At 42.0% G+C, this 144,179-nt stretch overlaps 2 protein-coding genes across 3 annotated transcripts; one reads left to right on the forward strand and one right to left on the reverse strand.

Moving 5' to 3' along the window:
• Positions 1–5,589: 5,589 nt before the first annotated feature.
• Positions 5,590–52,441, forward strand: CERKL (CERK like autophagy regulator). 2 transcript variants are annotated; one of them, XR_014557466.1, is made up of 14 exons: positions 5,618–6,125; positions 23,051–23,293; positions 28,390–28,521; positions 32,966–33,029; positions 39,745–39,887; positions 43,284–43,358; positions 45,003–45,180; positions 45,727–45,786; positions 46,262–46,287; positions 46,364–46,472; positions 47,860–47,956; positions 49,221–49,393; positions 50,895–51,186; positions 52,236–52,441. XR_014557466.1 is itself a non-coding variant. In XM_083709454.1 (13 exons), exons 1-13 carry the CDS (start codon positions 5,819–5,821, stop codon positions 50,974–50,976), a joined length of 1,689 nt encoding a protein of 562 aa, XP_083565580.1. In that variant the 5' UTR covers positions 5,590–5,818; the 3' UTR covers positions 50,977–52,213. The 2 variants fall into 2 exon arrangements, 1 of the variants encoding a protein (XP_083565580.1); XM_083709454.1 differs by lacking the exon at positions 52,236–52,441 and having other exon boundaries at positions 5,590–6,125; positions 50,895–52,213.
• Positions 51,818–104,234, reverse strand: ITGA4 (integrin subunit alpha 4). The gene is made up of 28 exons (XM_083706323.1): positions 103,720–104,234; positions 102,499–102,620; positions 94,312–94,418; positions 93,908–94,034; positions 92,401–92,468; positions 90,524–90,653; positions 88,648–88,733; positions 87,081–87,143; positions 86,849–86,986; positions 85,025–85,136; positions 79,840–79,934; positions 78,146–78,236; positions 77,096–77,141; positions 76,514–76,668; positions 73,181–73,338; positions 70,497–70,646; positions 68,205–68,281; positions 65,893–66,043; positions 65,555–65,653; positions 63,633–63,712; positions 63,160–63,249; positions 61,134–61,224; positions 59,779–59,886; positions 58,833–58,952; positions 55,916–56,035; positions 55,508–55,606; positions 54,953–55,072; positions 51,818–53,776 (listed from the first exon to the last, which is right to left on the reverse strand). The coding sequence occupies exons 1-28, from the start codon at positions 103,917–103,919 to the stop codon at positions 53,669–53,671; spliced, it is 3,111 nt and encodes a 1,036-aa protein (XP_083562449.1). The 5' UTR covers positions 103,920–104,234; the 3' UTR covers positions 51,818–53,668.
• Between the last annotated feature and the right edge of the window lie 39,945 nt (positions 104,235–144,179).

Genomic DNA, 144,179 nt, shown 5'->3' on the forward strand with positions numbered 1-144,179 from the left:
GTGGTAGCTTCCTACTGCTTCCAGATTTATTAACCTCAGCAGCCTTAATTTAGAAAGGGGAACATTTGGTGCTCCTGTTGTTAAACAACTGGGAGTCAGAATCCGTGCTTTAGATCCTTACAGATCCTTACAGATCTATCCGTAGATCCCAGTCTACTTTCTTCCCAGCTCTGGTTTGTTGTCTGGAAGAGCAGATGGGCAGGAGGCTATTGCCTTGAGGCAAGACTGTGGATGTATGATTGCAAACATTATTTACATTTATACCCTAACTTTCATCTATGGAGCTCAAGAAAGCATGCATAAAAATGCCAGATAGTCTCCCATTTAGGAACTGATCAAATGCAGACCTGTTTAGCCTAGCAAAGTGGTTGTATCATGTACCTGCAGAACATGCTCTGGAACTGTTAGAATGTTCACATAGCAACAAAACCTTCCAGAACTTTAAGCCTCAGCATTGAGGTAATGAGACCGTGTATCTCTGAACATCCTCAGCCACAACTGTCATTTTTTAAAAGTCCATTCTTCCCAATATTCCAAATGGATGATGCTGAAATTTGTTTCTTCTTTTTAAAATGAAAACAAACCTTGAGTATAATTGGTCACTGGTAATCTACTGATTGACACACACAAGCATGTATTTGACAACCTGGCTTCTCTTTGATGGAGCAAAATCCTAGAATGGCAACTTAATGGTTCCTCTCACAGCATCTGAGCTTGGAGTGTTTTCTCTGCTGTTGCATGCCAGAGACTCATCTTGTCTTTGAGGCGGTAAGAAAGCAATTTGCTTATTCCAGGGTGCAGGGCATGCATCCTTTATGGAGAAGTAATGGATTAGAACAAGGTGCCTGGAGAATAATGTTTTGGCACTACCCTCTAAATATTCAGCTGCCATATTCCCCATACTAAGCTGCGTTGAGACAAGGCCATGATCTCAGTTTACTATGCCCATTTATGTTATTTTATTTTTTTAAAAGAGTGACACATGTGGTTGTACATTTTCATTTTTCTTATCTTTCAGGGTTCTTGCACACAGGCTGAACAATAAGTGATCTAATCAGGCCAACAAGAAGAAAGTAGTTACAAGCATTGTATATAAGAGCTGCGGGACTTCATCATGATTGTATGAAAATTCTGTGGGGTTTAGAGGGTTTTTCTGGTAAAAAGTGAGGTGACGGTATTGTATCTTGATAAAAGTGCTGTGCATGTCAGCCAAAAATGCAGCAAAGAAGAGGTGGTGGCAGTCTGTGTTGGTGAGTACCAACACAAAAAAGCACCATGAAAATTATTCCAAATCAAATGAGTGAGATTTGGCTACTGTAGGCAAACATGACCCTTATGTTTAAAAGACAAAAAAATACAAAAAAATCCCAACATAAATGCCAGTCAGTTAGACCAAGACAGTTGCAAGATGATTGTCTTCCAGTATTTTATTTTTTTTCAATTGCAGCATATATAAAGATTTGTTCACTTCGTTCACTTGTTCTGGAGAGTTAGTTCTGAAGGTGGAAAAGTGGTGTCACAAGGTCTAAAAAAGAGAGAGAGAAATCTGCTCCGTGTTTTGTTCCTTTTGGTTAAGTGCTTCCATTCCAAATAGAAGGATTCTTCCAGTCAGTCAAGGGGCAACTCAGATGCCACCATCTTTTATTCAAAGGCAGGCACAGATGTTCCTTCTGCAGGGGAGGTTTTAATTTATGAAAATGATATTGTTTATGCATGAATGCACTCCACATAACACACAGTACTTCCATCTGATGAGAGAAAACTGCAGAACCAGTGCCAATGTCAGGAACATATTCTGCAAATTTAGTCGCTTAAATGTTTAATGAATATTTGGAAGGCATTTGCAAGCCACAAGAAAGCTTTTCAATTATTTCCCCCTCTTCACAGCTAATAATCATTTTCACCTCCTCCAGCCAATGCAATTGACTGTGATATGACAAATGTTTGATGCTGTAGTACTTCAAAATAAATAATAATCAAAAGAACAAACAAGCTCAATTGGATGGTGGTGAAATATTTGGGTGGGCAGATGATTAACGTTACACATTACCTGGGCATTTTTTGAAAATCCAAGCCGGTCATTTTTCTCATGAAGAATTTTGTACTGGAATATATATATTTTTTATTAGCTAGCAAAGTCAAGCTGATAAGAATTGTGTTTCCAGGTATTACTATTAATGACACTGATAGAAGTTGGCAGTGGTGCACCGCTCTGATACCAGCAATACAAGGGAAAAGAATGCCAGTAAATTGATTTGTCAATTGTGGAAAGTGGTGGCTGGGAGTAAATCTCTTAATTTACAAATCCAGCCTTACAGAGTCACTACTGTTGTTTTGTCTCAAGTTTGTCTCAAGTTTCCTCGCCACAGCTGCCACAAGCCTCTTCCATTTTCCTAAAGTGTTTTTGGGAAGTGATGCAAGGTAGTCCACTCTAAAGCACCTTTCATCTCAAACTCCTGTCTACTCAAGTTAACCTCATTGTACACAGGTGTTTTGGGGGGGGGGGAATATCAGCTCTTGAGAGGTGGCTTAAACAAACAAACAAACAGACAGACAAACAAACAGAATAAAATCTGTTTCCGTCCTTAGAAACTTGTTTAATAAAAGTTATTACTTAATAATAATCAAGTATCAAGAGTGGGGTAGTGGGTGGGTGGTTAACTGTGTCCTGTCAGTTGTTGGAAGTCTAGATGACTCGTTGGGTCCCTTCCAGCTCTATACAATTCTATTATTCTAATTCCCACAATCCCTAACAATTGACCATGCTGAAGGGTCCTGATATGGGAGTTGACGTTCAACAGTGTTTGGAGGGCTACAAGTTCTCTGGCCCTGAACATAATACTAGCACTGTACCTGAGCCCAGCTTCGGCTGGGGAGGGCGGGATATAAATAAAATTTATTATTATTATCAGTAGCAGACACTTTATTGCAAAAGAAGGACATACTTTTGTTGCTTAGTTCTACAAAAGCACTTTAAAAAGAAAAAGAAAAAGAAAGGCGCAGCTCTTTATATTCTACCAAACTAGATTGGGCCCCAAGTGACTGGAATTTACCATGCCCCAAATTATAGCCTAAATAGGTCACTTAGCTGGAAGACAGCTACTATGACTGGTTCTCCCACAACATAAAATATATTAATACATATTAGAGTGGCGAGTTGGAAATTTGGTTTGCAACCGAGCTGTTGTTTAAATGCATATGTGTTTTTCCCTAATTAAAAATACATACATACATTGAAATATGTACTTAACAAGCTGTCACAAGTAAGATAATCCAAATTAAGCCTGACATCACTCTTAATGCATTCACTTATACTATTAAATTGTTGGCAGGGTGTGCAAGGCATTGAATTGCTGCATTTAATTTTCAGATTCTGGGCACTTTGCGTCACAGACTGAGTGATATTTAAGATGGAAAGCATAAATGAATACCTGTGGTATGTAGCCTGTAACATCATTCTGGGAACACCATCCTACAAGGCGGAATCCCCCACCCCACCCCACCCCCAGTTAGTGGGCATTGCCATTCAAATGGTATGTAGGTTGGGGGCAGGGATTGGGCTTACCTGTCCAATTCTTAATTCACCTAGTCACAGGTGAGAGTTGAGTGCAGGATGGGGTGCAAAGGTGGACAAGCCACCCCAGAAGGAGAATGACATGTCCCCCATCAGAATACTACCCCTCCCCTAACACCCGGTACAACCAAGACTGTGAAGCAGGGCCAGTGAAGTTTGTGGCTTGGGAACTTTTTTGAGGCTCCGACTGTACTGTGAGGCTGGGAGAGTCATATTTGGTTCCCAGGCCTCAGGTTCTGCACAGGCCTTATCTATAACACCATCCTTCACCACCCTGACCCCCTCAATGCTTTGGATGACAACAGATGTTTTGTAGCCCAAAGGTGTTGGGTTAGTAAAGGCTGCACCAACTCTGCACTCAACCAGCCTTACTCTCTATAAACTGCCCGGCTGTTTGCATCAATAAACAAATAGGAAAATTCACATCACCAAGGTTGCTACCCCAGTCTCCTTGGACTTAGGATCATAATGCAGTAATAATAATAATAATAATAATAATAATAATAATAATAATATAGAAGGAGGAGCAGGAGAATTTATTGCCCTGTGCTCAAGCAATCAAGTTGGATATTAACATATTCAGTGCTTTATTTTCTTTCAAAAAAATGTTTAGGAGTACTCTTATTTTCCTACTCATATTGAAATACTGCCCATCAATGAGCCCAAACCTAGATTCACAAGATGTTTAGAGGTATGCGTCCCCCTGCACCCCCCCCCCCAGAAAAGTGCACTGAACATATTTATAAAATCTAGGTTAGCATTTTTTACACAGTGCTAATGTTGCGTTCACTGTATGGATAGAAAACATGCACTGAGATGTGGCTTTTTGGTGTGAATATTGCGGTGAAACCAGGAATTCATTAATGTGAGTGGCAAACCTCCCAGTATTTTTCTTTTCTTTTAAGAAACAGGATGTGTACATAAATGTCATATTTAATCCTTCTGAGGGGGAAAGAGGCAGGAATAGGTCCATCTTTTAGGTTTGTTGTGTTTCTGAAAATGAGCTACATACTGACCTCTTTAAGGAAATGTAACAATCGACTTCAATGTTGACAAACTTGCATACTCTAACCATGGTGACTCAGACCAGGTAATAGTGCCAAGATTTTAGGTTTCAAGAAAGCACTTCTAAACAGTCATGTGCCCCAGTTTAGTAACTGTTGATGGGCACTGCCACTCCAGTGCTCAACTTCAGCCTATATTGCCTTACATGCCTACATTGGTGCCATATATCCCAGGGGCCAATATTTGGCTGTTGCTTCTGCGCAGCTGTCCTCAATTCAAAAGCCTTTTCCCGAAAGACTTCACTTTCCCTGGGAATATAATACTTTTGTAATTGTGGTTGTAGAGATTCTCTGCGCACATTTCTGGGTGAGGGTGTGTGTCATTTTACTCCCAGTCCAAGTTAATGAATAGAAGATTCTCTCCAATAACTTCCGCAGGGAAACGAAGAGGATGCATCGGCAGAAATGGTTGGGGAAGGGCTTCGCTTTTATTCTTTTGAGCAAGCGGTTTATAAATTAATCCATTATACCAATGTTTCCCAAACTTTTTTGGAATACAACTCCTATCACCCCCTAGCTAACAGGACCAGCAGTCAAAGGATGATGGGAACTGTAGTCCAAAAACAGCTGGAGACCCAAGTTTGGGAAGCTCTGAAGCAGCCTTTCTCAACCTGTGGGTCCCCAGATGTTGTTTGACTACAACTCCCATCACCCCTAGCTAGTAAGGCCAGAGCTCAAGGATGATGGGAGTTGTAGTCCAACAACATCTGGGGACCCACAGGTTGAGAACCGCTGCGTGAAGTAAACCAACAGGCAGTTTTGTGATTGGATAACACCTGTGTCCTCCCCACCCCTTTCCCTCTGAGGCAACTGAGCCGCGCTCTTCCGTGCGGAGGAATTCAAAAGAACCATCGCTCACAGTCTCGCGGCTCTTTTCCCGCCTTTCAGAAAGTTTCTCTCCTCATCCTCCTTTATGAGGCCGACCCCGTGACCAGGGCGGGGCGGGAAACGGGCTTAAAAGTTGGTCGCGAGGGAGGCGGGGAGATGTCAGAAGTCGCGCGCCTAAGCTCAAAACCGAATGCGCGCGCGCGCGCTCCCCCTCCCCCTCCCTCCTCCAGCTGGACCCGGGACAAGGGGGAGGAGAGCGGCTCGCTGCCTTGGTAGCGGCGGCGACGCGCTGAGGCGCCTTTCCTGTCCCCTTTCTCCTTCCTAGCTGGAGGAGCCTGCCTGCCTGCCTGCCATGCACCGCCTCGGGAGGAGGATAGCCTGGGCCGCCGAGAGCCCGGAGGACCCTTTCGGGGTGGCGGCAGCAGCAGCAGCGGGCGCTGGGTGGAAGGGAAGCGACGGCGCCCCCTCCTCCCGCTCCTCTTCCTCGACGGAGGAGGAGGGAGCAAAGGGGGCGCCCCCGGTGCGGGAGGCGGAGGCGGGGGACGAAGACGAGCAGCCCCTCCTGAGGGGGATTTTCGGCGTCGGCAAGAGGAGCTGCGACGTGGTGCTCAGCGCGCGGAGGCTCAGCTGGAGCCCCATCCAGCCCGAGAGGCCCGTAGGTGAGAGCGAGCCAGTGTGAGGAACAACAGCAAGCGCTGCTTGGATTTTTCTTCTGCTCCGTGGAGAGCTTCCTCTGCTGAATTCGGCGGGGTTTACCGCCGTGTAAGCGGAGCTACAGCCCGAGCATAGCAGGAAGGGCTGCTGAGTTCACAACGGGTCTCGAACCCGCTTCGGCAGCGCGTGCAGCGCAGCCTCAGTTCCTTTCGTGCCCTCACATTCCGCCGCCTCCATCCCGCCCCCTCTCCGCTGTGTCACTCAAAGATACAGGTGGGCAGGGAGGACGTGACGTCAGAGGGTAGCCTGCCTCTCTTAGCGAAAGAAAAGTTTTGTTAACTTTGGGACTGGCGTGCAACCGATGGGTGGGTTGCTTGCATAGGAGCCACCTCCTAGGGGCTGATGTCCCTTTGCCCACCCCCCAAATAACATTTGAGCCCCACCCCAGAAAGTTGACTGGCACTGCCACATTGATTATGTGGGACAGGGCTTACCTGCCACCTCTCAATATTTTATTCGAGTTGGCACCCTTGATAGAAGGGGCTGGTATTCCTTTGTGAGCCTCCCCCGTTAAATATTTTTTGGGGGCCAGCCCCCCCCCCCCCAGTTGATGGGCATTGCCATTCAAATACTATGCATGAACCACATCATGGGATTGGTTTTGCAAGGCAGGGCTGCCTCCCACCACCAATATTTTAGTCAAGTTGGCATCTCTGGTTACCTGAGAACCAAATGATACTCTTGAGTGCCGGATCATGGGCATCTGAAATGAGGAAGAATTTGCTGTGTCTCAAGCTGACATCAGGATGGATCATTTTGGCAGGGAATAGCTACATGAAAGAGTTTGGTTCTTTACTTATGAGCATTGGAATGCATAAAAAAGAGGGTAATGTTCATAGGCACTGACTGCAAGAGTGTGGTGATCACACAGGGTCCACGGACGTTTCACCCTCTATTGATCCCTGTGCCACCACTTTATTTATCGCTGCCACCATCCAGGCCCTACCTGGTACAATACTGAGTCCAGTCAGGGTTAAATTGGAACATAAACTTCTGTTTATTTATTGCTGTTTAACAAGTATGTGGTTTCATAAACAGTATCTGTCCATTACAATCATGGGGTGCCTATCCAGACCTATAACTTCCGCTACCTGCTCTCACTCACTAAACCACCTCTCAGATGTTTACTTGTCTTCCTAGTTCCCAACTGTTCCTGACTCAGCTTATTTCGCTACACTAACTCAACCTACCCACAGACTCTATCCCAATTCACTCTCACTCCAACCAACCACCCAACTCCCAAGGAACTCTTCCTTTCTGCCCCTCCCAGAGCTAGTTTTATAGTCCCTCTGACTCCACCCCCTGCACTCTCATATGTTAACATCACATACAGGCCAAACAAAAAGTTGGGGGCTGCCAAATAGCAGGAACTGGGACAAAGCAATGGGAGCTCACCCGATCGCGGGGATTCGAACCGCTGACCTTTTGATCGGCAAGCCCAAGGCTCAGTGGTTTAGACCACAGCGCCACCTGCATCCTTATGAGGTGGCTAGATACTGTCATTTTAATGTAACACTGTCCCAATGTTCAAAATTCCCTGGGTTCCAGGCACATTTTGTGACTTTGGGTGGTTTACTTGTGACCAATTTGAGATGTCTTGTCGCCAGGTTTCGTGACTGACATGTCCATCTGGCTGGCTGGAAATGGTAGTTACTCCGGATTAATTCTCTCAAAATACAAAGATATGGTTTGGGGTGTTCTTTTTATTCTTGATGCATTCTTTTTGGATTGGTTAATTGCTTCCATTTTTCAAAAGGCCACAAACGACACCTGAAATAATTGAACGGAATTAAAACAGCAGCAAAAAAAAAAAAAAAGGAAAACACAATATACTTTTTGAATTTTATTGTGCTGACAATGTGCACAATTTATTTTCAGCATTGTAATCTTGTTGGTTTTTTATTTTATTTTATGGCACCATTGTGGTGACTGTCACTGATTTGTAAGGTGCCATTTGGTGAATAGTTTATATAGCTGAGTTTCTAACACTGCACTGTCCTGAGCTCAGGACAGCATGGGGGGGGGGGGAGAGTTAGGATTGCTCTGTAACTCACTGCATTTTTATTACATTTTACTCTTTGTGAAGTCACCTTGAATACAGTTTGCAGAAATGCAGATATCCAAGTTTTAAGAATAAATAGGTGCAACTCTCCCAGGTTGATTAAATTGTAGCAAGCATTATTTTCACGGTTATTTTCTCTCTCCCCCCCCCCCCCAACTTGAACACATGAGACAGAATGGAAGGGATATCAAAATTTTAGTGCATTTTAGAATCTTCCACTTAATTATACCCTTAACTTGTGGTGGCTGGTCTATGTTTCTTGCATAGTGGTGTCCTATTAAGAAAAAAATACTGAGGTGTGAAAGAATTTTACTGTATGTTGAAAAACTCTAAAGCAGTAGCAAAATGACTGTTCGTTATCTTGGATTGCTGCTTTGTTCACCTTAGCAAAGTCCTTTGTGTTTGCATTATTTTGTGATGTTCTATTTTTGTTGATAGTGGAACTTAATTGTTACCTTTATATTGCATTTACAGATCAAATCGGAATAGCTGTGAATTCTGAGCAGTATGTGCTTGCATGCCTTAATAGCCTGCGATAATCTTTATGTAGCTTCTCCTTGTTGGGGGGGAGGAGGGGAATCTGACATTAATTTCTGCTGGTTATGAATTCTTATCGGAACATTCTGTTGAAACATAATGTGTTGTACATTTGATACATACATTACCATTCTGCCATAAGGGCCTGCTATTATTTTGGACACCAACTGATTTTATGATAGTATTGGATTTCTTTCACATATGCTTATGTTTTTGTCCAGATGAACTCAAAGAACATCTGTTACTCTTGTGGTGGTATCTGCTGTTTCCTTTTAGAATTTGACCTTTTGGTTAATTGCAGCTACAATTCTCAAGTTTTTCAGCATTGTGTGACTTAAACAAAAAAAAAAAATTTTTTTAGCACTAATCAGCTAACTGGAGGAAGATAGTTGAGTTCTGTCTCCCTTTGTCATATCTACATATTAGACCCAGTTGTTAAATGGGCATGGTTATTTTGTTGTTATTGGGCAGAGCAATTGTAATAGGAGACCACCGTTGCTCAGAGCTTCTGCCACATTTGAAGATCCATTAGCTCCAGCTGGTCTGAGTGCAAGGGGCTGGGGAGGGGGCATTGTGTGTTTCGTGCACGTGCAGTTTTGGTTACGCTAACTCCCAGCTGGTCAGCAAAGCTATGTCTCCTGCAAACAGACTGACATGGGATCTGGGGATCCTTGTCTGACACTGCTCTGCCTCTGCATTTTGAAGCCTTACTCTGCCTACTGCCAGCAGGAACACCATCAGATGTAGCTTCACAACAGCCTACTCTTTCCATGGGCACGATGGGGACTTCCCAGTGTCAGAACTTGCTCACTGCCAATTCCAAACCTCCCCGGTAGTGCAGGATTAAGATCGCTCCCTTATTCCCTTAATATTTTTAAAGTTATTTGAACTGTGGAAGCTTTATTGTTTGTTTGTTTGTTTGTTTGTTTGTTTGTTTGTTTGTTTGTTTTGTTTTTCATTTCCGTGAGTTGCCTGCCATTCCCCAGCATGTCCTATGGGTATTTCAAAGGAGCAGCCATCTAAAGTAACAACCTTCACAAGTTGCAGTTGGGCTAGACTCTATTCCAGTGCCATATTCATTCAGAATACATTATTCTATATTAGTGTAATGCTTTGGTGAAAGCAAGGGTGAAGCAGGGATACTATGGCAGCTTTTATTGCACATCATACTAGTGTTTGATGCATTTGGGGTGAAGTCTTGGGAGGGACGTGGGTGGCGCTGTGGGTTAAACCACAGAGCCTAGGACTTGCCGATCAGAAGGTCGGCGCTTCGAATCCCTGCAACGGGGTGAGCTCCCGTTGCTTGGTCCCTGCTCCTGCCAACCTAGCAGTTCAAAAGCACGTCAAAGTGCAAGTAGATAAATAGGTACCACTCCGGCGGGAAGGTAAACGGCGTTTCCGTGTGCTGCTCTGGTTTTCCAGAAGCAGCTTAGTCATGCTGGCCACATGACCCAGAAGCTGTACGCCGGCTCCCTCGGCCAATAAAGCAAGATGAACGCTGCAACCCCAGAGTCGGTCACGACTGGACCTAATGGTCAGGAGTCCCATTACCTTTACCTTGAGAGAAACGGACTTCTGGAAGAAATATGTTGTTTGGGAATGGCACCTTAAAGTATAATAACAGACAGAGCTATTATCAGCACATGTTGTTGTTGTTGTTGGTTAATCCATGCCTCCAAATTTCATGGCTAGAACTGCCATCATAGGTCTGCTGACTTCTGGTGGAAAGTTACTGTTGCACTGCACAGTCCCATGAGCCTAAGTTTTTACTGTTGTTGACGTAAAGCTTGAATTTTTTGCTCAGACATTTGCTAGGCATGAATGCTGGAGCCTGTTGTGATTTACTAGCTTACTGGTTGTTAACATAGGGCCATATTCAACTTATTCAAAGTAGACACATTAAAATTAACATCCCAATATCTATCTATTTCATTGGGTCTACTCTGAGTAGGAATACAACCCATAGTGAACAATGGTGGCTTTTTGTGTTGCATTTCTTTTTAAAATGTAATACAGTACTTAAAAATGTAACACACCAGGCTCTGAGATTGTGAAGCGTGGATAAGAAATATATTAATTAAATAATATTTAATTGTATAAACTAATGCTTCTTGAAATGTTGAAAATAGCATTTTTGCACTCTTGTTTGGAACTCTGCAAGATTGCAGGTATCAGTTGAGAATTTTGTTTTCTTTGGGGGCTTTTAGTTCTCTGGTTAGACTAGGAAGCATTCCCTTGATAAGAAAACTTCTAATGATCTGATTTTGCATGCATTCAACATTTAATTTTTTATTGCATTTCAACACAACATAACTTAGTGGGCAATATATTTACAAAGAAAAGAAACTGATTAAAAAATAGATGCAGCATTTACTTGCTTTATGGCAAGAAGGTTAGAGCAGAAACTGATCAGTGCAGCTTTTAAATGACAGAGCTGTATACGGTGTACAGCTAACTTGCCATGTTCTAATTGATTTGAGTTAAGACCGCATATCTTCCCTGTAAATTGACCTAATAGCAGGGTATAGGAAAGTATGCTTAGGCAGGTTCTGCAAACCTTTCAATCTCTGAAGCAACAGATGTTACAATCTACATAGTAGTGTGTATCTTGGAAACAGAAAGAGTGTTAGAGAAACAAAAAACCTGAGCCAACGACATACTTTCTGATACCAGGAATAAATTCTTGTCATTGGCTAGGATGTGATGTAGTTATAGAGATTGTGTGTGTGTGTGTGTGTGTGTGTGTGTGTGTGTGTGTGTGTGAGAGAGAGAGAGAGAGAGAGAGAGAGAAGATTATATAAGAAATATTAAAGTGCTAGTGAAAAATAACTGAAGTGTAATAACCAATTTATGTCCTGAGCTTCTCCCTCCCCCCCCCCATTTTGAAATAGCCCTATTGGTTATCCTGATCTCTGTACATAGATGAACAACTGCTAAGTGGCCAGTACCAGGCCCCTCTTATCAATCAACAACAATTTGGGTTGGGTAGCTGTGATATAATAGTGGGGGTGGGTAAGCTGGTCTTTCGTGTGTTCTCCCCACCCCCCCCCGCCCACAAGCCAACCTAATGTCATAATTGGGATGATTCTATTTTTTTTTAATAATATTTTTTATTAGTTTTATGAAATACAGAAAAAAGAATAAAGAGCATATTATAAAAGTAGAAAAAGAAAGTTACAAATTTTCTTATTCTTTTTTCCAAATCTACTGGACTTCCCCACGTCCTCCCAACCCTGCATTCTCTGTGATACATAACATCTGCAATTTGTTAACTTGTTTCAATACTTATTGTATCTTCCATTTTATCATGTTACCCAATTTCAAATATATTATGACCCAAATCATGTACGTTTTCATTTTAACACAATAAAGTTGTTTCATTATTCTATCTCTGACTTCTTGTACCTTAATTTCCATTTCTTTAATTTAACATTACTGAAGCTAGAATTTCCTGAAAGGTGCGTTTTTTAACATTCATACAATTTATAATGTTTTTCCAAATAGTCTTTAAATTTTTTCCAGTCCTCCTCGATTGTTTCTTCTCCCAAGTCTCGGATTCTGCCAGTCATTTCGGCCAGTTCCATGTAGTCCATCAACTGCGTGTGCCATTCCTCCAGTGTGGGTAAATCTTGTGTCTTCCAATGTTTTGCAATCAGGATCCTTGCTGCTGTAGTAGCGTACATAAAAAAGGTTCTGTCCTTCTTAAGCACTCTCTGGTCCACCATGCCCAGGAGGAAGGCCTCTGGTTTCTTAGGTAAGGTAAATCTAAGTACCTTTTTTAGTTCATTATGAATCATTTCCCAAAAGGCCTTCACTTTCGGGCAGGTCCACCAGAGGTGAAAGAATGTCCCTTCCGCCTCTTTACATTTCCAGCATTTATTATCAGACAGGTGATATATCTTAGCAAGCTTGACTGGGGTCATGTACCACCGGTATATCATTTTCATAATGTTTTCCTTCAAGGCACTACATGCCGTAAATTTCATTCCGGTGTTCCATAACCTTTCCCAGTCTTCAAACATAATGTTATGCCCCAAATCCTGCGCCCACTTTATCATGGCGGATTTGACTGTCTCATCCTGAGTATTCCATTTAAGCAGCAGGTTATACATTCTCGAAAGTAGTTTACTTTTTGGTTCTAACAGTTCTGTCTCTAGTTTCGATTTTTCCACCTGGAATCCAACCTTCTTGTCTACTTTAAAGACCTCTTGAATTTGTGCATAATGCAACCAATCTCGCACCTTGTTTTTTAGTTTTTCCAAGCTCTGCAACCTCCAATTGTCTCCAATCTTTTCAATAATTTCCTCATATTTAGGCGAATTGGCTTCCATATTAGGTCTCTTACGTGCCTTGGCCTCCACCGGTGAGAGCCACCTCGGAGTCTTACTCTCCAATAAGTCTTTATATTTTGTCCAGACCATTAAAATTGCTCTCCTGACAATGTGGTTTTTAAACAGTTTGTGCACTTTAACCTTGTCATACCACAAATATGCATGCCACCCAAAAGCGTTGTCAAACCCTTCCAGATCTAGGACATCAGTGTTTTCCAGTAAGATCCAATCTTTCAACCAGCAGAAGGCTGCGGATTCATAATATAACCTCAAGTCTGGCAGGGCAAATCCCCCTCTTTCTTTCGCATCAGTTAATATCTTAAACTTTATTCGGGGCTTTTTGCCCTGCCAAACAAACTTAGAGATATCCTTCTGCCACCTTCCAAAGCATTCCACCTTGTCCACGATCTGTAGGGTCTGAAACAAAAATAACATTTTTGGCAATACATTCATCTTTATAGCTGCTATTCGGCCCAACAAGGAAAGTTTCAATCTTGACCACGTTTCCAAATCTCTTTTGATTTCTGACCAACATTTCTCGTAGTTGTCCTTAAACAGATTCAAATTTTTGGAGGTCAGATACACCCCTAGGTATTTTACTTTTTTAACCACATTTAATTCTGTTTCTTTCACGAACTCATCTGTTTCTGTAATTGTCAAATTTTTTGCTAGAACCTTAGTTTTTTGCTTGTTCAACTTAAATCCCGCCACCCGACCAAAGTCCGAGATTAATTCTAACACTCTTTTAGTACTAGAGACAGGCTCCTGCAATGTTAATACCAGGTCATCTGCAAATGCTTTCAATTTATATTGTTTCACTCCGACCTCAATTCCCTGTACCAACCGGTCCTTTCTAATCATGTTCAATAGCACCTCCAGAACTGAAATAAACAATAGGGGGGATAGGGGGCACCCCTGCCGTGTCCCTTTTTCAATTTTAAACTCCTCTGTTACCACATTGTTTACTATCAATTTCGCTTTTTGTTCTGAATATATTGCTTCTATTCCATTTTCAAACCCCCGCCCCACTCCCATCCCTTCCAAATTTTTCTTCATAAACATCCAGGAAATATTGTCAAAGGCTTTCTCCGCATCAATAAAGATTAACACCGCTCTAGTGTTAAGCTTTGTTTGTAAAAGCTCCAAAATATCAATAATGTTTCTTGTGTTGCCAAACAAATGCCTACCAGGGAGAAAGCCAGCCTGGTCCTTATGGATCACTTCATTAAGCACTTTTTTAAACCTACTTGCCAAAATGTCTGCAAAAATTTTGTAATCCACATTTAGGAGTGAGATGGGGCGGTAGTTCTTAAGCTGGGTCTTTTCAGTTTCTAGTTTGGGTATCAATGTGATGAAGGCTTCTTTCCACGTTTCCAGTGCCTTCCTCCCCTCCATAATCTGGTTACAAACCTCCAACAAAGGTTGTATCAAATAGTCCTTCAAAACCTTATAGTATTTGGAGGTAAGTCCATCGGGGCCTGGAGATTTGCCTAATTGGAGGTTCTGAATGGCGCTTTCAATTTCTTGCTGTGTAATATTACTATTCAGGGTTGTTCTCATTTCCTGAGGTATTTTCTGTAATCCGTTGGTTTTAAGAAATTGGTCCACCTCCGAATCTTTCTGTGGCCCTTGTGAATAAAGCTCTTTGAAGTATCTCTGGAAGCACTTTCTAATTTCCTCGGGTTTCTGTACCATTCTCCCTTCAATCTCTAGATTTGTAACTGTATTAAGTTTTTGTCTCTTTTTCAACTGCCATGCTAGCAGTTTCCCACACTTATTTGCTGATTCAAAAGATCTTTGTTTCATTTGTTTAATTCTCCATTCCACCTCTTGATTTATCAATTTCAAATATTGTGCTTGGAAAAATTTCACTTCTCTCAGCACTTCCTTCGACTTGGGCCTGGATCTTAGTTTTTTTTCTCCATCTCTTATTTTTTCCAATATCTTCTCCTTCTTTTCATTCCAGAGTTTTTTCTTGATCGTGTTTTGTTGTATTAGAAACCCTCTCATGACTGCTTTACTTGCGTCCCAGATTATTCTTTTTTCCACAGTGGTATTTAAATTTATCTCAAAATAGTCCTTTAAAGTTTTTTGGGCCTTCTTAACAATCTTCTCATCCCTTAGTAGGGTGTCATTCATTTTCCATCTGAAGGATCCGGTTGCATTTAGTCTGAGTTCCATTTTCAAAGCATTATGGTCGGAGCAGGTTTTTGGGCAGATTTCCACCTTTCTAGTCTTAGGTGTCTTTGTCCATGGAGTTTTCTTGGCAGGGATACTGGAGTGGCTTGCCAGTTCCTCCTCCAGGTGGATCACGTTTGGTCAAAACTCTCCACTATGACCTGTTCATCTTGGGTGCCCTGCTCGGCATAGTTCATAGCTTCTCTGAGTTCTTCAAGCCCCTTCGCCACGGCAAGGCAGTGATCCATGAAGGGGAAGAAATGGAGGTAGTGAGAGATTTTACTTTCTTGGGCTCAATGATCACTGCAGATGGTGACAGCAGCCACGAAATTAAAAGACGCCTGCTTCTTGGGAGAAGGGCAATGACAGGCCTAGACAGCATCTTGAGAAGTAGAGACATCACCTTGCCAACAAAGGTTCGTATAGTTAAAGCTATGGTTTTCCCAGTAGTGATGTATGGAAGTGAGAGCTGGACCATAAAGAAGGCTGATCGCCGAAGAATTGATGCTTTTGAATTATGGTGCTGGAGGAGACTCTTGAGAGTCCCATGGACTGCAAGAAGATCAAACCTCTCCATACTGAAGGAAATCAACCCTGAGTGCTCACTGGAAGGACAGATTGTGAAGCTGAGGCTCCAGTACTTTGGCCACCTCATGAGAAGAGAAGACTCCCTGGAGAAGACCCTGATGTTGGGAAAGATGGAGGGCACAAGGAGAAGGGGACGGCAGAGGACGAGATGGTTGGATAGTGTTTTCGAGGTTACCAGCATGAGTTTGAGCAAACTGCGGGAGGCAGTGGAGGGCAGAGGTGCCTGGCGTTCTCTGGTCCATGGGGTCACGAAGAGTCGGACACGACTAAACGACTAAACAACAACAAAGTCTTAGGTGCCAGTCCTCTAGTTATCCATATTTGGTCGATTCGTGTCCATGTCAGATGAGCTTCAGAAAAGAAAGTCCCTTCTTTTCCTAGGGGGTTCTTAACCCTCCATATGTCAATTAAGTCCACATTGTCAGTCATTTCAAAAAAAGTTTTAGGTAGTCTGCCATCTTTCGTTATGTTAGCACTTTGCGACTTATCCATATTTACAGACACAACCCCATTCATATCACCCATCATGATGATGTTGTTGTAGTCTAGGTAGTCCAGCATAATCTCATGCAGCTTCCTGAAAAATTCCGATTTTTCTTCATTTGGGGCGTATATTCCTAATATCAGAAATTTTTCTCCTTGTGTCTGAATTTCAATCGCCAAAATTCTGCCATGTTCATCTTTGAATAAGAATTTCGGTGACAGGCTCTCCTTTGCATATATCACCACTCCTCTTTTCTTCACTTTGTCCGAAGAGATGAATTCTTGGCCTAGTCTTTTATTAATTAACACTTTTCTGTGGAGCCTTGTCACATGCGTTTCTTGCAGGCAAATAATGTCCAATTGTTCTTTTTTCAAAATATAAAATACTTTTCTTCTTTTCTCCGGAGAATTTCCGCCGTTTATATTCCAACTAAGAAGCTGCAGCGACATCCTTGTCTAATTGGTGGGTCTACAATGGGGTGTCTAGGTTTCCCTCCGATCCCGGAGGTGGTAATGTTGGTCCAGATCCAGGCGGTGTAGGCTTTGGAGATGGTCCCGGTGGTGGTGGAGGCCAAGAAACTGCAGCTCCTTTCTGGAGGTCCTCCTCGTGGTCGTGTAGGAACTTCTGTTGGTCCTCCGGTGTTTTGATTCTTACTTTCCTTCCTTTGTAGGTAAATGATAGTCCTTGCGGAAACTCCCACCTATAAGGGATTGTGTTGTATCTCAACAATTTGGTCAAGTCTGCATAATTGGGATGATTCTAGTGAATGAGGACTTGGTGGACCCCCCTACCTCACAGTCCCCTGCTGCAATATAGTAATTAACCAAAGTCTTTTCTGTCCCTCTTGGTCAACAACAGAAGGGTGCTTGTGCTCCCCACCTGGTTGGACCACAGCTTGATTGTTGGCACCCTTAGTCTGTGGTCCATAAGATTTCCTCATCACACTTCAAGCAGAAGCAGGATGTACAGGTGCCCATGGCTGTCTAATGCCTGGGGGGTGGGGAAGGGATTTTAGTTCTACAATGCCAGGACAAGGGTGGGAGGGAAGGGGGACGTTATTATCATGAGTTGTTGTGTATTTATAGGAATCGGATTCCTAACCAAAATTTCTGTACCACACTGTCTCTTTTGTGCCCACTGCTTAATACAGTTCTTGATGCATATGTGGTCTTTGTTTGTTTGTTTGGATATAGTTGGTAGGAATAAGATGAGATAGAAATAAGACTACAGTTGCAGAGAATGGTAGGATTAAGAATTATGGTTACCATGGATAAAGGCTGCAGAGTAATAATGAAATCTACATACAGGATTAGCTTTTCTCCTTATGCAGCTGACAAGTATATTACAAAGAAGAACACAGGCAATGCTTTTCCAGACTCATCCTAAGTCAGCACTGTACAGTTTTGTGTTCTGCATTGACTGATTGTGTTGCGTCGATGCACTTTCACTTGTGTGCAACATCTTGTATTATCAGGAATGTGAGATTTTTATATTACGTTTCTGACCAGTCAGCTTACTGTTCTTGACCTGATTGATTGATCTGATTCACAGGTGGATATAATGATTACAAGCACCACACAGTGCAACACATGGCACAAAAAAACATGGGGGAAAGAGTACACAGTTTGAACTGGAAGTAGTTTTGTGGTCTGAATGTTGTGTGCTTGCCCATTGTGTGTGGTATCTGCTTCATAGGAAGCACAGATTGCCTTGATGTTTTACATACAATAGTATATAAACACTTATAAAACTGTTTTCACTTAGGGTGTGTATGCACACTCATACACACACTTTGGTAAAATATTACAGTACATACAGATTATTATATGTTTTGGAGACATGCTTATTTGTTATCGGATTTGGTCACCTTTTCAGATAGCACAACCTAATTTTCTTCCTGTGATCAAGGAGCAGGCTTTCGTCTATGTGTGGATATAACTGGGCACCATTTTGCACTGAGTTTAACCACTGGGTACTGTACCTAGAATTTCCAAGCAATATTGGGTATGAGAATACTAGGACTGCTTAATATTATTCTAAGGATGGTAGTCAACAATGTTTTACTCAGACACATTAAAATTAATGAACATGACTAAGTTAAGTCAATTGAGCTCAATGGGTCTACTCTGAGTAAAATTTAGTTGAACCCCCCACCCCATGGACACTATGAAAGGAATTAAACGTTGCACTAAAATGTGAGTTTTGTCACGACAAGCATTTTGACTTTCCAGATGGAACACTTCCCCTATCCTTCCCCTAAATGCTGTTTTGGGGTTCTCCCAACTCCAGCTTGAGCCAGTTTGGGAGGCATGGGACACAGGGGAGGGGAGGTGGGGAAAGCCATATTGCACAGGACTTTTGCAGACAGGACTCATTAGTTGACTCCTACCCTATTTTTAAACAACCTAGTAGTAACTATAGTCTGCATCCTGCAATAGGAACTTTCAGCAACTCATTTCACCACATCCTCAAATATCTTCAGGTCAGTTCACACATGTATGCTCACTGCCTAATGGCTGCAGCATAAAACAAGGAGTGGCATGTGTTGAGCATGAGAAAGAACATATATATTCACATATTAGTTTCCCCCCACACTAAATGGTGGTAGTTCATACGCGCAACTGGGAATCAAAATGGTATGAAATACTGTATCAGTAAATTGGTGTGCATGTGTGAATAAGCCCTTAGTGCCATGTGACTTTTGAAGTTTCTGAGCTTTATCATTTAATCCTGCAGCTATACTTGCTGTAGTTCAACAGAGTGCTGGGTCATATTCAGTGATGCTTTACTGTTTATACAGAAGATACCTCTGAAAGGAAACTTTCATTCATCCGTAAGAAATGGGCTTTTCTAAGAGACTGCACAGTATTATTTAATACTGTGATTTCTTGCTGTGAGTGAAAAGTAGGTTTGGTTCAAATGGATCAGATTATATTGCTGTCAAATTTGTCTGGAAAATATTTGACAGGAACATTGAGCATATTTGCTTTGTACAATGAGGTTTACCTCCAGTACCTCCAGTAAGTGTATAGAATGCAGTGTTAGATATACCTTTATTTTTTAATAGCCATGTATGTAGCCATGATATACATTAAAGTTAATCATAATTCAGTTGGGTATTTTTTGCCCTAAGACACACAGTTTGGCCGTGTTGTTACTTGTGCCCTTTGTGACACAAGACAGAAAAGAGAAGTGTTTTAATCCAGAGACTGAAAATCTCCAGAGTTAATCATTATATGAGATGTTCTGCTTTATTCAACAGATAGCATTTTTCAACTCATAACAAAGGTGATCCTTGGGTGCTGAGGGAGGGACTGGAATAGCACATCTCCCATACAAACAAGTAATTGGCATTCTCTTGAATTCAATTCTGTGACAGTAATGAGCTGGTCTCGTTTATTACTTTTAGCATTATGTATTCAACAAAGTCCTCTGGATGGTTAGAGAATGTGGGCCCAAGGGTGTATCTTCTCTGAGGCCAATCCTGTGAGGCCAGACCACCCCATGGTTATTTAATCTCTGTGGGAGTACAGCCCTAGCAACTTATATTGCCTGCTTCCTGCCTAACTTCTGTTTTCTGGCACCTTTGGGGATCCAGAAATAAGAAAGGCCTTCAAAGCTTGGGATATTACTTATTCTCATAGCCTCCAAACAAGAAGACAATGCAGGTGCCATTTTGGCTGAGGTCAAGTTTAGCTAATACAATCTCTCCTCACACTTCACCTCAGCTATGAAGGAAAAAATTGCCCTTCAACTTAAAAGACTCTTGTGAAGGCTGGGATTTTGCCTCGGATGATATGTATCTAAGGTACATATTCTGTGGGGCCAGTTTTCTCTCTTCCCCTATCCCTCGGTTTGCATCCCAAAGCTGAAGGGGGAAGCAAGGAGAAAAGAATGAGAAATCCTCTTCCCCTTCATTCACTCTCAGGCTGAAGAGAATTAAGGTTTAGCAAAGTGTGAAGAATTTTTCAAAGATAATTATAGATAGTAATTAGAGGAAAATGCACGTCTGAACCCATTTTAGGAGCACTCGTTTACTTAAGAATATAGCATGCCTTATCCAAGTGCGTAACACATGCTGGTAGAAATAACTATCTTAGCCATACTTATTTTTCATGCTGTATTTGGGGGAAATGGACATGTGCAGAAACTGTGAGTACAATTAGCGTCAAGCAGATAAATCCAGCTAATCCTGTTTATGCTCTCTATCAAGCAGATGTGCCAAAATTGATGTAGACAAGCTCTTGGCTTATAATAATATTTTTAAGAGCTGTGTAGTATTGTTTTTGTTAAGACCTTTCTTAACGTTAAGTGTAGTTAAAAATGGAAGAGGACCTAACAAGTGCAGCCTACTTTATGAAGGTCCCTGCTCTGCTCTTACCGTGATGGAACAACCTGGCAGGAAAGATTATCTTTATTCCTTGTAATTAAATTGACTTGGGGGGGAAATACAATGAGAAGTGGGTGCTGAATTAAATAAATAGCATGATATCTAATGTATACTTAAACCCCTTATAAGAACAGATGGTACCCTGTATTCTTCTAGGTAATATGAGAGGATAGTTAGTGTTTTGAAACAGCTAGGAATAATCAGTATGATACTAATGAATGGATAGTTCTTGAATGGAAAGAATTACTGTGTGGGGGTTTTTTTAAAGGCAAGTTTAGCTTATTTAGAAGATTTTGACTATGGGAAATAAAATAGTTTCTTTTTTTAACGTAGTGAGAAGCAGGTGTTCAAAATTCCATAGATGCAGATGAAGTCAAAAGTTTGAAAGTTGAAAATGTATTTCTAATGTTAATGACATATAATCGTTGTACATCGCCATGAGCACCCATTGCATTGAAAAGTGATTTTAGAATTGTAAGAAACAATGCACTGTGATTTCCATGGTTCCTAGGAGGAAAGTCTACATATACATTCTAGTAAGGCTTCTCCATGAGATGTCAATCTAGAGTTGCAAGGAATGCAACCAGTCATTTATTTATTTTTACATTCCAGCACCAGCAACCAGAATAGCTGTAAGATTGCTTTAATGCTGTCTTACTATAAAAAAGCTAAGAAAAGGAAACAGAAAAAAATAAATACTTTTGGTTGACCAGTCTTTGTCTGTCTTATAAGTGGCATGTAACCAGAGGGATTTGTTCAAGATGCTCTCTTTGCTCCCTTGATTTGTTGGCCATGGGCCTTTGGCCGTGGTATTTCACCATCTGCAATACCAGCCTTAATGGATGAAAGGACACACGAAAACCATTTTACTCAGGAGCAGGTGGCTTCCCTGCTGCATGGATACTTTATCATATACTGCAAGGTAGACTAGAACCCCTGAGGCATGCATGTTAAGAGAAGCTTATAGAATAGGTTACTTCCCTTGAAAGCTTCAAGAAGAGGTACGTGGCCAGCTTGATAGTCTGCTGCAACTGCTGTGATCATGTTTTATTCCACATTTTGAAGGCTGTGTCCACAGTGCAACAGAAGGTGATAAAGGAGGTTCAGCCTTTTGGTCCCGGAGTCTATTTGCTTGTTTTTGCTAATTTCATCCTAAAGGAAGACAATTAAAAGAATGGCTTCCTAATGATGAGACTGTTCATACTAAAGGCCATTGTTTAATGGTGACATTGATGGGGGGGCAGAATTGCTGTGGCTAAGGACAAGAAGAATAAATCATAAAGTCCTATCAGAGTCCTTCTAGAAGAAATATGACTCTCTTAAAGTCAGCTATCCAATTTGGAGTCCCAGAGGCAGCCAAATCTTGTTTGATTTTTTTGCTTTTGTGCAAAAGAAGGGACCGGTAGGTCATGGTAAACCCATAGTTACCAAACTGATGATTTGGCCACTTTGCCCCTCCACAATAGCATACCAAGGAAACACACTACAATTCCTTAGTGTTGTGTCCAAACCAAGGTTCATGGTTTGTTTTCCTGTAAGCTATGAACAAACCTTGTTTACAGATCATGTTGGGAATGAAACAGGACAATGATCCTTGGTTCAGACATATGTAAAATTAACTATGGTTTACTGTGACATGCAAATAAGCACTGTGTCTCTGTGGTGAAAGGAATTCCAGCCATTCTGATAAAGTTACTCAGTGACATATTGACTTGCATATAACCCATTTTGTGAGGGAAAACCAAGAATGGGAGAGAGGTAGTGAACCTGTGGTGGAGCTTCCATGATATATCCCGAAACTGCTTTAAAAAAAAAAAAGGTTTTGTGTGAGGGATTTAAAGAAGCACTTTTGGAACTGTATGTAAAAGGGCAGCTGCTATCAAAATTAGGCAGCGGTGGAGGAGGACGGGGCTTGCACTCATAATTTTTTTTACAGATGTAAAGGGAGATATTCATCTCTTGACCTTGTGAACCATTAGAGAAGGAGTATAACATAATGTGGAGGAGAGTAGCACAGTCCTTTCTGTGAAGAAGAAACAACTTTAAATATTACTGAGGGTGGTATGGAAGCAGCTGCTGTAAGTCCCACATGGTTGCTGGCAATATAGAGTCTGGTCCTCTCTTCACAGTTCATGAACAGCTCTTAAGTATCTCTAAAACTATTTTTTCAGGGATGCATTCAGGGAAAAAGTGATAATAATAGATATTTTGTATGTGCACTTTTAGTTAGGATGGAACCATAAGGGATTAAACTGTGATGTGGTATGAAAATAAACACTCTCTCTTCCTCCTTTGGGCAGGTGGTTCCAATGTGGGCTTGACAAATGAAGAGGAATATGTCGAAATGAAAGATGTATTTTCCGTAAAACTGAAACGCCGTCGTTTTGCTGGGCAGCAAAAAGGTGGCCTATTATTAGGGATCACAGTTTTTGTCTGCCTGAAAAAAGAAGGAAACAAACTTAAGGATTCTGTCATCAACTTAAGTAATTTAAGTGAGGACCATTGTTACCTGTGGTTTAAGCATTTGAAGGAAATTTTGAATGGTAAGCACTTTTCAGAAGGACTTTATTTCTATATTTTCTAAACATTCTTAACCTTAAAAAATTACAGTATGAGGCTGAACATGTTTACTGAGAAATAAGTTCTATTGATTTCTGTAGGACTTTCCCCCCCAAATCAGTATACTTAGAATTGCCATCTTATTCTGTTGTGACATATTCCACTTAGCTGATTTTAAATTAGTCTAAGCCTCTGTTAATATGTAACAAGAAACCAAACATTTTACTGGCCTGGTTCGCCAATAAAAGTGTGATTTATCACTACATGCACAAGCTTCAGGGCTTGCACACTCAATTTACCATTCCTCCTTTGGCACATCTGTGAGGATGAGATGGGAAGCTTTCACTTCTGTTTTCAACTAATTATAATTACTTGTTTTGCATGAACTCAAACTGTGGTTATTCTTAACTGTGGTTTACAGAAGCAAGCAAATTTTGAACCATGGTTTACAAACCTGACCTGTTTCTCTAAATTGTAATTAACATTAAGCACATTTATTGGTTTGGACAAAAGAAGTAAAATGCAAAAACTTCTGATCTGATTGCAACTGTGCTGGAGGGAGGGGTTGTACTGGTTGTTCTTGTACTGCTAAACTGGTTTAATGTCACATCAAAACACTGCCAATGCCTGTGCTTGAATAAACATAATTTGGCTTACCAGGCCAATATATGCATGAACTCTTTCGTCTGCATATGCAGCTACTTCACTCCTCCCTTTGTGGCATGCAGCAATTAAACCAGCAAATCTCCAATTAACTAGAGTTTTCCATTTCATCAGAAGCAATATCCTATTTGAGGATAAGATTGATACTATTACACTAGCCATAGCAAAATTCCTCTTGGAGGCAGTAAAAATCAGAAATCAGTATGTACAAGCTAAAGCTACTCTGTTGGTTAGCAAGGCCGATATTACACCTTAATAACATTTTATATACTATCATTGTACCATATTTTGGGTCTATGGACTGTAGTAAAGCTCTGTGTGTTATTTCAGAACAATCCAGTCTCATACACCATGCTTTGAAGTTTGTTTAGCATACTAGCTTGCTCTAAAGTTGGTTACCATAGTTTCCTGGTTTGGATGAAATGAGAAACTATTGTTAATTAGATGCTTAGTGATTTGACTGTGGATTTCAAGGAAAAGGCTTGTTCATAACTTGAATTAATAAACAGATCCAAACCAGGCTATTTTCTAAGCTTGCGGCTGCCCTCAAACTGTGATTTGTTTGGGAGCTGACAACGTAGGATCTGAAATCATGAGTTTGTGCTAACTCTAGTTTGCAGTAGATCTCTTGTTTAGAAATGCAAATATGATTTATTATTGCTATTCGTGGATTTATACCTCACTTTTTTCTACAGAAGTACACCAGGAAAATGTATACAAAATGGAGATAGTACAAAATAATATAAAAGTACAGCCTAAAACCCAAACAAAATGCAATCAGAAAACAAAACAAACAAGAAAAACCAGCAGCAGTTAAAGACAAAGACAGCAGTGTTAAAAGCATATGACACAATAGGAGACTGGGAGTCATGAGAATGCTTTCTCCTTCTCTCCTCTGGTTCCAGTTTGTTTTTCCATACTTACAGTATATACTTGAGTATAAGCCGAACTGAATATAAGCTGAGGCACCTAATTTTACCACAAAAAACAGGGGAAACTTATTGACTTGAGTATAAGCCAGTTCACCAGACCACAACACCACAAACCTCCTGGTGGGCCAGTGTGTGTGTGTGTGTGCGCGTGCTCATGCACACATGGCAGAGGGGGTTTGTCTTCCCACCCCACCCCAGCCCCTCCCGTCCCCCTGTCTACCTAGGGTGCTGCCAAGAGGCAGAGGCTGGTGGCGGCAGTGGCGGAGGAAGAACCAGCAGCCCGAAAGTGCTGCTTTCGGGCTGCTGGTTCCTCCGCCTCCGCCAACAACAGCCTCTGCGGCTCCTGTGCCCGCGCTTGGCAGAGCGGAGGTGGCACGAGTGGTGGCAGCAATCAGCTTGCTCTGTCGAGGGGCTGCTGGAAATGTGCTTGGGTAAGACCCTCACTCGAGTATAAGCCGAGGGGGGCTTTTTCAGCATAAAAAATGTGCTGAAAAAGTTGGCTTATACACACGTATGTACGGTAACCAGGTTCCTCCTAAACAAGATTTGGAACCAGGAATCTATGTGAAGTGGGGAAGATTGGTGTGGTTACTTTAGTTTGTTGTAGTATTCGAAAGAATACTGTGTAATATAAATCAATGATAACTCAGTCCATAGAGCATGAGACTCTTAATCCCAGAGTTGTGAGTTCAAGCACCAAATTGGGCAAGACATCCCTGCATGATTGCTGGGATAGCTCAGTTGGAAGAGCATGAGACTCTTAATCTTAGGGTTGTGGGTTTGAGCCCCACATTGAGCAAAATATTCCTGCATTGCCAACTCAACAATTCTATGGTTTTTTGAAATATTAAGATAAAGCATCGAAAACCAGAAAAGGTTTGTTTCAACGCAGCCATATTTTCTTTTTTTTAAAAAAATGTGATAATTTTTGGTTAAAATTAAAACTATGTAATTTAAACAATCTATTAGGAGAGATTTTTAGTCTAAATTTTTGCTTGACTTTAGCAGTGAGCTATGCTTTCAGTATAAAAATTAAGAGTGCCTATTTTATAGAAGAAATTTGTTACAGAAGCTCCTTTTACAGCATGCCTCTCACACCAAGTTTTTAATGTGAACATCGAAAGCTTCATGCGTGAAGGTTTAATTATCCCATTAATGTTATACATTAACAGTGTAGCATCAACAGTGGTATATCTCTAGTTAGCATGAAAAATGTTTATTCACATCATTACTTCTGTCTTTATGTAGCAGTTTTCTTATTGCTTGTTGTATAAAATATTAATAACGTATGTGACAGTGACATCATTTCAAGCCCTTAACTTTTGTAAACATAAGCCTGCTGCCATAAAACTAAACAGTGAAAACAGCACAGATGTGTGTCTGAGGATAGCGTCTCTGCTGCCCTATGAGCTTTTGTTTTCAGAACTCCCTGATTAACCCCTACCTTTCATGGTTCATTGATTCACTGATAGATCAAGTTTAAACTAGTGCATATTAGCACATTTGTTACTACCAGAGGAACAGTTGGCTATTTTGTTTTAAAGTCCTAGTTCACTTTAGCAAAGGAAGCTACAATGAGCAATTCAATAGAGCATAGGCTCTAATGATGCTAAAGGCTACAGCACTTATATGCCGGTAATGAGACCTGAAACTATTTAACTTTATTAGATTATAAAGTTGTTTGCTGCAAGACTGCTGAATAATATATTTTGGGAAGGAGAAAACAAAGTCCCTGGTGAATTGAGATATTGAAGCAAATTCTCCAAACCCTTTGGGAAATCATTTTAGGGTTGTATTGATGTTTCTGCAAATCATTTTGTTGGTTTCATATATCACAACTTCCAACTCATAAACCATTGGTTATTGGACTGAGAACAAGCCTTGAACCCATGCATGTCCTTTTACCACCCTCTTGTGTACACTATGCATGACCAGTTTTAGAAAAGATGTGGTTTGTTAAGCTATGGTTTCTCCACTTAGATGTTATGGTTAACTCTGGTTTAGCAAACTCTAATATGTTCATTAAATCTGGATCCACAGTGTGAATGGGGCAGAGGAGGGCGTGTCAGGGCCCCTGACCCCAGGGGCCTTCAGTACTTTGAGGAAGATTCAGAGGAAGATGAGGCACATGCTGCTGCCTCCAGGGAATAATCTTCAGTAGCTTCTCTCTTGCTCTCTTTGCCGGAGGACGTGGACCTGAAGACAAAACCCCAGCAGCAACCCCAAAGTAGCTAATGGATACAAAATTAGGGAAAGGCCTTTAGAAAAGCAAAGTCCCCCTTCAAGTAGATAGAGTCATCGTATCACAGGCCTTGTTAGCCTACATAACGCTTTGGGTGGCAGCATCCTTCTATAGTTGTAGTAGGAGGGAAAGCTCCAACTAGTTAGCCCTAGAGCGATCTGTCCTTGGTCCTGACACCCCTGACCTCTGCTTGGAGACTTTGCCTGTCCAGGAAGATGATGCCTGAGTGTGTCCATTTCCCCTGCAGGTCTCAAGTCCCAATGAAACAATACAGTGCACAAAAACAAAGTTTATTTTTGGTGTGATAAACCATGGTCCTTAGTTAAGAGTCCTGGATAGCTCAGTTGGTTAGAGCATGGTGCTGATAATGCCAATGTTGTAAAAAAAAAAATGTAGCTGTTGTTTTATTTTTTCCACTGAAAATACTGGGGATATTAGAGAGGGGCAAGTAACTGCTAAACAAATGATCCTTTGAATTATCACCTGATGTGTACATGATTAGAATTGATGATAAAAAATGTTGTATGGTAGGTGAAAGTTAACAAGATAATTTATTTTTAAATGCTGTAGTGATAAAAGCACAGATTATCAACCAGACACGTTGTTTCAAAATGTGTATTTTGGCTTTCATCCCCCTCCCTTACTCTCATACCTCTATTTTATTGATCCTTTTAATCAAGGGCAGATTTCTTTTGCACCTGTGCACCTTCTGTGTGGCATGAAACATAATCTGTAAATCCTTAAAATTGTAGTATCGAATCTCCGTGGCAAATGTGAAGGGGTACTATTATCAAATCCTTGCTGACAGGCACTTCCTTTTTTTAAATTCTCAGGAGAATATTCTCTTCTCACTTGATCTCCCTCCTTCTTTCAGGTTTGAACCATGACCTAAAACCTCTTTCGTGCTAGCTGTCACATAATGCTCTTGATGAGGGTGACTGATTCATTTGTACTAGTTATTCTTAGCTGTAGAGATGCACAAACAGGTCAGTTGCTCCAGTTGTTTCAGGATTACGTAGATGGCATATATAAGTAATGAGCAGCTTCGTGCAAAAAATAAAGAAAAAAAGATGGCCACAGACACAAACCAGAATTTGCTGTACCTTTTCAGGATGCATATTCATCTGCAGGTGTTAATGTTTGCAATCCATGCTTTTATTCTTTTGCAATGCTGTGTGTTCAAAGTGGTTTGAATTAGCCTTAAAAACCCTGATGTGGTTTTTTCCTTGTGTTTTTTTTAAAGGTTTTCCAAATAGGCCAAAGTCATTAAAGGTGTTTGTCAATCCAAATAGTCATAGAAAAGAGGCTGCTCGCATTTATCTCGAACAAGTTGCACCTCTCTTTAAGCTTGCTGACATCAGGGCTGACGTTACAGGTAAGATGCTTTGTGGAACATGATTCGATCCATTTTTGGAGGTAGCACCTCCGCAAATGGGTAAGTCTGCATTTAATGTTTCTATTTTAATGACATCACTTAGCACACATGATTTTAAAGAAATAAATTCCTTGTTAGCGAAAATTATTTTGTGTTGATGTGCAGTCATTGGTTTATCTTTTAGTTAAATATTTTCATATGCTCTTGGTTTGTTAAATACCTTTCTCCATCCTGTTTATTAGTTACTGAAGTTATAGGAAATTAATGAAAAAATTAGTATAATACAGTGGTACCTCTGGTTAAGTACTTAATTCGTTCCGGAGGTCCGTTCTAAACCTGAAACTGTTCTTAACCTGAAGCACCACTTTAGCTAATGGGGCTTCCTGCTGCTGCTGCACCGCCGGAGCACAATTTCTGTTCTCATCCTGAAGCATAGTTCTTAACCCGAGGTACTATTTCTGGGTTAGCGGAGTCTGTAACCTGAAGCATATGTAACCTCAAGCGTATGTAACCCGAGGTACCACTGTATGTTATTCACTAACCCTGCAAAAGGCAAGACTTTCTAGGGAGTAAGACAACAAACCTGTACACAATCAAACTGGGAGTTAGCCCACTGAACTCATTGAAACATGCTTCTGGGTAGCCATGCATAGGATTGCACCGTGATAGAATGGAAGCAGTCCAATCAATTACTCAATCCCGGGTGGGGAGTTGGAACTTGTCCAACCTTATACAGAGCTGCATTCCAAATATGAGTGCCCCCCAATGTAGTATCAAATATTATATTATACACTTATATTTCCCCACCTACGCATTGTCACAAGCACCTTTCTATCAGGTGCACAGCACTTTCTTTCTGTTCCTCTCTCATAAAAATCAACATATGCAGTCACACTCATACACACCCCAGATGGGTTTGCAGGTACAAACAGTAGTAGACTGTGTGTTGTGGCAGAGGCAGTTCCACCAGACCTGGGAGAGGTAAAGCAAGGAAGATGGTGCAAATATACTTGCAGGACCACTGAATCGGCTTCATTGGTGTGTTTGCAACATGCCAACCTCACCACTGCATTGCCCTTTCCCCTTCTGGTAAGTAGCAGTGACTTACCTGCCAGGAGGTCAGGTAAGCAGCTCTGACCCATCGTGCTGGCTCCTAGTAGTCATGCAATCACACACAGAACATATCCTTTCCTCTCTGCTCCAGCACTGAGATAGGAATGGCTAGAAAGTTCACTCTACCTACCTTTTAGATCTACCTAGGCTGCCATTTACTGTCCAAGAGCAGGCAGAGGGCCTATCTCTCATCTTAGCACTGTGCTGCTGTTGACCTATGATATCAAGTAATTGGCAGTTGGATGCAGTTTGCCTGAAGCTGCCTTGCTGGTCAAATTCAGAGACCTGGTGGACCTAACTAGGCCTACAGGTCAGAGGTACCCCATGACTGCTCCGTCCAGAGATCTCTGGGACTAGCTCTTCTACTTGCTTAGATGCTGAATAGATTATTCAGTTCTGACAGGCCCAGTAGTGTTTTTGACTCGGTCCTTCTACCTTTCCAGACAGGTGAACAGTGCTTTCAGAGCTGAAAAACTGCTTGCTGGTACATGGCTGGTGCATGTGTACGAAACATGTACTCTGGAGATAAAGGTCTATCGTAAGGTCTATTCATAGCATATTGCTATGGTTAGTGGTTAACACTCCTCCTACAGGTTAATTTGACAAATGACATGTACTTCGGTTTTGTCAGATATAATTTTATCAAACCAAGAGGTTCTTCTGCTGTGTATCAACTGACATAGATTGCACATGGATATATGAAATTTATTTTTAATAGTAAAATCATAAATATGTGCACTAGGAATTTATGCAGAACTGTAGATCAAGAAAAAAACATGCTTACTGATTTTTTTATTAAAAAAATAAGTGTGTTGCCTTTAAATTAATTCATCCTTCATAGAGTTTATGTTGCTCAGCCAATCAGAGGAACAGTCTGTAAAGTTGAGATATATTTCAGTAGAGCAGGAAGACTTTAATTTTTTGTGGTAAAACCCCTTCAGTCTTTATGTGAGCAAAACCTTTCTTCACAAATCTAAGATGAAAGTAAGGCTTGTGAGGGTCCTTCGTTAAAATGAAAACTCCATACTATAAGCTAAATTCTGCAACCTGCATAATTTAAGCATTTGGCTATATTTACTTATTTTGATTTTGCTGAGGCACTTTTGTTTTAAAATTGTGGATCTGTTTGCTGTCCCAGGCTCCTTCGGAAGCAAGGGCAGAAAATAGTTCAATAAATAAGAATGATTTTAGGAAAATTCATACTTCTGTTCCACACAATGCTGCTATATTTTGCCGTGCATCATCATCATCATCATTACATTTATTAGATGCTTTTTCTTGCTGCTACTCAAACCAACTTTCAAAAAAATTAAAATCGAATGAAACACTAAACTATGGTTTAATGCTATAAGAAGAGCCCTCAACTTGTTTCCTCTCCTCCTCTCCTCCTTGGGTGTGGCAAGCAGGGGAAAATCAAAGCACCTGCCCCTGTTTTCAGTTAATGGTGGATTGTCATTATGTTTAAACTGGGTCAGGCTTTGCTTAGTTTTTAGCTATTGCATGTCCAAGCTGGCCATTATGCATGGGCTTGTTTGGATAAACCATAGTTAAATCCATCCACCATTTTGATTCAGCCATAATGGAAAAACTACAGTTAGCTGGAAAAAAAGAAAGCCAATGCTTCTGATATCTTACTTCTGCCTACACATAACCCTAAACAAGGCGAGAGCAAAACTAGATTCAGACATAATCTCACTCTCACTCTCGTCTTGGCTTCCGACTATTTGCATTTGAGTTTATTGGTTCATATTTGCCCTTCATGTTGGCCAGTGAGAGTGTCAAAGAAGCAGGGGAAATGTATACCTAAGCATGTTTTGAGTACATGATTCCCGAGCCTTGCTAAGTCATGCTAAAGATGGGATGCGTAGAGCTATAAGAGCATTTCAAACTTGCCTCCCAAGGATTGTAAAAAAATCTTTGTAGCTTCTGGCACGATTCTAGATTTGCAGGCATATATTTGAGCAGGGGGCCCTTCTTTCTACGCATCTCTACAGCTTTGAGGGGTGAGAAACTTGTTTATACATTAGTGACAGTGCTACAAAGCTGCTTCTGGGCTCTTCACTTTGCACTCTTGACCTTTTAAGACTAAAGGTCAAGGGTTTAGCATATGTAGAGACAACATGTTATGCTGTTTTGTGGCTGGAATTCTCATTTGCGGCCCCAGGTGAGAAACTGTGCTATGGTGTACTGCACCGTTTTTGTTGTTGTTTTTTGCTTTAGGACTTTGCTACCCATCCTAATGAAGCAGGCAGGAGGCTAACTCTAAGGCAAAATACAAATAATGATGTGTTTATGAGTTGTTTTTAAATTACCACCGAGTGAGCGCAACAATATTTAAAAGCACTGGAGAGTGAGAATGTACTCTCACCAAAGACAGACAAGCATGAAAGATTAATGTAATCTTGCATATAATAATGCACATTCTTACACAAAAAATCCATCTGGAGGTGTCATGTCAGTCAGCAGAAATCTTTGATGAGCGGATGCAGCTGGGCTGTCTCTTCTGGCAAAGATGCCCTAGAAAATGCTAAATGTGGTTATGATGCTTGCTGCCATCTGCATTATGCCAGTTTAGTCTTTCTTTGCCGGATTTGCTGTACTGCGTAGGATATCAACAAACAGAGACAGCGATGTAGAGTGACAGATTCCTTTTCTCCAGAGGCTACAGACTCTGGTGTATACTTGTACCACCACCCTCCTGTGTTATATTCTTTCGTTACTGGTCTCCGGTCTTTGTTATTTCCATGGTTAACTTGTCCAAGTTAGAGATGTGCATTTATTGATGCAAATACCATTTCGTTTTCAGATAATTCAATTCTGTGTGGTGTGATCTGATTGCATCTAGTAGAAGATGCCAGTTTATTCTTGTGCAGACGCTTGCACTTCAAACATCTACAACTATAAATCGCAACATAACCATTGTATCGCTATGGAAAGAGCAGATAATGTATATACGTAGTATCCACGTAATCCTAGTTTACGAATTTGCAAACAAGTAACTGACTTTTTCTTGTTCAAAATATAAGGGAGAAATAGTGCCCATGATCACAATCCAGAAACAAAAAAAAATGATGAGTTCTGTCTACCCACTGGGGCTCTAGAATATATTTGTGTTTCTGGCATACTGAGTGGCAAATGTGCTTTTGATATCCAGGAGAACTTAGTAGTTGGCATAAGGATCTCCTAATCTAAGTGAAAACCCCCAAATGTCTCCTGGGCACACTGAATAGATCTCTGAATTGTGAATTATGACTTCCAAGACAGATTTGTCAATTTACACCGAGAAGTTGAATGTTGCTGAAATTGTCTGTTTGTGCATTATATTTCATAGTTACTGAATATGAAGGACATGCTCTTAAATTACTTAAGGAATGTGACCTGACGTCATTTCATGGGTAAGTTTAACTTTTAACTGCTTTCTTCTACTGCAAGGATGCTGCTAATTCAAGGAAAGGGCAATCAGTGGCCAAGGCACATAGCTTATTTTTAATCTTGGGGTTCTATCCCATGCATCATGTCTCAGAGTTTTGCTACAAACCCGTTATTCAATGCAGGCATTCCTGTGCACACCCAGAATTACCCCGCCACCATTTGACTCCCTACCAGTTGGTTCCTTACCTTTCCTGCCCTGACTTGGCCACAGTGATTCATGCAACGGTCATCTCCAGGCTTAACTACTGCAATTCGCTCTACGCGTGGCTGCCCTTGAAGCTGTCCCAGAAACTCCAGTGGGTGCAGAATGCTGCAGCGAGGCTCCTCACGGGGTCTCTGCCATGGGAGCATATTCACCCAGTGCTTTTCAAGCTGCACTGGCTCCCGGTGGAGTACAGGGTCAGATTTAAGGTGCTGCTTTTGACCTTTAAAGCCCTTCACGGCCTAGGACCCTCGTACCTACGGGACCGCCTCTCCTGGTATGCCTCACGGAGAGCCTCAAGGTCCATAAATAACAACACCCTAGTGGTCCCGGGCCCTAAGGAAGTTAGATTGGCTTCGACCAGAGCCAGGGCCTTTTCAACTCTGGCTCCGGCCTGGTGGAACGCTCTGCCTCATGAGACCAGGGCCCTGCAGGATCTGATTTCTTTCCGCAGGGCCTGTAAGACAGAGTTGTTCCGCCTGGTCTTTGGCTTGGAGCCAATTTGATTCCCTCCCTCCCTCTCTCTCTCTCTCTTTTTCTTTTCCTTCTCCTCCTGCGATGAGGCTACATTTTAATATTTTAATGTTCCATTATTTTAATGTTGTATTTTATTTTTGTTTTTAAGTTTGTAATCATTCATCTTGTTTTTATTATTGCTTGTAAGCCGCTCTGAGCCTGGCCTTGGCTGGGGAGGGCGGGGTATAAATAAATTATTATTATTATTATTATTATTATTATTATTATTATTATTATTATTACCAAATCAATCAGTCTGGGTTCACAGAAGCTCTCTGTATCATAGCATCCACAGGCTTTTCTATTGAGCTGGCTAATTTCAGATTTCCCCAGATGAAACAGGTGTAGGGTATCATAATAGGTAATTCAAGCAATTCTGAGTTATGGTTTGTTTTATTAGTTTAAGCACATTATTGTTCTTATTTATTTCTTGTAATATCCAAGGATGGGAGACTACCAAAGACCTTTTTTGAAATGACTGACACCATGGACCTTATAGACATTTGGAGAACAAGGAACCCTCTAGAAAGAGAGGGAACCTTCTTCTCCGAAGCAAAAATGACATGGACTAGAATTGACCAAATTTGGATTTCTAGCAATTTGGCACCAAGAGTTAAAAAAACAGAAATCTGCCCAAAAACCTGCTCTGACCATAATGCTGTAAAGATGGAGATGAAACTAACAACAGCTGGAACATTCAGATGGAGAATGAATGACACCCTTTTAAGAGATGAAGAAATTTATAAGAAGGCCCAAAAAGCTTTAAAAGATTATTTCGAGATAAATATGAGAACAGAAGTGGAGAAGAGAATAATATGGGACGCAAGTAAGGCCGTGATGCGTGGTTTCCTAATTCAACAGAATTCAATAAAGAGGAAAAAACAAAAGGAGAGGGAAGAAAAAATTCTGGAAAAAATGAAAGAAGGAGAGAAGAAATTGAGATCCAAACCAAAGTCTCAAGAGATATTGAGAGAAATAAAGTATTATCAGATGCAATGCATGGAACTGATGAATCAAGAAATAGAATGGAAAATAAAGCAAATGAGACAAAAGACATTTGATTCGGCAGACAAATGCGGGAAACTCCTATCATGGCAATTGAAAAAAAAGACAAAAATTGAATACTGTGACATCTCTTGAAGTGGATGGAAAAATTATCACCAGACCGAATGAGATAAGTAACTGTTTCCAAAGCTTTTTCAAGAAATTGTATGCACAAGGGCCAGTAAATGAACAAGAAATAGAAGAATTTGTTGGAAAATATGGATTACCAAGGATTTCAGAACAGAATAAAATGATCCTAAATGAGAAAATTACGGAACAAGAAATAGAGGGTGCCATTCAGAATATGCAATTGGGGAAATCACCAGGACCAGACGGCTTGACTGCGAGATACTACAAAGTGTTGAAGGAATGGTTAATACAACCATTGAAGGAAGTTTGTAACCAAATCTTGGAGGGGGAAAAAGCTCCCGAATTGTGGAAAGAGGCATTCATCTCACTTATACCGAAAACAGAGACTGGGAAAAATCAGGTTAAGAACTACCGCCCTATATCACTATTAAATGTGGATTACAAAATTTTTGCAGACATTTTAGCAAAAAGATTCAAGAGAGTATTGTCGGGGGAGATTCATAAGGACCAAACAGGCTTTCTCCCAGGAAGACATATGTCAAATAATGTGAGGAATATTATAGACATTCTGGAGCTATTAGAGGTGGACATCAATAAGAAAGCAGTATTGATTTTTGTGGATGCGGAGAAAGCCTTTGACAACATTTGCTGGAGCTTTATGAAGAAGAATCTCCAAGGGATGGGGGTAGGCCAGGGTTTTGAAAATGGTATAGGTGCAATATATTCTGAACAAAAAGCTAAACTAATTGTGAACAGTGTTGTGATGGACGAAATTCCAATAGAAAAAGGTACACGACAGGGATGCCCAATATCCCCTCCACTTTTTATATCTGTCCTGGAGGTTTTGTTAAATATGATTAGAAGGGACCAGCTGGTTAAAGGAATACAGGTCGGAGCAAAACATTATAAATTAAGGGCATTTGCAGATGATCTAGTACTAACATTGCAACAGCCAGACGCTAGTACTAAAAAAGTGTTAGAGTTAATTGAGAGATTTGGTCAAGTGGCAGGATTTAAATTGAACAAGCAAAAAACAAAAGTGCTGGAAAAAAATTTAACAATGGAAGAAAAAGATAGATTTCAGAGTGAAACTGGCCTGGAAATAACGAAAAAAGTGAAATATCTGGGGGTGAACTTAACATCTAAGAATGTGAATCTATTTAAAGATAATTATGAAAAATGCTGGACAGAAGTGAAGAAAGATCTAGACATATGGTCTAGGCTGAGACTTTCCTTGTTAGGCCGGATTGCTGTTATCAAGATGAACGTATTGCCGAGAATGTTGTTTTTATTTCAGACATTACAGATTTTGGACAAGATGGATTGCTTCAAGAGGTGGCAGAAAGATATATCTAAATTTGTCTGGCAGGGCAAAAAGCCCAGAATAAAGTTTAAGATTTTAACAGATGCAAAAGATAGAGGGGGATTTGCCCTGCCAGACCTAAAACTCTATTATGAATCAGCAGCATTTTGCTGGCTGAAGCAATGGCTACTTCTTGAGGACACAGACATTTTGGACCTAGAAGGGTATGACAATAACTTTGGTTGGCATGCTTATCTATGGTATGACAAGGTAAAGGTGCATAAGGATTTTAAAAACCATATTGTTAGGAAAGCATTGTATAATGTTTGGATTCGATATAAAGATTTGTTGGAAAGTAAAACCCCCAGGTGGTTGTCACCAATGGAAGCTAAGGCAGTGAAAAAACTTAACATGGACACCAATTGGTCAAAATATTGTGAAATTTTAGAACAAGATGGTGAAAAGATTAAACTTAAGAGTTATGATAAGCTAAAGCATAAAGTTCGAGATTGGTTACATTATCATCAGATAAATGAGGTATTTAAGCAAGACAGGAAAGTAGGATTCCAGAAGGAGAGGTCGAAGTTAGAAATAGAACTGTTAGAACCCAATACTAAGAATCTGTCTAGAATGTATAACTTGCTGCTGAAATGGAATACACAGGAAGAAACGGTTAAATCAGCTATGATTAAATGGGCACAGGATATCAGTTATGACATCATGCTTGCTGACTGGGAGCAGTTATGGACCACTGGTATAAAATTTACGGCATGTAGTGCCTTAAAAGAGAATATAATGAAAATGATCTATAGGTGGTACATGACACCAGTCAAGCTTGCAAAGATCTATCATTTGCCCAATAACAAATGCTGGAAATGCAATGAGTCTGAAGGAACCTTTTACCACCTTTGGTGGACCTGCCCAAGGATTAAGGCCTACTGGGAAATGATCTATAATGAACTTAAGAAAGTCCTTAAGTGGACCTTTTCAAAGAAGCCGGAGGCTTTTCTCCTGGGTATGGTTGGCCAACTGGTACCAAAAAAAGATAGGACACTTTTTTATGTATGCAACTACAGCGGCAAGAATTCTTCTGGCAAAGTATTGGAAGACGCAAGAACTACCCACTCTGGAAGAATGGCAGATGAAGGTGACTGAATTTATGGGACTGGCGGAGATGACCGGCAGAATCCGTGACCAGAGGAAAGAGACAGTGGAGGAGGATTGGAAAAAATTTAAATTATATCTTAAAAATTGTTGTAAGATTGTGGACTGTTAAGATGTCAGGGGGTAAGAAACAGAGAATTACAGCTGTAAATAATAATGTTAAGAAATTTGAGAGAGATACAAATAGAAAAAAGGACTAAAGGGTTGCTGAAAAATTGCAAAACAAGGATGCAGTGTAAGGGAGGTATGGGGAAGTCACACTTTTTGTGTTTTGTATATGTCTATTTCTTTTCTCTTTTTGTGTGCGTTGTTGTTTTCTTTTTTGTTTTTTGTTGGCTGTGAAAATTAATAAAAAATTATTTTTTTAAAAAAAATTTCTTAGAATATTTTAATTAATTTAGAATCTTAATAAAGGTTCTTAAACCCTCAGACTTGAACAAGACAACAAAATAAATTTCTCTTTCAAATAGCCAGTTAATTGAAACAGTTAGCGGTGTTCAATAAATTACTACTTGAGGCTTTTTACAGATAGGCCGTACCAGCTTGCACTAATTTTTATACTTCTGGATGCTATGCAGAAGAGTTGGGAGTAGAAAGCATATAAGCTTGCTCAAAATTTTGGGATCAGCAAGCCAACATTAAAGATAGCTGTGCATTTAGTTGTTCTAATTCTAGCTGTCTAGCTATATCTTGCCCTTCCTTTTAGGAGTTCAGGGCAGTGTAAATGGCTTTCCCACTCCCCACTTCATTCCCCCAACTCCGATGACAGTGACTGGCTCAGAGGCACCTAATGAGCTTCATGGGTAAGTCGGGATTTGGCCCTTGCCTCTGAAGTCTTAGTTCCATACTGTAGCCACTATAAGCAAGCTGGCTACTCTCTAACATAGCTGTTAAAGGCAACACAAATATGGCTAATTGCAGAAGCGGAATAAAATTCACAAGCAAAAGGTATGGGATTTGACCGTTTGTGTGGTACAGTCGCTACGAGACCAAGCTTCTAATCTGGCAGTCCCTGGTTTGAATCTTGTTTCTGCCATGAACACAGTGAAGGTAAGCTAGGCTGTGAGACTGCTCATAACGTCCCCTAGTGAGCTTACAATTTCTAAAGTATTGCCTTGAATAGATACAGATGGCAGAAATTTGGGTAAGATAGTGAAGTGTCTTCGTTAATAACTCTTGCTTTGTGTTGCATTTTGTTTGCATGTGTAAGAGGTAGGGGCTCTTACTTTTATTGGGAAGGCTGGATGATGCAACTAGATCAGCATCAGCAGAGACATTTTTACTGCTGCTATTATTGGTATATTAGTGTTTCCTATTTTGTATGGTTTTTCCTATGCTGTAAGCTCCAGTGGGGAAGTTACTATATTTTGAACACTGCCATAGAAATTAGTTAAATAAATAGTTTAAGGGAATGTGATGAAAGTCGCTTTAATGGTTAAATAAATGCTACAAACACACACTAGTACAAATTGGGTGATATCCAACAGAGACATTGGCTGGCTTCGCTGTTTCCCCCCACTGTGATTTTTGCATCACACACACAAACCAAAAATTTTGAAACCAATATTGCACCATGGATTTCAAACCAGTTTTGGATGATATATTGATATATTGCCCAGCCCTATTCTCTATATGAAATATAACTTGGGTATTACAAGTGAGAGAGATACTGCAAGCTGATGTGACTAATTTAAATTGGTATCCAACTCCAGTGTTAATTATTTTATCATGGATATGCCACAGTCAGTCTTGAGTGACATGCTTCATGCTATAAGAATGTTAGTTTTATGCAGAATTACAAAACCCGAGTTTTAACTTAGCTGGTTATCAAAATCAATAGACCTGTTGAAATCAACGGACTTCATTTGCATAAATAGCATTGTGTAATTTGACTAATGTGGGATATTGCCTGTTGACTGCATGGCAGCTGGGAGAAGTGTAGAGAGCAGAAACGCCATGGTGCACCTGTAGCAGCAAATCCGGATGCCTTCATCAGCCCCACCTGCAACGAAACAAGTCTCTCCCATATCGGCAGCAGGCACTGTAACTCTCAAACGGTTTGACTTTACCCCCAAAAGTGCACACTTCCATTATCTCCCGAGACAGACGGATGCCAAAAACATATTAACAGGGGGAAGGGGATGAGAACAGCACACTTATCATATTTGCAAAGCTCAAAAGAAGTCAAAGCTATGTAGAAAATTGTTCTGGAGCATATTAGTTCAATAAGCTGTCCTAGAAAGATTATAATCTGTTTCAGCTTGATCATATGTAATGCCTCGCACTATCTTTAGCCTAAAACTAAATGGTTTTTGAACTAAATTGTAAAGAAGAGAGACCTGCCACTGTTTTGCTGCAGGGTGGTTTCCGTTGGTGGAGATGGGACTGCCCATGAAGTTGCTCATGGTCTTCTGCTTAGAGCCCAGATGGATGCCAGGAGGGATGTTGATGACATAATTGCACCAATTAGAGCACAAGTTCCTCTTGGAATAATACCAGCAGGTGAGAGTATATAAAGCAATGAATACAAAAAATGGTACACGTAGTTTTTATGGTATTGTGACAGAATCACTTTCAGATTTTATACTGTCTTGGGTTCTGTTATATTGTTCTCTGCTTATTGTTTGATTTATTTCTAAATCCCCAGTTATTTATTTTTGCTCCTGGCACAATCCATATTCTTTATATGGCACTCTGGAGATGCCCATCTTTTCCTCACAGACCTATGTATGGCCTATGTAAACCCAACTTTGATTCTTAAGTGGACAACCGTTTATGGGAGCATGGGCAAGTTGCTGATCTCCATTTATCTTTCTGAGTAGTGGTCGGATCATGGCAGACTTCATGTACCATGCTGGGTTACCATGGAGGAATATGCATGTAAAGGGGGTGGAAGCCCTGAGTGGAAAAGTCCTCTCTGGTCTACCAGTAGGTACAAGATGTTTCATGCCATGTCATTCCAGAGCAGACTTTCAGGAAGCACAAGAGATTCCCAGGGGAAATCAGTGAGAGATATCACCTGGGCAGTACCTGTTTTTCAACATTGTGATATATCACTAGCTAAACATTGTGATATACTGATATATCACCATGTCTGAAATAAGGATGGAACAATGTAGAGCAGGCACCCCCAAACTCAGCCCTCCAGATGTTTTGGGACTAAAATTCCCATCATCCCTGACCACTGGTCCTGTTAGCTAGGGATTATGGGAGTTGTAGTCCCAAAACATCTGGAGGGCCGAGTTTGGGGATGCCTAATGTAGAGGCAATGGCTGGCTTCACTGTTTTTCCCACACTGTGATTTTTGCATCACACAAACACACACAAACCAAAAATTATGAAACCAATATCGCAACATGGATTTCAAACCTGTTTTGGATGATATATTGATATATTGCCTGGCCCTATTCTCTATATTAAATATAACTTGGGTATTACAAGTGAGAGAGATACTGCAAGCTGATGTGACTAATTTAAATTGGTATCCAACTCAAGTGTTAATTATTTTATCATGGATATGCTACAGTCAGTCTTGAGTGACATGCTTCATGCTATAAGAATGTTAGTTTTGTGCAGAATTACAAAACCCGAGTTTTAACTTAGCTGGTTATTAAAATCAGTTCTGAGTAGAAAACTAACACCCAGTTCTAGAATGTTAACAGTCATTCAGCATTGTGCTAAATTGTAGTTTTCCTTGAGGGGAAAAAAAACGGAAGAAAGGTTTCGTTAAACCAACATAACAAGCTACTATACTGTGGTCAAAATAAAACCAGTCGGATGGAGGAAGCCTGTGGTGGTACTGCTGGCTATTTAGGAATAGTGTTTGTTGCTATGGGAACTACAGCTCAGGAACTGTACAGAGGGATTTGGAGAAAACTGGAAGGACTGGGGGAAAGCAGATTAATTGTTATGAAATTGTTATGAAACAGAGGAATTTTATATATATTGACTGTAAATCTCATAGCCCTGAGATTTCCCTTATTTCCTGCTTCCAATTAATTTGTGGAGAATAATATATTGTTAACGAGATTTTCAATTTCCATGATACTTTGGGCAAAGAACCATGGCATTGGTGCAGCTTTCGTGAGATTCTTAGATATGCTTGACTAGGAAGTCATTACATCACATTTATCTGTTTGGATGTGGTGGAGACATTAACAGACTTATGAATATTCATGTTGTCTGGTTAATTAAGTTAATTGTTCTGCAGGAGTGCTTGCACTTCCAAAGACATTTCCCCCCACAATTTCTGTCTGGTACCTTCATCAGTCAGGCTTTACGTGAACTGGTACTTTTTCCCTTTCTCCCACACTTTAGCACCCTTTAGGAGAAGGTTTGGTTAGCAGGAACAGAAGCATTGGAATAGAAGTTTCATTTTATTGGTAGCGTTGTCCATTTAAAAAATGTGTCTTTTGTAATATGTTGGGAAACACCACAACTTAAGAAGCCGCAACATTGCCATTAATAAGCAGTCTTTTAATTACCTCTGCACAGTGCTGTCACTTGGGAAATGAGAAATCCATTGGCTTGGATCCAGGATACGTTAGTTGTGCTTAGTTCCCATTGAAATCTGTGGAACTTAACATAGCTGTGATTAAATTTTTAGATTGATTTTAATGGACCTTAGTGCAACTAGGACTGTAGCCATATACATAGTCACCTTGGGAGTAAGTCCTGCTGAGCTCACTGTGACTTATGAGTATACATGTATGTTAGGATTGTATTATAATTTAGCCTAGATCCAATCCTTTATTTCCATGGAATAAGTAGCCTTTAGTTACTGTTATTTGTTTGTATGCTAGTATTATTGCTAGGACCAAATACATGTTGAGCATCAGTGCAATAATAATATCATGGGACTGCAGAAATAATCAAAAGAATACATTACCTGGAGCCTTTGTTTTGTGGAGGGAGGCTGCATAGTGCAGAATATTTAATTAGACTTTGAATCTTTCACACAAGGATTGCTGAGATCCAAAGGTTTTATGTACTTTGACCTTGACATAGCATAACTTCTTATGTCAAAAAAAACACAACTGGAGCTCTTCCAGGTGCATGTTTAGGATCTGTGTAACAGACAGGTTAGCTGTTGGAACTCACTCTTGTCCTAGATTAAAGCCAGAGTAGTAAATGGAAACAGGTCAGATCATGGCTGGCTTTCAAAATTCCAAGGAAAGAACCCCAGAAAGGAAAAGTTGAACTGAACATTGGCCACTGAGGCAACATGGGCTGGAGCCAGGCTTCTTGTGAATGAAGTTCTGTTCGTAGGTCACATCTGAAGGAATGGCAGGAAGAGGCAATTTTTTGCTGTTTCCTCCTTTGCCCTGTAGTCTCCTGTGCCCCCTGGAAAGCTCTTCTGGAGAGTTGGGGGATCCTCTGGAACAGCATCAGAGGTAGTGCTGGGGTGCAAGGGGAAAGATAAATGGGCAAGAATTGTCTTCCATAAGGAGGCACAGTGGAACCTTGGGATACATACCGTCCTCCTTATGAATGCTTCGGGTAAGGAGCTCTGCTAACCTGGAAGTAGATGCTCCTAGTTGTGAACTTTGCCCCAGCGGAAGTCGTGTGCCAGCAGTGCGGCAGCAGCAGGAGGCCTCATCAGTGAAAGCGTGCCTCATGTTAAGAACAGTTTCAGCTTAAGAACGGACATCCAGAACGAATTAAGTTCATAACCAGAGGTAGCACTGTATGCTTCAAATTGTATGCTTTTTTAACATCTGGTTGTGAGACACTGCCATAACTCTACATTATAGAAATCAATCGACTTGGGCAAATGCTTTTACTAAAGGAATTCAGCTCCCCACTGGCTTAGAGGATTCATTTTGAAATATTCTCTTTTGTTAGAATGATCTTATTCACTTTGCTTTCATTCTTGGACACATTGTTGAATATTTACAGGTTCTACAAATATTTTGGCATATACTGTGAATGGCATACAACACACAGTAACTGCAACACTGCACATAATAATGGGTAAGTATTCTATATCTGAAACATTTTAGGAAAAGAATTGATTTTAAAAAAAACAATGCTAATTTCCATTAGGAGGAGCACTCACACTTCTAATATACAAAGGTGAAAAGACTGCATTTGCATGAGGAGGGTGGAAGGAATTAATTTCCAATCTGCTGGGCAGGATGATTTTATTTTTATTTTATTAAATTTCTATACCACCCTTTATCCAAAGATCACAGGGCAGTTTACAATATCCTCTGGTAGCATGTGACTAGCTCTACCTCTTTCGTCCTCTTGTATTTGTGAATGTGGGTTGAAGAAGAGGAACATTTGCATTCAGGTTACTTCAGAACCTTTTTGCATTTAGTAATATTAGTTTCAAATAACGATGTGGCACTTCCTAGTAAGATGCTTGGCATTGTTTTCTCAACATGAATGCACAATGCCATTACTTGTTAATTTCTGGAATAAAATTGAACAATAGCTTTGTTTTCAGTATGCATTACAGTTAAAGAGAGGACCACTTCTAGGCATTATAATTACTGCTAAGCACGGCACCTGCCTTTCGAAGAGAGGATTACTTTGAACATTTCTTGCCATTGTTTGGAAGGAGGGTTTGTGACAAATGGTCCACTTCGCACTCGCATTCTTCCTTTGGCCTATTGAGAACTGCATACTATTTATTTCACAGCTTGGTCTCCCACTTAAGTGACACTGACTCATTGTCCCACTGCGACAATGGCTCAAAGGACTTCTAAGGAATGCTCTTATTTTGTGTGTTCTGCCTGCCCCCATTTCTTACAACTGTTCTATTGTTTCACATACTCTTGTGAAAGGGTGTAGCAGTTGTTAATCTTGCTATGAGGGCATTGGAGGGCAGTCTCACTCTTAATCTCAGGGTCTTGGGTTTGAGCCCCACTTTGGGCTAAAAAATCCTGCATTGTAGGGTTTGGACTAGATGACTTGCATGGTCCCTTCCAACTCTACAGTTCTCCGATTCTCTCTCTCTCTGAATCACAGAGTATTCCAGATTCATGCTCACATTCTTAATGCCTTGTGCCAAAGTCTGTTCCAGGAATAATTGGTGGGTAAACATTTAACTAAGAAAAGAAATTTCTCACTGGTTTATACATAAGACTGTCACTTTATTAGGAAACAGTGGGTATGGGAGTAATTAGTATTACTAAGATCTGCCCTAGAAATATGTTTGAAAGATAGGGTAGAAATGCCTGCAATCAGTACAGGTTTTGCTCAAAATAACCTATGTTTATTTGCAAGGGGAAAGACAACTCAGTGTAATAAAGGCACATTTAAATCAATGTGCTCTTTGTTTATTATGTTATGTTCACATGTTTGCTTTGTGTTTGTGGTATTTTACCTGAATTCTAAGTAATCTGTCTACTTCATAGCTGAAGGTTACAGATTTTCCACCTTTATTGGATTAATTGGTGTGACTTTCTGGAGTTAGAAAACAGAACATTTTCATTCATCTAGGAATTTAATATTGACAGAAAAGTATATAGGGGTCCTGACTTTGCAGATATTTTAATTGCCTTTTAAAATTGATAAATACTGAGGACTCTCATTTGGTTGTGGGCCACCTTGAGGCCTGTGATGAAAGTTGAGGAAAAATGAAATAATATGTGTATGGTACCATTTCAGGGCATGTACAGTCAGTGGACGTGTGCACTTTCAGTAGTCCAACCAAGCTTCTTCGCTTTGGGTTTTCATCAATGTTTGGGTTTGGATCAAGGGCTCTGGCTTTGGCTGAAAAGCATCGTTGGATGCCATCAAGTCAGCGAAAAGATTTTGCTGTGCTCAAGACACTGGCAAGTCTGAAGTACGATGAATTTGGTTTTTTTAAATTATGTTTGTGTTAGTTTTTAGTTTAGTTTTTTTTAAAAAAAGAGTTGTACCATTTGGACCAAAACACATGATTTCATATTATTACCAGTTTGCAAAAGTTTAATGATTGTAGTTGGGTAGCATTAGTAGATATTATACAGATAATAATGACCAGTGGTGGCTGACCAGTGGCCTTCCAGCTGTGGTTGGGTCATTTTCCATCAGCTCCAGCCAGCATGGCTGATGGTCAGGGGTGGCTGAAATTGTCATCCCACAATATCTGGAGGGACGCAAATTAGGTAATCCTGATCTAGACTAATAACTACTGTTGGCTTGCAATCATACCCAGCTCCGTGTCAGTAAACCTCTCCAAATTCAGTTCTCCAAAACCAGTGGGATTTACTGTGACATAGATATGTATAGGACTGCATTGTAAACCTTACAGAATAGTAACGTGAAGAAAAATTGTAATTGTTTAAACCTTGTTGTGTGCACACCTAATAAACATAAGATATAATAACTAATCTTGTTCTGTCCTTAGACCAGAATATTGTGAATTATCATTTCTACCTTTGGAGCAAGATGCTCAGGGGGAGGAAACGTAAGTAAGACTCAGACAAACAACCACAAGTCTGTATATTCCAAACTTTATCCTATAACAGTTGCAACCCAACTTCAGCTAAGTTGTAATGAATGTAAGCACTGTTTGATTTCAATGCAATTTAAATGTGACAAGCATTAGTTGGATTGGGACCATTGTATTGCGGATCATGTTTTCTTAAAGAAAATGATTAACCATGCACTTAGATATTATTGTTTCTGATTTTATTATAAATAGTTGAGAGCTGTCACCAGCACTCTCCGCCCCGAAAGCTTTAATCAGAATTCCTGTTGTTTTAGAAATAATGTGCTTAAGATCAAAATGAAATCCCACTTTTCTTTCAAACAATAATTTGCATTTCCTAGCTGAGTGTTCAGTCTTCAATTAAATCACAAACATGTTGTGCTTGTTTTTATTTTTTGTTCCACGTCATTCCGTGCCCGTTAATTATTTTATCTGATGCGTTTATTTTTAGAAAGCAGCAAAAGAGACTTAAATCTGGTAAGTTTCCAAGTTTAATCACTTAGCAGGAGAATTAGGTTTTACTTGAAGTAATACGGTGTGGTGTTATATTTAGACAGCAGGGATCACTGGCGCAGAATCCAGGGTCACTTCCTGAACGTGAGCATTATGGCAATCCCTTGCCTCTGCTCAATGGCACCAAGAGGCTTGGCACCTAATACCAGGTCAGTAAGGATTTACAGAATTAGAGTAATGTCTCTAAATTCTGACAACTTATTCTAATGCCTTGGCTTTCCCAAGAATGCGTGCTTGTGTCATGAACAGTCTAGACCCTCTGAGGTTCAGGTGGGGGGGGGTGAAGATAGTTGAGTTGGACTACCATTGACTCCCTAATCTCAGGAATTGTAATCAGTTTTTGGAGCAGGCAGCTGAGGTCACCCACCTAGAAATAATCATTGGATAATTACAGTGATTAAATTAGTTTACAAGTCTGACTTAAGTGGTAGTCATCAAGTAATAATCTCCCTGGGGCTTGTTGATAGGAAATCTAGTTCTTTAGATCTGACTGATTGATTGTTTCAATACTTTTCTTTCTTTGCGGTTTTCAGTATTTGTTACTACAATAACGTCATCTTGACAGTAAATCAGTCAGATCTTATTATCGGAGATACTTGGACATAGTTTGACTGCAGTATTTGCAAAACTCTTAAGATTTCTATGGTGAAGAAGACAAACAATTTTAAGATTTTCTACCGGAGCTCACAATATCAGGGTAGATATCAAACTGTGGTTGTGAGAAATAACTCTTTGGGTCCTCATCAGTCTCTTTAGTGCTCCCCAATGTGGCCAGTATCCACAATCCACAAAATTACTGCATTTCCTTCAGGTCAAGTAAGTTGAAGCCCTTAAGGGTTTGACTTGCTAGTAGCTGCCACTACATGTTACAACATCAGAATCTTATGCCATCAGTGGGACTGACTTGCATATGATTGCACTCCCAGTTGAGGAACTGATCCAGCATGTGTTTCCTTTTCCTTTCTTGTAGTGCCTCCTACCTTTCATTTTGGGTAGAGTGTCTGTTTTGCCTAGGCTGAATTTGTGGCAGGCATTGGATTTAGTAACAAAGTAAAAAGGGTCATGTAGAAATATAGTTAGAATGGTATTTTAACATACAAAATTGTACGGATACAGGAGACTCCCAAGTTTAGAACAGAAACTATTGGTTAACATTATGTTTACAGAACCGAGGAGTGTGCCAGCGTTTTCCTGTTCCCACCTCTGATTTTACCAGAAGGGTGTTTTGTTATCAAAGAGAATCACAACAGGTCAATTACTGAAGGCTGCCCCAAATGAGAGAGAAGGAAAGACGGTTAGCACTGTAGAGGAGCTTGGACTGAGCATTTTAATTTTAAAATATTGGCATGGTAGAAATAATGGAGCCAATGAAGTAGTTCCATCATTTACAAAAATTGTTCGTTTTTATTTAATTCTGAAAGTAGGTATAACCTGTAACCTCACTGATAATAAAAATAGATGATTTTGAATAAGTCAACAATGAGATAAAAGATAATTGTGTTAGTTCAATACTTGACTGAACTATGCCATTTTTAGATTGAATGATGGAAGCATGGCGCTTATTGTTGTGCGGAACACTTCTCGTCCGGAGTTTGTTAAGCACCTGAAAAGATATGCTAGTGTGAAAAACCAGGTAAAGGTTTACTCTTATTGCCTCTGCAACCCAAACTCATTTTGCTTAGATTTCTTTAATCGCTGTGCCCAACAGAGGGCACAGAAGATGGAAATGTGCACAATACATCACCCCTCCCCTCTAAAGAGTATCTAAAACATAACATGATGAAGCAGACAAAACTTTAAGATGGGAGGTAAATGCTCCAGGAGATAGTAGTGCCTTGGTAAGGAGACTTAACCTCCTGTCAGAGTAGATTAGCCCACTTTTATCTGATTTTTGAAAATCACCAATCAGACTAATACCGATTAGCCTATTTCCACCCATCTGTTGTGGTTTAGTTATATATGGTTCTTATATACAGGAGTTACTAGAGTGTAAAGCTGCTAAACTGATTTTAAAAGGGGAGGTGGGGGTGGTAAACCAGAAATACTATTGTATTTAAACAGAGACTTCACTCAGATTAAGGGCAAGTGGAGACCCTACGTTTTGTATCAAACACCACAATTTATCCACAAAGCTTCAATGTACATGTTTGAGAGTGCATACAAGTGTGCATATCTACACACACAAACACACACATAGCACTCATCCAGTTCAGTAGATCTGGAGTCTTGAGGAAGGTGCTTATCCAGATTCATTCTGTAGTATTCAGCAATGAAGAGCATCACATTAAATTGGATTGGGAATCCATATGGATTTTTTGGGCTCTCAGCAGCCTCAGCCAGCATGGCAAATGGTTTGGGATGATGAGAGTTGTAGCCCAGCGCCATCCAAAAGACCACAGGTATCTCCCTGCCCAACCCCAAGATTTGGAAAGCAGGGGATTCAAGAGTTACAGGGGATGGAGTACTATTCTAAATTAATGACCAGTGTGTTGAGTCTCCAGGTTAAGGCCACACTAAGGCTCATTGTCTTTGGGCACCACTTCTGGCTGATAAAGTGAACTGCAACGTGGGGCTTAGTGTGATGCATTTCTGCCATAAATCCAAAGGAAAAGAAGGAGCTTTCCTTCATCTTATTGAAGTGGATAAGACAAGTCCTCTTTAGGAGTTATTGGTGGCAGGAAACATGAGAGCATGGGGAACGCAGGCTTTCTTGGTTCATTTGCTTTTAAAACTACATGTTTAAGGAGATGTAGCTAAACTCTATGGAGTCATTTGAGATTATTACTCCATCTTTTTTCTTTAATGAAATGAAAACATAAGGTAACACCAATCCTATAAGGAGAGGGGGAATGTCCTGTTATATTTACAAAATTGTATCTTCTGTTTTTGTGTGTTAGTTCAATTTTCCATTTGTTGAAGCTTTCATTGTTGAAGAGGTAAAAGTCCAGTCAAGAACTAGAAAGGAAGGCATCACTAGAGACAACTTGAATTCCATAGATCCTGAAGAAAAGAACTACCCATGGAATATAGATGGAGAGTTAATGGAATGGCCATCGGAAGTTTGTGTCCGGTAGGGTGAAGTGTAGTGATATGCGATTGATAGATTGATAGATTGATGATTGATTGTTGAAAGCACTAAGTGGTCCATTAATCAATGCCTGCTGTTCCTCTGCTTTTTAAAGTTTGGTATGCTATAGCTCAAGACTCTGAACTAGAGAATTGGCAAGTTTATAAAAAACTATGTTAAGTTTTCTCCTTAATCCCTGCATTTTTGCTCCATTTTCCGTACAATCCTGATGCTATTGTAGCTCTGCAGGTGCACACACAGAATGCAATACTGGAATTCAACACTGTGCTTCTGAATGAGTCTTTCTTTAGCCACTACAGTGGTACCTCAGTTTACAAATTTAATCCATTCCGGAAGTCCGTTCTTAAACCAAAACCATTCTTAAACCGAGGCGTGCTTTCCCTAATGAGGCCTCCCGCCACTGGTTCAGATTCCATGGTTCAGATTCCATTCTTAGACTGAGGTAAAGTTCACAAACCAGGACACTACTTCCGGTTTTGGGGAGTTCTTAAACCGAATCGTTTGTAAACAGGACTGCTCTTAAACCAAGGTACCACTGTATTCCATTAAGCAAAGTACTTTTGCCTTCTTCCTGGGACATTGGTAATATTGGGATCCTTGGCTGGGGTCTTTGCTTCTGACTCCAGCCTGATGTTGCTGGCTGAGCCCTGCTCAGTGACCTTTCCTCTGCCTTCTTTATCTAGAACTGTACATGGGATGGGGGGAGCTTGCACAATAAATATAAGTCGAATCACACCAGCTTGCACCTGTATGTTGCCGTTGTTGATATACCACATGTGAATTTCTGTAGGGTACAGACTGTGTTCTGTGGATGTTAGGCCCGTATCCAGTGTGCCAGAATTGGGCAGTGCAGGCTTAACATTATACCAATCCCTTATTATGCACATTGGAAATGTGTGCCTAGAGTTTAGTGCTGAGTGACACATTTCAACTTCATTTTATGATACATTGTTCTCTTCAATAAATGCTTTAGGCCATATCTAAGCAAATCGCATAGCCCTATAGGCCAGAAAATGTCACAAAATTGCAGTTGGATTTTACTTCCTTTCTGCATTCTGTTCTTGTGCCTGTTGTGATTGCATAGCAAAACCTTCAGCAGGCCATTGAAACCAGTAGTCCAGTTCTAGCTGATAGCATTGGTTTACTTCTCATGAAGGACAGACTTCAAAATCTCTGTCCTTGAAATGTCACTTGTGCTGTATTTAGTAGTGATGCTACATAGTTCAGAGTCAATTCAGTTTTACCGAGCTTGCTTGCTGCATGAATGACCCATTCATATTAATTCCACACACAGATATCCCAGACACTAAGGCAGACCCACATAATCTAGGAAAGTAACTTTATGAGAAATGTTTAGATTGTAATAGGAAGAGGATTTTTAAATTTTCTGTAGTTTATCCTGTGTGTAAATCAGTGCTCAGATAAAATGCCATAGCAATACTGCAGAGAAGTAATGGATTTCCTGTTTTCTTCCTATTACCAGGGTACATCCCCGATTAATTAATCTATATGGCAAGAGTGTTGAAGCAGTGGATAATCCAAAAGGATCATGCAGCTGTCTTTAGAAACAATCTAGGAAGAGAAATTATGGATTTTGCTGCTAAATCGAACAACTCAGTTGTATAGGATATGACTGATGCAGATTGAAACCCAAGCTTCAATGAGGCAAATCTCCAACGCATACTTATTTCTGCAGGAAAACTGAATGGTTTTTATATACTTGATTGACATTTTTCAGAGACTGAGGAGAGGGGCTGCAGGGATACGCTACACAAGTAAGGAAGGTGTGGGAGGATGTGGGTTTGGGTGTGCCCTTCAGCAGAAGAGGCAGGCCCTGGAAATTGGGTTCTATGGCTGTTTTTCTGCTCCTTTCAAAGTGGCAGTAGGCAGAACATTTAAGCCTCTTCACGTAAGCACACTTTAGGCAGGGTAGCATTCTTCACCCAAGCTCCCATCCATTGCTCAGTGAGTCTAGCTTTTCCCATTACTTTTTATGACTTCTATTGTTTCAGTTCTGCAAACCATTCTGCACATTTCGGTACTGCTGAAAAAAGTGTGTTCCATTAAACGTTTAAGAAGACCCTTAAACTTTATGCCCTCTTCAGTCCCTCCCTAATGCAAATAATTAAGAAAAATGCTTAATTTTGGATTGTGGCCCTGTGAGAGCCAATTACAGTTGAGTAAACATGTTATAGCATAACTGTACTTGCACCTTTTGGCTGCATTCCTGTGCATGCTTACCTGAGAGTAAATCCACCTGAATACAGTAGGATTTTCTTCTTATTGAATATGATTGCACTGGTAATCTTCAAGGTGGGGGCGAGACAACAAAACTAATTTTGCCAAGTAAGTATTTTAGTGTAATTCCTACTCCTCCTAAGTATTCTGGAATAATTTGACAAATACTTCAAATACAAAAAAGTGAATTTATTGAAGTTGGACTCTGAGCAGTTACAATTGATATGTGGATTTAGTTATTTTTAACTGGCAGAGCATTTTGAACTGACATGGTATCAGATCTTATTTGTATGCACACTTTTATTGTTATTTTCATAACGACACTTTTATCCTTGTTTGTAACTTAAATTATGACAACTTTCTAAATATTTGTGCGTCATTGAATTGGTAAAAAATGTAGATCCAGGTCACTTTTGTGCTATGTTTCAGAGTGTTTAATGCTGTTTTAAACATTGAGGTATACTTTGTGACAGCACAATGATTTGGGGGTTAAAGTGCAGTGTTTCACCTCTGTCTCGAACCCTATTTTAAAAAATGATAATTAAAATATATTGAACAACAAAATCTGCTCTAAATATAATTTCAGACTTCCTTATATAAACCTGCTCTTAAACAAAATAAATAGAATGGAAGGAATATGACTGCTACATTTCCCTGATCAAAGAAGTCAGTGGGAGAAGAATTACTTCAATATAATTTTAATTTGGATGCTCTGATTGGATATATCTACAAAAAAAAAAAATCTGGCAAACTGGAATCTAAAGACTGCACATTAAAAATAAATATATCATAGATTCCTGGTTCTGATGGTTTTGTTCCATGAACACAAGCAGCTTCAGTTCACAGAAGGTGAGCTCCGCATAGGTGTTGGGGCAGCTATCTCGTGAATGGAAACTCCTATTCGCTAAGGATCCTGGAGTCTTGAGTTTCATAAGGGGCAGACCTATCCAAGCTTCTGAAATGCTGGAGAGATGGAAACCTCTCCTGTTAGGGGTAGCCAGCAGAAACCCTGAAATGAGGGAGTTTGGGGACAGGGCCATCTCAAAATCCTTTGCTGAATCTAATCCACCATCACCAGGGAAAGGGCCCAGGGCTTGGATTTACAGTGGTACCTCGGGTTACATACGCTTCAGGTTACAGGCTCCGCTAACCCAGAAATAGTACCTCGGGTTAAGAACTTTGCTTCAGGATGAGAACAGAAATTGTGCTCCAGCGTCGCGGCAGCAGCAGGAGGCCCCATTAGCTAAAGTGGTGCTTCAGGTTAAGAACAGTTTCAGGTTAAGAATGGACCTCCGGAACGAATTAAGTAACCCGAGGTACCACTGTTCTCCTAAACCACTGTCACCTTCAGAAAGTAGATGCTGTGTTGTGGCACAAATATCAATTTTACATGCACGTGTTGGGATGTAGAGGAGTGTGAAACAGCTGTGCTCATGTTGCGTCTTGGGTCCAGGTTTGCCCTGGAAAAATGCCCTATTTGTTTGTAGCCCTAAAAGTCCACGATAATACGGGAAAGACAAAGTCCATACACTGATTGTACAGATGACCAAATTCATTAATTTAGTAGGGTCTCTTTCATGCAGATGTACATTAGATAACTTAAGCTCTGATGTGGATAGAAAAAAGGGTTTTTGTTTTTAATCATATAAAATGGTACTGTTGGTTGCTGCATCCCAAGCCTGTTCATAATGTTGTTCCTTTTTATATATTCAGCTGAATCCCTGGGCAGTGGAGCTATGCACTCTTAATTCAAGTATGATTCAAATGGCCAAAATTCGTATTAGCAAGTAGTAGCTCTTTCATAGTGTTTTCGCTGGTTTTTCTTCATCTTTGGTGGTCTCACTTATATTTGCCATTTTTCTTCAGACATCCTACGATTTGTATTGTAGGAAGCTGAGAAAGGTGAAATCTTTCTTTTCACTTGGATATATCTATGGCAAGGATTTATGACATGTCAATTCTTGCAAACGGTGCCTTCGATTAAAAAAATATATATCCATGTACTATGTAGAAAAACTTTTAATCATTGTCACTGGTGTCTTCTTGTTTGCTGTTTATAAAGCTCCAGCTTTCCCTTCCATTCTGTTCTTGAGGAAGAAGTTTATATTTTCTTGTAAAGAAACCAACCTAGAAGACACAATTTCAGAACCTATGAAGAAGATGTTGGCAACTAAAAAATAAAATTTACAATTCTATTATGCAGTAGTATCTCCGCTTATCTGTGTGGACAGAGCCCTCTTCCACTGAATTAAAGTAGCCCTGATCACTGCAATCGTCTGAGTAAGCAGAGTCCTCTTCCAAAGCTGAGCTAACTAATCAGTGTTCAAAACTCCCATTGCTCTAGGTACATTTTGCAACAGGGAATTTCATTAATGCAAGCAGTTTCTGAGCTCTGGGTGCAGTACTGCACCTAAGATTTCAGATTAAAATTGCAGAGTGAAAGGAAAGGACCTTTTTTCTGCCTCTCCACTTCCAGCTACTCTGTGAAGACTGGAGAAGAGACCCTCTTAAGAATATTAGGGGGGTGGGCAGGGGAAGGACTAGAGTAGACCATGTGAAAAATGAACGTATTTTAGCTGCAGTTCATTCATTTTCAGCTTTGTATTCTTATAAAAAAGTGTGCCTAGACATTCCGTTGTTGTGCCCATAACCTAGGTTTAAGGTGCCATTTAGCTCCTAGCTTTCATATCTCAGGTTCTAACACTGTAACTAATGTGTGCCCTTCCCAGATGTTCCTGGACTGCAACTCCCACTGACTGTGGCTAATGGGACATAGAGTCCAACAACAGCTGGAGGGGCCACATGATTTAAACAAAAAGGAAATTTTGGGGGTGGCTGTTCAGGAAGTAGCACTATCAGTTTCCAGAAAGCATTCTCTTCAGTTGTTGCCAATAAATAATCACAACAGTGCCAACACAAATGGCACTGTAAACTACAGAATGTCTGCCATTCATCAAAGGCCATTATTTGGTAAGATAGAAATGAATTTAAGGCTTTGTTGCCTAACTTTGCCCCAAAAGTGTGGCTCTGCAGATGTGATAACTTACCATGACTGTTTTAGAAATAAAAGTGGGAACTTTTCCAGGGAAGAAAAACTTCTCATTCCTCAACCCATGTAATGACCAAGGCCTCCCTCCAATGAAAAAAAGAACTTTGAAAAATGAGTATAAAAGCTGCACTTTAGAATAAATTTGTGGGCAGTGGGAAAGCAAGGGTGACTCTTCCATTGTGATGAGATCTAGGGGGGGAGCGGAGACAGTCCTAAAAGCAAATAGATGTATGAATTAAATCTGCAGTACTTACCTTCCATAAAATATATGCAAGAATCAAAAGCAAAGCAATTCCAACTAGTGAACCCAGTCCAATGAGCAACATTGTTACACTAGGTTTTGGTTTTTGGTTATGAAGTCCCTCCAGAATGACCTGCACAAATAAGGAACATCCAGCAGTTAACCATCAAGGATTCTATATAGACTGTACCAGGTTTCTCATACACACAAACTTATATGGCTTGTATCCTTCAGGGTGTATAAATTAGACAGTCAGGTTTTGTATCCACAGCAGTGACCAGAGGAGGAACGGCAGCTAGAATATCCTCTAAAATTAACAACCCTCCAGCACAGAATGAAGAAACACCATGGTGCACTTCCATCAGCACAACCAGATGAACTTTTTTCCAGCTGAAAACAGCTAAGGGTTTGGTGGGTCGCTTAACCATTTTTGTCCCTGTTGTAACAACGGCTGTGTGGTTTTTGATTGTATTTTTACAGACACATCATGGACCACCTGAATGAAGCTCATGTGCGACTGGCCTGAATACTGCTTCCCCAATCAAATGCTGTGTTTAAAAATACTTACATAGGTAGTTTGCTTGTCCTTGTGCAGTTCAATGACTTTAGGATTCTGATCTGCTGAAACACTCGCTTTTACTTCAAATGTAAGTGCAGAAGCTGCATCCTGTTTTTTTAAAAGATAGGTTTATACCACTTGGAGGGAACACGCGAAAGACACTATGAAATGTTAAATTGAATTTATAAATATAGGCTCAGGAATCCACTTAGGCCATGCAGGCAATGTTAAGCCTTTTTCAGGTCCCATGGATTTGAGCGGGAGGGAGGAAGAAATTAAACACATGCTTTAGTCCCTGCCACTGAAATTAGTGAGTCTTATAAGCACAAAACCATTAATGGATTTTGCTCTTTGTGAGGCTTCTGACCCTTGGGTACATGCATTTAATTACGATTATTCAAAGATGAAAATATATACCATATTCAACACTGAAGGAGTTGCTTCCAGCTGAACGTGAACAGTTGCTTCTTTCCCGTTTTCCATGTTTCCAAAATTGCAAAATATTTGCAAACAGAGTGAGTCATCTTTCATACAGTACTTCAGAAGAAAGAGAAAAATTGTATGAGATGCAACTTATACACAGCTATTTTTTTTTTTTAAATTAAACTGACCAGCCTTATGCAGGGATTAACAAGTTTCTCTGAGCGATTGTCACAGTTTCAGAGACATTTGGAGGCTATAATTCTTTCTGCTTCTGTTACTCTGGAGCTTGCTTGGAAAAGTTTCAGCAAGGACTTGCCTGCTTATGCTGTTTCTCATAAAAGGCTACCAGTAATGTTGTTCATTGTTCTAAATCTTTCCGCACTATTTCTCTTGCTAGCTTGCTAGAATATAGCTTTTTTAGATGCATCCACAAATGTGGTTTTGTCATTTTTATCTATCCCCACAAAGCTGGGCTTTCTCCTAGTCCTATCTGATGGTGATGGGGTTGAACATGGGACCTTCTGCTTGCACAGCAGATGCTTTACCACTAAGCTTCCCTCCTTCCCAGGGATTTCAGTGTTTTGGTAAACTTCTGATGAAGGCCTCATCCACACTTAAGGTTCTCCATCTCCTAAAATTGTGCTTTGGAGACTGAATACAACACACATTCCTCTCCCCCTCCCCTGGAGCTAACCATGGTTAGCTTTGAAGCAAAGTTTGCAACCAAAGTTATAAAAGTTGGTTTACATATTCTGATCACACCTCCTTAAAGGGGAGAAGTGAGGAACGTACACATGGAGGAAGAGGCAGTGTGCAAGCCCATGGCTGCCTCTTGATTTCTTAACCACAGTTGGGCTGATTTAGATACCAACTTTCTTATCTTTCTCACAAAACATTTCTGAAGCACCAGGGGCTATGCCAAAAGTGCCTCAGATACGGATGCCCCAGTGTTAGCTCAATTTTAAAACACCAGTTTAATGAATATTGCAAATGCCAAGCCATTTATGGTAGATACATTGCATTTACTGTTTGGCCATGTAGGGAAACTTGGCTACATGGAGTTTGAATGCTTCCTTCGCTTTGCACCAGGGGTGGGAACCAGACCCATCACATTCACTGAGGAAGCTAAAAGTATGGGTACTGTTAAGTTGTGGGTGCAGGGATTGGAAACAGCATAGCCACACAGGGGGGTTTCCAGACAGGCAGCTGATGAGCCAGGACTACCCAGACTCCCTTGCTACAGCATTTTAAGGACTATTGTCAAGAGAGACATAGACCTGCCTTCCTGCCATTGCCAGCTACTGCAGATAGCTGGAGGGTTGTTAATTTTAGAGGATAAACAGGGAACATATGGACAGCAACATGATTTTAGATATTATGGCAAGTCCCTATATGGCAGTTACTAAAGCCCTAAATATGACGGGGGTTTTCAGTATATTTATATAGCCAAAGTGGCTGGCAGGCCTGTAGCTTTAAAAACCACTTAAATGCAAAAAGCAAAACATGCAGAAATCAGCAACCAAGGATTTCAAAAACTTGTTTATGTGTTGATTACACCTTCCTTTAAAAAAAAGAAAAAAGGTGTCACAAAAGGTTAAAGGTAAAGGTACCCTGACCATTAGGTCCAGTTGCAGACGACTCTGGGGTTGCAACGCTCATCTCACTCTATAGGCCGAGGGAGCCACCGTTTGTCTGCAGACAGTTTCCGGGTCATGTGGCCAGTATGGCCACTTCTGGTGAACCAGAGCAGCGCATGGAAACACCGTTTATCTTCCCGCTGGAGCAGTACCTATTTATCTACTTGCACTTTGACGTGCTTTTGAACTGCTAGGTGGGCAGGAGCTGGGACTGAACAACGGGAGCTTACCCCATCGCGGGGATTCGAACCGCCGACCTTCTGATCGGCAAGCCCTAGGCTCTGAGGTTTAGACCACAGCGCTACCCGCATCACAAAAGGTTAGGAAGTTCAATATTCTACAGTTCCAGCATACCATTTACAGGGTCTGAGTAAACTCTTTATCTGGCTCTCACCACTTTGAAGGCATTAATAACATGTCTGACCAACTTGCAATGTTTTGAGAAATCTTGATTTCAATCCTTAATTGATTTTAAAATGCTTCAAAAGGAGGCTCTTGTTCTCATTTTGTTAATTCTTTTCACGGCTCAGATTCCCCATCTGCAGCTACTGAAGTATAAGCACCATCTTTTCTTATCCTTTGCTTTTTTTATGTCCAAAGTTTACCATTTTAACTATTATGTACCCCAGTCTTGCCAGAAACACCTCTTTCTTCCATACATGATCAAACGCAGTTTTCTGATACCAAAATCTGCTCATCTAATTAATATGAACATGCAGTGTGGAATAGGAAGTCATAATGGGTTGGATCCAGAGTGTCCCCTCCTGCAAATAGAAGGGACTGAGATCCAGGAAAGCAGGAACAAGGTGGGAAATTACTGTAATTTTTGCTCTATAAGACTCACTTTTTCCCTCCTAAAAAGTAAGGGGAAATGTGTGTGCATCTTATGGAGCGAATTCAGGCTGCACAGTTATCCCAGAAGCCAGAACAGCAAGAGGGATTGCTGCTTTCACTGCGTAGCGATCCCTCTTGCTGTTCTGGCTTCTGAGATTCAGAATTTTTTTTTTCTTGTTTTCCTCCTCCAAAAACTAGGTGTGTCTTGTGGTCTGGTGCGTCTTATAGAGCGAAAAATACGATATTTTTACCAATTCCCCCTCCCCTCTGCAGCCCCTTCCTCAAATCTTCTACAACAGCCTTAAAGGGGCTACAGGGATGCAAGAGACAATGTCTTCCTCTTCCATTGGTAGCATCCCATGAATGGATTCTGCTCATGGACATTCTGGATTCAAACCCATCTCTCTAACAAAATTGATTGAATAAAGTCAAGAAATTACCAGCCCCCTCTTATCAAGCTTCGTAAAGAATGTAATGAGATCTTGCAATATATTTCCATTTGTCTCCGGCAGAGTGCAGTCTCTCATATACTTCTTGTATGTACAGTTTCCATCAGTTGTCTAAAAAAAGGAACAAAAGCAAAATTAGATTGTAGTTTCTGAACCTTGGGTGCTATTCCACACTAGTCCTACTCAAGAGTAGACTCACTGACATTAATGGACGCGGCCAACATATTCATTTATTCCAATAGGCCTTCTCTGAGTTGAATTACTGCCCCTTGTGCAAACCTTTACTCTATAAACACATTTAAGCTGCAGTCCTAACCCTGTCTGCTCATAAACCCTACTGAACTCGTTGGAGTAAACCACATTGTTTTTAATAGTCCTTTAAATAATAGAATCATGGAATTGTAGGGTTGGAAGGGACCCAGTGGGTCATCCAGTCCAACCCTCTGCAATGGAGGAATCTCAACTAAAGCATAAGTTTTAATACAGATAGCTTTGGGAAGAGAGAGAGAGAAAATGGGTCCAGTGTATAACCATTATCCATGGCTAAATTTGACCCATTTTTCCCTCAAACTATGCTGAAGGGAAGTTGGGTGGGTTTGTAAAGAAATGTAGGGCCAAACTAGCTGATATGTGGGCTCTGTGCCACCGCAGCTAATAGGGATGAGGCAGCTGGAGAAGAATTTTCAGTCCTTACTGGTGGGATTTTAAACAACTATTTACCAAGCTGTGTTTTATGGACACAAAGTGGATGGACACAACTGGATGACTCAGGATGTCTGACACATGCAGATCTTTGCACCTGTACAGCTGACATGAAAGGTGTCTTGTGTGACACAGCAGCCAAATCCCCACTGGTTACACAGCTGCAAACTTCTCAGTATTTTACTGCTTCGATACAACCTTCCTACTTGCCATACATAGAGTAAACCAGGCATACCTGGACATCCAGAATATTAAACAACTTGATTTCTCTAGGAACAAAAGAATTGGGTATCTGTATCACCAGGCTTACACCAGGAGCCATACTTAGTCCCAGATTGCTGACCTAAGGAGTAAAGAACACAGTTATGGTAGAATCTCATCTGAAACTGGAAATCAAACCAGACTTATATAATACCTGCTGTTTTTGCTCTCTGAAACACAAACGTTTGAAAGATATGTTCACGTATCCAGGTTTTATATTAAAAGGCTTACATCTCTTACGTTTCAAATCATTTTTAAAGGAGGTGAGCCGTCATAAGACTTCCAGAAATGATGATCAGAGATTATACAAGTAGGAGTAGCGGCCTGTGACAAAATGTTGCTGCTGTTCAGGATTCCAGCTACTCTGTCCCTCCCCCCCCCCGCCAGTTTTCCTCCCTCCCACAACAGCCAGTCAGCATTCTGTACCTACTGCTCTGGACTTCTTTTTGGAAGGAGAAAAAATAGGAGGTGCAATGGACACACTACTGTCACAACACAGCTACATTAAATTCTTTAATGTCTCCATTGTGGCCTCGTGGACTATGTTTTTCCCCTGTCCCAAAGGGACATTTAAAAAGAGTTTGCCCCTGTAAACCAGAAAGCCACCTTTTCAGGAAGTGACCTTTGGGAAGAAGGGTAGCACAAAATTCAATAAATGCACCCTGTGCTTAATACTACTCTACTCGGTGTTGGAAGTTAAGGTTGGGCCTGTTAAAAATCCAAAGGGTTAAAGAGCTGTTTAGGGAAGGAATCCAGAGGGCGAGGTGGGAAGGGGTGAGCAGAGATCCACTTAGTGGCAGTAGTGAGCAGGAAGAGGTTTGGCCGGCTTGCCTCTCTTCCCTCTCATGGTGCAGGGCCTATAACCCGTCTCATCACAATATACATTCTATTTTTCTCGCTATCTCAGAATTAAATTATTCTGGGGCTATAAAGGAGTCCACACACCCCTTTTAAGCTCCCCCCTGCAGAATTCTTCTGTGTTTTGCTCAGTGCAAATGTGGCCTTTTCAGCCATCATATTTGTAACTGGAATAATGGCAAAACTGCATGTTTTTATTATTTAACCTTAGAAAGCAACTTTGACAGAACAGTTAATTTTTCATCTGGGGAACTATTGAAGGAATTGTGTTCCAAGAATAATCCAAGGAGATATAATTGAAAGAGGCACTGCAGGTATAGCCTTACTGGCTCAGAGAGTGTCTAGCTTTATTGAAATCAGCTTAACCTACAAGGAAAAGCCCCCCGCTCCCCATGAAGTGATAAATTTCATTTAATTCACTTTTCGAAAGCGCCTAGAACAGAAAATGTGTCTGTAAGAAATATCTCTTACATGGAAAGTGAAGTTTATCGTCTCCTTTATGCAGGTAACTGGTGAATTTTCCTCACTGGGTCCATAAACAAATGATGATGGAGATACAGATCTACAAAAAGAGTTTCCCAAAAGAAAGGATTGAAAATAAATCTTGATGAAATCATTAGCAGTGCATCCATTGTCAATTAGCTTCCTTAAGTACCGTTTGCTACACATCTGGAATCCCAGGTCATCAAAATGGAAGTCAGCTCACAGGCAGCCTAATTCTAGTTATAGTAGCTGCCTGCAATAGGGGTTAAACCACAGAGCCTAGGACTTGCCTATCAGAAGGTTGGCAGTTCGAATCCCCTCGACGGGGTGAGCTCCCATTGCTCAGTCCCTGCTCCTGCCAGCCTAGCAGTTTGAAAGCACGTCAAAGTGTAAGTAGATAAATAGGTACCGCTCCGGCGGGAAGGTAAACGGCGTTTCTGTGCACTGCTCTGGTTCGCCAGAAGCGGCTTAGTCATGCTGGCCACATGACCCGGAAGCTGTACGCCGGCTCCCTCGGCCAATAAAGCGAGATGAGCACCGCAACCCCAGAGTTGGCCATGACTGGACCTAACAGTCAGGGGTCCCTTTACCTTTAGCTGCCTGCAAGAGGCAAGTATAACAGGGTCTCCAACTCTAGGATGGCAGGCTCTTCTGCCAACTGTGCTGAGGGAGTCAGGCACAGCTGGTGTTTATGCACTGCGTGCTGACTGGGTAGGCAAGGAGGCAATCCCACTTGGCCAGTGAGGCACTGACCAATTGAGGGGGGCTCCGACTGGCCCATTTAAACTTAGTTTTTTGGCAGGCAAGCCCACTCTGCAGCCGGGGAAATCCCCTAAATTGCCAGCTGGACACATGTGCCCTGGCTAGCATGGATGGCCACAGAATGCAAGGGGCCGCAACCTCCGCCCCACACGGGAAAGGGGGTAAGCCGCCATTCTCTACACTGGATGGTGGTGCCTCTCTAGGATTTCAAAGAGAATTCTTTTCCTGCCCCCTACCTGGAGATGCCAGTGACTGAAGTGGGGCCGTTCGGGATGTTCTACCATCCAGTCTCTCTTCCCTTTCAGAAACCCTCTGGTCCCTCTTTGCCTAGAGAGGCTTCCTGTTTCAACTGCATTCCGTCACCCATCTGCTCTTGTTTGTTAAGAGTACCCCATCTCCCAAATAGCTCAATATTCTAAGCTCTTCTGAGAGTTTCTAAGCCATGAAAAGGTAACAAGATTGCAGAAACACTGACAGTGAAATCCTAAAGGCATGGAAATGATGTGGGAGATGGAAGTCAAACAGAACTATGCATAAGAACTAGTTAGCACATGAAGGGGTTAAGACTCAGTACATGAAGGGGTTCATAGACTCAGTTAAGTCATGCTCCCTGTTCTCTGATGAGAGACGAAGCGAAGCCTCTTCTTGTTCCTTCTTTCTCTGTGTCATGTAACTGACCAAAACAGATATGGCAAAGCTTTGTTCCAAGCTTAGAATACATGTTTGAAACCATATTTCTGCATTTTCTACCCAAGGGTATTCTGCCCATGTTCTCCTTGCTCCTGCTTAGATAAATTCACGAACGAGACCTTTGAATCTATAAGTAAAGCATTTTAAAACTTACTTAACACTGTGTGGTTTGCTCACTGCAAGAGGGGTAGAAATAGAGGAGCGCTTTGCAAGTATACTAAATGGGTGATGCCAAAGGTTTAACAGCCTACACTCCTTAGGCTTCACTGTGCTGCTTGACTTTGTGAGTTTAAATTCTGCCCATTGGGACTCTCTCCTGCTGAAGAGTCGGTTGAGCCCCACATTATGAATCCAGGCACCCAGCCAATCATTTTGTTATTCAGCCCTCACACATGGGCCACAGGGATTCATATTTTGCTCCCACAATTATGAAGGTGGTTTAAACCACCTTATCCCAAAACCTGCTGGACTCTAGAAAGGGTTCATGCTGTCTTCCTCAAAACCCTGATTGCAGCAGTTCATTATCAGCTCTAGATACACACTTGAACATTCATTAGCTTACCCATGAACACTCAGCTCAACCTCATGCTTCTGAGGCAATGTTAAAATTAGGCTGTTATCCAACAATATGTCAGTGCCCAGTTCATTTTCACTGCGGGAGGAAACAAAGATTACAGTGTATCACAACACATGCACAACACACAAGATCAGATTTGGTTAGATAAAGTTTTCTGAACTGCACATTTAGTATCACTAAGAAAGAGCATGAGCCAACCCAAGCATGAGCCAACCCAAGAAGTCCTATTGGTCTGAGTGAAAGAGTTAAGCACATTTCCACTGCAATTTACCTAAAGTCTTATTTTTGCAACCAAACCACTAAAAACAGGTTTTATTTGGTTTCTGTTAGGACTTTTGCACATTATGTAATATATACTTTCCATGCTTCAGCAACTCCTTGTATAATTCCCGGTTCTGTCATTCAAATGCAGAGACAATATTAGTCTAAAAGGGCAATCTGTAGCAAACAGCACTTACCAGGTTGCGTTAATACTGATGCTGAGGTCATCTCCTGCCCTGCTAAGTGAGCTTGCATCCAACCCAAAACTGAAATCCATCTGTGGAGTAAATGAAATGCTTTAGGGTTTAAACGAATGCATCTGTATTCTATCAGCAAGCATACGATATCAGTAGAAATTATATTATTGGCGTTTGAACTGCATGCTGCCTTTGTAACTCATTTAATCATCAGCCCAGTCTTCAATGCACCCGCTGGGAAATGGGTACTACTGAATTCGTTTCCTAGTAAGTGTGCTTAGAATAATTGTTATCTTCAGTCTGACTTGCTGTCCATTTTTGTGGCTCATCCATTCCAAGTACCTATTTGATCAAGTACACAACACACAGTAAACCAGGAGTGGTAAGCTACCACATTTTGGACCAGAACTGGCCTGCAGAGGGTTTTCTTGTTTTGTTTTTACTGCCCCACCACCAGCACCCATTTCACCACTGGCAGCAGTGCTGAATGCCTCTCTCTCCTCTTCCTGCTGCTACTGAAAAAAGATGGGGGCACTTAGAGAAATGATTTGTTCAGCTGTTTCCCAAGTGCTGGTAATGGCCAAGCTCTCTGGAAACAGCAGAGCACTCCAATCGACCCTGAGAGACAGCACTGAGAAGCGGGAGGTACTTTGTTCAGCACAGCTGCTGATGGCAAATTGGGCTGGGTGAGGGGACAACATTGTGGCTACTGTTTTAAACTTCTCTACCCAACCTGGGATGCGGGTGGCACTGTGGGATAAACCACTGAGCCTAGGAATTGCCGATCAGAAGGTCAGCGGTTCAAATCCCCACAACGGGGTGAGCTCCCGCTGTTTGGTCCCTGCTCCTGCCAACCTAGCAGTTTGAAAGCACATCAAAGTGCAAGTAGATAAATAGGTACCGCTCCAGCGGGAAGGTAAACGGCATTTCTGTGCGCTGCTCTGGTTTGCAAAAGCGGCTTAGTCATGCTGGCCACATGACCCGGAAGCTGTATGCCAGCTCCCTTGGCCAATAAAGCGAGATGAGCGCCACAACCCCAGAGTCGGTCACGACTGGACCTAATGGTCAGGGGTCCCTTTACCTTTACCTACCCAGCCTAGGAACGTGAGGAGGAGGAAAACTCCACTTCTGTTCTGCTGATGTGCACAATACAGTTGAGATGCTAGGGGAGGCTTTCTGCCTGCCCACACACCTCTGTGTGTGCATGCCCATGTAATGTGTGTGAGCTGAGTGTGTTACATGTGGTGTGTCTTCAAGAGTGTGTTGTGGAGTGGCTACACCCACTTCTGATCACAGCCACCACTGGCACTTGGCCCTGGGAGAGGTTTGGGCAAGGGTGAGTGAAGCCCTCAGGCCAAAATAGTTTAAGAATCCCCCCAAGTACTACATATGCTGGCAGAATCCTATTGACTGCCATGCTTGTCACCTATTAATTCTTCATTTTGACATTGCCAGCTTGTCTACAGTTTTTAGTTCTCCAAAGAACTCTGTTTCCAGAGAGGTGTGAGCTCTGGGATAGCTCAGATAGTAGAGCACGAGACTCTTAATCTCAGGGCTGTGGGTTCAGGCCTCATGTTGGGCAAAATATTCCTGCATTGCAGGGGGTTGGGTATCCCAGTGGTCCCTTCCATGTCTATGATTCTGTTTTCAAATGTGTGCTGACACAGATCCTAACTGCAAGGCTATTTGTTAATCATCAAAAGGGCAGTTAAGAAAAACACATGCACGAGTCTATTCAATCGCCATGGGACATAAGGTGTGTTCTTTGGTGTAAGTTAGCTCCAGTCAGCATGGCCAGTCAGGGATATAATGGGAGTTTTAGTCCAACTTCATCTGGAGGGTCATAAGTTCCCCACCCCAATGTAAATGATGCCAAAGAAAGTAAAAAAATTAAATTTAAAAAAGTTGATATTTAATATTACCTTTGACAGGTGATCTACATATAAATGCCCCACACTGCAGTCAAGTCTCACCACATGACTTTCTGTTTCTGACACTTCACAATGTATTTGGGCTTCCTCCTGTGGTAACAATGTACAAGAAGCAGCTGACAAAGGAATATGGATGTTTTGCAAAAGTACATATTAAAAAAACAACAGCCATGTTCTGAGAGACCAACGTAACAAGGTAATGGAGAGCTGCAATGGGATATCATTACATTTTTGTAGAAAGAAGCTACTGGTCACTCAAGTCTGGATAGAGACTGGTGCTGGGTGTGTTTATTATTTTTCTGATGAAAACTGACCCCCTCCTTTCTTACCTGCTGTAGAATTTTGGTGAAATAAAGCCCTTTGGGGAGCTGGATATGGAGGGCAGTTGTATAGGCATCATCGCCAGCATTGTACAAGGTAACATTCAACATCAGTACCCTCGTACTTCCCACCACAAGGTAGGGCTTCTTTTCATGGGGCCTGTTGGAAATGAAAAGATTGCTTTTGACTTAATTTCAAATGTTACTCAAGTACAGGAGAAATGTTCAGGCTTTCCTCTAAAGCCCCAAGCCATACACAGGAAGCCTGTGTCCCTCCCCAGATGTTGCTGGGATCCCAACTGCCATCAACCCTTGACCTTTGGCCATGCTGGCTGGGAAGGCTGGGAGTTGGAGTCTAGCATCATCTGGAGGATCACAAGGTCCCTTTCTGCTATTATAAGCTCACAGCTGGGAAATAACTCCACTGGAGGAACTGCTATTTTCTCCTAGGAGAGTAAAGCAACTCTTCCAAAATAAATCTGCTACACAAGGCTACTTCAGGATGTTTAGGCCTGTGGGTTCAGAAAGCACCTGCCCTGTACAAAAATGGGATTTGATCACTTTTGCTGGTTCTCCCTGCCATCATATGGTTCTCCCTCCAGGACACCTTAGCTGTCTGTTGCCCACACATTTAGCCCCGTTCTCCAATGTCATGTCCTCTTTTCAACAGCTGCGTGTCACTGCAGTGTTGTCTGTCAAGAAAGCCCAACTGATCAGCTCCTTACCACACGTAGGGGCTTTCACACAATCAGGACACCTGGCCAGGCAGTTGTCCCTTGGACGTGAACAGCTAACACCTGGGCAGGGCTTATGTCATTTTGCCAAGTGGTGACAAAAAAAATTACCATAGAATTTTACACAAAGAAGGACCAGAGAGATCTGATGAAGCCCGCTGGACCTGGCACCATCTCTCACCCTGACCTATCTCACGGGGCTGTTGGGGCATAAAGTTTGCTTCAGTGGATGGGTAGACAACCATACATGCCATTTTTGGCTCCTTAGAAGGAAGGATGGCAGGATAAAAATGGCCATCTCTCCTAAGGTAATGTCTTCTTGAGGGACCTTGGTCATCTGCATCTCCCTACCAAAGGGGAAGCACCATTCTATCACATACAAATGTGTAGCAAAATAGACATCTTTATGGACTCTGTTGTCCTATGACCTGGTGGTGGGCATTTTACTATTCCCTGTCTGATCAAGGGGGTGTGGGGCATGATTGTCCTTACCACTTGGCAAGCCTAGATGACCTAGCAAGTGCTTTTACACACACACACACAACATCTCTATTGTAGCTTTTGTGCTGATTGTAATTGCTCTGTCTCATATTGTTAGCAATGACTGCCTTATTTGCTTCCTCTTTGTGTTTCCACTTTAAAAAAGAAAATAAAAGCACATGGTTAGGTGTGTCTGTGCTTAATGCTGTTTTTATGGCCACCTTATTGCTGCACACAAGCTCTCATCTTATAAACTCCAAGTCAAGGTTAATATATAGACAGAACTCCTGCACGTGAGTGAGCATGTCTAGCTTGCATTCCTCCTGGTGTTCTCTAATCACGTTAACAAGCAAAAAAATATTCCTAAGAGGATTTAAAAAGTAAACTTCAATTTGACATTAAAGTTTAATTAAGACTTGCAGAAGAGCTGCCTTGAAATAGACATTTATCAAATATATTGGCTCGAGACCAACACATTAGTCAATGAACACCTTGGGGAGACAAGCTGGCACTTCGGCAGGCAGCAAAAGGTAGAAACTCTGCATAAGAAGCTAAGTTTCAAATTAAGGAGAAACACACAACTGTTAACATTCCAGTGGCTGGATCTTGGGGTTACAGTATGCTTCCAAGTTAAATAATGGGGTGTTCTCCCTTTCCTATTGTGTGTGATGCTGCGTTTTGCTTCATTGCCAGTGTGCCACCAAAGCTTGAAAGGGGAGCCTGGACAAAAAAAGATGGCCAGTGTGGAGTATGATATTTGCACATATAATAAAATCACCAGGTGCACATCTGGGAATGTGAGAAAGCTGAACTAGACTTTTCACCAGTAATCATAGTGTGTGTGTATCACACTAAGCAGTGCAGGAGCCCATTTTTATGGAGATATATCAATGTCCATAAAAGTTATCATCCGTACAAATGTACAGAACACTGCAACACAAATTGCTGAAAAGGGTTCTTCATGATGTGGCATATTGTGCAATGCAAAGAGAAGTATATATACCACTTTGAGCTCCTTGGAAGTAAGGTGTGACATAAGTGTAATAATTAAATAAATAAAGCATATCCAGCCTTTTTTTTACCGCATAGAAACCACTAGTTACTTACCTCGGGAATGCAAGTTTTCCAGAAACTTGCAAGTTAGCAGAGCAATTTTCTTGAGAGCAAAATCTTGCAAACATGAACTATAAAAGAGGAAAACAGCAATTATTTAGGGTCAAATACAATACCATATCCATCCATATTCAGAAGTAAATCCCTTTTCACTCTGAAACTCAGACTGTTAATTTAAAACAGTATTTTACTGGCAGGTCCTCACTTCTCTCTCTCATTCTTTACACACAAGTCTAGTACCTTCCACTGTCGTCAACAACAACAAAGCATGAGACCCAAAAGGAAACAGCTCTTTCTAGGCAACCCCTCAACAGATACCTCTGGGAGGCTCCTAACACAACATCAGCCACACAACATACACATGGTATTACTGACCATAAAAAGAGACTGCAAAAAGCCCATCTAACTCCATCTTCTGTTTTCACCATGTTCACTATAAGCAGGACCCAAATGCAATCTCCCCACTTGGGATTCCCACTGAATAATACACTGTCAGTGGACTGATGTAGTGCAGGTATTTTTTTATTTGATTTTTTTTTTCAGACTGGCTTGATGTTAACTAAGATGCTTCATGAGGTGTGGAAACAAATCCATTTGACCCTTTCATCACAACGGTATTTGCCGAGGGAAACATTTATTAATTTTTAGGGGTTTATTAGGCTCTTAAACACTGCATTGGAGCACTTAAAATTAGATAAGGGAATGAAGATATTTGCCCGGATCGGGAAAACAATGCCAGCAGCAGAAGGCTGTGCGCACACACACATGCACACACGCACGCACACTTATGAATTAACTGCTATTCAAAGTTTCGTACAGAGCAAGGGGAATAGTTTATTCCAGGGGTCAGCAAACTACGGTCCCTGGGCTGGATCAGGCCCAGCAGGCTTCTAAATCCGGCCTGGCCATTTAAGAACCTGCCGTGAAGCCGAGACTCCCAGCGAAGGCGATGGGAGGAAGAGGCTGAGCAGCGGCGGCTCTGCCTTTCAAACACCATGTCTGGTTTACCTCAGCGCGGGGACATCTCTGCCAATCAAAAGCCACGCCTGGTTTACCTCAGGATGGGGTGGGGCCGTCTCTGCCAATCAAATGCTGTGCTGTGCTAAGGTAAACCAGGCGTGGCGTTTGATTGGCAGAGACATCCCCGTGCTGCACTGAGGTAAACCAGGCGCAGCGTTTGATTGGCAGAGCTGCTGCCGCTTGGCCTCTTCCTCCCCCTGCCGCCCTGGTACTGCTGTGGCTGCTGCCGCTCTGCATCCCCATAAGTGGGGCAGCAGCTGCCGTTCCTGGAGGAGGACAGCTGGCCTGAGCTAGGGCTCAGCAGGGCCACAGCTGCTGCGCCGCCATTGGCGACCGACGTGACGGTGGAGGACGATGAGGCTGGCAGTGAAGTGGCCCAGGAGGTGGCCTTCACTTCCGGGGAGCAGGAGGACGAAGGGGCAGAAACACCTGCACGGGGTGGCAGCTGCAGGTAAGGCACCAGCTTGTCCTTCCCATCCAGCCCCCAACAGTGACTGAGGGACAGTGAACCAGCCCCCTGGGGGCCATAGTTTGCCGACCCCTGGTTTACTCTCATGGCTCTGTATCCGTAGGACTGGCTTCACAAGTAATATTTCTGAAGCCACTCTCTCTAGGATAAAAATGTGTCTCAAACTGACTGTAATTGATTTGTATGAAGGATGCTACGATTTAAAAACAGAGATACTGAATGTACCTTTGCAAAATATTTCGATAAAAACATTTTTTTAAAAAAACAAACGAAGACGGCCGTCTTAAAAGTTGCATTTATTAGATGAACACACAGTGCAAGCTGCTTCAGTGGCGTAGCGTGGGTTATCAGCACCCGGGGCAAGGCAAGTAATTTGCACCCCCTAACCCGTGGATTTGCGCCCCCTAACCCTAACCCCCAGATGTTGTGCCCGGTACGGCCGGGCCCCCCTGCACCCCCCACGCCATGCCACTGAGCTGCTTAAATCTGGATCATTCATTTATTTAATAAATTCATACTCCACATCTCCAATTCTCAAGAGCTGCTACAGTGGCCCCCAAAATACACAAATACAAAACATAAACATGGGGGGGGGGACATACACACAAACGCAATTGGAAACTTATTTTGCAATTCAACTGTTTTTACTTATTTTAAGTTGTCCAGAAAACTTTACGTTACAGAGAGGCATATAAATGTTGAAGGAAAAACAAATAGCAATAAGTATGCAAAAAAAACCCAAAAACCAAAACCCTGTTTCAAGTGCAAACATGCTACTTTCGCAAACACAAACATACCTTGCTGCGTATGACATCATCCTCAGTTCGTTGTTGAAGAACTGGCTGGAGTGGTGGGAGTTCATCTGAACTTTGATTCTTTAGAACATTCTCTCCGAGGTGGTAGGTGGCTTCAACATGTATAGGAGTCAAGATATCCCTCACATTTTTCTATGGAAATTGGAAACCTAATGAGTTAACAACATAAAAACACACACGTGTGCATGTAAAGAAAACCCCGCCTACCTTAGATCGTTACATGAACAGAAATAGCAGAATTTCTAAGTACAGTGGTGCCTCGCAAGACGAAATTAATCCGTTCTGTGAGGCTCTTCGTATAGCGGTTTTTTTGTCTTGCGAAGCAAGCCCATTGACAGCTTAGCGGATTAGCGCTATTAGCGGTTTAGCGGCTTTTAGCGATCAGCTGTTAAGCAGCTTATCAGCGGATCAGCTGATAAGTGGCTTAGCGGCTTAGGAAAAGGGGGGGGAAAGGGGGAAAAAACCCGCAGGAACTCGCAAGACATTTTCGTCTTGCAAAGCAAGCCCATAGGGAAATTCGTTTTGCGAAGCACCTCCAAAACGGAAAACCCTTTCGTCTAGCGGGTTTTCCGTCTTGCGAGGCGTTCGTCTTGCGGGGCACCACTGTATGTGAAAGGCAACATGCAATGATCCAGTAGCAGCCAGTACGGTGGGGTGGAGTCATCCTACCAGCATTGCCATTGCTCAGTGTACCTGGACAGAGCAGGGCAGCAGTGAGGTCATGTCTGCAGGGAGGGAATAACAGGGCTGCGTGGACTGGCTACGCTAGTGGGCCCATGCAGACCCGACTGCATTGTCACCCCTGCTCTGCCCCAGTGCCGTCCAGGGAATCTGGAGTGACACCAGTGTGAAGAGGGTGGCTTTGCATCACCACCATGCTGCCCACTGCTGGATAAATGCCACAAGATCATCCCACCTGCCGAATAAAAGCTGCTTCCTCTTTCTCTTTAAAATCTAGGATTTGTTTTTCATTCGTTTCTTGAAAAAGAAAAGTTACCTTGTATTTTATTTTGAGCTAACATCTAAAGCTTGTTAGAGTGGAACCTCGGGTTGCAAACATGATCCATGCGGGAGGCACGTTCGCAACCCACAGTGCCACATCTGCGCATGCGTGAGCACCCGAAGTAACCCATTCTGGTACTTCCAGCTTCGGCGCGGTGCGCGACCCGAAAACACGTAACCTGAAGCGTCTGTAACCTGCGGTACCACTGTATATTTCTTAAATCAGGCATAGGCAGACTTGGCCCTCCAGATGTTTTGAGACTAAAATTCCCATTATCCCTGATCACTGGTCCTGTTAGCTAGGGATGATGAGAGTTGTAGTCCCAAAACATCTGGAGGGCCGAGTTTGCCTATGCCTGGCTTAAATTATAGTAAACAAGGTGCGGCCAAAGCAAATTCAAAGGTGCTTCCAATGTTGCATTTCTTCATAATATTCTAATGATGCACTTAGAGAAGTTTCATTGGTCTGTGACTACAATGAACATACCATTCATTCATTCATTCATTCATTCATTCATTCATTCATAGAAGTGGCAAGGAAACAGCTACAAAGCTGGACCAGAGGTGTGAATCCTGTAAAGGCCTGGCGACCACATTCCACTTTGGCTAATCCTCCAAAGTGGGGCCACATATTGGCAGTCACAAAAAGGATGAGTAGGACTACACCCACACATAGTTGATGTAACCTTTTCTCTTTTCTGCTTAAGGCTGCAAAAAAAATTTGCTTATTAGGGTGCAAGTTCCATGGAACTTCCTTCTGAGGATGGTGCTGCAAGCTCAAGGTATCACAGGCAGGGTCTTCCAGGGAAAAGACCTCTGCTTAAAATCCCAGCACTGAACTGGAATAAGTAAATTTGGATTGAGTCTACTCTGTTTCTCTTGTATGTCTTTGTAAGATATACACATTTTAATGCCAGACCACACTGTGTAGTAAGGCTCTCGATCAAAGTTCAGTTCCCAAGCAAGCTACTTTGCTTGAAACACTGAACATTACAATAGCGAAGATGATTAAATTATTCCCCGGATGGGTGAGATAGGCAGGGACTGATTGCCTTCCACATGTCCCCTGCTCTTAATTCTTATCTACAAGAAAGCTTCCACCAATTCGCATGTTATCCAATTCATATAATTTTCCACAAGGGTTTCCCTACATCTGCTCTTCATTACTTTCCATTATGCCAATTAGCTATTAATTATTATTTTCTCAGATACTGAATATGCAAGGATTATGCTCGACAGACGCTGAGGATTTATTGAACTTGAATGACTTGACTTAAGTTCAAAGGTCACAGAAGGGGGAGACACTTTCAGTATTAATATTTCAAAACAGAAGGGGATTGCGTCAGAAGTAGGGATGGCACAAGCATTTGTGCAAGACAGATGGTTCAAAAGTTTAGAATCCCCTCTTGAAGATTTCCAAGTTGATGGCCACCCTTACATCTTTTGATAGCCACCAGCTTGGATTACTTTAAAAAGGAATTGGGCAAATTCATGAAGGATAAGGCTATCCATTTCAGAGAGGAGCTATTCTGCTCATGTCTTGCTTGTCAAAGAAACAGAACAAGCCAGTTTTTGGCAATCCTTCTCCCATCGTTGTTCACATACTGGTGCAATTATTTCACTCAAACAATTCTATTTAGGAGAGAGAAAGAAACACACGTTACCCTCATGAATGCTTGGTGAGTTGTGCAAGTAATGTTGTTGCTGTTGTAAATGCTGAGGCTTCCAGAAGTCGTTTCAGATGTACCATTATAGGAAAAATAAAACCTTGCTGCGGTATCTGGCCTCCTGCTAACATCCAGGCTTAGATTATAAAGCAATACTGTAAAAAAGTGAAAGAGAGGGGTGAAAGGACAACATTAAGAGGAAGGGTTTAGAAAGTACCGTAACTTCAGAGGCTTTTCATATTTATTAAATTGATGGTGAATGCTTTAGAATGCCAGGCAGGTTTTCAAAAGTATCATTTTCAAATCTGTTGAATAGTGGGTAGACATGACAGACGACACAGCGATTTCTCCAAGCAGCTCTTTATTTTGTAAGCTGGAATAGAAACTGAACAGCAAACAGCTCAGCCGGCCTGCTTTTATAGGCAGCTGGCTGTCAACATTGTAGCAAGAACAACCCAGGGTTTCCCGCCTAAAATAACTGACGTGGACCTGAGTGAAAACTACATACACAATACTCCTGGTGGCCTGGGTGAGAACTTCAATACATAACACCCCTCCCCACCGAGATAAGGCGTTAGTTACAATCGTAATGGTTTCCTTATATACAGCACTACACGTAATGGTTCAATTAGGCACAAAGCATATCGGTTACATTTCACATTACTTCCATTAGACCAACAGTGTTACATGTCCAACAACATAGTCCTTTAAATACGGTCTACTGGCCTTGTGGATTTCCTGGGCGGAGAGTTCAACAGCTTCTGAGGCCACGGCCTCCTCAGTGGCTTTCTGCAGCGTGAGGTCTGGCTTGGCGAGAAGATGCCGTTGCAGACGGATGTCCCGGACCCCACAGATGATTTGATCCATCAGGGCATCATCTAAGTCTCGGAACTCGCAGTGCATTGCAGCCTGTCGGAGGGTGGTGGTGTAGTTGTTGATTGACTCCCCCTCTGCCTGGTTCCAGTGGTAGAACGCATGGCGGGCAGCAATCTCGGACGGCTTTGGGGCTTAGTGGTTGCGGAGCTTCTCTTGAATCGTGTCCCAAGGTGCTGCCTGGACTGCTAGAGGCGCAACCAATGCTCGGGCCGTCGCGAACACTTCGGGGCCACAAAGGCTGAGGAGAGGCCCCGCTTCTGCTCTACAGACCCTCTTGTCAGCTCATTTGCTTGGAGGTAGCAGTCAAACCGAGCGAGGTAGGAGTCCCAGGATTCAGAGGCTGGGGCAAACGGCGGTAGAGGTACGAGTGAAGCCATGGTTCCGATGCCGACGTGGAGGCGATGGATGGTACACTGTGCTCTAGCCAGAACGGTCAGCTCTGTATTGGTTCTGCTCTGTGATTTCGCTCAGTGTTTCAGCTCCGTGATTCAGCTCATCTCAGAGGGTGGCCGCGTCTGGCTGTGCTCTGATGTCCATCGATCCCATCCTCGTCGCCAGTGCTGAATAGTGGGTAGACATGACAGACGACACAGCGATTTCTCCAAGCAGCTCTTTATTTTGTAAGCTGGAATAGAAACTGAACAGCAAACAGCTCAGCCGGCCTGCTTTTATAGGCAGCTGGCTGTCAACATTGTAGCAAGAACAACCCAGGGTTTCCCGCCTAAAATAACTGACGTGGACCTGAGTGAAAACTACATACACAATACTCCTGGTGGCCTGGGTGAGAACTTCAATACATAACAAAATCGTTCTAAAACGTATTGCAGGATTTTCTTTCATACCTTCAGGAGGTCAGCAGTATCAACAATTGTGCATTCTGATGAATGAATTGATGGGGAAACCCCCAATTTTTTCTTTTGTATCACATATACTGCTCCCACCATCACATATACTGCTCCCACCATCTTATTCTAGTGAATTTTTCTCCATATTGTTGGTCTAGCCACTTTGCTGTTGCCTGGAGAGCTTCTGCTATTCACTCCACCCTCTGTGATAATCAGGAATAGCTATGGTCTTCTCTCTACCTACTAGATGCCATCTTCTGCCTCTACAGTAAGCATCATAATGCTGGGTCCTCTCTCATTGGGCTTGAACCCAATCTGAGCCTTGGCAACCTTAGCTACGCATTATACCCTGTGCTCTCAGCAACAGGGACTGGTTGATTATCAGAATAAAACCATTCTGTTTTATTCTGATAAAGTCTACAGAAGGCGCAGGTCAATATGGTGACTTCTAGATATTTGTGGAACTCCAGTTCACATCACCTGCAGACAACATGGCCAATTGTCAGGGGAGGGTTGATGAAAGTTGGAGTCCAGCAACACCTGAAAGGGACCAGTTTGGCTACCCATAGTCTAAAGGGTTAATCCAAAAATCCATTGTCTCATAATACCATGTAGTAAAACTTCTGAGAATTATCTGTTTTGTTCCATGGTATACTAATTGCTAATGCACCAAATAATACGAGCATTTACTTTGAAAATTAAAAGCTACTCAGGATAGACTAATTAGGTAAATTAGATCCTGTTTATACACACACACACATATATATGTATATTATATTATATGTATATATGTATATATATTATATATAAAAATAATTTTATTCTGTTTTCAATTTAGAAAATTACATTCGTTACTCAACAATTATATTCCAATTTAGCAAAACTAGTGACTTCCCACTCATCAGTGTTTATAACCCAAATTACATACAATTGTATTATTATTATTAGTATTATTATTTCTGTGCCACCTATCTGACTGGGTTTCCCCAGCCACTCTGGGCGGCTCCCAACAGAATATTAAAAACACGATAAAACATCAAACATTAAAATCTTCCCTAAACAGGGCTGCCTTCATATGTCTTTCTAAAAGTCAAATAGTTGTCTATTTCACTGACATCTGATGGGACGGCATTCCACAGGCCGGGTAAAATTATCTAATTTCATCCTCTCCGACATGTTTCTTAATATATGCTGTTGTTTTCTTACACTTTAAACCCCACTGTGGTCTTTGCATATGAAAAATAACTTTTAATAAGTCTTCTTTAAAAGATTCCAATTTTGTATCTTTTATCAGTGCTGTCAATTTTTGCCACCTCTGCATGTTCCACTATTTTTTATCAGCCATTCTTGATCCTGTCTACTATTGAGCTACGCAGTACAGCTATTGTGTGGTGCTTTCTCCTATCTGGAACACTTCATTCAGTGCCAAAAATAATAATGGAAACCAATTGGCTTCCATTTGATAGATTAGTAGGTAATTAAATTCCATTTAACCATCAGCAGTAAGCCATTTAAAAGAAGAAGAAAAAAGAGCAGAGCAATTGAGGCACATACACCATCAATAAAGTATGCTGAGAAATAATGATGCAGAATTTAGCTAATAGTTTACCTATGTAACCTGGAACTGTTCGGCCATTATAGCTAAAGCAAAGTGTCAGGTGCACACACACAGCTGGCTGTCCATTTAACACACAGTCCAGTTTAGTTTGATTTACTGAGGGAGGATGTTTTAAGGATGCTTCAACAATGACAACTGCCCTTGTCCTGAAAAGCAAGAAGAATTCATAGTCACCATTTTGTAATTTTGTAATGTTTATAATTTCGTGCGTGCTGCTTTATCATTTCCACATCCCAAGTTTTGAGAAAACAAAGCCTAACTTTAATTGACTTAGGAGCCAAGCCTGCGACGGTAAAATATTGTCTGGCACAAGATTCAGAGATGCTCGCCGCTCAGATCATTTCATAGAGATGTTGACACGTGCGATTCCAGTGTCCTACAGAACTCAGTGTCCTACAGAACACATTCCAGAGCTTAATGACCAAGTTCAGAGCTTAATTGAGAGCTTTATGAGGTCAGCAAATTTATTTAATTGCATCTCATAATTCACCATTATGTCCAGTTGTCTCCAATTATGGTATGTGGTGTGTGTGTGTGTGTGTGTGTGTGTGTGTGTGTGTGTGTTGGACTCACCTCAGCAGCACGGCAGAGTCTGACAGGAAAGCACCAACTGCCACATCTGTAGGTGAAAAAAAAGCACCCCACAGATTGAAGATGATCATTAGTCACCATTTCTCTCATGCACAATCCCCTTATTGCTTATTCACCTCTGGACTGCGTTAAATCACTCTTTGCACATTATTAATGAGAGGGGATACAAGGATACATTAAGCCAACATATATTATCAGAACTTCCTAAACAGAGTCATTGAGATGGAGCTGCGTTGCTTTTATTCCTGGCATTAAAATAATTCCACAGTCATTGCATAACACCATATAGTTAAGCGGTTGCTCAATCTCAAGTATTTTTGGAGTCAGGGTGGGAAAGAATTTTAATAGATAAAGAAAAAAATGAATTACATTTAAAAACTGAAAGGCTAACCTCCTTGTTCTTCTGTGTTTTCCCTTTCTGAAAACATTTTTTTTAAAAAAAATTCTGTTATGATAAGCAGCCTAGCCTGAGCATGGCTACTCAGAAGTAAGTTCTGCCAAGTTGAACAGGGCATGTTCCTGAGCGAGAAGAACTCAGGGTAACGATACTGGGTTGCAATCCTGTATTCATTTCCCTGAGACTAAATTCCACTTCTGAGTGGAAATGTATAGGACTGCACATTTAATGGCCTTCTCATCTGATAAGTTGCTACTATCTTTAAACAAATTCAATGCTGTCAACAGTGGGCAATGGGAGAGGAAATCATTCATAGGTACCATTACTACCAATGCAGCATGAAACATCACAGAATATTCCCACAATTTTAGGGATAGTGGGATAGTTGGGAACTGAAACTAATTCACTTTCAGGAATTCTGATTATTTTGTAACCTTCACTGGTTCTGTTGTTGTTTCGTTTTACTAATCTTTTATGAACTTTAATGTTTTGTGGGTTGTTGAGTGTTTTGGTGTTTTTTTTCCTGTTTTGCTTTATTAGTTTGCATCCTGCTTTCAAGGATGTTTTTAAAAAGGGTGGGTACGAAATACAGCAAAGCTTGTTCCTACAAAAGCAAAGAAAAATGCTCAACTCACCTGAATACCCATTGTTGTCTACATCAATTCTCCCAGATATAGACTGACCAAACATTCGTAAACTGTTGCTGATCTGATGTCCTTGTATCCTCTAAAAAAATTTTTTTTAAGAAAAAGCCTGATATTTTTAGTATATCTGAAAAAAGTTTTGGAAGAATACTCCCCCCCCCCCCGCCCATTAAGTACCATTAGTGCCTACAGTTAACCAACAACGGAAAGCACAGTGGTACCTTGGGTTACAAACTTAATTTGTTCTGGAAGTCCGTTCTTAACCCAAGGTGTGCATACCCTGCATAGGCCCCGGAAGCAGATTGTGTTCATATCCCAGGGCAAAGTTCGCAACCCAGAACACCTACTTCCAGGTTTGTGGAGTTCATAACCCCAAGCGTTCATAAGCAGCACTGTTCGTAACCCGAGGTACCACTGTAAGTTAAATCAATTTTGCCAACAAATAAGGGATGGAGAACCAGTAGCCCTCTAGTTGCTGTTCAAGTCTCAACATTCTATCATTCCTGGCAACATTCCTTACTTGCTGTGGCTTATGGGAGCTGCAGGGTTTGTATGTGCCTCACTGGGAATGGTGCTTCCCCTGTGGTTTAGCGCTAGCATTAACCTTACAACATTGCAGCAAGGCCTGGCATGATGTGCTGCTTTCACTGGGGCCCCATTAAAAGAACCGTTGGACCAGACAACATCTTGGGTTGAATGTGACTGCTGCTTAATCATAAAAAGCTCTAAGTAGCTTACATAAAAGATACATTAAAATGAATCGATAATAGCCAGAATTTAAAAACATGTTGACCACACACACACACACACACACACACACACACATGCACAAACACACAGTCGTACCTTGGATCCCAAAAGCCTTGGTACTTGGACATTTTGGCATCCAAACGCCACAAACCCGGAAGTGAGTGTTCCAGTTTGAGAAAGTTCTTTGGAACCCAAACGTCCGACAGGGCTTCCACGGCTTCCGATTGGCTGCAGGAGCTTCCTGCAGCCAATCAGAAGACGCACTTTGGCTTCTGAACGTTTTGGAAGTCAAACAGGCTTCCAGAACGGATTCTGTTTGACTTCCAAGGTACGTCTGTATATATATAAATTAAATTGACTATTTAAAATGTATGTTATAAAACTAATTAAGAAATGTCCCAAGACGCTGAGGCAACCTGGGGCCTCCGGTGACAAAGATGGATCCAAAAGCATCCCCAGACTGCACACCTGGTCCTTCAGAAGGAGTGTAAGCACATTCAGTTTAGGCAATTAACCAGTTTCTCAGACATGGGAACCACTCACCCAGAGTTCTATTAATGTCTCAGATACTTCCAGTCCTGACTCATACAATTTGCTTTCTGTCTTTTTGCTACACAATCTACCAAGTTGTGGAGGAAGGCTGAAGCAACAGCAGCCTCTAACTTGCTAACAAATACTTTCTAACAAATCAATGGCGGCAGCTAGAGTGAGTTATTTCCTTTCTCCCCATCTCTTCCCTCCTCTAGTGACTTCCCATTCCCACCCCATCTGTTTCTCATTTCGTATTCCAGTGTTGCTGGCAAAAGCATTGCCTCAAAAATTGCAAGCCTTCTAGGCCGAGACGGTGTCACTTCTGTGTTCTGTTTAATGCCCCGCTCGCTATGACAACAGCATCTCTGCTAAAACAGTCACAGTAGTGGCTAAAACAGACCTACCTGTGAGAAGGTTGATGATATCCCATCTTTCCTGCCATTATATATGTAAATTGCGCCCTCCAAATCGTTTTCCTGTGGAGCCCCAATGGCTACATCTGTTAAAATAGATGTGATATACTTCAATGCAACGTTATGAAGACGCATTAGCATATCAGCTACACACTCATTTTAATAACGTTTACTCCAATGCATGGTTTGTTTGGGTTTTTTGATAGGAAAGTAAAGATTTGCTCGCACCAAGTGGAAAGATGGCAATATCTCATCACTATTAGCTGTTCACAGAACAGTGGCATAAATTAGTGCAAGGATAGTTGTTTGACAGGGTGGGAGTGAGGGAAAACAACATTGGACAAAGTGAAAGAAGCTCCAGGGTGTTGGAGGAAGCACATAGCATGCTTCGGTTTCTGTTTGTCTTGCTTTGTATTGCCATCTTCTCCCTGTAGTTTCAGGTAAGGACCATAGCTGTCAAGCGTCCCTTATTTGGTGGGACAGTCCCTTATCCCAGCGCCGTGTCCTGCTGCTGTCCCTTATTGATGATTTCCCTTAAATTTCCCGGGTTTCAAAGGAAGCAGCTCCTCTCCCTCCCTCCCTGCCGGCCAGGGAAGAGGGAGTCTCCAACTGTGTTGCTTGGCTGTGTTGCTCACCCAATAAGGAGTCTAAGAATGACTGGGGGGTGGAGCTTGCATGCCTTGTGCAGATCAAATTGGCCGCGTTGCCTGGGGACTCGCCTTTGCTCAGCACTTCCCAGCGGAGAGGTGACGGTGGTTTTCCTTGCTGCATCCCCTTTGCCGGGTTGCTACGCTATGGGAACCACCACTTGAGGCTTCGTTTGGCTGCTGGTTGACTAAAATCCCTTATTTTGGCTGCTGATCCCTTATTTTCGAGGCTGCTGGTCCCTTATTTTCAAATCTGTAAGTTGACAGCACTTCTCATTTGCTCTGTTTCTCTCTAAGAAGCACAGCTTTGCTTTCACAATTTGATCTTATTGGCCTGTAATGAAGGGAAAGTGATGAAGAGAGTAGGCTCCCTCTCTTGCAAACACTACATTTCTATTCAGGAAACATTCCTAGTCTTATATCAGTTGTAAATGCAGCTGGAGATTACAACACACACACACACACACACACAATTTGCAATAGCTCTTTATGGTCTCATAACAACTTGCTAGAGCTATCTTTGTATAAAGGCTTCGCAGGAGCCATGCCAACCCCCCCCCCCCATAGAATCATCAGCTCAGCTACACTCATGACCCCTGGACGAGGTCAGCATCTTTAGCCATGCAATCTTCAAAAACAGAACACCACAGCCATTTCTTGCTTAGACTTCTGCAAGTCATTTGTGGTCAAAGCCACTGTGGTTTTCTGTAGAATGTAATTCTATTTCTTTACTCACAAGCCCCCAAAATTGTGTTTTTTTAGTTTAATGCTGCAACCTGTCCCAAGTCTCCAGGTTAGAACAGGATAACTAGCAACTTAAACATCGTTATCTTTAGTCAGACAAAAACTTACTTTTGCCTTCAACTTTCTCATTCCCCCTTCCTTGATAAAAATCTCTGCCTATGCTCCCTGCCATCTTCAAGTACAATGTTTCACATTAAAAGCTTTCCACTTGTCTAGTTAGAGCCCAATTCAAATATTGCCTAAAGGATACTGCAGCTTCTGAAAAATCCTTTTTTACATGGTTGGCTCTTGAAATCACATGGTATAGCATGGGAGGGCCAATCGTACAGGCCTTCAGAATTGTGCATCTACTTATCAAGTCGCCACTTATCAAGTCGCCACATGGACCAAATGGACGAAAGACAAATGCATGATGCAAATTGAAACTCCTGCCCTCCACCACTAAGTGGTGCCTGGTGAAAGGGGTCAGTTTGCACAGGACAGGCGCACATCTCCAACAGCCTGCGCAAACCAAGTGATGTCCACTATAGGTCACTGCTCATAAGCCCAACTTTGCAGTGCATATATATCACATGTACAAGTCCTTCCCTTCCTAGTCTTAGCTTGACAGTGCTAGCCACTAACTGAAATGTATCTTATTGGTGTCTATGTCAGTGATAATCAGCAATAAGAGCAAATAGGGCTGCAAATGCTGCATTCTCACAGGAATGTTAAGCTGATTTATACAGAATCAGACTGTTGGTCTGCCTAGCTTACGTTGCTGGGGACAGCTCTCCGGAATTTCCAACAGCAGTCTCTCTGTGCCCTACCTGAATATGCTGGGCACTGAATCTGGGACTTCTGCAGGCAAAGCAGATGATCTATCACTGAGCTACAGTTTCTCCTTATTCTCTCTAAAGCCCCATCCCCAAATAATTTGCTACTTCCTTCATGGTTCCCTTCCACCATACATACAAACCAAACAGACACCTTCTCATGCCTATGGATGATTGTTTTTGGATTTCTTTCCAGTAGATATTGCAGTTAACATCCCAAGGTTTCTAAGTTTACTCATGTTTCCCACGGGTATCTTTAAATATTAAGGATTACTGTATATTGTAAAAAAATTCACTGGGTTTTTGGCATGTTCCTTAACATATAGTTCATTTTTTCTGCTTCCATTATTTCAATAAAATCTGAAAGTGGGGAACCTAAAATATTAAAAGTAACACATGTGCATAGTTTATCATTCCTCTTTTAAAAGCCTGCAAGAGGTGATGAAAGGAGGTGTGTATAGACATTTCTAACTTGACTAAGGTTTGGTAGAAAAAAGAGGAGAGGGCAATAATTTCCAGGAAGTAGCTCTAGTTCAATATCGTGCATTTTTACCTACAAAACAAATGTTAATTAAGCAGATCCAGAGGAGAGTGTGAAATGTAAATGTTGTTTGAGTTGCCTAGCAAATAAATTTAGATATTCAGTACATTAATGTGCATGAAACCTGAAGACGATAAAGAAACATTAATGGCTGAGAATGAAAGTCATTATGCAAGTGATGCCTAAGGGATATGATTAAATCAAAATGGCAAGTAGCACAGATTAAAGCAAATTAAAAACAATGTCAAATAAAAACACATTTATTTAGCAGAGGCTGAAGCATCACCATCAGCTGAATGAAGCACAGTTACTGAAAAACCAGACTTGTTGGAAATGTCCATGATTTATTGAATTTGATAGTCATGTAAGCGCTGTGCTTCCCACTAGCTTAGATATGCTTTTACAGAATTAGGCAGATGCATGGATGATGGGCCTATCAAGAACTATTAACAACAATGGGGCTCTGGAGATAGTGATAGAGGAAGGACTTTGACTGTGGCAGTACAAGCAATGCAGGTATATCCTAAGGCAAGCCCAGGGAAGATAGCAGCCTCTCTCTAGAGCAAAAGATTCACTTGAACTTGATTTAACAAATTTTACTTATCTTCCCTGCTTTTTTTGGGGGGGGGGGTTTTAATTAAAAAGGTGTCTTGAATGTTCTGGGGGCAGCTGGAAGAAGAGTCTAACATAAAGAAGATGTGAAGAGATCAGTGCAGACTGAATAAAGTTCTCTTCCACCCCTAGCCTTTATTCATCTAAGCCAGGGGTCAGCAAACTTTTTCAGCAGGGGGCCAGTCCACTGTCCCTCAGACCTTGTGGGGGGCCGGACTATATTTTGGGAGAAACAACAACAAATTCCTATGCCCCACAAATAATACAGAGATGCATTTTAAATAAAAGGACACATTCTACTCATGTAAAAACACGCTGATTCCCGGACCATCCGTGGGCCGGATTTAGAAGGCAATTGGGCCGGATCCAGCCCCCAGGCCTTAGTTTACCTACCCATGCTCTAAGCTCTTCTTAAAGAGCTTAAAACATAAGGAAAAGTAGGTCTCAATCTCTATGCCTTGGTGGTTGCCACCCCCCCCCCCCCAAATTGGGAGAATAATCAAGTGTTCCTTCTTAAAATAAAAACAGGATTCCTTTGGCAACCTTGCATGCTGCTTAGGTTAATTGCTGGCTACCCATCCCTGCCCACCAAGCTAGATTCCCCAAGTGCCTTGCCTGCTGCCCCCTTCAGGAATGCATGCTGGCATACTCAGGTCCCCCTTGCTTTCTGTTCTAAGGCATCTCCACCTCTTCAACATTCCAAGGATTCCTAGGCTATCTCCTATCCAGGGACTGCTTAGCTTCCACAAGTAGGACTGGGTGTTTTAATGTTTTAATGTTTTAATGTTTTAATGGCCGCCAGCTCTGCAGCCTACTTAAAACTGGAGAATGTTAAGAGCTGTCTGTAGCCCCTGTAGGCCAGCTGCTTGGTGGCACCAGTTGAACCCAAGTTTGCCACCGGTCTCTGAATTTAAACCCTCCATACATGCCCAGAGGCACTCTGGATGAGTTTAACAGATGAAGCCACAGGAAGCTTGCTTCAAGTATAGTAGTACCCCACAGGTCTTGGGAGGACTATCCACTGCTGATCTATAACCTATTATTCCAAAACAAGCAGTGTTATAATCACAAGTATGGTTTCAGGTCTTCCAAAACTCCATTTCTGAATGAACTTTCAGAATTTGTTCTTCATATATGGATACCTGAAGTCCACAGAAATGGTCAGTGGAATCTCTGTGACAATTCCAGTGGATAACTATGCAGTATTCCACTCTCATTGGTATGAGACAGGATACTTAGTTAGCATTCATTTTAAACCTGACACTTCTTTTCTCCTTTAAAAATCTCTAAGCAACCAATTAGAACTTTTGTTATGAGTAGGGCACTTAAAAGGTAAATGAAGGTAACTAGTTTTAAGTAAATTGAAACTTATTTATGCGCCTGAGCAGTTTTATTCCTACAGAAAATTCAGAGACATAAGAATAATAGTCTTCACGATTACCTAAATCTCCAAGATTGTTGTACGAATAGCTAGAGTAAATGATCCAAGCAGAAAGAGAACTGGAATGTGTTGCCTCAAAATGCATTGCGCTTTTTAAAACAAAGCAGAAACAGGACTTTTATTTACGAAAGAATTTTTCAATCTCCAGAATGGTGCATTATGCACACAAAATGCAGAAACTGAAAATATTTACCAATTAAACAAGTGAACATCCCACAGCGCACGACACAAGCCAGGCAAAGGGAGGTTAAGTTAAAGGAGGCTGCAATCATATACAAACTCTGGTAATCTATACTGAACTCTGTATGACATAAACACACACACAAATCATTTTAAGTTCCATAATACCTAGTTTTAAATCATTAGGACATTATACCTTCAAAGCCATCATTATCCATGTCTCCTAAATTGGCAATGGCATCTCCAAACCTTGCTGCGTACAAATCACTCCCAGCCAGTGCCGTCTCCAGCTCCAGCATATTTCCTCCCTAGAGGAAAAGAAATAATAATTCTGCTTTGTAGCAGGGCTCCTATTGTATGGGGATACAATTAAGGTAAACACTTCAGAAGAGAAACAGTCCATGTTGAAATCTTCAACATATGGGAGACCAACATGCTACACACACAAGAACAACACATTACCTTCCACAAGAGTGTTTCCGTGTGGAACGTGAGCCAAAGTTAAGTACTTGGAAACCAGTGAAACTTGGAGCAAGAGAATTAATTGCATACTTGAAATTAATAGAGCAATATATTATTGTTTCTGTACAGTGGTACCTCAGGTTAAGTACTTAATTCGTTCCGGAGGTCCGTTCTTAACCTGAAACTGTTTTTAACCTGAAGCACCACTTTAGCTAATGGGGCCTCTTGCTGCTGCCGCGCCACCGGAGCCCGATTTCTGTTTTTATCCTGAAGCAAAGTTCTTAACCTGAAGCACTATTCCTTGCTTAGTGGACTGTGTAACCTGAAGTGTATGTAACCCGAGATACCACTGTACTGCCATCAGCATAAAGCCTTTATTTGATTCATTTTGACAGATTCATATGAAAACCTGTTACTCTTCACATATTGTTCTACCAAAGCCAAGTTAACTGTTTTTTGGGGTTTTTGCACTATATGGTACACAACAGCCTTATTCACCCAATCTCTCTCCCTTCCATACCTGTATTGTGTGAGGGGGAGCGCAGGGGCAAGTCTTTAGCTCTGTTACTTCTTGAATGTCCCTGGCATTAGTCCCTCTTTGTATGGTGGGGGAAGTATGTCTGCATCAGGGAGCTTGCTCTATAAAAGCAAGCTTCCTGTGCAACTTACAATGCTCATCTTCTACAGTATCGGGAGGTATTAAATGCTTGATGTTTTTCTTATGTTTTTAGATATGCTGTAAGCTGCCCAGAGTGGCTGGGGAAACCCAGCCAGATGGACGGGGTATAACAATAATCATGGGGAGAGTCAACTTTAATAGAGAAGTTCACCACTACAGACATTCAACACCTAATATTCAACACCTAATATGGTGTTCAACACCTAATATATTTGTGTTTGGGGTGGGAAGGGCTGCAGGTAGGGATGAACAAATCTATGAATTTCAGTTTCTCATTTCTCTGGTCTTTTTCCAGTTCTCCACATTTTTGAATCAGTTTGCAACTTATTATTTTCTAGAAAGGTATCATAAAAGCTTGTCAGCATTTCAGGACAAATTTCGCCTCATACAATTTTTGTATGCAATTTTGCTTAAAATTGTTTTCCAACAATTTTACTTAACATAAAGCATTTTTATGCACCCTTCCCCCTGTCATACAGGCAATCCCCTCACTCACACGCATTTTACTTGCGTGTGACTGCATATTCCAGACAGGCTTCAGTTCCTTGCCCTTGCTTAAATTGGTCCTAGTCTTTTCAATACATGCAGGTGTCAATGAGATAAAGTGTTTACTCATAACATATGATGGGACAATGAATGCACAAGTGTTGCTATCTTTTTCTGGTAGGTTTTCTGAGATAAAATGAGTGAAATTCATCAGGGGATGCTTTCCCCATCACCACATCCCGATGTCAGAAAAACCTTTGCTCATTACATTTCCCCCTATAGGAAGTTGTCAAAGGCTCAAGAGCTCTGTGGAGAAAAGCTGGTCCTATGAACAGAACATCAGCCACCCCTTGGAATCAAACTACCAATGGGTTAAAATAAAGCAATACTTACGGAGCCTGAGTTGATGTAAACATACACTCTTCCTTCTTCCCTGACTTTACTGTGCATTGGGGCGCCAACCAGTAAGTCTGAGAGCCCATCCCCATTGAGATCCACAGCGCAGACAGTAGCTCCAAAATAAGAACCAAGCTGGCCATACACAAGAAAGAGAGAGAAATAATTAGCTAGTCCTCAAGGTGAAAACGCTGCAGGCAACAGTCTTAGCCTTTAAACAATGCATTACCTTTTTGCCCTTTAATTCAGACAAAATCGAAAGCTTTTTCAGTTCGATTTTAAAAATGTATGCCTAAAATAAAGATAAAGAAGTTAATTGGGTATGTGGGGGTGAGGGGGAAGCATTCAACATGCAGTAGAAAGAGGCAAACCAAAACCAGCTGGCCAAGAACAGCACTTCAACTCTGCATTCAAGCTCAAGGAGCTATCAACTCAATACCCTGCCTTTGGCAATGGCAACATCTGGTCACCTCCAATAGCAGGGATGGGGAACCTCAGGCCAGGGCACCAAATGTGGCCCTCCTGGCCTCCCCACACTGCCCTCTTGATTCTTCTCCTCACCCACACCCACTGTCTCTAGGTCACACCCCTCACCAGCCCTACTTTGCACAATCCTTGACTGTGTTTGTTTACCTGGCTGGAATGTATCCTTGAAATCCGGTGATGCCCCCTTGCTTGCCTGGGTGGAGGGATGTGTGAGCACACATAGAAACTAGCCTACTGTATAAATTTGCATTAATTGCTCTGCCCATTTTTGCCTCTGGTAGGCTCCACTTATCATTGGTACACATTCCCCAGAAAGTTGCCCAGAAGGCAACTCTGCACACAAGACCAGTGTTTTCATACTGCATCTTTTTGCTCTTGAGGCTGGGCTTTGTTGCAAGGTCAGCTATGTCCAGAGCTTGGACTTTTAAGCTGAATTTGGTCTTTAAAAAAAAGTTATCCACCCCCACCACAGAACACAGTACAGTCGTATCTTGGATCCTAAACCCCTTGGTACTCGGATGTTTTAGCTCCCGAACGCTGCAAACCCAGAATTGAGTGTTCCGGTTTGTAAATGTTCTGTGGAACTCGAACGTCCGACGAAGTTTCTGTGGCTTCTGATTGGCTGCAGAAGCTTTCTGCAGCCAATCAGAAGCTGAGCTTTGGTTTCCGAACATTTTGGAAGTTGAATGGATTTCCGGAACGGATTCCGTTCGACTTCCAAGGTACGGCTGTTCACAGACTGCACCATCCCCTGCTGTCCCTTATCAGATCTGCTTTGCAGCTTAGCAAAAGCCTCCCTCCACCTTGGGTTAACTACAGCTCTCTTCATGTGTTATGCACAGGTGAGGGACAAGTGTGGAGGAAGCAGCTGTGGGGCCAACAGGGCAGCAAGTAATGCTGCCCAAGGTTCTTCCTTGCCTGGGAATGTGGAGGGAGACTGGCAGCACAGACGTTATTCTCAGCATGACAGGAGAGGCAGAGCTAAATGTACGTCCCTGCAGGTGTGCATCCATCCTCTGCCTTCCTTTACTGGAGCAAAGCAGCACATGGCTGACAGCTCAGAGGTGTCAGATCCTGCAACTTCTCTTGTTAAGTGTACACAGTTTTGAATGCCATCAGCCACTTCCCAGCTCAAATGCAACATTGACAGCTGTGGTCATAGGGACAAACAAGTCATACATATCAATCTGATTCTTGTTACTTGGCTATCATGGAAGCCCTGACAGCCAACTCTCCTTTGCCGCTGCAAAGTGCAAATTCCTTTTTCATCATTGTGAGAGATGTATATACATGTATATATTAATTCTTACTTTACCAGTCTGCTCCTGTTGGGGTGCACCGCCAATTACTTCAGAACTATTCCACGACAGGAAATGACCAGCTCCAACAGAGTAGCCTGTCCATTAAGAGAGCAGTGAGAAATCACGGTAAAGGTCCCGGGTTCTATGCAACACAGAGCAATACATTCCACCCAATCCCCAATAAACGAGTGAAGTTAAGGAAATTATTTCATTTAATAAATACTTCAGTGTTGATTCACACAGCTATCTGGGATCAAGACAATGGCTTGAAAAGGCCAAAGCAGGCTCAGCTGTGTATCACTAGATATCTGGTTGTGCACACCTAACACTTTGTGGAAAATTCAGCTTTTGGCATGTCACCATTAATGCCATTTTGCAAGCTGCTCTGTTGAAAGCTCGACACAGTGGCGGGGGGTAAAGGAACATAACTGGCCCTTATCTACTGCAAGCTAACAGGCACATATCCTTTAAAAACACTTGTCAAAAAAGCTGTAAGTTGTTATGAGCAAGTTCATGCCTCAGTTTTATTTCTCCAGCTTTAAAATGGGAACTACTTTCCTTTTAGGACTGCTATAAGGAGGTTATTCCGTCACCTCCTGGCAAACAGAAGGGGAAGAAATGGAGGCAGTGAGAGATTTTACTTTCTTGGGTTCCATGATCACTGCAGATGGTGACAGCAGTCACGAAATTAAAAGACGCCTGCTTCTTGGGAGAAAAGCAATGGCAAACCTAGATAGCATTTTAAAAAGCAGAGTCATCACCTTGCCGACAAAGGTCTGTATAGTTAAAGCAATGGTTTTCCCAATAGTGATGTATGGAAGTGAGAGCTGGACCATAAAGAAGGCTGGTCGCCGAAGAATTGATGCTTTTGAATTGTTGTGCTGGAGGGGACTCTTGAGAGTCCCATGGACTGCAAGAAGATCAAACCTATCCATTCTGAAGGAAATCAGCCCTGAGTGCTCACTGGAAGGGCAGATCCTGAAGCTGAGACTCCAGTACTATGGCCACCTCACAAGAAGAGAAGACTCCTTGGAAAAGACCCTGATGTTGGGAAAGATGGAGGGCACAAGGAGAAGAGGACGACAGAGGACGAGATGGTTGGACAGTGTTCTCGAAGCTACCAACATTAGTTTGACCAAACTGCAGGAGGCAGTGGAAGACAGGAGTGCCTGGCGTGCTCTGGTCCATGGGGTCATGAAGAATCAGACACGACTAAACGACTAAACAACAACAAGGCTAAATGCAGTGAAATGAACTGGGCATGTGTTTATACAAAATGAAAGGGAGAGAAGAATACCACTGAGGTTTATTAAGATATACCAAGCATATTCAGAAGGGTCAAGGCAAGTTTGCTCATCTCGAAGATACATGCTGTAATCCAGTAGGGAAGATGCATGCGGGCATTTCTCTCTCTCTCCTGGATCAGGTCAGACATGCATTGGGATGCAAGGTTTCCAAATGCAATCCCCATTTTCCCTCCACAGAGCAGACTGGGATGAAGTTTCCTGCCCTTCTTACAGTATAGTATGGATGCTAACATCCTCCCGGTTTGCCCTCTTAGGCCGCTAGTTGTGGTCAACACCTCATGATGCACAACCATCTCCGACTGAACTACAAAAATGAAATTTGCTCAAACCCTTCATGTCAGAACAATACATTTTTATATTTCCTCTGGGTTTCCTTTGTCTAGAAACCCAGAATAATAAGAAGTCTGGATGAGCCCTTGTTTCTGTTCTCACAAATAAATGCTAACAGGTTTCCCCCCTACCATTTCTTTCATGAATAGCAAAAACAATCATAGATAGCCAGGAGAAGCATGCTTTCAGAAACTGTATTAAACCAAAGTTTCATATGAAAGCATATTGACAAAACATATTTCAGTTACCTAGATAACTCCCAGACTTTACTTGATTATTGTCGTCTACATACGAAAGGAAGGTATTTGCTGTTTTATTGTATACAAAGATGGATCCAGTCCAATAATATGATCCTGGAGCTCCCATAATAATTAAATCCTGGAAGAAAACAAAAAGCTTAAGTCTTAAGTTCTTAAAGATAATCAGAGTGATTCATATTTATTCCTGCTCTGCTTTAAAGCCTGCAGCATTACCTAGCCCTAGACACATTTGTTCAACTGGTAACGTCATTCAGTAGGTACAATCAAGTCAAAGCCCATTATCTTTCTTTTTCTATATTTGAAAATATACCAGCTCTTCCCTCTGCTAAAGATTAAGTCTGCAAGCAACTTCAAATGGGCTACAAGCTAATGAAAAACCGCCCTCCTCCGCAGAATATTTAAGAACTCATAGTTCTTATACAGAACATAAAGATGTGCAGTGAGGTACAGTGATCTTTACAACCCCAAAGGGAATGCTTTCAGAACTTATTACTGCTATGGATAGGTTAAATCTGAATCAGGCAATAAAATCTTATGTTCCATTATATTATTTATATCTTTTTTGAAATAAAGAAGGTAAGTCTATATATATATAAAAAAAATACAGCTCATGGTGTGTGTTAAAAAATTGTGCTGTGGAGTATTCAGTCTGCTCCAAAATACATTGCCTTTGTAACAGTGGTCTGTAGTTTGGCTTACACTGGCAATGACGCAAGTAGTCATTTATACGACTGCACCTGAAGCATGACTGCATTCTTCAGGAATGGAGCAGAGCCAGCTCATAGGTCAACCCCGACTCCCTTGCAATTACAAGGTGAAGCTATGGGACCAAAAAATTAATAAAATAATAAAAATGCAGCTGTAGCTGCTGCATAATAAAGGCCCCAGCCATGCGACACAATGACCTGTGTGTTGAACACAAAGTGTGTGAGAGTGTGGGGGAGAGCTTTGGCATAGCAACATGACAATAGTGCAGTGCCACAGACTGGTTGGATACAGAGGAATGGTGGGAGTTTCCAGCTGGGGAACCCCCAAGGGAAGAAGGCTCAGAGCTGGGGGATTATTGGTTGGATGGATCTTGGGAGGAGGTGGTGGCAGAAGCTGAAGGGGTAACAGGCCTTAGTGAGCTGGGAGAGTCTGTGGCAGAGAGAAGTCCAGAATCAGAGGCAGAAGCTGAAACAGGAGAGTAGGATGAGGGCAGCCAAGAGGAAGACTTGAGTCAGGCTGGTGCAGAGTTGTGGGTGTCTCCCCCCTCCTGTTGTGATGAGCCCCCTTCCTCCCTTGTTTCCCAGAACCAGAAGAGGCATGAAAAGGGTGGAGCAGAGGTTGGTTTCACGCAGGTGCAGTCTCCAATTGCTTGGAGAAAGGAGAGGAGCAAATGGCTGTGGGAAGGAGGGGACTTTCAGTCTCGGCAACTGTGCTTTGCACAGACACTCCACCAAGTATGTGCAGATTGTGTTTTTGCCAACAACTTGAACAGTGTTGTTTACTGCCAGCTCACTCCTGACATGCAGTTGTGAGGAATCTCAGCTTGGTGCCCAAAGGCAGCCCTCCTGGCCTCGGTATGTGGTGCTCCCCACAAACAGAAATCTGCCTGGCCTGGGCATACCCCTCATTGGCCCTGCTTCACTCCTCCATTGGGTGTTTTTGCCAGGCTGAAATTTGCCTTTGAACTCAGACAAAGCCTCTTGCTTGCCTGGACAGAGAAGAGTGTGTTGTTCCACTTCCTTTTGCCTCTGGACCCTGGAAGCCTCCTCAGAAGGCAATGTGGCCCTCAGTCTACAATGAGACTAATATACAATGAGAGGATAAAAACACACAAACCCAAAGCTTTAACAGAAAAGCAATATTTTTAAAACACACACCTCTGTGTAAAATGACATTATCCCAGCCTGGCATGATCCGTATTTGTCTCCATATTTGCTCCAGTAATCTGAATATTCACAACAAAATACAGGGTGGGGGTGGGGACAGAGAGTATGTATAAACAACAAGCAACTAAAAACAATAATCCTCCATGAATAATATCACAAATTCTCCACAGCTGTTTGATAAAGGAGTTTGGGATTAACTAGAACTCCTGGCATCCAACAGCAAGGCAATATCCCACTTAATGATATCAGAAGAATAAGGGATTTGAAAAGGGTCCTATTCGAAATGTATTGTCATTGCTCAACCTTGCTTTCAAAGCTCTGGTTTAAAGGATTCCAATAAAACCGGCAAACTCATTTTTGACACAGTTCGTTCTAATCAGCTAGAATGCCAATGTCACTGTTTTTAACAGGCTTCGCAGATAAGATGGGTTGGTAGCACTGCTGTTTCTTCCCCTCCCATCTATAATATCAGGAAATCACTGGTACTGGAACTAGAGAACTTTATGGGAAGAGAAGCTAAGTGATGGCACAAGCTCAAAAGTTCCCAAACTTGGGTCTCCAGCTGCTTTGGGACTACAATTCCCATCAACCCTGACCACTGGTCTTGCTAGCTAGGGCTGATGAGAGTTGTAGTCCAAAACAGCTGAAGACCCAACACTGATCTAAAGAAAGTCAAGGAGTGCCCTGGCAAGTCACCACATGTACCAGTGAGAGACACTTTGCTCATTCCAAGTCATAACCCTTCCTGAACCTGGTGCCTTCCAAATGTTGCTCCTGTCATTCTTGGCCAGTAGCCATGTCAGCTAGGGATGATGAAAGATATAGTTCAAAATATCTGGAGGGCATCAAGTTAGGGGAGGCTGGTCTAGAGTCAAATGTGGGAAGCAGAATAGAAGGAATCAATTTCCTTCCATCCTGCACAATGAACTGGTAGGGCATGATTTCTCCCGGACATCTGCTGTATCTAAAGCAATGGTGGTCTGGCATTGTCAACAGCTCAACTCCACTCTGGACTAAAGTCCAGGGCAAGTATTTTTTTCAGGAAGAATCAGACTCCATTGACCAAGTCTCTGAGGCTGTTGCCTCTCCTGCCTTGGGGATATCATGCAGGAAACCACTCCAGGGGGAGAATAGCTGGGTTGCTTCTCTGTCCCTCAATCTCCCTAAACATTCCAACATGGCCTCCTATATAGATGATGCCGGAATCACTGGGTGAGAGGCTTTCTTAAAAAATAACAATAAAGCCATCTTTGTAATCATAATCATTGTATAATTAACACCCATTATAACCGTGCATTTAAAAGACCTTGCCTCATTTTTGTTAAAGATATTTTTTTGTTTTTCGTAGCAATCATGGCAGTCTCAAAAAAGCTTTTAAAAGTTGGAGGCCAAAGTTTGGCTTTCCCAGTTATAGAATGTTGAGCATTTGCTTGCTGCAAATGAGTGTTTCTCATAATGCATCATTTACTTCTATCTGTCCAGCTGCACCGACACTTACCCATATAGCAAGGACATATTCTTCGACTCAGCAGCGTCCGAAAATTGGAAGGTATCTCATAACAAATGCCGTAGGGAAATTTGTGCGCTGAGATATAATATACATTTTTCCATCGGTGTCCACAGGCCTAATTAAAGACAAAAAGAAAGTGTGATGATCACGAAGGTCGCCTGAAGAGAAAGCACTTAAGACACAAGAAGCTGCTTTTCACTGAATGGGACCATTAATTCATCTGGCTCCATGTCATCTAAACAACCTGGCAAGCAGCTCACCAAAATCTCAGACTAAGCTTCTTACCCAAACCTCCCTGGAGATGTCAGGAATCGAACCAGGAAACATCTGCATGAGAAACACTGAGATATTACCCTTCCCCCAAATATTGGGGAATGTAAGTCAGTACTTACAACAATGGATCCATTTTCTCCTGGCTGTCTTGACAAGCTCACCCCGAACCACTGATCGTCTCTTTCTTCTATACAGGTTTTCCCACACTTTTCTCCTTTTGGGTCACCTTAAACCAGAAAGAAAGAAAAATTAGCAGACGCGTAGCCATCTTTCAGAACTTATGAACCACACTTCCACTGCCTTCCTACCCTTAATGGGCATAATTCGAAGTTCAGCCAGCATAGCGATGTTATGACGGTGCAACATTCACATTGAACTAGATAACTTTTAAGGTGATTGCAAGCGCTTGACCATCACAGCGGTGCCAACGTAAGCAGGGGTGGTCTCAGGACACGGTGAGAGAGGAACAGCGCAGTGGGCTGCTTCTTGCTTAGTTTGTTCCAGCTTCCTAAGTCACACTTACAAAATGAATGGCATAAGCAAACACACTCCTATTGGAGGCAACAGGGGTGGTATAAGAAAGGATTTATTTTCCCGTATAACAATAGGAAACTCATTGAACCATCCACTCACAAGGAGGAGGTATCAGCAGGCCCATGGAAACACCCAAAACCTCCATAAGTACAAAATAAATGCTTATGAGGGGAGAGAAAAATAACCCAATGAAGGCCAAGCACAATCTGCTCACCACAGAATGATGCCTGAACTGTTGCAGAGGGAGTGTAGAGGGAAATGGAAAACCAGGGTAATAGCATGGAATATTCTGGGAAAGGACATGGCTGCCTGAGTGAACAAAAGCATTCTACATTGCTGTGATGATTCACGTTTTTAGAAAACCTCTATACTCCAAGGAAAACACATGATAAGAGTTCAATAGTACAACAAGAGGGGAAACTCTTAGATCACTACTGAAAATGATCCCGGGATAAAAATATGGCAACAAGTCCCATAGTAGTCTATGAAGGAACTTACTCCATCATCATGGGGCTCTCCTACCACCAGAGTCCTGAGACACACCCACCCATCTAGAGATTTAGCTACAGGTAGAAACTCACCTACCAACTGGTTTGATCAGCCAGTCTGGAACAGTTTTATTTTATATATTATTTATTTATTGAATTTATACCCCAACCTTCCTCTCAAAGCACCCCAAGGCAGCAAACAATAAGCGATAAAACAATAAAAACACATTCAAACAACTTCAATACAGATCTGGAAAAGATCTCAACTCAGAAGGCTTGTTGGAAGAGTTTTACAAACTCACATATTGAGATGTGCAGCATGGGGCTATATTACTCTGCTCTACTGTCTAGAAAAGTACCGGTAAGAACTTTGATGAAAGGAAACCCTTTTTTGTAAACAGAGAGGTGAGGCTAACAAAGAACAAGCGGCATGTGGGTATTATTTCACTTGTGTTCATGGCAAAGCCATTACAGATGTATCTTTACCACCTTAGTTCATTAACTGTGTGCAAAAACCCAGCAAGTTCACAGCCTGTGTAACAAAACAAAAAACATCCTCTGGAACAACCTAACAGAAAACAAGAACTGGGTTTCTTGGATTTCTAGAGAAATGTACAAATGTTTTTGGTGGCAACTACACGGGACACAATGACTTCTCTAATGAAATGTGAGGCAAATTTATGTGATTGCCCCCTCCCCGCTTTTTGTATCAATACAATCAACTGCTTGTAGAAAATATATTCCAAAGTACCTATCATTTTCAGAGAAAGTTTACAGAACCAAGTAGCACAGAAAGACAAAACAGGAAGGTATGCAGCTGCCTCCAACATAAAAACACTTGACAAGTAAGGAACTGTAAGAACTTAAGAAGCACCGTACTGGATCAGGCCCAAAGCCCATTGACCTGTTCTCACAAGTGGCCAGCCAGATGGCTATGGAAGCAGGACTTAAGCACAACAGTGCTTTCCCCTACTTGTGATTCACTTCTGTGGGACACCACATTTTGTGGGTAAAATTTCCTATGCTGAGGGAGCATGATTATATCCAATAGTGAACTTGGGTAGTTATGTGCCTATCTGTTTGCAAACGAAATGGGACCATCCAAAAAATAAGGTACAATAAGGACCTCGGGTCACATATGCTTCAGGTTACATATGTTTCAGGTTACACACTCCGCTAACCCAGAAATAGTGCTTCAGGTTAAGAACTTTGCTTCAGGATAAGAACAGAAATTGGGCTCCGGCAGCGCGGCGGCAGCAGGAGGCCCCATTAGCTAAAGTGGTGGTTCAGGTTAAGAACAGTTTCAGGTTAAGAACAGACCTCTGGAACGAATTAAGTACTTAACCCGAGGTACCACTGTATTAAGATCTCAGCCACACTCTTGGTGTTCCCGTTTCAAGCTGTCAGGCTTTTTAAAAAAATAAAAATTCATTGCTCATAGCAGTAACATTCCTACATAAAACCGAAAAGCAAAAAATTTAAGTGATAAAATCTTATGTGTCTGGTGACTAATTCTGAGGAGACTCTTGCAGAGCCATGACCTTCTGACCCCTACTGCCAACAGACGAGCCAATTTATAAATGTATTTTTGATTCATTTCCCCAACTTGAAAATGGGAAAAAAATGGAAAGCAAAAAATTAAGAGTCACGGGTTCAGATTTAAGTGCTTGGGATTTTACAGCCATATCTTTTGGGGGGAGGTGGGGGGGGGGAGACTTGCATACAGACACACATGTATGCACACATACACATGCACATAAATGCACACAAACACATGCTAATGCTTTACTGCACTTTAATTTAAATAGCTCGCCTCACATCTGTTTCAGCTCAGCATCATCACGGCCTGGTCCAAGGAAATGTGTGGAGGTTTATCTAACAAATATATCTAAGTTAGTGGTTTAAGCAGGATGACTTCCACCCAAAAGGCAGACAGATGAACTATATGGCTCTGACAACAAGGCAAGATCATGCTTCTCATAGAATTAAAAATGCCTCCAGCTTCGCACCCATTTAGGAAGCGATTTCTTTCAATAGGCATGACTATATTTCCATGTTTTTCACTTTTTACTAGAGTGCTTCTTTCACATGCTATGTATAAGGCTGCACAATTATCCAACCTACACAAATTTACTTGGAAATAAATCCCATTAAACTCAATTGAGCTTACTTCTGAGTAGACACATAGAGAGTTGCACTGCAAATCTTCAGCCCAGACATTTAAAATACTAGTTGTTTCTAAGATCACAAAGGAATTCAGAACTATAAAATGGAAACAACTTTTCTCTTAGTCTCTCTCCCTGCTCCTCGTGATTAAAAATAACAGGTTAACTGGCTAATTCTTTGGAAGCTTGGTTTGGGAGATAGCAGTTAGGTGCATGCAAGATAAAGACTCTGAAATGTTTGGGGAAATGGGCAGATTTTTATGCTGCAAAGGGGCCCTTCATACAAGCACTTGTTGCCAGGTGGGGGCAGCATGTGAGACATGGCCAATGGGGATGCTACACTTAGTTAAAAGGATCCTGTTGCTCTGGGACTGGTGAATTTGAAAGGGTGAGAGGCTTGAGTATTTAAACAACCCCACGCAGGTCATTTCAGGGCTGTGGAGCATTTTGGCATCAGACAGTTACCCACCTATCCTGTTTCTGCACCTTAAGCCCCAATTTGGGGTCATCAATAATGAACTGAATGAATAGAGTGAAATGTTATGAGTCATGGGGTTGGGGAGAGAGTGTGTATGAATTTTGCAGTGCTTTGTTTATTTCTGGGTGCTATTTTGTTAATGTTGTTGCTGTTATTTTATTTATTATGAATGCTGTAGTCCTTTGTGAATCCTTCAATATGAACTTTCTTGCAATTGTACTGCTTTAGTTGTTCAGTGTATGAATTTTGCAGTGCTTTGTTTATTTCTGGGTGCTATTTTGTTAATGTTGTTGCTGTTATTTTATTTATTATGAATGCTGTAGTCCTTTGCGAATCCTTCAATATGAACTTTCTTGCAATTGTACTGCTTTAGTTGTTCAGTCGATGATGTTTTACGGGTTGTAACGGCAATTTGTTAATTCTTCTATATGATTTGTGCTGCATTTGTGATGTTCTATTCTGTTTTCGTTATTTGTTGTTTATAAGCCACTTTGTGATTCATTTGAAATCTAATAAATCAAATCTTCAGACCCAGGAAGGCAGATTTGGTACAAGTGGGTGGGGGCTGAGTATGCTAGCAATCCCTTTACCTATTGCTTTAGGACCAGGATGACCAGCAAACATTGTAACTGGTCAAAAGTTGCTGTTTTTACTTCACCACAACTGTGGCAGATGAAGGAGCAGCCAGGTTAAGAATCCAAAGTTTATGGGTAACATAATTTGGCATCATTTAAGGACATAATGATAGCTGGCATGTAGACAGATGTGGGTGGAGGGACAGCTAGCCTGATTGCTTGGTCTGGTTGGCACAAAGTAAGCTGGAATTCCTCTCCATGGAATGGCAGCTTGCCATGTGACCTCAGGAAGCTCAGCAAATGAGGTGGCCCCTGAGGACCAACCAAATCAGGTCCCAAGGACTTAGGGATGTTAGGGGGCTCTCCTCCATCACTGGCCTTTATAGGTTCTCTAGTTGTTAGTTCTGAATTTGCATGATTATTTGGAAAGGGACCCCAAGAGTCATCTAGTAAAACACCCCCTGCAATGCAGGAATGTCAACACGTTGTTCCCCATCCAGTTTGAAACCATACCAGACCCTGCTTAGCTTCCCAGACGTGCTAGCGGTTTTATCACTAGACAATTGGGTATACCATGGTCCCTTTTTTGTCCCCACAAAGATAAATTCTGCATTTCACAGGCATGGGTGAAATAGTTCAGTGCTCAATTCAGTTATCTGAACGTGCCTGGGATCTAAGGCCTGCAGGTACACAGACTTCCTAGTAGCCAACAATCATCAGAACACAGAACTCTGTTTTTCTCTATTTGAGCTAAGGAGCAACAGAACACTAATAAATTATTCTTGGGGAGTGCAGTTTTCATGGACAATGTTTGAAGCTCATTATTACATTGCCGATCAGAGAACAGTTCCAACACAAACATGCTTCATGACAGATCAAATCCATTGCTAGTGTAGCCCCAGTATTTGGGTCCTCGCTGGTTCAAGAACTAAGTATTTGCTGCTTTTTGAAAGAAGTGAATGTGTTGAGAGACCGTTAACCCTGCAATGATGATCAGAGGTTGGCATCAAGGCCCATCCCACAGGGTGGGATAAGCAGGGAGCTTATCACCAACTCCTGGCCACGGACCTCCTTGCTAATGCTGCCTGCTCACTTGTCTCCACTGAAAAGCCAAGTAAACAGGAACAGGCGCAAGTAGCAGGAACAACAGCCTCCTCTTCCACTCTGGGCAGCTGTGCAGACTGGACCCCAAAGATGCCAAGTCAGGGGTGTAGCCAACACAATGCCCATCATTCTTGGTCCCACTGGCTGGAACTGATGGGAAAGTCCAACATCATCTATTGAAAAATGAATAGTCGGTGGCAAAAGCATAGATGCAAAGGGAGGCTCACTCAGTAAGGTGGCATACTGAAAGCATTGTGTCCAGAGGCTTGCTGAAGCCCAGGGTCAGAATTGGCAGAGAGATGAACACAACAAAAGGGAATGAAGCCCCACATCCACAGTGGCGACCCTGACTAGCACTACGTTTCTCAGTTTGATCCTGCAAAAATGAAGTACCAGCTTCCCTACCATCCCTGGACAGGCATCGCAAAGAAGCGTGTCACCAGGAGCAGTAGGGATATGGGTATTCTCCTCAGCCTTTTATGTTCAAGTGGCAAGTTAGAGCAGCGTACACAAGTCTCTGCTGCTTACATATGAACACCTTAGTCTGACCTTTAACATGTCAGGCTGGGAAATCCATCTTGAAATCCAGCCTGTTTAGGGAAGCTTCTAATGTTTAACAGACCACTGTATTGTAATATTTTGTAGGAAGCCGCCCAGAGTGGCTGGGGAAACCCAGCCAGATGGGTGGGGTATAAATAATAAACTATTATTATTATTATTATTATTATTATTATTATTATTATTATTATATCTATGGAGAAGGAACTTGCTTAACGTGACGTGGGACAATGTCCTTCCACTGACAACTGATCTAGTCATGAGTAAGCATGGCAGGCTGAGACTGTCAGTAGGGGTCAAGATGCTGCTCTTTGCACATGTGGGCAGCACCTGCAGAAGAACAATACAAGGGTGAATCTGGACAAGAGGAATGGTATGAAGTCCATTCACACACCCAGCTACCATTCATCAAGTAACAAGAAACACAAACGAGAGCTGTTGTTCAGTAGTGCAGCGAAAATGTCTCCAGTTCAGTCCCTGGGGATTTATTTTAAGTGGAAGAGAAATCTGCTTGCATGGATACATGGCACAACACAACACAAGATTATCCTTCAATGGATAACCTGTTACGGTTTTGTTCCAGCCGCATGGATTTCAAGATGGTCTCTTTTACTGCTACAAGAAAAATTGATGCAACATTTGGAAAGAGAGTACCAGCATGCTTAAGAAGCTTGCACATTCTCTCAGTGCCTCAACCTACCTCAGTAAATGGTCTCTTCCTGGGAATGCTTCACACATCACAGGATCATAGCAACCTACCTTATACAAAGTCAGATAATTGGTCCATCTGGCTCAGCATTGCCTACTCTGACCCTCCAGGCTTCCAAATCCTAGCTGAAGATGCTGACGATTGAACCCAAGAACTTCTGCATGAGCTATGGCCAATCGTCCCACTTATATAACTTATTTGCTTCATAAATTGGAAGCGGTGCAAATCTGTGAACCAGCTCCACTGAAAACTACTGCACCTGAGCTCTCTCTCTCTCTCTGTTCTGGTTCCTTCACACATGCATGTTACGACTCGGTGTCGTGGCCACGAGATGTTAAGGAATCCTTAACTGGAGAAGAAGAGTAGACCTTTCAGCTAGTCTTCAAATCATCAGCACGCAGGTTTGCAACAGTGCACTGTATTCAGTAAAGAGCCTGGAGCCAAAACACTCCCTGTGACCCTTTTTCTTGAATGACTCCATTTTCTACAAAACTACAGTGTGACAGCATTCCTCAGCTAATTTATCCACAAGGAATGGGGTGTATTTATGCAAGAGAATTTTTCTCCAATCTAAACACTTCTTCCCACACACTTTGAAGTACATGGGGTTTCCCCATTTCTCTCGTCCGTGACTGTCATTATAAACGGCATTGGCTCCAAAGTTCTTGGACTCTTGTTGCTACAATGCCTTAAAAGGCTAGGCTTCCACAAGATTATGAATAAGCGCTCCGTGAGTGTTGGGAGCAAAAGGCGGGAAACCACACAATGCATAAGGCTTTCAAATATCATTTTTAGTCCGGACTTAACTCGGTCATAAAACAGCAAACTCACTTTCCATCTACTAACAGACAAAAACGATATTTTGGTGGTTGGCAATTTTAAATGAGTCAGCCCTTCTAACAACAGACACATTAAAAGGCAACTAGGTAAACATAACCCCTTTGATTTCAATGGGCTTAAGCGCGCCGAATTCTACACTTCTTCACGGACCATATCATGTTGTTGTTTTTCCTGTGAATGTTGTTATGCCCAACTGCTTGATCCAAAATAATTACCTGCATTTTGACTTGCTGGCTTTTATTTCATTTTCAAGGTTTTTAAGAACATAACTAGAGAGCAAGTTCCATCGATTGCGGTGAGACCGCCTTGCAATTAAACATGTTTAGGATTTCACGGCTTGTCATTCTTTCACTCTTACTTGAGCTCCATTTTTAATTGGCATTGGGCACCTTCTTGGGGGAAGTGCCATGCAAAGATTAAATTAATAAGCTGCAATTATTATTATTTTTTAAAAAAGGATGTAGAGGAATATAAACAAACTGAGAGCTGATGTGTCATAAAAGGGAGACACATCATTCTCTGCGTATTCAGCAAGGAAAGCCATCATCTTTGAATACTGATGAAATAAATTAAGGTGGAAAAGTAAACTCGTCTTGTGCCGATCTTGCAATTACAACTGGCAAGTGGACATCCTACCTTCTCGGGAGCAGGGAGGAGGAGGAGATAGAAAAAGAAATGAGTCTTCAATAACTCCTTTATAATTTCAGTACTTTGGAGACATTACTGAGCGAGGACAGATAGAAATAAGGAACAGCGTTATACAGTAAGGATTTCCGAAGAGCTTCACCAAAGCTGGGGTCATCCTGTTTGGCTCCCAACAATGGCCAAGTCACTGAGAGGGTCACCACCACTCACCCAATTGGAGTATTTCGCAATCTCTCCCAGGATTATTCCCAATTTGGCATCGGAAAACCGCCCCTGGATTCACCACGGAGCTGTTTGTAAGCCAGCTGGCTTTTGGGGCTCCCACTACAAGCCTGGGGAAAGGAAGCAAAAGAAAAGCAAGGCTAAACCAGCGTCAAGTGGATCCAACCTACTGCAGACTCAGTGACAATCCCCTGGGGGACCAACGGAGGTAGGAGTTTAAAATTAGTTCCTCTAGTCCTCATGGTGCAGAGAAACACTGAAGCGTCTCTGTCTACCGGGAGGGGGGGGGCAAGCCAGAAAAAATTCTGCACCTCAAAGGATAGCTTGGGACCAGGATTTATGTTGGGGGGGACGGGGACCCACCTACCATCCTTCTCTGCCCGGCTCTGTCTAGCAGATTCTGAATGCAATGTCTCAACAACAGTTGTTTTAAATTATTCTCTTTTGACCCCGATTGCTCAGCAAAAACCTTTCAAAATCTTTCTATAATTTCTACTTTTAGTTAAGCATTTTTATTTATTTCCTCTTTTTTTTTGAAGGGGCAGCTGCCCCCCCTCCCCGCTTTCATCCATGCTTGAGACCTATGAGAAAAACACAACCAAGGCACACTCTTGGCTCCTCTGTACAAGTTGCGAGAGGAGAAGGGGTGCAACATTTGCTCAGAGCCAGATCACAAACCCTGTGGAGCCCCCTAGGCAGTTGAAATATCAGAGCCCCTTTTCAAATTAACTCCTAATACTTATTTTATTTTACCGGCTAACCATTTTAATAAACCAATTTTATTACACAATCCGTTTGTTGTGGGCCCCTCCCCAAAAGGCCCACCCTGCTTATTTGGTAACCCACGGCTGCATTCCTAAAACTTTCCGACCTTGTCACGAGCGGTTATTTTAAATCGGCGAAATGCAACAACAGAAGTCCGGGGAAGAAACTTCTCCCCAAGAAACACTGCCATCCTTAACCCTGGACAGCTCAGAGTATAGAGCAGGAGACTCTGAACCTCAGGGTTGCGAGTTCAAGGCCCACATAGGGACAGAAAGACCCCTGCATTGCGCGGGGTCAGACTAGATGACCCTAGGGACCCCTTCCAACTCCCACAGTTCTATGAACCTGGGAGTAAAACCCTGCTGGATTCAGAAGTCCTAAACTTCCGAGGAGACACCACGAGGGGAGGGAGAGACCCTCCCACGCCCACCCTCCCTAACTCACCATCTGCTGCTTCCCACGCTGTGCAGCAGCACCGAATAACCGAACAGTGTCCCGTTCTGACCCGGGAAGACGAGCGCGCTCCGCCGGTCCAGGTTGTAGGGCTGCGCGCCCATCGCGCAGCAGCCCAGGAGCAGAAGCAACCGGGCAGCCCCCGTCGAGGAAAGAAAGCCTTCTTTTGACTCTCTCCAAGCAACCCTCATCACAGTTTTTTTTAAATATATATATATTTGGAGGAGAGGCAGCTGAGGCAGGACAAAAGAATGGATTTGCTCCCCCCCCCCCCTAGCAAACTGGGAAAGACTCCCTCAAAGTCCAAACGGGGCGGGAACTCTCCTCGGCGCTGCTGCTCTACGGCCGGCTGGGCTATGTATATGGGCGAGGCGGGAAAAGTTAAGCGGAGCGCGCAGGGCGGCCTGCCTGTCGCTATTGCAGCTGATATGGGGATGGGGGCGTGGGAGCGCGGCTACCTGCGAAATGCTGTAGGGGGCGCTGGCGGAGTCAACCCGAGAGTGGCTGGGGTGTTGTCCCGCCAGCTGCGACCAATTAGCAGATGCTCGGAATGCGGATGCGAGTCGGGGGGGGGGGGGGTGAGAGGGGAGCTTGGCCGCAGACGGGGCTTGGGAGACAGGCGACCGACCCGAAGGAAGGGGCAGTCATTGGCTGAAACCAGGAGTGGGGCGGTGGGCGGGGGGAGCTGCAGGAAATAGCCCCGCAGAAGAAGAAGATGAAGAAGACGACACTGGGGGGAAGTAGCGTGGGAAATAAGGGAAGGGGCGGAAGGAAACCCACGTGAGACAGAAGCTCTCAAAGTTTCATACAGAATTGTAGACCCCTTGAAATGCAGGGATCTTCTGTCCGACCTGGGCCTCGAACCCACAACTCTGAGATTAAGAGTCTCAGGCTGGACACAGCAATTCAGCACTGCTCTCCACAACCTTTTGAGTAGTGCTGCTGCTGTAGCAGCAGCAGCTGAGACTGCCGTTCAACAGCTCCCAGTTCCCATGATGAAGCATGAAGGAGCAATGGTAGATGGTTCTTTTAGTGCTGCATCTATAGCTAAAAGAATCTTGTGTTTACAAGAAGTACTGTAGAAAGGTAAAGGATATTCTCTCCCAACAGGAGGCACTGTGATATCAGGGTAACATGAGCCTCAACCACAGTTCTTAGTGGTAAAAAATTGTGGCCAATACTGTCTATTTCTGATGCTAGCAGAAGCATTTTTTTTTAAAGTTACTGTATCAAGACAGTGCATAAAAAGTTAGCCAACTTTTGTTTTGTTTTTGAGGTGGGGGCATTTTGCTGAGATGTAATCTATCACATATTCTGGAGTTGGAGCATGCTACTACTGAACTATCCTAAAAACAGTTACAGATAGGTAGCCGTGTTGGTCTGCCATAGTCAAAACAAAAAATTCCTTCCAGTAGCACCTTAAAGACCAACTAAGTAGTTCTAGGTATGAGCTTTCGTGTGCATGCACTTCTTTTCGTATCTGAAGAAGTGTGCATGCACACGAAAGCTCATACCTAGAACTACTTAGTTGGTCTTTAAGGTGCTACTGGAAGGAATTTTTTGTTTATCCTAAAAACAGTAAGAGCTGTTTGACAGTGGAATTTGCTGCCAAGGAGTGTGGTGGAGTCTTCTTCTTTGGAGGTCTTTAAGCAGAGGCTTGACAACCATATGTCAGGAGTGCTCTGATGGTGTTTCCTGCTTGGCAGGGGATTGGACTTGATGGCCCTTGTGGTCTCTTCCAACTCTATGATTCTATGAAAAACAGCTGTGGTCTACACCACAGGGCCTAGGACTTGCCAATCAGAAGGTCGGCGGTTCGAATCCCCGTGACGGGGTAAGCTCCGGTTGCTTGGTCCCCGCTCCTGGCAACCTGGCAGTTCGCAAGCACGTCAAAATGCAAGTAGATAAATAGGTACCGCTCCGGCGGGAAGGTAAACGGCGTTTCTGTGCGCTGCTCTGGTTCGCCAGAAGCAGCTTAGTCATGCTGGCCACATGACCCGGAAGCTGTACGCCGGCTCCCTCGGCCAATAAAGCAAGATGAGCGCCGCAACCCCAGAGTCGTCCATGACTGGACCTAATGGTCAGGGGTCCCTTTACCTTTTATGCTTTGAAAAAAGGCAGACACACAGAAACCCCATTGCATCTTTATTTACATTCGTCTTAACTGCATGTGTTTTGCACAAGTCCTGCCTAATTTTCAAAGATGTTGGGCTTCGTATACAGCAAATAAGGAAAGGTGGGGTGGCATCACAGAACTAAATGTGAGATTGCTTTCATAAAAAGGAACAAATCTGAAATGGAGAATTCGGGTTTCATAGTGCCTGAGAACCAACCTTACCATCACCAAGCATTAATTTTGCGCAGAGAATTTGTAATCTAACAACTAGATAAAAGCAGCAGTAGGCTGCCAAGAAGCGAGAAGCATTTTTAAAATTCTCCTACATCTTCCAATTTCTCTGTGCAGATGCATGGCAAAATGTTTGCAGCCGCCTCCGCTGAGCAACAGCTTTCAATGCCCCCCCCCCCAATAAATTGGCTCCTGTGGGTGCTGAATTAGGATGAGGACAGACTCGGGTTAAAATCCCCACTCTGCTATGAATCTCACCATCTGACCTTGAGCCAGTCGCTATTTCTCAGCCTGATGTACCTCACAGGATTGCTGTGAGGATACAGCGGGCAAGAACCATGCATGCCACCTTGAGGAGAAGCAGGATACAAATACAAATCAATCAATCATAATTATAATAATTTATTATATATACCCCACCCATCTGGCTGGGCTTCCCCAGCCACTCTGGGCGGCTTCCAACAAAATATTAAAATACAGTCATCAATCAATCAATGCATCGTCTGAATTCACCCAGCAAGCCATCATCAAAGGGGAAATTGCTGTAAGTTTCCCACGGCCCTAACTTGAGTTCAGTAGTTCTTTCCATATGTATAGCTGTAAATGCACAGCCCTGGTGAGGAAATGTTCCCCACCCTTCACACATCCACCCAGCTGCATTGCAACTGCATCCCTGTGATGTTACCTCATGTGGTGCGGTAAATGTGCAAACTGAGAAAAGGTGGGTGGGGGACCATCAGCAACCGAGATCCATCATTTGTGTGGTTGTGTCATTCACAGACACACTGCTGCTGCATGGGAAGCGGCCGGCTGCCAGTATGAAGGAATCCCTTAAGGAAAGACTATTGGCGTAACACCAAGCTAGGGCCAGCCAATGTGACGTCCTCCATATTTTGCTGGGCTCAAACTTTCATCTACCCCCAGCAAGCATGGTCAGTGGTCAGGGGCAATGGTAGTGGCGTGGCGTTAGAGGGACACAGGGGTGGTTGCCCTGGGTGTAAAATTGTTAGGGGCACCAAATTTCCATGCCCGGTGCTGCCTTAATACACCTGTGTGCTTCTGGCACTGGGCTCCATTGAAAACAGCTTCTCCCTGCAAACCAGGAAGTGACTTCTCCAGACAACGGAACGACTCTTCTTATCTCTGCAGCTGTAATGTGGATGCTGTTAAGCCGTTGAATGCACATGTGTACTCCATTTGTTTCCCTTCCACACTCCGCATGGCCCCAGGCACTGGCAACCCACGCTATGCCACTGGGCGATGGGAGTAGCAGTCTAGCAACATCTGGAAGGCCCAAATTCTCTATCCCTGCGCTAAAACAGCTCATAGGATATATCAGCCTTGCGTTCCCAGATTTTTTGGACTACAGCTCCCATCATCCCTGAGCACCGGTCCTGCTAGCTAGGGGTGATGGGAGTTGTATTCTAACAACATCAGGGGACCCCAGGTTTGGAAAGGCTGCCATATATCATGCTAAACCACAAACGTAAATATTAGGTGATAATGCTCATATTTGTATGATGTTATATGCTTTTCCCCCCTCCCTTCTCTCAGTGTGCGTAGTAAAAGTTTGAAACTAGCTTGTAGGGATTTAATTTCATAGATGAATCTGAGTTATGCAATTTTTAGAAAGGAAAGGAAAAAAGCATGTTTGAGCGCTGATCCTTTCTGAAAGTGCTTACACAGTAACCTTCAGTGATGCTTCACTTCCTCTTTCATTTCTACATTTTTGAAAGAAACACACCCAGAAACTTTAGCCATGGTATTTAGCCAAACAATGAATTTTTAAAATGTGTCTGTGGTTTGTGAAATGGGGGTGGGGAGCTAGCTCTTTTCTACTGGCGTCAACCAGTTAGTGTGACTTATTTGTATTAACACTGTTCACATGAATCAGGGGGTCTGCAGAATGGAGTTTTCATATACGTTGTTCCATAATACTGATGATGATGATGATGATGATGATGATGATGAAGGATACCTGTTCCTGACTGTTTCATGAGAAGCAGGGGTGCCAACTTGAATAAAATATTGGGGGAGGGCAGGTAAACACTGCCTTGCACAATTGATCACATGATGTGGAACACGCAGACCATTTGAATGGCAACATCCATCAACTTTTTTGGGGGGTGGCCCCCTAAAATATTTCATGGGGGGCTGAAGGGGCTTTGGGCCCTAGGAGTTGGCTCCTATGATGAAAAGTAAATGGCAACATCAGATACTAGAAGATGGGATTATGAAAGTCAAGAGAGAAGCTTTGCAGATTGCAGAACGTGATGGGGAAAACAGAAAGCACTTCTGTGCACATGATTGAAAAATACATTTTCAATTCTCTTCTGGGTTATTGGATTTTAACACCCACACACTAATACTCTATTCTGTGGTTTCCTAATGAAAGCGACGTTTCCCCCCAGTATGATACCAACTCCCTCATTTATATGCTCTCCTTTTGCTGCCTTTCCAAGATGCATGCTCTTTTATTTTAAACTTACAGGTATTTAAGTTTAGACTTCCGGAGGCGGCGCGAAACAGCAATGGCGGTCCTCTTCGCGCTGTGAAGAGGGGCTCCGCGAAAAAGGGTCGTCCGCTGCGGCAAAGCGGAGACCCATCAAGAAAAACCGCAGGCAGAGTGAGCCTGCGGCCGTGGGACTCGGCGGGCGCCTTGAGCCCCCCCAGAAGCGGAGAAGGAGCCTCGTAAGAGGCTCCGGAACGTGAAAGGGGGAGCGGCGCTGTGAGTTCATCGCTCTTTTCGTGGAAGCAAAGCCGCGCTGCTGCTGCTGATGAGCGCTGACCTTTCTTCTTGAAAATTTCGGAATTGGAGCAACATACCCGTGAGTAAGGGGTTTAAATTCTTAATCTAAATTGAAGAAATTCGGCTGAAAACGGGAGGCGAGTAACAGGAAGTCCGCCTCCCGACTCTGCTAATTAGATCAAAGCAAGGGCTCTGAAGCGAGCTGAAGTGTTTAAAAGGGATTGTAAAACTGGAAGAAAGAGTGCATTGATAGACTTTGCATTTTGAGGATAAAAGGGAAAGAATTGTGAAACTTATGGACTTTTGCTTTCTGGAACTGTCCCCCTATCTTTGAGCTAAACGGAGTTGAAAGGGATAACCCCGTCATCGGGCTGCCAGTGTATAGAAGAGAACTGTCAAACTGCTGTCAAATTGACAACATTGTTGCAGAAATTTAAACTGTTGCATAGACTGAGACATTAATGTTTAACATTGTTGCTTGGACCTCTCTTGACACCTTGTGGCTGGATTCTAAGAGACTGGAAGCTTTGGAAACCTTCCTTTTGTGTTTGGGAACTACAAAAATTTAACATGGGGAATATAGGAACTTCAATGGCGGAAAATAGTTCCTTTCTTCTTTGAAACTTTGAAATACTCCCCCTATAGGACTGTGGAAGTATAGTGGCCTGGGAATTGAACTTTATTGAAATTCTTTGTGGTTTAATTTGTTTATACTTTGGACTTGTCTTTTCCCATGGGACAAAAGATCATTTGACCTTGAACAGAGGCAGGTGTGGAATGAGCGGCACAGGGAGAACAAGAGCAGCTAAAGCCAAAGATAAAGAAAAAGAGAAAAAATCTGGGCAACTCATGCAAACAACTTTAACTCATCACCGCAGATCATCCGTCCCAACTGTGCTGACAGCACAGGAGGTGGAATTTGTACAGCCTGCTGCAGAAGATATGGCAACTGGAGGATCTGAAACAGTTTTGAAACAAATTTTGGAACAACTGGCAGTTTTAAATCAAAAAGTGGACAACCAAGCTACATCCTCTATTGGCAAATTAACTGAACAGGTTTCGCAGCACACCCAGGCAATTGAGAAACTTCAAGGAGCTACGGCAGAAAACTACAAATTAGCTGTGGAAGCCAACCAAAAAGCAGAACAGGCGAATATAAAGGTTGATGAAGTTAAAGGGGAAGTAAGGCCTCTGAAAAGACAGGTAGGGGAACAACAAGCCTACCTGTCATTGGTTGAACTGAAAAGTAAAGAAAACAATCTCAGGATAAGGGCTATCCCGGAACTGGAGAAAGACAATTTAGAGGGATTTCTGACACTTTTGTTCTCCAAATTCTGGGGAATTGAGGAAGAAAAGGACTTTAAAATTGTGACAGCCTTTAGACTGGGAAAATCTGTAAAGAAAGACAAGTCCAGAGACTGCTTAGTTGTTCTGAGATCAAGAGAAGAGAGGGATAAGATATTAGGCCTACATTTCAAGAAATCTTTGGAGATAGAAGGCAAAAGGGCCGAAATTTACAGAGATATACCCAAATATCTCTTGGAACTTAGGACTACCTATATAGACCTGACTAAATTGTTGAGACACAACGGAATTCCTTATAGGTGGGAGTTTCCACAAGGACTTTCATTTACTTACAAAGGAAGGAAAATAAAAATTAAATCACCTGAAGACCAGCAGAAGTTCCTACACGACCACGAGGAGGACCTGCAAAAAGGAGCTGCAGCTTCTTGGCCTCCACCACCACCGGGACCACCTTCAAGAGTCATACTACCTGGATCTGGACCAGCACTACCTCCTCCGGGATCGGAGGGAAGCTTAGACACCCCATTGTAGAACCCGTCAATTGATTCAGGATGTCTCTGCAGCTTCTCAGTTGGAACATAAATGGCGGAAATTCCCCGGAAAAAAGAAGGAAAGTTTTTCACATTTTGAAAAAGGAACAATTGGACGTTATCTGCCTACAAGAAACACATGTGACAAGGCTCCACAGAAAAGTGCTAATTAATAAAAGACTGGGCCAAGAATTTATTTCTTCGGACAAAGTTAAGAAAAGAGGAGTGGTGATATATGCAAAGGAGAGCCTGTCACCGAAATTCTTATTTAAAGATGAACATGGCCGAATTTTGGCGATTGAAATACAGACACAAGGAGAAAATTTTTTGATATTAGGAATATATGCTCCAAATGAGGGGAAATCGGAATTTTTCAGGAAGCTGCATGAGACTATGCTGGATTACTTGGACTATAATAACATCATTATGTTGGGTGATATGAATGGGGTTGTGTCTGTAAACATGGATAAGTCACAAAGTGCCAACATATCGAAAGATGGCAGACTACCTAAAACCTTTTTTGAAATGACTGACAATATGGACTTAGTCGACATATGGAGGGTTAAGAACCCTCTAGGGAAAGAAGGGACTTTCTTTTCTGAAGCTCATCTGACATGGACACGAATCGACCAAATATGGACAACTAGAGGACTGGCACCTAAGACTAGAAAAGTGGAAATCTGCCCAAAAACCTGCTCCGACCATAATGCTTTGAAAGTGGAATTGAGACTAAATACAACCGGATCCTTCAGATGGAAAATGAATGACACTATATTAAGAGATCAGGAGATTGTTAAGAAGGCCCAAAAAACTTTAAAGGACTATTTTGAGATAAATTTGAATACCACCGTGGAAAAAAGAACAATCTGGGACGCAAGTAAGGCAGTTATGAGAGGGTTTCTAATACAACAAAACACGATTAAGAAAAGGCTCTGGAATGAAAAGAAGGAGATGATATTGGAGAAAATAAGAGAAGGAGAGAAAAAATTAAGGTCTAGGCCTAAGTCGAAGGATGTGCTAAGAGAAGTGAAATTTTTCCAGGCGCAATATTCAAAATTGATAAATCAAGAGGTGGAATGGAAAATTAAACAAATGAAACAAAGATCCTTCGAATCGGCGAATAAGTGTGGGAAACTGCTAGCCTGGCAGTTGAAAAAGAGACAAAAGCTTAACACAGTTACAAATCTGGAGATTGAAGGGAGAATGGTTCAGAAACCCGAGGAAATTAGAAAGTGTTTCCAGAGGTACTTCAAAGAACTCTACTCACAAGGGCCGCAAAAAGCTTCCGAGGTGGATCAATTTCTTAAAACTAATGGATTACAAAAAATACCCCTGGAAATGAGAACAAACCTGAATTGTAACATCACACAGCAAGAAATTGAAAGTGCCATTCAGAATCTTCAATTGGGCAAGTCTCCAGGCCCTGATGGTCTAACCTCCAAATATTATAAAGTTTTAAAGGACTATTTGATACAACCCTTGATGGAGGTTTGTAACCAGATTATGGAGGGAAGGAAGGCACCGGAAACGTGGAAAGAAGCTTTCATCACATTGATACCTAAACTAGAAACTGAAAAGACTCAACTTAAGAATTACCGCCCCATCTCACTCCTAAATGTGGATTACAAAATTTTTGCAGATATTTTGGCAAGTAGACTTAAAAAAGTATTAAATGAAGTGATCCATAAGGACCAGGCTGGCTTTCTCCCTGGTAGGCATTTGTTTGATAACACAAGAAACATTATTGACATTTTGGAACTTCTACAAACAAATCTTAATACTAGAGCGGCCTTAATTTTTATTGATGCAGAGAAGGCCTTTGATAATATTTCTTGGATGTTCATGAAGAAAAATTTGGAAGGGATGGGAGTGGGGCGGGGGTTTGAAAATGGTATAGAAGCAATCTATACAGAACAAAAAGCTAAATTGATAGTAAACAATGTGGTGACAGAGGAGTTTAAAATTGAAAAAGGGACACGTCAGGGGTGCCCCCTATCCCCCCTATTGTTCATCTCAGTTCTGGAGGTGTTGCTAAACATGATTAGAAAGGACCGGTTGGTTCAAGGAATTGAGGTCGGAGTGAAACAATATAAATTGAAAGCATTTGCAGATGACTTGGTATTAACATTACAGGAACCAGTCTCCAGTACTAAAAGAGTGTTAGAATTAATTTCTGACTTTGGTCGGGTGGCGGGGTTTAAGTTAAATAAGCAAAAAACCAAGGTTTTATCAAAAAATTTGACAGTTACAGAAACAGATGAGTTCTCTAAAGAAACGGAGTTGAATGTGGTTAAAAAAGTAAAATACCTAGGGGTGTACCTGACCTCCAAAAATTTGAATTTGTTTAAAGATAACTATGAGAAATGTTGGTCAGAAATCAAAAGAGATTTGGAAACATGGTCAAGATTGAAACTTTCCTTGTTAGGCCGAATAGCTGCTGTAAAGATGAATGTATTGCCGAAAATGTTATTTTTGTTTCAGGCCCTACAGATTGTGGACAAGGTGGAATGTTTTGGAAAGTGGCAGAAGGATATTTCTAAGTTTGTTTGGCAGGGCAAAAAGCCCCGAATAAAGTTTAAAATATTAACTGATGCGAAAGAAAGAGGGGGATTTGCCCTGCCAGACTTGAGGTTATATTATGAATCTGCAGCCTTCTGCTGGTTGAAAGATTGGATTTTATTGGAGAACACTGACGTCCTAGATCTGGAAGGGTTTGACAATGCGTTTGGGTGGCATGCATATTTGTGGTATGACAAGGTTAAAGTGCACAAATTGTTTAAAAATCATATTGTCAGAAGAGCAATTTTGATGGTCTGGACAAAATATAAAGACTTATTGGAGAGTAAGACTCCGAGGTGGCTCTCACCGGTGGAGGCCAAGGCACGTAAGAGACTTAACATGGAGGCCCATTGGCCTAAATACTGGGAAATAATTGAAAAAATTGGAGACAATTGGAGGTTGCTGACCTTGGAAAAACTGAAAACTAAGGTGCGAGACTGGCTGCACTATGCGCAAATTCAGGAGGTCTTTAAAATAGATAAAAAGGTTGGATTCCAGGTGGAAAAATCGAAACTAGAGACTGAATTGTTAGAGCCAAAAAGTAAACTACTTTCGAGAATGTATAACTTGCTGCTTAAGTGGAATACACAGGATGAGACAGTCAAATCCGCCATGATAAAATGGGCGCAGGACGTGGGGCACAACATTATGTTTGTAGACTGGGAAAGGTTATGGAACACCGGTTTGAAATTTACGGCATGCACTGCCTTGAAGGAAAATATTATGAAAATGGTATACCGGTGGTACATGACCCCAGTCAAGTTAGCTAAGATATACCATCTGTCTGACAATAAATGTTGGAAATGTGGAGAGGCGGAAGGGACATTCTTTCATCTCTGGTGGACCTGCCCGAAAGTGAAGGCCTTCTGGGAAATGATCCATAATGAACTAAAAAAGGTACTGAGATTTACCTTACCTAAGAAACCAGAGGCCTTCCTTCTGGGCATGGTAGACCAGAGAGTGCTTAAGAAGGACAGAACCTTTTTCATGTACGCTACCACAGCAGCAAGGATCCTGATTGCAAAATATTGGAAGACACAAGATTTACCCACGCTGGAGGAATGGCAATCACAGTTGATGGACTATATGGAATTGGCTGAAATGACTGGCAGAATCCGAGACTTGGGAGAAGAAACAATTGAGGAGGACTGGAAAAAGTTTAAGGACTATTTGAAAAAACACTATAAGCTGTATGAATGTTAAAAAAATGCACCTTTCAGGAAACTCTAGCTTCAGCAAATGTAAGTTAATGAAATGAAAATTAAGACACAAGAATTTAGAGGTAAAATAATGAAATAACTTTATTGTGTTTAATACAAAGCATACAAGAATCGGGTTATAGTAAAATTGAAATCAGGGAACATGATAAAATGGAAGATACAATAAGTTTTGAAATAAGTTAACAAATTGCTGATGTTTTATATGACAGAGAACGCAGGGTTTGGAGGATGTGGGGAAGTCCTTTAGATTGGAAAAAGAACATGGAAATTTGTTATTCTTCTATTCTATTTTCTTATAACTATCCTTTATTCTTTTTTCTGTATTTCTTAAAATTAATAAAAATATTTTTTTTAAAAAAATAAACTTACAGGTATTTTACAGACGTGATAAAATGTGTAACAGGCCTGAGAATATAATAAATCAGAGTGAATAGGAATGCAGATAAAAGGCAAGAAATTGCCAGTTATTGGATTTAGCTCTTTCTTCTTCTTTTTTAGTCATAAAATTGAGATTTGCCACCTCATTCATCAGTGTGTTTGGGGTTAGATCCGATGCATAATAAAAAGGACTGTTGACCAATCACTCGTGAAGATCTTCTGCAAAACTATTCTTCAAAGTCCAGAGCCTTCAAAGTCTGTGAAAGTTTGGGAAATACCTCAGTATTCTCCACACACACCTATGTGCCCCATCGCCAGTGCTTGGTTCAATGAAATATTATTCCAGCTGCATAGGAGCTGCTAGACCAGAGCATGAAAATCTTAATTTCAGGGTTGTAGGTTTGTGCCCCACTTTGGGTGAAAGATTCCAGCATCGCAGGGGGTTGGGCTAGAATTAGATTATCCTTAGAGCAACACTAGTATTGCTGCAGATTTCCTGCATGGCACTGTGACTGGGGTAAAGCAGTGGGAATTTCAGGCTGCTGGTGCAACTAATATTTAGCAGGATGCTGTCTCTGAACACAGCGGTTGATAACCATCACCCAACTTTGTGGCAGCAAATTCCATATACTAATTATGTGCTGTGTTAAGAAGCTCTTTCTGTTGCCTATAAAATTATTATTAATATTATTTTTATTACTGCAGATTACCTGGATGATCCTGGGGCAGAGAAGGCTGAAGCTATTTAAATGAATCAGTGGGGAGTGATAGACAGAAAGGCAACCCATTCTTCTTCCTGCAGCAGGTAAGAGGTATTTACTGTCTATTCCACAGCCCTTAGTGAGGTTTGGGAGCAAACCTAGTAGCAGAGAAAGAATACTTTAGGAAGCCTTCACCATACTGCAACAATATTGGATGTCAAATCTGTGAATAAAACTAAAACAATAAATAAAGCAAACAAACTGCAGCAGAATGGAAACAATGCCGCATGTGACAAATACATAGCAGAATGGAAAATTATGCATTCTTTCATCCCTACATACATTCTCACCATTTATTCAGTCCTTTTCTTACCTCTGCAAAGTGGATTTGCAAATGTAACCCATATACTTCCAAGCAAGGGACTATGTAAATGATACTCTTATCCCAATTTGCCACGAATCAAATGTTTGAGATCTGTCCCCTGCCTCCCTCTTAAACAATATTTACCAAATATTGTCATCAGACTATATTGGCTCTATATCTATATCTATCTATATCTATCTATCATCTATCTATCTATCTATCTATCTATCTATCTATCTATCTATCTATCTATCTATCATCTATCTATCTATCTATCTATATCTATCTATCATCTCTATCTATCTATCTATCTATATCTATCTATCTATCTATATCTATCTATCATCTCTATCTATCTATCTATCTATCTATCTATCTATCTATCATCTATCTATCTATCTATCTATCTATCATCTATCTATCTATCTATCTATCTATCATCTATCTATCATCTATCTATCTATCTATCATCTATCTATCTATCTATCTATCTATCTATCTATCTATCTATCTATCTATCTCTATCATCTATCTCTATCATCTATCTATCTATCTATCTATCTATCATCTATCTATCTATCATCTATCTATCTATCTATCTATCTATCTATCTATCTATCTAATCACCTATCTATTCAGTCTATGCGTCTCCAGCTGTGGGCATTAAGCTTCTTCCGTCTTCTCTGATTGTCCCCCTATGGTTTGGGAAACTAATCCCGGTATGAATTTTTCTGAACTAGCATGTATAATCAACACATTTGCAAGAGCTGAGGTTTAAGAAGGGTTAAGCTGAAAAATGAAACAGCAGTGAAGAGGCTGCTGGTATTTTCCAAATTTGGAAAGAAACACAGTGTGGCTTTTCGTCCTTTTACTTCTGCTTTCATTGAAGGGGAATTGCACAAGAAACTATTCACGTATATTTTACTATAGATGCAACATGCAATTCCCATTGTTCCAGCAAGGTCCTGCATGGCATGCTTGAACTTCATTCAGCACGGCCTCAAACCACAATGCTTGTGAAACTGGGTAATTTCCCAGTGTGGATGCAATTTTGTCAAAAACGCTAAGCAAAGACGTTTACATAAATTTATTTCAGAAAGGAAATAGCAGTACTTCATCACTGAGAAGATGTTGTTCTCTAGGGGAAGGGAAATTCTGCTGACCTTTTTTTTCCTGACAACACTTTTTCCTTGTGACAGCAGTATGAATGTGGGGTGATCCATGTACTAACCACTCTCTTAATATAAGGTTACCAGATTCTTTTCAATGAATCCGGGGACACTTTTCGATTTCCTACTAAATAGATGGATTTTGTCAGGGGACTGATTTGTAAATCTGGGGACTGTCCCTGGGAAACGGGGACGTATGGTAACCTTATCCTAATAAGGCATCCATAATAAGAGAATCAAGCCCCCCTCCCCCCTGCCTCTGTTGGCCTTCAATAGAAGGGAGCCTCAACATGCTGTTTTCAATTTAGACATTCTAAGTCCTGCTGTCCACAAGGGTGCTTGTTGTTACCTGATACACATTTGGAAAGCTTTCCCTTGATTAGGTTATCCACACCTTTTCTTCCCTCCACATGCACCAGGTGAACAAAGAAGGAAATTGTGATTGCGATCTTGGTACATGCCAACTCACAACATCATTGGTCAGGCATGGAGGCACACGCACGCACGCACGCACGCACACGCACACACACACACCCCATTGCCAGGATGACCTATATCTGTCTTCCTCTGTTTCCAAATGGACACACCGTACACAATCAATCTGCAATTAGCTTTTATTTTCAGAATCAAACTAGTTTCCCAAGAAGTGCCTTCAGGGGCAAAAAAATATATGCAATTGATCTTGATTATGTGTGGGCTACATAGAAAAAACAAGTACCCAATCTCCATTGATTCTAGAATAAAATGTGTGCATGTGCAGCCTTGAATTATGGCCTGATCCCTGACTCCTTTCGGATGCTACAGGGACACATGGATTCTTCCCAAACATTTTTTGCAAAGCCAAACCTGGAACAAATTACAGTGAGGACAAACTCCCAGTCTCAGCGAGATTATACTTTAATGAGACAAGGCAAGACAGAGGACGCTAGTTCAGCTTGGGGGAAATAGATTATTTCATAAAGCATTTGATGGGGCTGTCCTTAGGTGCTCTGATTTATATTATTGGAAGGGTTAGTCAGTAAAGACTGGAGGTTTGCTCCAGACATTTGTTCCCTCTTTTTCTTTGTTTTAAAGCATGGTTTTGCTGCTGTTGTTTTTCCTTTCCAGTACCCCTAGTATAGTAAGATATGCCAGCTCAAGGCCCACGCAAAATGGGGCATACTAGATCTCCTCCACCAAATGCCCCAGAGCCTAATTAGTTAGCTGTGCTCTACAGATGGTATTAATTAAAAAGAGGGCATTACGTTGATCAAGGCTACAATAGTTCCTTGGATTTAAGCCGCATTTACCAAGGCACTCTTCCCACCTGCTGTTTGCTGAGCTGTCTTGTACTTCCCAGCCTGCCAAAAAGTTTGCTTTATTAAGCATGCAGGTTCTTTTCAGTAGAGCCTGCCCAGGTCAATGAAAATCACCCCGTTGGTATAAGCTGGAGGTAGTTGTTCCTGGATTCAAGACGGCTGTTCTCATTCACTTATGAAAATACAGTGGTACCTTGGGTTAAGTACTTAATTCGTTCCAGAGGTCTGTACTTAACCTGAAACTGTTCTTAACCTGAAGCACCACTTTAGCTAATGGGGCCTCCTGCTGCTGCCACGCCGCCGGAACACGATTTCTGTTCTCAACCTGAAGCAAAGTTCTTAACCTGAAGCACTATTTCCGGGTTAGCAGAGTCTGTAACCTGAAGCGTATGTAACCCGAGGTACCACTGTATACACAACAAAGTAAATATCCCTTCTCTTTCAAAGCATGGCACACACTTGTCAGTTTTTACCAGATTTTGATATGTGGTCTTATCACACCTAGGAGCATAGCACACCATAGCCATACAACCTAAGAACTGTCTTGCTGGGTCAGCACAGGATCTGTTAAGGCCAGGGATGGTAAACCTGTGGCTTTCTACTTGTTGTTGGACTCTGATTCTCATCAGTTCTAGATGAGCAGTCAGGGATGATGAGAGCTGGAATCCAACAACATCTAGGCTACCACAGGTTCCCCACCTATTCTGTTACCTCTGGTGGCCAGACAGATTCTTGTGGAAATTCATAAGAAAGGTACGTTGGTGAGGCCATTGAGTGTTTAGAGGAGGGAGCTGTCCCTGGAGGAAGAACTTTGAGGGTAGATACTCCATCAGGCAAGGCCTCCTTCCCCCTGCCTTGCTCTACCTTCTGCTTCTCAATATGTATTGTATTGTTTTATCTACTGCGGCTTGCCGTTGTTTTATTGATTATAGTTTCGATATTATTGTAACTGTTGAGTGGATTTCTGTTTAACTTTTATATGTGATTATTATTTTATACTATTCTAATGATTGCTGAATGTTACTTTTTTGATGGAGGTTTCCTATTTTAAAGTTATGTTTTATTATCACATTTTTGTATTGCATTAGATGGTTATAAGATGTACATTTTTTGTTTCTTCAGCTTGTAAACCACCTTGAGTATTGTAAGATAGAAAGGAGGTATACAAATTAAAAATGATGATGACGATGTTTCTCATGTCTTCTCCACTGCTCAGAGGGGTATATTGCCTTTCAAGATGGAGGACAAATTGAGCTGTTATGGTGAGCAGCCTTTGATGGATTGGTCTCCTATTAATTTGTCAAATTCTTCTATCTTGATCCTTGGCCATCACCACATCTTATGGCGACATCCAGGCTGGAGAATTGGCAATTGACCTTGCCAAAATCATCCAGGAGATACAGAGAATTGGTTTAAACAATTGATCAAGACCACTAAGGAAGTATATCTGAATAGGGTCTGTTGCTTCAAAACAGGCAAGCAAATGATGGAAAAAGATCCAACAGGGAAAATAAATGTGCCAGCGTGCTAAAAAATGTGCCAAATATTGCAAGAGATCTGTGCTATAAAGATGGCATGTGATGAACTGTGTTTCAAAAGTACTGCAATTAATTAGACTTCTTATGGATAAAAATAATTTTTGGGATACGTGCTCTGATGTTTACTCTTAAACTACTACATGAAATGAGGAAGAAGCCAATTATGCTGAACAGGTGACACATGTAATGTGAGTTGTGCCATATTGCACATGATATTTCTCCACTTTGTTGCAGAGGTTTTAAAAAAAATATTGGGGAGTGTCATCATATGTGGTGGAACTGTTCTAAGGTGGCTATCTTCTGAGACAGAATATCCAGAAGAAATATAAAACATTATTAATCAGGCAGTTGACACAAGTCCTCAAAGGGAATAGATGAATTAATCTGACAATGAAAACAGTTTTCACCCATGTTCTTTGAATCTGTGTACACGTGGCGTTACCCACAATCTACTGGTTTCTGCAGTTTCCCAAAAGCCAGTTTCACCCTAACTTCAAAACTTTTTGCCTGGTGAATCCCAGGTTTATACAGTGGGACCTTTTCCTGGGGGTGGCCAAGCTGATGCCAAATGTATTGCTCACTGATGTAGTCCAAAGGAAAGCAGAGCAATGTGTTTGGAACCAGTTTGGCTGCAGGAATTGCTAGAAGGAGGTATACAAGGCTCCATCCAACCGTCTTAGGGACTCCACTCCAGATTTGTGTAGAGTTTGCTGCTTAGTCTTTTCTTCTTCTGAAGATATCCTGCAAGGCAGCCGAGGCTTATGATCAGAGTTTTCCTTCTCCTTGAAGGGTTACCTTTCTAGATTGATGAGCCCCATCTGCTCCTCACTTCCCTCTACAACACATGCAGAAACCACCTTCTTGACCTTGGACTCACTATTGGTCTCATTCACCAGAGCCTGTCTTCATATGCAGAGGAAGTCCTTAACTCACTGAGGGTTTGGAGACCCAGTGGCTACCCTCACCTGACTTAGCAGTAAATTGATCAGGGAGTATGAAAGCAGTTGTTCAGCTGACGAGGCTGAAAACATTTTGCCATGCATGTGCACACAGAAATCAGAAGACGCAGGAGAATCAAAAAGTGCAGGTTATTTATTTCTACATGTCTCTTGTGCTGTAAATCTAAGTTTACTCAACTAAGATTTACTCAGAGTTGACCTACTGAAATTAATGGACCTAACTTAGTCATGTTAATTAATTTCAGTGGGTTTGCTTTGAGTTAGAAATGAATGCCAACCTCAGCTGCTTTTGTCATCATAATACCAAGCACTTGAAAACAACAAATTTGCCTTTGTGACGCCCTACCACAAATATCAAACATGCTAGAACAACAGTTACCTGGAAAAAAGCAATTTAGAATAATGTTTTGCATTCCCCCCACCCAAACCCTAATAAAGAATAACACTACACACTAAAAGCAAGGCTTGTAACTGTTGCTTCTTTCAGCGATAAAGGCAATAGCTATTGTGTTAGAATGTCCATTGCAAACAAAGGATTTCTTCTGGACTGCCCCTAACTTGCCAGGCAAAATGCCCATTTGACTAATCAGAAGGTGAGCAGAAGAAAGACATTTCCAAAAGGAGAAAGGGAGTGCCCCCCCTCACCAAATATCGGATTAACAGTCTCCTCATGTGACATGCCCAGAGGCAATTCCAGATCTATGAGCACAACTGCCTCTGCAGCTCACAAAGTAACCAGATGTTGTTGCTGGAGTCTTCCAGAGCTTGGCATCTGGGGTCCAGCGTGCCTGAAGAAAGGCCTTAGGTGCTAACCCCATTGTCGGAGCGAGGTGCAGGAGGAGAGATGCAGACAGAGAAAATGGACTCCTTTCCAATAGCTGCATCTGAAAGCATCCCTTACGTGAGGCGGCAGCTCTTTAACTGGGAAGGGTTAAGTAAATAACTAAATAAATAAGCCTGGGATGAAGCCAGTGAAATAAATGTAAAACAGTCCTTGACAAACGCTTGTCTGCTTGTTAACGCAATCAAGCTACTTTAGTGCAGAGAGTCGGGGGGGGGGGGGGAAGGTGAGTGTGTTTTGTTGCCGCTCTGATATTTTGCAATGGTCATTACTATCCTTGAAATGCGGTTTCTTGGGCTGAGCTTGTGAGCAGAAGATGCTGCCTCGACACTATGATACAGCACAATTGCTGGAAGCAGGAAACTGCTTGTCTCTCCTTTCTTCCCCCCCAGGTATCACATAGGGAATTAATAATAATAATAATAATACCCCACACATCTAACTGGATTGCCCCAGCCACTCTGGGCCGCTTCCAACAGATATAAGAACACAACAAAACATCAAATATGAAAAACTTCCCTATACAGGGCTGCCTTCAGATGTCTTCTAAAAGTTGCATAGTTACTTATCTCCAGTGCTAGATTTATGTATAAGCTAAACAAGCTATAGCTCAGGGCCCCACTCTCTTGGGGGCTCCAAAAAATTTACAGGGGGAAAAAACCTGGTTGTCCATTTCCAAAATATAAGATAAAAAACAAATAAAATAAAACCTGCATACAGCAACAGTGTTTTGTGTTGTGTGGGCTCCTATGATACCTATTAGGTCCATAAATTACCATATACGTAGCATATATTCAACACAAAAACAAGCGACAACTTGTTGTTGACAAAGGACAGCTGGACCCCATAAAGGGCTCCATTACCTTCAGTAGTTTAGGGCTTCATCAAACCTAAATCTGGTCCTGCCTATCTCCTTGACATGCAATTGGAGGGTGTTCCACATAATATATATATCTATAGAGGATAGATAGATAGATGATAGATAGATAGATAGATAGATAGATAGATAGATGATAGATAGATAGATAGATAGATATAGATAGATAGATAGATGATAGATAGATAGATAGATAGATAGATAGATAGATAGATAGATATAGATAGATAGATAGATACACACACACACACACACATAATAAATATATTACAGTAATAGTAATGTCATCCTCACCCCCAAAAGTTTCTCTGCTACAAGCACCAAGCAGCAGTCCAGTGGGGTTGATCTTCAGTGGCAAAGTGATGTCACTTCCCATTTCCCAAGCCGATCTGGCACTCCTGCTGGAGCGTTTGCACCACAGCACCCTCCCAGTTGCCAGGCCACTCTGCCTCTCCTAGTAAACAGCAGTGACTGGCCTGCCTCTTCCCCACACCCTGCCATCTACTACTGGAAGTGGAGACATAATTCTATTGCCTTTGAACTTGGGTTTGCTGGACTGTCCTGCAACACCTGCTGTGTCGCAATTGCGTGTTTGGACAGAGAGTACAGGCACATCCCCTTTCCTGCATAATGTTTTCTGGCACTGAGAGCCCCTCTCCTTCAAATGAAGGATGCCAATACAAAATGAGGCACAGGCACTTTTTTTAACAAATTGTACTGTTGTTGTAGAATCTGGATTGATGTTCCACGGATGGAACTATCTGGTTTATAGAGCTGGCATTAACGACGCAGACATTTAAGGCAGTGGACTTGGCAATGTCTTTCTTTCTTTTCTTTTCTTTTTTTAACCTTGGCATGGAGAGAGCAATATAAAACCAATGTCTGTCCCTTTCAGCGGAGGACAACATTAGCTCAGCTGTGTGATGGCTGTCTGCAGCAGGAGCTGTGAAAAAACTAGCCGCAGAGCTACAGGCAACTCCGGCGCTGGGCCTGATGAAATTACACTGATCTAATTTGCACGCTGTGAAGCCATTTGGCATGGCATGGGCTGCATGCGAGCCTTGACATCTTCATCGGAATGAAATGCACACCGAGAACGGCGACGTTGCATTCCCATCTCTTTCTCCTTTCCTTGTCCTCCTATTTTAAAGGGTCGGTTTCGAGAATGTCACGTTTGGCTGGTGAGGGCCTGCCATTTTGCTGCGCCTCCATGTGCTGAGCCAGAAAATCTCCGCTGTAATCAAGTTTGGCACCAACGGCCCACCATATACCTGCACCATCCTGTGCAATTTAATTGGCATTCAGTGGGTTGATAAATGGATTGGCTTAATGAGACAATATACTTGACATATGCAGGGCTCTCCTGAGAAATAAGATTCATTTTTGCACTCTGCACATCAACATGCTACAGATACCGACACAGCCACCTCCAACAGCTGCGCCATAAACAATGACAATGCTGTCCCCCTGTGCTGACCAATAATCTCCCTTAACACACTTGGAGCAGAACGTTAGTCTCTCTATAATGTGCTTCATTCATTCATAGCTTTAACAGCATGGTCCCAAGCAGGTTTACATGGATACAAATCCCACCAAGGCTTCAGAAATATATGAAGGAATCCCAGAACTCCATCCGTGCTTTATACAACATTCCGGGATTCCTACATACACTAGTGGCCAAAATTGTGGAAACCTTTTGGGAAAAGTGTATTTCTGAGGTTTGATGGTGGCACTGTGGGTTAAACCACAGAGCCTAGCCTTGAATCCCTGTGACGGGGTGAGCTCCCGTTGCTCAGTCCCTGCTCCTGCCAACCTAGCAGTTTGAAAGCACGTCAAAGTGCAAGTAGATAAATAGGTACCGCTCCAACGTGAAGGTAAATGGCATTTCTGTGCGCTGCTCTGGTTCACCAGAAGCGACTTAGTCATGCTGGCCACATGACCCAGGAGCTGTACGCCGGCTCCCTCGGCCAATAAAGCCAGATGAGTGCCGCAATCCCAGAGTCGGTCACGACTGGACCTAATGGTCAGGGGTCCCTTTACCTTTACCTTTAGCACCTGATTGGCTCTCTAAACACTCTTGCTCATTGGCTACATTCAAATGAAGGAAAGCTACTGCATCTCAACCTAAGCAAGTTGTGCTTCCTTTTTCTGGTTATTTGGCCATAAATTTTGATAGAATACAGATAATTGAACAAACTTGGTTGCATTACATTCTTCATTAAATTATCTTTCCATTGATATATATTTTATGGTATTACTCCAAAAGGGTGGTATATTTCTGAACAAATTGGGGGCTGGCCACCTCTGCCAGAAAAGTGACATATTGATTTTTATATAAAAACAAAAAGCTCTTGTAACAAGCCGAAACGTCAATGGGGATACCATGCAGCTTGAACCAAGGACCTATAGGCTCTTCAAGCCAACACTGTACTTCCACAAAGGCATACCCTCTAGCATTCTTCAGATGACAATAGAGACTTTTCTTATTCCCTGCCCCACCCCTCATTGACCCCCCATTTTTTGCCCTCTCCACAGAACATTTCTCATCAGAGAAAGAATGAGAGTCACCACTACACCAATGGGTCACAGCACACATACCTAGGTATAGATATTTTTTCGGTGGGGAGGAATCCTGTATACAAAATATCCCACGATCTGAGGGAAGACGGTCATCAGCTGACCTGTGTGCCCGCGTTGTGTGTTGTTCCTGGTCTCCCTTCTTATGGTTCTTTAGCTTTAAACCGGACGGTCCTTCAAATAAAGGACTGTTTCTAAAGACATATAATTTTGCCATTGCTTTCCTTAACCCATAAGATCAGACCTTGCTTTTGCATACTTTTGTACTACTGTTTTTATGTCATATTTTTCTTTTAGTTATATTGGTTGCTGTTATTGTTCTGTATGCCATTTAGAGCTGGTTTTTTTAAGTGCTTTATAAATGTTTTAAAATAAATATGCAAAATAGGACCCGTGGTCACCTTAAGTAGACCAGATCCCATTTAGACAGGGACGCAAGTGGCGCTGTGGTCTAAACCACTAAGCCTCTTGGGCTTGCCAGTCAGAAGGTCGGCAGTTCAAATCCCCGCGACGGAGTGAGCTCCCGTTGTTCGGTCCCTGCTCCTGCCAATCTAGCAGTTCGAAAGCACGCCAGTGCAAGTAGATAAATAGTTACCACTGTGGCGGGAAGGTAAATGGCATTTCTGTGTGCTCTGGTTTTTGTCACGGTGTTCTGTGCACCAGAAGTGGTTTAGTCATGCTGGCCACGTGACCCAGAAAGCTGTCTGTGGACAAACAGCGGCTCCCTTGGCCTGAAAGCGAGATGAGCGCCACAACCCCGTAGTTGCCTTTGACTGGACTTAACCATCCAGGGGTCTTTTACCTTTACTCAGAGTAGATCCATTGAAATTAACGGACGTAACTAACAGGTTCATTAATTTCAATAGGTCTATGCTCAGCAGGCCTAGCTCTGAAGATACTCAGATGCCTAGTGCAATAGTTGCCATATCTTATTTTATTGTAGACAAGAAGAATATTGTCCTAGAAAAGGGACAAAGACTGTCTGCATCTGGCTACTGCCGAGCGGTGCTCAGGGCTCTTGCGGTACCTGCCGCCGGCTTCTTGCCCATGCAGTGGAAGAGGCCCACGTGTCGGGGCCTCAGATTTTTAACGGGGTGCCAGTCTGATGCTTGCGATTTTGCTCCAAGGGAAGCCTCATCCATGCAAATAAGCCTGGGGAAACTTAAAAATGAAACGGTGTGTGACAGTTTCTAATTACTGTGCAAAAAGAACATATGGAAACTTCATTGTCCATTTCATCCCTCAACATGTACCATCAAGTCAGATTTCTTTTGCTCAATCATCGTCTCTGGAGCATTTGGAATCCGTCTGCATGCGTTCAAGTGCGGAAAAGGACACCGGGGGAGAAGGGTTGAGGTTATTTCATTTCTCAAATTCAAACTGAGTTATTATATTGCTCAGAGAATTTTTTTATTTTATTTTTTTTGGTAATTTTTCTTCATTGGGTACACATTAAGGCATTCTGCTATGTCCCAAAGATGAAGATCTAATTTCCTTACCTGGAAGTATTTTAAGTCCCTTATTTGGAATGCTGGTCCAAAGCAGGGGTGCAACTTGAATAAAATATTGGGGGGGGGCAGGTAAGCCCCACCCTGCATAATCAATCACAAGATGTGTAGCACACACACCATCTGAATGGCAATGCCTACTAATGTTGGGGGAGGGCAGGACCCCTCAAATATTTTATTTGGAGGAGGCTGAAGAGACCTCAAGCCCTAGGAGTTGGCTCCTATGGTCCAAAGGGTATCAGCATGCATACCCTCCAACATTTCTCTGAGGGAAATGTTGTTGTTGTTTAGTCATTTAGTCATGTCCGACTCTTCGTGACCCCATGGACCAGAGCAGGCCAGGCACTCCTGTCTTCCACTGCCTCCCGTAGTTTGGTCAAACTCATGCTGGTAGCTTCAAGAACACTATCCAACCATCTTGTCCTCTGTCATCCCCTTCTCCTTGTGCCCTCCATCTTTCCCAACATCAGTGTCTTTTCCAGGGAGTCTTCTCTTCTTATGAGGTGGCCAATGTATTGGAGCCTCAGCTTCATGATCTGAGGGAAATAGGGATGTCCTAAATAAGAATAACAAACAAACAAACAAACAAACAAACAAACAAACAAACTTAGTTGCCCCAGCAATCTGGGCAGCTTCCAACATATATATAAACACCACCTTTTTAAAAAAAACTTATACAGGGGCTGCTTTCAGATGTCTTCTAAAGGTTGTATTGTTACTGATCTCCTTGGCTTGGAGGTCAAATAAGTCCATACTCTCCAACATTTCTCTGATGAATATAGGGACGTCCTAAGGAAAAGCGGGACATTTCGGGATCGAATCAGAAAGCGAGACGGCTTCTGTAAATCTGGGGCTGCCCCTGGAAAATAGGGACACTTGGGATGTCTGAGCATGGTTCAGATGGGCAACGTTATTTTGCCGAAGTGGAATAATTTCAAATACGTATGAGCAGGGCTTGAACCCCAAGCAAGATATTGCCAGCCATTCCAAAAGGGGGAGGGAAGTGAATCTTAAAATACAGCTTTAATTCTGTGTGAGTGTGTTTGCGTGTACACACACACACGTTTCTCCCAGTATCCACATTTTAATACTAATAGTGTAGACATTAGAGGAGATTGAAAAGGCTATGTTTGGGTCAATGAAGTGAGGCATATATCAAGGCCCCATTTCTGAGGAGCAAAAAGCCTTCCAGTTTTTCCTAGCATAGCCTCTGGCCACCGAAGCAGAGTCAGTTAATGAATCAGAAAAAAGCTGGTTACCAGATGTCCCGGCTTATTAACACACACATCGCATTCTGTAATGGCATTCACTGAGCAATCTGTGTTAAAGGAGAGACTCTTTTCTCAGCAGAAAGAAAAAAAGGGCCTCAAAGAAGCCCTGAGATGCTTCCCCTCCTGTGTGCTTGATTTAAGGAGGAGTCCGTTGTTTCCCTAAGTTTGTTTAAGATGCCGGCAACCGTTTTGTGGAACAGATATTTCACAATCGCATTTGTGTGCAAACGCACACACGTGCTCTTCAAATGCTAAAGAGAGGTCTCAGGAGAGGCCTCATCATTCACCCCTTTCCAACCTATTCTGTTGGGGATTCTTTGGGGATGCTAAATAAATTATATGTACGGACATATATACACACATACAGAATCCCGATCCTAAAAACCAAAAAGGGGGATTTAAAAAGAGACAGAGGGAGGGAGAGAGAGAAATCAATTCTCCCTGATTGGTTTCCCCTGCTGCTGGTAATGCCACCCATTGTTCAGCTTGGAAGTCTAATTTTATGTTAATGCCCTGAAAGTTGTCAAATCTTGGCAAAACCTATGCATAAATTACACAGAAAGTAGCTCACAGGAGGGGGAAAGTAATGACTGTCATGGTTAGCCAAACCCATTAATAGTCTGACAAGCAATAACCCAAGAGTTCTGGTCAACTGCTGCAGACATCTGTGAAACTTTTGCAATTAATTTCAGAAGGGGGATTTGGGGGAGGGAGAGGGTATCAGCTGCAAAATAAGGTATAAGTGACTGATTATCATCAGCTCCGCTGGTGAGGGCATAGCAGAGCAACACCAAACTTCCCCTCCCCATTTGGATGACATTTGTTGGGGATATGGAAATATATAACAGTGCTATTTTTCTAGAAAAAAGAGGTGTCAGAACTCACCTTGAACGATTCCTTCATTCTCTTGGAATGGCAATTGCACCGGCCTGAGAGGTGCCGGAACTGAGTTCCGGCTGAAGAAAAGCTGGATGTGTGTGTGTTTGTGTGTGTACATGTGCATAAACACAGGTTTATACTTCTTTATTTATAACCCAGTTTTGGGAATGGAAGGCGACAGGCATGGGCAATCAGATGTGTCAAGAAGAAGAGGAATTGTGGGTAGTACCTAGATGAGCAAAGACAGCCATCTTACCTGCTTGCTGCTATTGTGTGTTTGCTGGGAGAGGGAGAACAATTTCGGATTTTGGGAAGAGAAGAAAATATTCTCCATAACCTCCAGACCTCACCGGGTATAACTAGTAGCCAATGATATACAGTGGTACCTTGGATCTCAAACTTAATCCCTTCCAGAAGTCTGTTCCAAAACCAAAGCGTTCCAAAACCAAGGCGCACTTTCCCATAGAAAGTAATGCAGAATGGATTAATCCATTCCAGGCTTTTAAAAACAACCCCTAAAACAGCAATTTAACATTAATTTTACTATCTAACAAGACCATTGATCCATAAGCAATGTACTGCAGTCACACAATCCATCCATCCATCCATCCATCCATCCATCCATCCATCCATCCATCCGTAGTTGAACTGAGTTCCACACGGTCACAAAAACAAAACAAAAAGTCACAAAAACATAAAATAAATAGCAAAAACAGACAGACCCCAGCGTAACACTCAAAATGGAAGTGTGGCACTCAAATTAGAAGTGTAGCACTCAAAACGGAGCATGTTCAGCTTCTGAAAAAAGTTTGCATACCGGAACACTTACTTTCGGTTTTGCAGTGTTTGGGTTCCAAGTTGTTTGAGTACCAAGGTGTTTGAGAACCAAGGTACCACTGTACCTGCATGAATTTGTCTAATCCTCGTTGGTGGCCATCAATGCATCTTGTGGGATCAAATTCCATACACTGTGAAGAAGCACTTAGACCTGAATCTTCTGCTATATCCCAAGGTGTTGAGAAATACACATCACAACAGGTGCTCATTACAGATGGAGGGAATTTTGACCCAGGATGCCTCTATTTGTGGGTATCCCCCATGTTGCTTGTGACATGTAGGTCCATCCTTAGTAAGACTATTGTGTGTACTCTTTCTCTGTTGAGTTTCGTAGTTCTCCTGTTCTCCAGCCACTGCTCAAGAATGCCGTCTTTTCATTGAGTCAGCCTTCTTTCATTAAAATTCATTTAAAGGCATCCAAAACAATGAGCTTTAAGTGTAGCTGTCTGGCTAGAACTGACCTGAGCTTCAGGGTCAGTCTGACAGGAACAAGACCAGGCTGTTTCAACCCCAACCCCACCGGGTTACAAAGAGACAAAGGATTCATTGATACAATGCACTTTACAGCTCTTGTGCTGTCCTATGCCCCATCTGCATTTAATTTAATTACTTTAATTATGATCTCCACCGCAAAAAAAAAATAATATTGTCATTTTAAACTAGGGTGACCACTACTCATGAAAAAATAGAGGAAACTCATCACCCCCAAAGGGGAGGGGGCCAAAGGAGGCACAAATTGGTACGAAAGGTGCACATGCTAATTTAGATGTTCTCCCTTCTTTATCTTTTCACCAGACTGGGCAGCCTTACAAAGAGAGGATGCTTTCAAATAGAGGAAGGCCCTTGTAGACTTGGACACATGACCACCACCCTATCAGAAGCATGCATACAGATTAAGGCACGTGCAACCATTCACTTGCCATTCATGGTCTTTTAAATGGCTTTTAATAATCTGACATTTAGTTACTTCAGGCCATTGGAATCTGCATCATACAAGCCTGGAGCTTTTTGGAAAAAAATTGCTGTGATCATTCCAGTTGGCGGAAGGAAGCCGGTTTCTGGAGTTTTGGGATCAGCACTTCCTTCACAGAAATTTGCTTCTCACCTGCTCAACCCATTCATTGGAAAATAAACAGTTTAGCAAGACATTCTATGTCTCCAGAAATCCTATTTTGAGAAGGCAATTGATGCTGCTTAACACTTCCTCCCTCTTGCACACACCCTTTCTTCGAGAGCTAGAGGAGCTATAATCAGAAAATTTGGGTGCTGTGCTATTCTAACAGACAGCAATTTCAGTTAATAAAGCTCTCTGGGCCAGAACGATGCAATCAGCTCTCTATAAAATGTAATATGGGACTTAACATTGTAAAAGTGCAGGTTGGATTGAAAAGCAAACATCAATCATACTTGGGGAAGGCTTAAAGGCTTATATTTTCTTTATTGTTTTAGATCAAAATACTTAGAAATCCAAATACTCCCATGAAATGGAAGCTCTTTAAAAGGAAGTGTCTTGAAGAGAGAAAAGGAAAAAATACCAGTATCTTAAACGAGGCAGGGATAATCCTTTCAGATTGTGTTTTAACGGTCATGTGAAAAAAATACAGGCTGCAGGTACTTCTCTGTTGCCTAATGTTCTTTGTGACTCTGTTTGTACCTTAATATACTAATGACCAGACACATATCACACAATATGAATTGTTAAGATAGTTCAAACAATACTTGCCCCTTCTCTAAGTCGTATGTGCGTATTCTGTTTTCTTTCATATCCCATTTTCTTCCACGATTCTGAATAAAATTCCAGACTTACTACTTTATAAACATTAGGGTTGTCATATTTCAAAAAGTAAAAACCAGAACCCCCTGAAATTCTTGAGGGTTGTTTTTTTCTTAGAAAAATGCCAAAAAAACACATTTTTTAAATTGACTTGCCTAAGATCCAGGATAAAGTGCCACCGCCAGACTTCAAATCTGTCTTTGAAATCCCAGTAATGTCCGGGGAAATCCAGACGTATGGCGGCCCTAATAAACACAGATCCTCTGCATCAACTTCATGTTGGACATCAACTCATCTAGACATTGAGATAGCATATATTGATATATATGTTTAAATTAAGATGCATGTATTGATGGTTATAGTATCCTTAATGTGAGCTGATGGATTGAGTTACAGATAGGTAGCCGTGTTGGTCTGCCATAGTCAAAACAAATTTTTTTTTTCTTCCAGTAGCACCTTAAAGACCAACTAAGTCAGTTCTTGGTATGAGCTTTCGTGTGCATGCACACTTCTTCAGATACACTGAAACAGAAGTTTCCAGACCCTTCTATATAGTGAGAAGGTGGGGAGGGGTATTACTCAGAAGGCTGGTGGGAATGGGTGGTTGGCAGATAGCTGTGATGAGCCTGTTGACGACTCTTAACGACTGCAATAGGTCTTATAGGAAGAAGCAAGGGGTGAAAAGGTGAAAAATGGCTTTGTCATGTATAATGAGATAAGAATCCAAGGTCTTTGTTCAGGCCAGGTTTCTCCATGGTTTTAAGTTTGGTGATAAGTTGTAATTCAGCAGCTTCTCTTTCCAGTCTATTTCTGAAATTCCTTTGTAGTAAAACAGCTACTTTGAGATCTTGTATAGAATGTCCTGGGAGATTGAAGTGTTCTCCTACTGGTTTCTCTGTCTTGTGATTCCTGATGTCCGATTTATGTCCGTTTATTCTTTGGCGTAAAGTCTGGCCTGTTTGTCCAATATAGAGAGCTGAAGGACACTGTTGGCATTTGATGGCATACACAATGTTAGACGATGAGCAATTAAATAGTCCCAAGATGGTATGTGTGATGTTGTTGGGGCCAGTAATGGTGTTGTCCGGGTGTATGTGGCAGCAAAGTTGGCATGTGGGTTTATTGCAGGCTCTGGTGCCAGTGTCCGTGTTAGGTCTGGTTGTAGTATTATTGTGGGTTAGGAGTTGTTTAAGACTGGGTGGCTGTCTGTAGGCAATGAAAGGTCTTCCTCCCAGAGCTTGAGAAAGAGAACTGTCATCTACAACCTCTCCTGGACAATGACAGTTCTCTTTCTTAAGCTCTGGGAGGAAGACGTTTCATTGCCTACAGACAGCCACCCAGTCTTAAACAACTCCTAACCCACAATAATACTACAACCAGACCTAACACGGACACTGGCACCAGAGCCTGCAATAAACCCACATGCCAACTTTGCTGCCACATACACCCGGACAACACCATTACTGGCCCCAACAACATCACACATACCATCTTGGGACTATTTAATTGCTCATCGTCTAACATTGTGTATGCCATCAAATGCCAACAGTGTCCTTCAGCTCTCTATATTGGACAAACAGGCCAGACCTTACGCCAAAGAATAAACGGACATAAATCGGACATCAGGAATCACAAGACAGAGAAACCAGTAGGAGAACACTTCAATCTCCCAGGACATTCTATACAAGATCTCAAAGTAGCTGTTTTACTACAAAGGAATTTCAGAAATAGACTGGAAAGAGAAGCTGCTGAATTACAACTTATCACCAAACTTAAAACCATGGAGAAACCTGGCCTGAACAAAGACCTTGGATTCTTATCTCATTATACATGACAAAGCCATTTTTCACCTTTTCACCCCTTGCTTCTTCCTGTAAGACCTATTGCAGTCGTTAAGAGTCGTCAACAGGCTCATCACAGCTATCTGCCAACCACCCATTCCCATCAGCCTTCTGAGTAATACCCCTCCCCACCTTCTCACTATATAGAAGGGTCTGGAAACTTCTGTTTCAGTGTATCTGAAGAAGTGTGCATGCACACGAATGCTCATACCAAGAACTGACTTAGTTGGTCTTTAAGGTGCTACTGGAAGAAAAAAAAAATTTGTTTTGACTGATGGATTGATTCTCTCTCTCTCTCTCTCTCTCTCTCTCTCTCTCTCTCTCCCCCTTTCTTCGTTAAATTTGTTATATGATAATAATATTAATCATCATCTCCAGTGGAGGCTGGTGCAATTGGGAACAGCCCCACCAACCTCATTCTGCCCTCAGACAGAATAGGCACCAGCCATCACTGCGTATCACAGAGCTACATGCAGTGCCACTAAAGGAGGAAAGTGAAATTGGTCCATTTGACACACTTCCTCCTCGTAGCCCCGCTCCCCCTTTACAGACCCTCCAAGCGCTCTTTGTTTTCCAGGGATAGTCTTGGATTTACAGAAGCCGTCCCAGTTTCTGATTTGATCCCATAATGTCCCATTCTTCCTTAGGATGTCCCTGTTTTCATTGGAGAAATGTTGGAGGGTATGCCTTCTGAAGGCAGCCTTGTATAGGGAAGTTTTAAAGCTTAATGTTTTATTATGTTTTTATATATGTTGGAAACCACCAAGAGTACCTGGGGCAACCCAATCAGATGGGTGGGATATGAATAATAAAATCATCACCATCATCATCATCATCATGGAATAGGACATCTCTATTTTCATCAGGAAAATGTTGGAGGGCATTCCTTTAGCAGCAAGGGGCCTCTTTCCACTACTGAATGATGGTCGAGGGGTGTGAAATCTGCTTCCTTTAAGTCTACATCCTGCCCCTCTCCATACCACCCTTTCATAAGATATCAGGGCGATTTATGGCAGTGTAGGTGTACCTAGGTGTAGGTAACATGCTTGTATACTGCCAGAGAGCATGGTATTAAATATATATATTGATCTGTGCTTTTTAATTAACAGAACTGGAATTGAGCTATTGTTTAGCCTTTGCTCTCCATTGTGAGGCTGAATATTGTGGTGAGGCCCTCAAGAATTTCAATCTAAGGTTAATCTTTGAAAATCAGGCTAGAGTGGATTAAATAGCAAGAAAGGGGAGGGCGGGGCAACACCCTTACTGCAGGTTAATGAAATGGACATGATCTAATCCAAAAGAAACTTAAGTGATTATAAATTGGAGATTACTATAGAATAAGTCCTCTGTAAGCCTTTTATACTTGACATTGTTATGTATGACTTTCCAAAGGCAACTTTATTTGATTTTGATCCATACAGTGGGGGGTTTTTGTGGGGTTTTTTTTTTACTACCTTCTAATGTCTGGACTCTGTTTATATAACTAGATCAGTCGTTTTTATAGGATTTTAATAACAAAAAGACTCCTTTTACAAAGAAAAAAATAAATTAATAACTGCAGGGCAGCACTAAGAAATGCCACAGTTATCTGAAATGTTCTGTTCCTATAAAAGCCAAGGTTCATTGGATTTCCAAAGCAAAAGGGGGGGGGCTGCCTGCCAAAGTAATGCTTTTTCCATGTAGAAGTTTGATCCTTTTTGTGTTAACAAGCACCCCAAGCAAAAATCTGGGCTTCCAATAGTTGTTTTACATTGTTGCCGCAACTAATTAAATTTAGAATATTACTGCACGCAGGCAGTTTTCAGACTGAAAATCTGGGCACGGACGATCCTCTCCCTCTGTCTTTGTTTCAGAGTGGTCTGTTGCAATCAGATTTGATTCTTCTTTACTTTATTCTAACATTCTGTATAGTGTTCATTAGCTTCCAAACGTATCGAGCTCGTGGGGCCACTTAAACCCTGATGGAACTGCCGTAATTTCACTAGAATTCATCGGGGACGCATTTCACCCAATAGGCTTACGTCTAATGAATTAAGCTATAATAATGGTGGAGCACATGGCAGGGGAGTAAATATGGAGCGGATCTTGGAAGGAATGGAGTGTACTATATGATGAGTATTAGAATGGCTTCAAAATGCATTCGCATAACATTTTGCTTATAAAACACCCAGGATGCTCAGGAGACTGGAAGACAGTAATTCAGCCAGGTTCCATTGCTGAAACATCCCCTCCCTTTCCCCTCTTTTGCTTTGTGGACTCCAGTCAAGTACTCTGGACAACTTGGTTTTCCTGCCAGTTGAATATTCCTCAAGCCCCAGTGTATCATTGCTCCAGAGCATTCTGGGAAATGGCAGCTAGACTTAGATGCTCATCACTGGATACAACCCTGCTTGGTGTTTTGCTCCTGCCCACTGCTAGGTAAAGGTAAAAGGTAAAGGACACCTGGACGGTTAAGTACAGTCATCTCGCTTTTCAGGCCAAGGGAGATGGAGTTTGTCCACAGACAGCTTCCCAGGTCATGTGGCCAGCATGACTAAACCGCTTCTGGCGCAACAGAACACTGTAATGGAAACCAGAGCACACGGAAACACCTTTTACCTTCCTGCCGCAGCAGTACCTATTTATCTACATGCACTGGTATGCTTTCGAACTGCTAGGTTGGCAGAACCTGGGACAGAGCAACGGGAGCTCACCACCGTTGAGCGGATTCAAACCGCTGACCTTCTGATCGGCAAGCCCAAGAGGCTCAGTGGTTTAGACCACAGCGCCACCCATGTCCACCACTACAGCCAGGTAAATTTGTGAGGAGAGAGGAGGCAGCCCACCAGAGGGCATATAACCTGCAGTTCGTCCTGGTTTACTCTGTTAGATTGCTTCCTTCCGAATATATTGGACACACTCTAGTGAATGTTAATAATGTTAAGGTCCCACGGATTTCACTGAAGTGTTCAACACACATTCCATCCTCTCGTTGATATTGATTAGATATGGAAGTGCTTAATTTTGGTCTTATCACTCCCATTGTTTGAACAGGACTGAGAAGGGGGCCACATACCTATAAGTTTTGAGTCTCTACTTGGCCGGCATGCTTGTAGCTTGAATTCCATAAAGGCATTGTGTGAATGGGTTTGTAGCAATTTATGGAGGAGATGCAGTAAGATCTGTTTTCATTGTAGGGATTTACAACCAAGTGCTTCAGGCCATAAATCTCTAATCCTGAAAACACTGAATGGGGTTTTTTTCCAGCCATCAATAAATCTGATATTTATTCGCAAGGCTTTAAGGGAAGCCCAAGCATTATTGCATTAATGCAGTTTGAAATTATTTGTATTGGGATTTTTTATTTCCTTAAAGGAGCCACTTTCACTGAAAGAAGTCAATAAAATGATTGCAGTTATTTACAATCATCTCAAGGACTGCTTCACTGCCCATGAAAAAGAAAATAAAAAACTTCACAGATAGAACAGATTTCCTTCATTTTCCCTCTATTGTTACAGGTAATCGGAACCACCGCTTTGCTCTGCAAGTAGATCAGCACTAGAACTGGGGAGAGTATTTGAAATGGGGATGGGGGCTCAAAAACGTGACTGTGGCGTTTGCCCTCCTAGGTGTGTGACATCATACTGGGTTCATAAGGGTTAACTAATTGTAAAATGACCAACCTATAGGAACCCGAGGGGAGGAGTTAGAGTTAGACTTGTTAAGAAGTCAGTCTGGAGTTAGAGAAGAGAGAGGGAGGATAAGTCTCTGGGTTGGGCTAGTCTGATGTGAGAGAGTGAGAGAAACTGTTAAGTTGAGATAATCAGTCAGAAGGTATTAGGAAGGTATAGGCCGGTAAAGAAACTAAGAATAAGAAACTGACAAGAAGATTGACTGAGAAACCATACTTGTTAATGCTTACAAAATAAAATTGTTTATTTGATTTAATTTTAACAACTGTCTGGAGTCAGTGTGTACCCGAGAGTAACGGGTTGGTGGCAGCAGGGAAGCAGGCACAGTGGTGGCACAGGGATCAATAGACCGTCAAACGTCCAGGGACCCTGTGTGATCGCCACAGTGACTTCCTCCTCCCCAGTGGCGTAGCGTGGGGGGTTCAGGGGGGGCCGGCCGCACCGGGCGCAACATCTGGGGGTTAGGGTTAGGGGGCGCAAATCCACGGGTTAGGGGGCACAAATTACTTGCCTTGCCCCGGTTGCTGACAACCCATGCTACGCCACTGCTCCTCCCCACATCTAAAGGGCATCTCACTCATTCTGAGCCCCACTTGGGGCTGGTTTTGAGCCACACCAACTTACCTGGCCAAAAGTGGATGCATTTAAGGTCCGCCAGAAAGAAAATAGGAAAGGGGTCAAAAGTATCTCCTGCTTTCACAGATAGTGCTGAATCCACGAGGACTCTCAAGCTGCAAACTTGATCCTTCAGGAGGAGTTCAACCTTATCTAGAACAGATCAAGCACATCCATTTATAAGGATTTTAAAAGAGCCTTCAGGGAGAAGCCAGCAGCCAATCCTAGACCTGCATCTTGCTTTGATGCCTATGCGAAGCCCACAAGCGAGACCTAAACATAACAGCAGTTTCCCCTTCTATGGGGAAGTGGGGTTTTTTAATTCCTTGTTTTATTATGTTTTTACATGTGTTGGAAGCCTCCCAGAGTGGCTGGGGCAACCCAACCAGATGGGCGGGGTATAAATATTATAGGAGCAGCAGCAGCAGCAGCAGCAACAACAACAACAACAACAACAACAACAACAGTTTCTACACATCCTGCCTGCAGCAGTTGAGATAGAAAATAGCTGGTTAGTAGCCATTCAGGCTACATGGTTTCCTTAATCCAGAATCTCATCTGGATTTAGTTTCATCTTGTTCATCTTAATCCATCCCAAAACTTCTGGAAGAAGCAAAGATCACCAGTGCTGAAGCAATGATTATTCAACATCAACTTCGTTGGACTGGTCATGTTGTGTGGATGCCTGATTATTGTCTTCCAAAGCAACTACTCTATTCCGAACTTTAAAATGAAAAGTGTAGTGCTGGTGGTCGACAAAGAGGTTTAAAGACTCTCTCAAGCCAAATCTAAAAAAACACCGACAACTGGGAAACACTGGCCTGTGAGTGCTCCAATTGGAGAACAGCCTTTACCAAAGGTGTCTTGGGCTTTGAAGATGCTCGAACTCAGGATGAAAGGGAGAAATGTGCTAAGAGGAAGACACATTTGGCAAACCCTCACCGTGATCAACTCCCACCTGGAAACCTATATTCCCACTGTGGAAGGACTTGTGGATCCAGAACTGGCCTCCACAGTCACGGACTCACTGTTAAAACCATGTTCATGGAAGACAATCTTACTTGGCTATGAGTGATTGCCAAACAACAACAAGAAGAACATAGCTGGTTAGCAGCCATTCAGGCCACATGGTTTCCTTAATCGAGAATTTCATCTGGAGTAAGTTTCACCTTGTTCATCCTCATCCTCATCCATCCCAAAACTCATAAATGGAAATGAGAAGTGGAGCATTTTGATGACACACAACTTTCTGCATACTGATGGCACTTTAGCTCAGACGTCCATCTGCCTTCCCCAGTAGTTTCACATAGATGTTAGAGCATCCATCCCAAAAACAAATAGCTCAGAGTTGGAGAAGAAATCCCCATGTATCACCAACAGAGTCCATCCTTCCAAAAATGACTGGAGCCACTGCAGCACTCAGCCCAGCAGGCTTAATCAGAGCCAGTGAACTAGAATGATTCCATAGTATTGGAAGCTGCTGAAAGGACATGGAGGACCAAGAGAGGCCCACTCTCTTCCCCAGCATACATCATCTGCCAGGGTGACCAAGGCTGCTTTTGTCCCATACCCAGGCCAAAACCTGAATGGAATGGATCCAAATAATAAGTATCATCCCACACTATCCCATACATGAGAAGGAGTTTCTGAGACCTCATACACTAGTGAATTTGGGAGTGAGTTGTTATATAGTTCAGGAAACCGTATTTGGAAGAAGGCTCATGGCATCCTGAAAAATGCAGAGAAGTACTCAGATCTGTATAAAGGAATCTTTGGTTTCTTTTCAGCATTTTTGGATTGACTTTGCACCTAATATATCATGGCATTTCTCTGACAATTCTCTTTCATGTACTACATTCATCATTATCATTATTAAAGATTAGAAGTCCAATATGATAAAATTAAATCAAATTCATATCCTAACATATTAATATGTTAACAGCTACCAAGGCACCTAAATTAACATAATGGAATATAAACTGGAATCGGTATAACCAACAGAGCATTCAAAGTTTAAGTATAGTTTTCTCTCTCTCTCTTTTTAAGAAACAAAGTTGTTTACTTTAATCTACTGACATTTCATTTTGTGATTAATTTTAGACTAACAGTATAAAAACTACAAACTCATTTTAATGTGACAAGCATTTGGTAATTAATTTTCCAACAATGCTATGGGATTCTAAAAGGCACTCTTCATTTGACATGTATTTTATAATTTATTTTAAAACAATGCTGCACAAATCTGCAAAGGCATTATTCATCGGAGAGTTCATTAATTATGCAAATGTGCTGCAATTAACAAATCTGTTCTGAGGATGGCATTTGCATAATAATGAACTTCATGTTTGTGACATTATTTAATAAGATACCTTTGTGCACACCCCCCACCCCACCCAATAAAACACCCCTGCGAGCCCTTTGAATCAGGAGGTGGTTCAAAAAAAAGGATCAGCAGTCTTTGAAAAGAAAAATGTGATCCAGGAAACATTATTTAAAAAACAAAATGATTTCCAATACTACTAATAAAGATACTGCTATGGCTTCTGCAACATCATTTGTCTTTAATTTACATTCAAGAAAACAATGTAATAAGAAGCTGGGCTTATTTGGGCTGCTGGGCATCCATTCAAATGGCATGCTAATAACTATTTTGCATTGCTAGTGTGCACCAAAAATGATTCTTAAATGACAGGTACCGTAATAAGGCCCTCTCTAAGAAACACAATTGGCTGAGATGACCAGGCAAAAGCAACTGATGCACTAAGCTGATAGAATAGCTTCACAGAATGGCTTCTCACATTCCAACATATGCTGAAAAAAGGAAGCAGCCATCAAGCTCATCAACACCATACATTTAAAGCACGTTGCTCACCCTCCAAAAAATCCTGGCAACTATGTTTGTCGATGTTGCTGGGAGTAGTAGCTTTGTCAGGGATAAACTACAGTTCCCGGGAAGCCATGACTGTTAAAGCGGTATAAATGTGCTTTAAACATATGGTGTGGATGCAACCTCAGGTGTGTTTTTTTTTTTTTGCTCCTGTGACATTCAAAGGAAGCTTAACAAAAGGTTGCTAGAGTGCAAATGTGGAAAGAAAGAAAGAAAGAAAGAAAGAAAGAAAGAAAGAAAGAAAGAAAGCCCCCCTCTCTCTCCTCACATGCTTTGATTCCCCTATTTGCACGAGTTCTATAATGTTCTATAAGATCAGTGTAGATCTACCCGAGACCAGCCTTTGCCAACCAGATGCTCTCCAGATGTTTTGGGCAGCAGCTCCAGCATGATATGGCCATGCCAAGTGGGGCCAATGGGAGCTGTATTACAGAACACCCAAAGGGGACTAGGCTGGTGACGGCTGCACTAGACTTACTCACATTTTGCTATAAAGGAGAGACAGGAGAAATATACTCTAAGAGAGAAGAAGCAGGTACATTTGCAGCCTAAGTCAATGCATGCTTTATTGGGGTTGAAACCCAAAGCAAACAAAGAAAAAAACCAGTCACTTGTCTTGTCTTTCCATAGTATTTCTTTTAACGTTTAGCTAAAATTTGGCTAACTTCTACCCATTTAGTAGCACCTTAAAGACCAACTAAGTCAGTTCTTGGTATGAGCTTTCGTGTGCATGCACACTTCTTCAGATACATCTGAAGAAGTGTGCATGCACACGAAAGCTCATACCAAGAACTGACTTAGTTGGTCTTTAAGGTGCTACTGGAAGGAATTTTTTTTGTTTTGACTATGGCAGACCAACACGGCTACCTATCTGTAACTTCTACCCATTTGCTAGAGTTGTGCCCTCGATACACTGAAGCTGCAGGAAAGTTGGCTCAGGCATGTTTTTCTGAAGCATAATTTCAAGTCTTCATTAGTTCATGTTCCAGTTCCTAAACATTTATCCACAACTAAATTATTCTTCAAAAAGAACTGATAATGAGGCAAAGATGATTTGTCCAGAAATATTCCTGATTTGTCTGTCAAGGCCCTGTGACCACTCGGTCCACTAGTGGTTAGATAAGTAGAAAAAAACACCATATGTTGGTTTTATGGGATCAAATAAAGCCGCAACTTTATTGGTTACAGAAGTGAAGGTTTTGGCCATAGGCAATGAGGTAAGCAGTTGCTTATTCCACTCCAGCAGTGCCTCTAAGGGTAAACCTGACTGGAATAGATGCCCTATGACCCGATTGGACCTACGTCCAATCGGGGAGTCCCCCAAGTGTTCTCCGTTGGACTAGTGGTATGACCCTAGCCCTCATCTGGGCTTCAGACAGGAGCCACTCCTCCCGAATCTTTTCATCAAGATACCCTTCCCCGTGGAGGGGCAGGCAGAGTCTACAACCTCCCCTCCATCCAAGATCTATGCTTGCTCAATTTCTATCCACCTTACAAAGTTGTGACGATTGCTAGGAGGTAGGTGAAAACAAAATGACTGGTGTCAATTTGCCAAGTGGGAAAAATTCCTGCCCAGCCCTGAATCTGACGGCCGACAATAGTCCATAGCAAGGTTGCAGTATCAACAAGACCACTAACAGATTGAGGTAGGAGAACCAGCAAGGAAAAAGAGGCTGAATGATGGTTTGGCAGACCTGCATTATATCCTGGCCCTGGGCGTGGGCCAAGTGCCACCATTGGTCAGTTGATCCCATGCCCTAGGGAATGCTCCCAAAGTTCTGCCACCATTGGCCAAATTGCCGGCAGGCAGGCAATCCAGTCTGCCATTTGCCGGTTCACTTATACGAAGAAAAAAGCACACCAAGAACTCAGACCAATGTTAGTTTCAATAGTGGGAGTGGTCCCTAATCACAATTCAATAGTCAATAGCAAAAAAACCTAATCCATCCCAAAGTATGTATTCTGACAAGGATTACAAACTCTAACAGAGTTTACAAACTCAAACTCATAAAGATATGTTTAACACAATAATTCGTTACAGTATTAGAAATAAGAGTTTATGAGTAGAGATAAGTTCATGTTAATCCATAGTCAGATTTGACATGGAGATCTCTAGTTTCAATCATTGAGCAGAAGTCAGTTATGGATCAGAAACCAGGACAGGGCCCTGTTTCAATGTATTCACCTTCATCAGCTAATTTTTAAAGTGTCTTGTAAGTCTGAAGACTTTCGGATAAATATATCCTGTTATTTTCTACGTTTCTCAGTGATGACAACTATGTGTCGTTAGATCAACGTGTATCTGGAGCTTTTCTGTGTGTTTCCACTTATGCGGCCCGGGGCCCGCCCACAAAGCCGCCTGCCCTGGGAGTTTTATCTAAGTTTTCCAGTAGATAGTTACTAAATTCGATATTTACTAAGATCTATTGGAGGCATCATAGAAACATAGGAATCTGCCTTATGCTGAATCAGACTATTGGCCCATCTAGTTAAATACTGTCTGCAGTGATAGGAAGTGGCTCTCCAGGATTTCAAAAAGGGATCTTTCCCAACCTGACCTGGAGATGCCGGGATTCAGCTAGTAGGTTACAGGCAGGCACACTGGCACCCACGGGCACCGCTCTGGCAAACCCTTCTCTTGCACATCTAGCTGCTGCCCAGGGCTCCAGACCAGGGACCAGCAAATTTTTTCAGCAGGGGGCCGGTCCACTGTCCCTCAGACCTTGTGGGGGCCAGACTATATTTTTTTTGGGGGGGAGAACGAATTCCTATGCCCCACAAATACCCCAGAGATGCATTTTCAATAAAAGGACACATTCTACTCATGTAAAAACACGCTGATTCCTGGACCGTCTGTGGGCCAGATTTAGTAAGCGATTGGGCCAGATCCAGCTCCCAGGCCTTAGTTTGCCTACCCCTGCTCTAGACTGTGTTGAAAGTGAGCATGCTAATATAAGAAAAACCATAACCTGGCAGGTAGGAACACAGCAATGTACACAGTGGACATAAACTGTGTATCTATATCTGTTATGTTTTACGTCTTCTCTATCCTGAGCCATTCTTGCTTTGTTGTAGGAGAGGGGGGGATGCCCAGTTTTCTACAGACATATATAAAGTTACAGAAGCCCCCTTTTTTACACTGAAAGTCACTTCACATTAGAGCATCAGTGTGTCTGTGTGTGTGTGTGTGTGTGTTTTAAATCTTGTTTCCATTCTTTATTAAGATGCTTTGCACAATTAGTAGTGCTTCTATTGGAATAAATGGCAATTTGGAATTCGTCCAAATTGAATGGGGGGGGGACACACACGAAAAAGGAGCACTAGCAATGGGTTGCATGTTAAGAGAGACAAACTTCTCTAGGGCAGATGTGTTTGGTGCCGTTTGGCCCTGCTTAAATGAAATCTATGGAATCCTTGTGGAATTTAAGATGGAATAAGAGTAAGTGGGGAGGAAAGGAACGCAAAGCAAAACAGATTTGCAGCCAGAAGGGCAATTCACTTATAGTTTAATGAAAAACCCCTAAAACCAGACAGAATTATGTATGCTACACTGAAAATTTGTTTTGGAATTAAAAAGCCTATAAATAAATGCAAAATTATGACTACACATTTTCCATTATTGAATTCCTTTTGCATCAAGAGGAGCCGATGTAAAATCCTTATTGCCAAATGGAATTATGTTGAGTGGGTTTTTCGTTTTCGTGACAGTATTATAATAGCTCTCCCGAAGCTGTTCTGGGGGAGGACTGTGTCATT

This window comes from Podarcis gaigeae (assembly GCF_964106915.1).
Source record: "Podarcis gaigeae genome assembly, chromosome: 1".
NCBI lineage: Eukaryota > Metazoa > Chordata > Lepidosauria > Squamata > Lacertidae > Podarcis > Podarcis gaigeae.

What these genes read in the sequence shown, in the direction of transcription:
- CERKL (XM_083709454.1), top strand. Translation starts at nt 5,819, where the DNA reads ATGCACCGCCTCGGGAGGAGGATAGCCTGGGCCGCCGAGAGCCCGGAG. An exon ending in TCTTGGAATAATACCAGCAG is followed by an intron (nt 39,888 to 43,283) that starts GTGAGAGTATAT and finishes GAATATTTACAG; the next exon opens with GTTCTACAAATATTTTGGCA. An exon ending in AACACTGCACATAATAATGG is followed by an intron (nt 43,359 to 45,002) that starts GTAAGTATTCTA and finishes GTACCATTTCAG; the next exon opens with GGCATGTACAGTCAGTGGAC.
- ITGA4 (XM_083706323.1), bottom strand. Translation starts at nt 103,919, where the DNA reads ATGAGGGTTGCTTGGAGAGAGTCAAAAGAAGGCTTTCTTTCCTCGACG. An exon ending in TAATGTCATTTTACACAGAG is followed by an intron (nt 90,654 to 92,400) that starts GTGTGTGTTTTA and finishes GTTTTCTTCCAG; the next exon opens with GATTTAATTATTATGGGAGC. An exon ending in AAAGTCTGGGAGTTATCTAG is followed by an intron (nt 88,734 to 90,523) that starts GTAACTGAAATA and finishes CTTAATGGACAG; the next exon opens with GCTACTCTGTTGGAGCTGGT.